The 125420-nt window shown below is 52.4% G+C and overlaps 1 protein-coding gene and 1 non-coding gene across 8 annotated transcripts; one reads left to right on the forward strand and one right to left on the reverse strand.

Moving 5' to 3' along the window:
• Window positions 1-735: 735 nt before the first annotated feature.
• SCN5A (sodium voltage-gated channel alpha subunit 5) lies at window positions 736-105109 on the reverse strand. 7 transcript variants are annotated; one of them, XM_042236504.1, is made up of 28 exons: window positions 104949-105109; window positions 87919-88244; window positions 85143-85261; window positions 76686-76775; window positions 75228-75356; window positions 68383-68474; window positions 64958-65197; window positions 63492-63555; window positions 62200-62341; window positions 61519-61716; window positions 60297-60476; window positions 59301-59672; window positions 53329-53461; window positions 52174-52412; window positions 44642-44815; window positions 42977-43333; window positions 37610-38050; window positions 36015-36173; window positions 33064-33184; window positions 32013-32167; window positions 21360-21533; window positions 17409-17531; window positions 15285-15566; window positions 12438-12491; window positions 11686-11823; window positions 10933-11037; window positions 8990-9260; window positions 736-4297 (listed from the first exon to the last, which is right to left on the reverse strand). In XM_042236504.1, exons 2-28 carry the CDS (start codon window positions 88189-88191, stop codon window positions 3057-3059), a joined length of 6066 nt encoding a protein of 2021 aa, XP_042092438.1. In that variant the 5' UTR covers window positions 88192-88244; window positions 104949-105109; the 3' UTR covers window positions 736-3056. The 7 variants fall into 7 exon arrangements, with proteins under 7 accessions (XP_042092438.1, XP_027813823.1, XP_042092439.1 ...); XM_027958022.2 differs by having other exon boundaries at window positions 36015-36176; XM_042236505.1 differs by lacking the exon at window positions 68383-68474 and adding an exon at window positions 68606-68697.
• Window positions 99425-99531, forward strand: LOC114109462 (U6 spliceosomal RNA). Its single transcript, XR_003586148.1, has one exon. It is a non-coding gene; the product is annotated as a U6 spliceosomal RNA (small nuclear RNA).
• Window positions 105110-125420: the final 20311 nt, after the last annotated feature.

Consider the following 125420-nt stretch of genomic DNA (forward strand, 5'->3'; position numbering starts at 1 on the left):
GAAAACTCAGGTGGACCAGTGACAGGGATCTGAGTCCAGCTCTGGGATCTGGGCGGAGGGCTGTGGGCCAGCTGCTCTGGCGGTGGCTGTGGAGCGCGGCGCTGCCAGGGCCGGGCCGCAGGCCAGCCTGGGTGGGGCAGGGGCAGCAAGTGGAGAGGGCCTGTGTGAGCCGCCACAGCAGGGCTACTGGGGGAGCCCAGGGGCTTGGCAGGAAGAGGCCGAACGGACCCACAGGTACCCGTGGGCAGAGGAGGGGTCACGGGGCACCCAGAAGAGTGCATCCCCAGGGCTGGGAGACCACCGGGAGAAGGCCCCGCAAGCCTGAAGAGGCCTGCGTGGTGCCTGTCCAGCCACTCCATCTCTGACTGTCATGGGACTGGACATGCTCAGAAGGAAGCTAAGGTGGTATTTACAACACAGGGTGGCTGAAGGCTGCTGTTTCACCAAGACTTGAGTGGAAAAGCCCCAGGGCTGGCCTGGTTTTCATCTGGGGCCAAGGAAGTTTATCTCCACTGAGAAAAGTTGAAAGGGACAGAGAGAGGCAAATGCAAAGGCTGGATTTGATGACACTGGGGTCATGTCTCTTCACACACCAACTTCACAGGTATCTATTCCCCGCCCAAATATATATGTGTGTGTGCAACTGAATCATTTTTCTGTATACCAGAAACTAACACAATATTATCAATTTGTAAATCAACTATACTTAAAAAAATGGACAGAATCCAGACCAGGTCATGTAAGCCATTTATTGGTTTGTGTTAAAAATATGTATCTTGTTTATGCACGAAGTTTGGTGCGAAGTGCTCGGGTGGTTCCGACAACAGCTGGCACTTGGCGCTTGTCCCTCCCTCCTGTGCCCTCCCCTCCTTCTCCCATCCTGCTGGTCACTGTGCGGTCCTGGAAAAAAAGCAATGAGAGACACGCTAAAAGCTGAGGAGTCGGCTTCGCTCGGCCCTGCCCTCGGCGACACGGTCTGCAGTCAGTGGCTGGCCCCGGCACCTGCCTCCGGCTCCCGGGCTGTCCCCACACACAAAACCCTGGTCTCCTTCTGGTCAGCTGGGCCTGTAGCCCGGCCGGCCTGCCCGCTGCCTCCCTGCCCACGCAGGGTGCCAGGTGTCGTGGAGGGCATATACCTCTCCAAGCCTTGAGAGCACAGCACAGAGAGCTACAAAAATAAGATTTCCACTCAGAGGAGTGGTGCTCGGACAGTTAAAACCACGTCCCGCGCCGACTTCAAGGGAACATGGGAGAAGAGAAAGCACTGGGGGTGGCGGGTGGCTGGGGCTGCCACCAAGGGAACTCGAGTGACAAGAAGAAATGTTAATACTTGACTCGCCGCTGGCGGTTCCCCCTCAGCTCCCCACGGCCGGCCCCCCCGACGGCTCGGCGAGGTAGGTTAGGACAGCCAGCTTCTGGCTTCCGGGGCTGCCCCGAGAGGCGGCCTGTGAGGTGGCCGCCGGGTGGAGGGCGGCTTTGCTGGAGAGTGGACTTGGGCAGCCGAGCCCCTGCCTGCAGCCTCCACCAGCCACCACTGTCCCTCTCAGGGTGACAGTTCTCTGCGTTGAAAGATTTGCATATGCTCAGTAGGATTGTCAGCAGCTGAAGAGGCCCTGTGGCGGGGTGGGCGGGTGGGGAGGGTGGTAGTGATTGGACTAGAAAAAAGTATTTTTCCCTGAAAAGGCCTGCTCACAAGACCCATGGGCAGCCTGGACCCTGCCCCAGGAGGTCCCATGTGCAGTGTCCCCAGGACCCTGGGCTGAGCAGGGGGGCGCTGGTCCAGGGTCACTCGACTCCCTTTCCCAGGAGACCTGGGGTCCATTCCCCTCCTAGGGCCCTGGGACTGGGCTGAGCATCCTGCAGCCCCTTCCGTGTATGGGGCCCGGGCAGCCCTCCCCGCTCCCATGCTTTGGCAGCTCGAGAGGAGCTGGGGTCCACACAGGCACCCCCTCAGCCCCGGGCAGAGGCAGAAAGGTCTGGAGAGAGAGCCTGGGTGATGACAGCAGATTCCATTCTCCAGGCGGGCTGGCGGGCACCGTGCTGGGGGCTGTGGAGTAGGCTTTTCACCCCAACCCCATGGGCTCAGCCTTCTCTTCCTGGCCTGTGGGGCAGGGTCAGCCAGGCTGGGCAGCACGGACAAGCTGGGTGGCTGGACGTATGTGCCTCCCTCAGGCCCTTCCCTTAATGTTAATACTCTAACAGAGGCCAAGCTCTACAGGGAAGAAAGGCAATGTCAGTGCCGAGGACAAGCCCTGGGAGCCAGGCCACTCTCTTCTGGAAGCTTGTATTTATAGGCCTGACTCCAGGGTGGCCTGCATAAACATACAGGGGGGAAATGGGGCAATGAGTGAGCCCTGGCTGACAAGAATCCCACCTGTGGGGGGCCGGGGGGAAAGGCCGGTCACCTCGCTCATCTCAGGGAGTCCAGGCCACATGTGGCTTGTGTCTGCCCTCTATGAGTGTGAGAGTGTGCACACGTGTGTAGGGGAAGGGGTTCAGCCCTCCTGGCACCTCAGCCCAAGCGGCGGGGGACCCCCTTTCTGCCCCTAGGCAGTGAAGGCCCGTGGGACCCACACCAGATCTCACTTTTGCATTGACGGCAGAGCCCCAGCAGCTCCCAGACACTCTTGTCCAGAGTTAGGAAGAGGCAGTGTGAATCGCTGCCGATCCACCCGTGAAAAAAAAATGTTAGTTCTTTGCTCAAGTAAAAAAATATCAAATATAATAAATTTATGAAAGCCCATTCACAACATACACAGTCTTGGTTTCGCATTTTGTCTCAGCAGCTGGGATGGAGGTGGTGGTCAGAGCCCCAGGGCGTTGCCAGACCAGACCCGGCCCCCAGGACTGGTAACCCCAAACGGACAGCTCGGCCAAGTGCTTCCAGCCATCAGCGCGGTGCACAGGACTCTGCCTTGTCGGTCCACGGGGCCGAGGCTCCTGTCTCACTCCCGAAGCCCAAAGCAAAGGTCGGACGGCTCAGCGGCTGCTGGGCTGGGGCTGCCTTTGGGTTTGCCGCGATGCTCTGCGCTGGCGCCCCCCTCCCCGGGCTGCGCTCACACGACTGACTCGCGGTCCCTGTCGGGGGTTGGGGGGAAGTCAGCGAGATCCTCGCTTGGGCTGTAGTCAGACGCCCGCACCTGGGGGTTGTCGCTGGTGGCCCTGGTGACGCTGTCGTAGGAGGGCGGGAAGGACGTGGAGGAGACGGAGGAGCTGGAGGGCGGGCCGAGGCGCCGGGAGAAGTTCTCGTTCATCATGTAGGCGATGAGGCCCTCCTGCTCGGGGGCGTCCTCCTCCGAGAGGCCGCTGCTGCCCGCCTGCTGGCGGTAGAGGAAGGACGCGTGCTTGACGGAGCGCCGCAGCAGGTGCCGGCGGAAGGCCCGCTGGATGACCGTGGCCGACACCTCCTCGTGCTTCCGCCGCAGCGTGGTGGTGATGGGCTCGTAGGAGATCTTGGACGGGTTGGCCGCCATGAACTTCTCCTCCATCTGGATCTTCAGGGCGTCCATCTCCCCAGATTCGCCCAGGACCCTCTTGGTGAAGGCAAAGAGGATGTCCATGCAGTGGATACGGTCCCCGCTCACCATGGGCAGGTCCATATTGATGAGGCTTATCTGGTTGGGCTTGGGGATCCGCAGCGGCTCGGACAGGGCGTCGGCGAAGTCGGACAGGGCCGAATACTCGATGAACTGGGTGGCCTCCGGGTCGAACTTCTCCCAGATCTCGTAGAACATGTCGAAGTCGTCCTCACTCAGGGGCTCCGTGCTCTCCTCCGTGGCCACGCTGAAGTTCTCCAGGATGATGGCGATGTACATGTTGACCACGATGAGGAAGGAGATGATGATGTAGGTGGTGAAGAAGAGGATGCCCACCGCGGGGCTCCCGCAGTTGCCCCGGGAGCCGTTGCTGTTGGGCAGGTTGGGGTCGCAGTAGGGGGGCCCCGTGTTGAGGATGGGGCTGAGGAGCCCGTCCCAGCCCGCCGACGTGGTGATCTGGAAGAGGCACAGCATGCTGTTGGCGAAGGTCTGGAAGTTGAACATGTCGTCGATGCCGGCCTCCCACTTGACGTAGGCGAAGTTGGCCATGCCGAAGATGGAGTAGATGAACATGACGAGGAAGAGCAGCAGCCCGATGTTGAAGAGGGCGGGCAGGGACATCATGAGGGCGAAGAGCAGCGTGCGGATGCCCTTGGCCCCGCGGATCAGCCTGAGGATGCGGCCGATGCGGGCCAGGCGGATGACGCGGAAGAGCGTCGGGGAGAAGAAGTACTTCTGGATGATGTCTGAGAGCACGGTGCCTGTGGGAAACAACGGAGACTGTGGCCGCCGGTGGCGTCACTGTCCCCCCTCCGGCCCAGCCTTGCTGGGAGGGGCACGGAGCCTGGGAGTGGAGGCCCGGGTCACCTGGGGCCTGTAAGGACCCTGCCTCCACCCACCTGAGCCTCCATTTCTGCATTTATGGTCCAGAAGAGGACCCACAGTTCCTGCATCCTTTGCAAAGTGCCTTCTCAGCCCTCCGCCCCTTCGTCTCCTGAGCCTACCTGCACATACGAGGCCCATTATCCAGATTGTGGCTCAGGGGCCTCAGCGGACTCGCTCAGCATCCCTGGTGGCCTAGCTTGGACCAGAACTCTAGAACTTTTAGCTCCTTGCTGCTCAGAGTGTTGTCTGAGGACCAACAGCCTTGGGATTTCCTGGGCATTTATCAGAAATGCAGAATCTCAGCTGCCCACCCAGACCCCTTGTGTTTTAACAAGTCCAGGTGGTTCGTGTGCACACTGAAATACAAGAGGCACCAGCCAGGCAGTTGGCACACTCCTCACACTCACCTGTCACAAGTCAGCCTCTCTGAGGTGCTTCCTATGACCTTCCCACCCCTGCTAGCTGCCAGGCCTGCCCACTCCATCTCTACTGACTACTCTGAGTTTGGAGTTTCAAGGAGCATAGACGTAAGTTATAGAAGAAAGAATGGAATATACTTGCCTTGTATTGGCCCAAGTGAACTTTCCAGACTTCTCATATATTAGGTTGGTGCAAAAGAAATGGTGGTTTTTGTACTGTTGAAATCTGCCGTTTGATATTGGAATACATTTTAAATAAATGTAGCTAGGTTCTACATCATTTTAATGTGCATTTCTCGCTTTATTATTATTTTTTTGCTAATGACTTATTACTTGCTATTTTATATTTATTTTAGACTATGATGTTAGACAAAAAACAAGTTTGAGCAATTTTCTTTTTTGAGTTCAAAACGGGTTATAAAACAGCACAGATAACTTGCAACATCAACAACACATTTGGCCCAGGAGCTGCTAACAAATGCACAGGGCAGTGGTGGTTCAAGAAGTTTTGCAAAGGACATGATAGCCCTGAAGATGAGGAGCACAGTGGCCAGCTATTGGAAGTTGACAACGACCAGTTGAGAGGATCATTGTAGCTGATCCTCTTACAGGAGAAGTTGCCAAAACTCAACGTTGACCATTCTACCGTCTTTCAGCATTTGAAGCGAATTGGAAAGGTGAAAAAGCTTGATAAGTGGGTACCTCTTAAGCTGACTGCAAATCAAAAAAAGCATCCTTTTGAGAAGTCATTTTCTCTTATTGTATGCAACAACAACGAACTATTGTGACATGCGATAAAATGTGGGTTATATACCACAACCAGTGATGACCAGCTCAGTGTCTGGAAAAAGAAGAAACTCCAAAGCACTCCTCGAAGCCAAACTTATACCAAAGAAGGTCATGGTCACTGTTCGGAGGTCTGCTGCCCGCCCATCTGATCCACTACAGCTTTCGGAATCCCTGCGAAACCATTATATATGAGAAGCATGCTCAGCAGATCGATGAGGTGCCCGGAAAACTGCAACACCTACGGCCAGCACTGGTCAACCGAAAGGGCCCAGTTCTTCTCCATGACAGTGCTCGACCACACATTGAACAACCAACACACAACCAGCCGGAGGCAGAAAATGCTTTCCAAGAGTTCGTCAAATCCCAAGGCATGGATTTTGGTGCTGTAGGAATAAACACTTATTTCTCATTGGCAAAAATGTGTTGATTGTAATGGCTCCTATGTTGATGAATAAAGATGTATTTGAGCCTAGTTATAATGGTTTAGAATTCACGGTCCAAAACGGCAACTACTTTTGCACCAACCTAATAATAATGCCACTCACGAATGTGTGTCAGGCGTTCACTGTCAATAGAGCCCTGGGCTGAGCAACTGACACGTCCGTTTACCCCTTCCAGTTACCTGAGGAGGTAAGCTGATACTAGCATCCTCATTTTCCAGAAGAGGAAACTGAGAGGTGAGCTCACTTATCCAAGTTGCCACCTAGTCGGTGAGAAGTGGGGATTTGACTCAGACACTCTGGCTCCAAGTTGAGCTGTTAACCCTGCCTCTCTGGTACACAAGCTCTGCGACCAGTAGTTGCTGAATATAGTCTACACTTCCTGGAATCTTTGAGACTGTCCCTCAGGGCTCCATTCCAGCTCCTGACACCTGCTTTAGAGAAAAGATCCTCTCTAGTCCCACCAGGCACGGTCTCAGCCTCATTCCCGCCTGAGACCTCTTGGAGCATTTCCTGAGCCCACTTCCAGCTTCTAAGCATCTGCGCATCACTCTAGCCACGGCAGCCCCTCTCTTGGCCCCTGTCTTTCCCTCTGTGCCACTGAAGAGGCTATACATGGCAGAAAGATGAAAGCCAGTTATGGCAGAGGTCTGTGCGGGCAGGGTCCAGATTGGGCTCTGAACACAAGTGACAAAAGAAAGTACTGATAAATTGGACTTAAAGTTAAGACCTCTGTGCTCCAAGAGGTGACAATCAAGAAAGTGAAAAGACAACCTAGAGAATGGGAGAAAACATCTGCAGATCTTGTATCTGATAAGGGACTGGCCTCTGGAATATATAAAGAATTCTTACAACTCAACAAAAACACAAATAAGTCAATTAAAAAATCAAGCAACGGATTGGAACAGACATTCCTCCAAGACACTTCTGTTATATACCAAGATATACCAAGGAAAATGCCCAATAAACACGTGAAAAGATGTTCATCATCATTGGTCATCAGGGAAATGCAAAGCAAAACCTCAATGAGATGTCACTCCATACCAATTAGCAAGGCTATAATTAAAATATACAGAGAGGAACAAGTGTTGGTGAGGATATGGAGTAACCGGAACCCTCCTACACTGAATTTGGGACTGTAACGTGGTGCAGTCACTTTGGAAAATAGTTTGGCAGTCCCTCAAAATTTTAGATTAGTGGCTGCCAGGGGGTGGCTGGCTGTGACTGTGAAAGTTGCTCAGTCATGTCCAGCACTGTATAGTCCATGGAATTCTCCTGGCCAGAATACTGGAGTGGGCAGCCTTTCCCTTCTCCAGGGGATCTTCACAACCCAGGGACTGAACCCAGGTCTCCTGCATCGTGGGCAGATTTTTTACCAGCTGAGCCACACGGGAAGTCCAAGAATACTAGAGTGGGTAGCCTATCCCTTCTCCAGTGGATCTTCCCAACACAAGAATCGAACTGGGGTCTCCTGCATTGCAGGCGGATTCTTTACCAGCTGAGCTGCCAGAAGGTAGGGAGAGGGAAACTGGTGAGCTCAGTGGGTGCAGAGTCTCTTTTGGGGGTAAGGAAAATATTCTAGACTTAGAGCATAATGATGGTTGCACAGGCATGTGAATATACTTAGAAGTACTGAATTGCACACTTGAAAGGGTGGGTTTTGTGTTATGTAAAGTGTATCTTAATAAAACTGTTCTTTAAAGAAGGAATTTGGGCTCTGAGGTCAAACAGATATAGGCATGTGCTCTGTTCTCAGTGTTTCTGCCTCCTCCTAAATTCGTATGTTGAAATTCCCCCCCTCAAAGATGATGGTATTGGGAGGTGGGGCCTTGCTGCTAAGTCACTTCAGTTGTGTCCGACTCTGTGCGACCCCATAGATGGCAGCCCACCAGGCTCCCCCGCCCCTGGGATTCTCCAGGCAAGAACACTGGAGTGGGTTGCCATGTCCTTCTCCAATGCATGAAAGTGAAAAGTGAAAGTGAAGTTGCTCAGTCATGTCCGATTCCTAGCGACCCCATGGACTGCAGCCCACCAGGCTCCATCCATGGGATTTTCCAGGCAAGAGTATTGGAGTGGGGTGCCATTGCTTTCTCTTCCCCAAGGTGGGGCCTTGGGAGGGGCTTAATTTCATGAGGGTGGAGCCCGAATGAATGGGCTTAGTGCCCTTAAAGAAGAGGTTCAGGGAGCTCCCTAGCCCCTTCCAGTTTCTGAGGACACAGCAAGAAGGTGTGGGTTATGAACCAGGAAAAGGACCCTCAGCAGAAAACCTGATCATGCTGGTGCTTTCCTCTTGGACTTCCAGCATCCAGATCTGTGAGAAGTAGATTTCTGTTGTTTATGAGTTACCCAGTCTGCTATTTTTGTTGTATCAGCCTGAGTAGACTATGTGTGATTCCTATCTCATCTTCTCCCTAGTTGAACGATTTCCCTGCCTTGGTACTGACTTTATATGGTGAATTGCATGAGGCAAGCGATGTCTGAAGAAGCCTGGCACACACCAGGATGGCTAGGTGGCAATTCTCAACTCCAGAAAGTCTATCTCCAGGGTTAACGTCTACTTTAGAGGGCCACCTGCCTCCCAACTCTGGAGACTCTTCCTTGGGCTTGAAGGCTTTCCCTTGGGAAGGCAGGGAACCCCCACAGGCCCCATTCCCTTTCCTAGACTCACCCTTGAAGTTCTCCAAACAGAGAGCTGTGTTCCAGGGTCTCAGGGAGGGTGGGGCCAGGAGGGGGTGGTGGGTCCTCTACCAAGCTGGCCCCTTGGCCCGAGTGGCCTTCCCAGATGTGCGTGTGTGATTGTGGGGGGTGGGGGTAGGAAAGACTGTAGGGAGCAAAGAATGCAGGGAGCTGGTGTACTGGCATGGAGCACAGATCAGGGGCCGGGGGAGACCTTCTCTGCCCAGCTGACTTGCATACCCACCCACGATGGAGAGGATGACAACCACGAAGTCGAAGATATTCCAACTGTTGGTGAAGTAGTAGTGGCGCAGGGCAACCATCTTGAAGATACACTCGGCTGTGAAGATGCCTACGAACAGCAGGTTGATCTTGGCCAAGATGTTGACCTTCTCGGGGCTCTGGTCGTCTGTCTCCACCATCATAGTCACCATGTTCAAGCAGATGAGAAACATGATGGAGACGTCGAAGGCTTGCTTGGTCACAACGTCGAATATGAAGCCCTGGTACTTGTTCTGAAAGGAAGGGCAAAGGAAGGGCTCAGCAGGGGCCACAGGCAGGCTGGCAGGCCTAGTCTGCTGCCGCTCAGTCCAGACCACCCACCCTCCTACTCCACCCTCTGGACAGTCCAATGCTCACAGACTATCACAGGGAGAGGAAAAAGGCAGGGTGCTGGACAGCCTGGCTCCCTGCTGAAAGCTCCCTGGGCTTCCAGGCCCAGCCCTGTGCTCCTTGTCCCAGACGCCATCTCTCATGGCACTTCAGGAAAGTACTTCTCTTATCCCAAGTTTCCTCAGCCGATTGTTCATCAAGCTTTTCTTTTTGTTCCCACTGTCTGAAGGCTCAAGGTCAGATCTAAAGTTCAGCTCTAGAAACTGTCTCAGCCCTCAGGTTAACAAAATTTCTCCATTCTTTCTGTGGAATTTATTTTTTCCATTGAAACTGTATTTATGTGTGTCTTGAATTTTCAGATTATTTTGGGGAGTGTAAGTCACTCAGTCATGTCTGACTCTTTGTGACCTCATGAACTGTAGCCTGCCAAGCTCCTCTGTCCATGGGATTCTCTAGGCAAGACTACTGGAGTGGGTTGCCATGGTCTTCTCCAGGGGATATTCCCAACCCAGGGGTTGAACCCCGGTCTCCTGCATTGCAGGCAGATTCTTCTGCCTGATCCACCAGGGGAGCCCCATTTTGGGGAAAAGAGATGATTATAAATAATTGAAAACACACACATACTCCTAACCTAGACCAGAGCATGGAGAACAGGAAAGAGTCAGATGACATGGATGAACTGGATGCAAAAACTGGGGCTGCCCCTTACAAGCTAATGATTTAAGTACCATCACCTGCATAATCTAGGCTTCCCTGGTGGCTCAGCTGGTAAAGAATCTGCCTGCTATGCAGGAGACCTGGGTTTGATCCCTGGGTCAGGAAGATCCCCTGGAGGAGGAAATGGCAGCCCACTCCAGTATTCTTGCCTGGAGAATCCCATGGACGGAGGAGCCTGGTGGGCTACAGTCTGCAGGGTCACAAGGAACACTTTCACCTGAGTTACCTAAGTATTGCCCCCATCCTGCTCCAGTACACACACACAGACACACACACACAGACACACACACACACACAGACACACACACACACACAGACACACACACAGAGGCACACACACAGACACACACACAGACACACAGACACAGGCACACACACATACAGACACACAAACACACAGACACAGACACACACAGACACACACACACGTATGTGTTGGCCTGATTTGGCCAAGGGAGTCAGCCTAGCAGAGAACCCAGAAGCCCCCCCAGGCCCCACCCAGCTGGGGATTCTACGGCTCAGGGAGTTACAAGGATGAGGTTACACACGGGGCTGCCCAGCCCTCCCTGGGGAAAGCCTGAAGTGCTGTAGGGGAGGAGGGGCCTCACTCAGAAGCTCCTGTGGGAGGGGACCATCCCTGGGCTCCCAGGCTGTCTCATGCCTTCTCCTGTACCTCCATGAGACTGAGGCCCCTGTGCATGATTGGAGGGCCCTCCTTCCCTGGACAGGCCAAGGGCCCCAGGCAGCACCAAAAGACTGTGAAGAGGCCCCGATAGCTGGTCTTGTGGCGTGGGGGCTTCCCAGGGCCCCCTTCGGGCAGATCTTCCCCACGCCCACCGAATCGAGAGCCTTGCTCACCAGGGGCCGTGGGATGGGCTTCTGGGGCTTCTTGGAGCCCAGCTTCTTCATGGCATTGTAGTATTTCTTCTGCTCCTCTGTCATGAAGATGTCCTGGCCCCCTAAGTGCAGAGACACAGGCACCAGCCTCATCTGGGGGTTCTCAGGGGTCTAGCCTCCTTGGTGAGGGTGCCAGGGTGGCCCTTCTCCTCACTACCTCTCCTGGGGGAGAAAAGCATGCCTTATCCTACATCAGAGAGTCCCCCTCAACCACCGCCCCTGACCCGCTTCTCCAGGCCCCTTTCCCCATGCACCTTGGGCTCCTCTCTGACTTTGGGACTTGCAAATGCAGCCCGACCTCCATCCTCTCCCCTGGCCAGCTCAGCCATCCTGGAAGCTCCCTCTGCCCACTTGGCTTGCCTGCCACCCAATTGTACCTTCTATGACGGAACTCTGGGAAGACCCAGGCCTCTGTGCGGTGGCTCCCCACCCCCACCCCCATGATCCCTGATCATGGGCCAGGTGAATAGTCCCAATGCTCACCCCAGCTCCTCTCAGGGGCCTCTTCTCTCAGACTAGGGCAGGCGTGGGGCCCCTTGTTACACACTTACGGGCCTAAGCAGGCCACATCACGGATACACCCCTCTCCCACCCCAACCCGGTCGGAGCTTAGTCCCCAGCAGGAAGGAGGAGTGGGGCCAGGAGCCAGAGAGGCTGCCAGGGGCCTGGCACCCAGCCCTGCCCTGCAGCCTGGTGGGCCTGTGCTCTACGTATCTTTTTCTTCTGCTGGTTGAAGTTGTCAATGATGACACCGATGAACAGGTTCAGGGTGAAGAAAGACCCAAAGATGATGAAGATGACAAAATAGATGTACATGTAGAGGTTGCACTCCCACTGGGGCTGCTCCTCATACTAGAGGGGAGAAAGCAGACAGGTCAGGCAGGCAGCAACGGGGGATGGGCTGGCCGAGTGTGTCAGAGGAAGGTCAGCACCCGGGGTGTGCGTGTGCGTGTGCGGGGCGGGCGCGGATGGAGTTGAGGAGGCGGGGTGGTGGCAGGTGAGGAGGCCAGGCATGCCGGGCTCGGAGCTGGCGCTGTGTCCCTGCGTGGCTCCTGCCCCTGGGCCACTGGGAGGTTTGAGTATATGGGGGTGTCTCCCAGCCTTCAGCGGTCAGTGTGACATGGTGGCTGGTGTATGTATGTGGGGCGGGCACAGGACCACAGAGAAACTTGTTTTGGGTCTTTGCTGCTCCCACCCCCTCCTCCAGGGGTAGGATTTTGGTTCAACTAAATGACAGTGAATACCATTCACAAGATATCTGAGAATCTGGGGCGTCCCTGGGAGACCATGCGACCATGTCCCGGGGGCAGCCAAGGGCATTCCAGAGAGGCTCAGCTCTGGGCTCACACAAGAGACCTGGCCCTTTTGGGATGCAGACCCTGTTTCCATGGTGGCTGAGCAGCTGGGAACCTTGGGTGCTTGGAACCTTGACTGATTCAAGGAGAGAGACCAGCGTGACAACCTACCCCCCTGGAGTCTACAGCTGCATACATGATGTCCATCCAGCCTTTAAATGTTGCCTGCAAGAAAGAGACAAGAGTAAGGAAATTTAATTCTGCATCTATGGAGCTACTTTGGGCTCCTATCTGGACAGATGGGACCGGGAAGTAACCTCCCACTAGAAGCTAACCCTTTCAGCGGTGTCCAAGTGGCTGGGCAGTCGGGGAAAGGCCTTCTTGTTCAGGGCTGAGGCGGAGGGGAAGCAGCCAAGCAGGCACTCCAGGAAGGTCATTTCATGGGGGAATAAGCATTCTGATGTTGGCCAAGAGACTACCCTTCAGATCTGCATTCATTTCAGATTCTAAAGTGACACAGAGGCCTACAGGCGTGTCCGGAACAGAGAGGGGACACTGGGGTTCTCTGCTCTGGTTTAAGGCAGCCCTCAGTGCTGACCTGGTCCTCTCTGTCATAAGCCTTGGGGCTTCTGCTCCACAGCTTTCCAAGGATGTCCCTCAAGAATCCTAATGTTCCCTCATACTTAAGGGGGTCCTTTTGCTAGTGGTGTGTTGGCAAATGACTAACAACAAATGGCTTTCCAGAAGGAAAAATAAAAGCCCTGATTGCACTTCCTTGGTGCCTCAGTGGTGAAGAATTCGCCTGTCAATGCAGGAGACACGGGTCCGATTCCTGACCCAGGAAGATCCCATATGCCGAGGAGCAGCTAAGCCCGTTTGCCCCAGCTACTGAACCTGTGCTCTAGAGCCCAGGAACCACAGCTACGGAAGCCCCTGAACCCTAGACGTTGTGCTCTGCAACAAGGGAAGCCAATGGGAAGCCCACACACGGCAGCTAGAGAGAGCTGCCGCTTACTGCAACTAGAGAAAAACCCGGGCAGCGATGAAGGCCCAGCACAGCCAAAAATAAACACCATAAAATTATACACGAAAAAAGCCCTGACTGTGTTTGCCAACTTCTCTGTGTAAACATTCCCATCATGGCCAACCTCAAGTTGCCAAAGTGTCGTTACTGAACTCAGCGCTGGGAAGAGAGGCACAGGAGCACAGCACTGCAGTGTTTCCATGGTGTGACTATAACAGGCGTGCGTAGCCTCAAGAGCAAAGCTGAGAACAAGCGGCAACGGCAAGTTTTTATTTTGTTTCAATATCGTTGAGTTAATTACAAGTTTATAAATCTAATTTTTAATAATGGCTCACAAACTATCGGAAAATATAACAACTGGCTCTTGCGAGGCCACACTCGCTGGTTCTGGCATGGCAGGAAAGAGGAGGCCAAACAGGACAGGGTCCTGGTGCCAGTTGCATGGACGGCCCCAGTCTGGGCTGCTAGGATGATTCAGAGCTGAGGGACACGCTTGGTGGTGAGACTGTCTACCTAGCGGATCTTATCTGTGTCCTTGGCATAATCCTATTGTGTCCTGAGCCTCTTTTCAGGGTGTAAGCTGGTCTACACAGATTTCCCACATCTGAGAGTTTTTATGAGTCAGGGAGGGTGGATGGGGAAAGCAAAGCAGCCATAGAGAAGGCAACTGCTTCAGCTTCCTGTGCCATGGGGCCTCACCCGCACAGAGAGGCCTGGAGATGCGGTGGGACCTGCTGGGGACCACCCAAGGTTACAAGGTGCCCATGACCGAATTCTTCCTAGCCACTGTGTGGTTGTGTCTGCAATGGCAGGCAGCTCTCAGACTACAACAGGGGGCTTTCCTTCCAAGTGTTGACATTCAGAAGGGAAGGCTCTCTGGGTTGGGCTCTAATCCTGTTCCCCATGAGGTATTTCAGGGACTCTGGAGAAAGCTACTCCTGGGATTTAGGAGATGGGTGAGCTTGCTTCCCTGGTGGCTCAGAAGTAAAGAACCCACCTGCCAATGCAGAAACTGTGCAGGAGGCTAAGATTTGATCCCTGGGTCAGGAAGATCCCCTGATGAAGGAAATGGCAACCCACTCCAGTAATCTCGCCTAGGAAATCCCATGGACAGAGGAGCCTGGTGGGCTACAGTCCATGGGGTCACAAATAGTCGGACATGGCTGGGCGACTAGACAACAAAAACAACAATGGAGGTGTGAGGGGATGTGCCGAGTTTCCCTCTGCTCAGCACTAGAGACCGGTGTCTGGGCTTTGCACTGGGACAAGAAGAAAAAGCTGCAGCTTTACGTGTTAATTTCTGCTGTCAAGGCTACTCGTATGCTATGCGTTATAGTCACTGAAGCCATCGTCCTCACAAATCAATAGAAACGTTGGTAGGGCCGTGAGTGTTTGAACAGCTTGCACATTAGAGATGAAAGTAAATATATTCTTTTAAACAATGCAGGAGGAATCCCTGCCGTGTATAACAGAGGGGTGGCCAGAGTCACAATGTTGCTAACAGTTCAGTCCCTGGGTGCCTGCGGTCATTCATCTGCCGCCTGTGCTATCGCACCGCAAACTGACAGTGCGAGGAGCCACCCTGACTGCCGCTGCAGCTGAGTCGCTTCAGTCGTGTCCAACTCTGCGCGACCCCACAGACGGCAGCCCACCAGGCTCCCCTGTCCCTGGGATTCTCCAGGCAAGAACACTGGAGTGGGTTGCCATTTCCTTCTCCAACGCAGGAAAGTGAAAAGTGAAAGTGAGCTGGGTAAGATGCCGCAGCATGGAGTCCCACGCGATATTTGGAAAGTGTAGCATCTTCCTTAGGAAGGAACACCTGGCACCTTCCCAAACAGACGAGAAGTCTCTGGAGAGTCTTTGGGCGACACAGATTGTGAGGATCCAGAGTGGCCCCGCTGTCCCCCTCCTGCCCACAGCCCAGGGGAAGGTGCCTGTTGCTGGTCAGCCAGTGAGAGGAAGGCAGTCCCCCCACCGCCCGCCACAGGACTCACCACCTGCAGAAGGGCCAGGTACCCGGCCCCCACGTTGTCAAAGTTGACTTTCACCTTGGTCCAGTACAATTCGCCAGTCACGTTGAAAGACTCACAGTCGCTCTTGTTGTTCACGATGGTATAGTTCAGGGGCAGGTCTCCCTCGGTCTGGTTGATGCATCTCCCAAACTTCCCCGCGAAGAGGTTCACGCCCATGATGCTGAAGATGAGCCAGAAGATGAGGCAGACGAGGAGGACGTTCATGATGGATGGGATGGCGCCCACCAGGGCGTTGACCACAACCTCAAGTGGGCAGAGAACAGACTCAGTTTCTGGAGGCGCTCAGCATGTACACCCTTTGTAAGACGGCCCCCCTCAACCTACTAAACCCCCTTGGTATAGGTCCCTGTGCGGGTAGGGGTGGGGAACATTCCCTGTCACCAAGGAAGGACGGCCCATGGCTGGAAGCTCTGGTGGGCAGTGAGAGAGAACACACGTGCCTTCTGCTCTGCATCCCACACTCACACAGCTCAGAGCCTCTTCTTATCCTTCATAGCCCTGCCTGGAATCCATGACCTTCAAACTTAACTTTCAACACGGTCTCTGCTACATAGTACGCCAGAAATCTGATGGGGAAGAAAGGGTCTCTGGAGACACACTCTCTGAGCTGAGTTTCTGGTTCATTTTGGGGCTGCTGCTCCTGAGATGGATGAGTGTTCGCCCGCAAAGTGTGCCTGGGGGATCTCCAGGTGGTGCGCGTGGAGGGTGCTCTGACGGCCCCCCTCACGTGGTGATGGGATCAGGGCTGGCAGGGCGGTGTGCGCACACTGTGCTTCTGACCTCTCCAGGGAGCGGCCCTCTGACCCCGTGGAGCCATGGCCCCATGCTCTCTTCATTTAAACTCACAGCTCCCAGGAGAGGCATCCTTGGCAAAAAGAACTGGGGACTTCACTCCAGGGAGGGACCTAGTCCCCAGCTGTCTGTGAGCCAGGAACATGTTTGCCACACAAACTGGAGGCGGAGCTGGCGTGGGGCTCTATGGTGGGTATGGTGCCAGGACGGGTCATGCGGACACGTGCAGAGGAAGTGGGGGGGGGGGTGCCCCTGGCCCAGCATGTGATGAACATGGGAACAGGGTGAGGAACCAGCTTTCACACTTGTCTTTGGCTGGCTCTGTGGCCAATAGCCACAGCAGAGGCGATCCTGGTAACTAGTGTCTCCCCCATGTCCCCGTGCCCCAGAACCAAGTGTTTTCTCTCCTATTGCACATTTGGGAGCATCTAACTTAGGTCGGATTATTCACTTGTGAATGGCTCCCCACCAGAAATAAGCAGTTTGTTTCTCCATGGATTGGGGATGTGGGCAAAGTTCAAAACCATCAACCGAATGGGGCTGTATAGTGGTGTCTTCTGGGTCAGTGAGAGACACACAGAGGTATCTGCTAAAGTCACAACAGAACCGTGCACATTTCGTACAAACAATAAAAAACAAAGAACATACTCACACAAACATATAGGCTTGCTTTCTTGCTATATATCACGGGTAATGTTTTTTCTTGGTGGGCTTTTAAATTTGCCTTAAATGTGCACATTCTTCGGTAAAACTTAGTGACTGGAAAAAAGGCAGAGCTCTCTGCACTTAGAAAATAGCGCCAAAGAGTTTACTAAGCAAATCAAACTGCTCTCTGATCGGTAGGACTACTGGCTGCTTCCTTGCTTGCTTTATCCTCACCAGCCCTGCCCTACTGCCGATCCTGGATAGAGGAGAGGCAACCTGTGTCTGTCAGGAGGTGGGGGACACAGATGAGCACATGGAGCCAGGGCACCCACAGACACGAGGCCCCATGGGAGAGCAGAAACTGAAGGGGCCCCGGGCTGGTGGGGCTGGGCTGCAGCTGAGACGCCTGCGGTCCAGCCCTTGCTTCCTTTCCTTTGTCCAGCGCTCTCAGGCCCTCGTGGAGCCCACAGGGCTGAGGCATCAGGCCTGGGGGGAGGTTCTTACAGCTCTCCACCTCCGGGCACCTCTAAGCCCAGCCGTACCTCCTGGAGATCTCACACATGTTTGCAGCAGGACAGCAAGTGAGTCTGGGGGTCCCCTTTATGGAGCCACCACCCACTGCTCCCATGAGGAGAGCACCCCTCTTACCCTCATGCCCTCAAATCGTGATAGGGCTCGCAGGGGTCGGAGAGCACGCAAGGTCCGCAGTGACTTGATGGGGCCCATCTCAGCAAAGCCCAGGGCGTTGGCAACCAGGCTGATCAGCGAGACCTGTGGGAGACAGGGCGGTGAGGCCACGAGGCCAGCTTGAGACCGGTGGCAGGGCTCTTGGCCCACCGAACTCAGGCTGGGTTCAGTGAGAGCCAGCCAGTGAGAGAGTTCAGCTCTCTCCTGGACAGGAGAGAGCCTCCTCGTGTCCAGGCTTTATGGTTTCCGGCTGGATCGTCTTCACAGGCTGTCCTGTGCTGGGCCAGCCTTCTCCAGGGCCAAGAGGCTGGGGCCAAGGCCAGGCGTGTCCCAGCTTTCAGGCCTTCACCAAGGGCCTGCTGTGTGTACTTCACACACGTGTCTGTGATAGCTCCACCACCCCAGGCCCTGGAATGCATCTCCCCATTCTACGGATGAGAAAACGGAGTTCCAAAGCCACCTGCCAGTGTGGAAGAGCAGGGCCACAAAGCCTGGGTGGCTTTAGGTCCCCGTGCGCTTTCCTTCAAATCAGATTCTTGGGCTGGCCCCTCCCCTCCCCCAGAGTAGACTCTTCGCGGGAAGAAGGACCATCCTGAGTTGAATATGAGCAGACAGACCAACCTGGGGCATTTCCTCAAGGCTGAACCTTGCAACATTCTATCATCTTCACGGAAGAGAGGCTCAGACGGAGCCCCTGCGGACTGCTCTCTGCTTCCTCTGCCCTGCCCCCACCGGGACATTTCTGCCCCTCGAACCTGATCCTTCTAAAGCTCCATGGGCATCCAATCCCTCCTTATGTCACTGCTGGCCAGTGACCGCACGTTGGAAGTGACCTCCTGCCTGACCTCGCCGGCTATCACCATTACCACCACCTGGCTTTGAGGGCAGCCTGGGGGTGGGGAGGGGCCATGGGGAGTGGTGGGGGGGGTGTGACCCCCATAGCCTGCTCTCAGGCTTGGAAGCGCAGGTTGGGAGAAGGCTGGGCAGAAGAGCTTGGAGGAGCTGCCTCCTCCAAGGACTCCCAGGATGGACTTCCATGCTCCCCCAACTCACCCCTCGAGGATGCTGGTCCCCACTCTGGAGAGGGCGAGGGGCCTCTCCCAGGGACCTGCTGCTGAGGCCAGGGTCCCAGCGACCAGGTCTGGCCAGGCTCCCCAGCTAGTCCCCAGCAGGCCGCCCTTGTCTGTTCCTTCCCAAGCTTGCCCCGCCTTTCCACCCGATCTCAGCTGATGGCAGCTCCATCCTTCCAGCTGCCCAAGCCACAAGCCTTGGCATCATCCCTGCCTTTTCTCTGTCTCACACACCGACATCCAACCCATCAGGATTTCCTGTTGGCTCTGCCTTCAAAATATGTCAGAAGTCCAAATATTTCTCACCGCTTCCACTGCCGCCATCCTGGCCAGGCCACCGTCATCTCTCCCCTGGATTATTGCCATGGCCTCCCAACCTTCCCCCTGCTGCCACTTCCCCTCCCCTGGACAGGGTGATCCTTTCATAATGAGTCAGATGATGTCACTCTTCTGTCCAAAGCCCTCCAGTGCCTCCCATTTCATTCTAAATAAAAGCCCATGGTTTTTCAAAGGCTGCACGCATTCCACCCCATGCAGTCTGGCCTCAACTCCTGCACTTCCCGTCCCCTCTCCGCTGCTCCCGCCACTCTGCTCTCCTTGTGGTTCCTCAAGTGTCCCAGGCACTCTCCCACCACAGGACCTTTGCACTGCTGCTCCAACCTCTGCTTGGAATGTTCTGCAGACACCTGCCTGGCTAGCCCCAACTTCCTTCAAACATCGCCACAGTTGGCCTATTTCTAGCCTGCTTGTTTAAAGTTGTAATCTGGGGCTTCCCTTCTCCCGGAGTCCAGGCCCTCCTAATCCCCTTCCGTTTGCACTTCTTTTTCTCCATGTGTCCATCACCAGTGTAATATTATATAAAGCTGGCTCATGTGTTATGTTTCCGGTTCCCAGCACCTTCCTCCACGCAGGCAGTGACTTCGTCTATTTTGTTCCCTGAGGTCCTCAGCATCTCCTATAGCACCTGCATATAGGAGATGCTCGGCAGTTTTTAAAAACTGCACGAATTGAACATGGAAACCCCTTTCTCCAGATCTTGAGGCCTGAAGTCCACCATTTCCATGGGGTGTGGGGATGGGGGTGGGGGGGCATGGCCAGCGTCAGGAAAGCTGGATTCCAGCACCATTTCCTTCTCCTTTTTCTTGGGCCAGGCCCTTCTCTGCCACGACCCTCAGTTTTCCTCTCCACAGGCTGATTCTCCAATCTTGGGAATTTCAGGCCCTAAGGCCTGGCCTCAGCTAAGTTCTCCAAAGTGGCAGGGGGTGGGAGTAGGGTGGGCTTCCCCAGACATCTTTGCAGACTCTGTCTGGCCTGCCCTGGGGGAGTCAGTCCCACGAAGCTGCAAGAACAAACAGGTGGGTGAGGGGGCCAGGGCAGAGCTGCCAGGCTCCCAGGCCTTCCCACAGCCCCTTGGCACGAAGGCCTCACAGTCCTTTCTGTCACCTCAGGGAGGCTCTGAGGGCCCCGGGCTATAAGCGTACCCAGAGCCCCTCCCTGACTGCCACCCCAGCACCCCTTACCCCAGCAATAGCATCTTTTCAGCCACTTGTGGTGGCTTGGAGTCTCCTGTGAGGAGGCCCACCCATGAGGCTCTGTGTCTGCACGCATGCTCTAGCTCAGGGGGCCACTCAAGCTTGACCTTCCACCGAGGCCTGACCCCGGCCAGGCCCACTGGCTGTCGAGTCCCCCCCTTGGGCCTCTGGGGCTGCTGTAGGGACTGAACACAGGCCTAAGCTGGAACTCTAGGAAGCAGAGCCCCTGCACGTGGGCAGAACCTGATGCCAAGCCCAGAAGCCACGGACGTCTTCTGCAAAGCTTTTCCCAGCTTGCGCATCCTGGCCCACGTTCTGTTGTGGGAGAAGCACCACAGCCAGATGGTGAGCCCTCACTTGGGCCCTTCGCCATGTTCCCTCTGTCCTCAGGGAGCACAGATCCAAGGCTGCCCTGCACCCTGAGCCTCAGTTCTCCCCCCATCACCCTCTAGTTACTCTCTCATTTGACTGTACTCAGGAGCCCCGCAAGACCCCAAACTCACCCTGCTTGCACCCAACAAGGTTCCGGGGCCTGGGGAGCTGTGGGGAAGGGGCTGCATTCCATCCGCCCACCGGGTGCCCAGAGGACATGCCAGCCTCCTACCCCAGGCTGTTCTTGACACATCAGAGACTGGCATGGCCTGCCAGCTACCAGATGCCCCAGGGCAGCTGGCTGGAACCCCTCACCCAGCCCATGTTCATGGCTTTCCTCCTTCTTGCAGATGACTCCACCCCAACTCATCCTCCCCGCTGTGGTACCTTCTACCTGAGCCAGGACGATCTCCCATCTGCCCAGCACCCCTTCCCCAAGCCCCTGCCCTCTGGCCTTTGGTTCACTCCGTCTCCTGTACAGACAGCCCCCTCTCATGTGTAGACATGTAGGCTCTTAACTGGCCATGTGTGTAGCGGTCCTGATGGACACTCCACAGGGTGGCGCGGTGAGGGCTGTAATACAGGCTCGTCAGCGCCCTGCTTCTGGTGGTCCTGAGAGGGCAAGAACTCATTCCTGCCCTGGCTCACAGCCCTGCCAGGACTGTACGCACTGACCCCCACAGTGAGTCCAGTTTCTCCCAGGAGCAGGGCCTATATTTCCCTGTCCCCCGGCTGGGGGTTCTGACTGCCTCCCCTCCGTGACCTCAGACTCAGATCTCCTGCCCCTCTGCCTGCCTTGCAGCACAGCCAAGAGCCTCCACGTCAGCCTGCCGAACTCCCGCCACCTGTCCTTCTGTCCTCCGATCCCTCAGCCTCAGCTCCTCTCCCACTGGCAAAGGCGCCCCCGCCCCTCTCTTCCCTTCAGGGGCCACACTTACGTCCACGATGAGGAAATCAAGCCAGCACCAGGCGTTGGTGAAGTACTTCTTGAAGCCATAGGCCACCCACTTGAGGAGCATCTCCAGCACGAAGACGTAGGTGAACATCTTGTCGGCGTACTCCAGCAGGACCTTGATGGTCTTCCGCTCCTCCAGGTAGATGTCCTCAAAGGCCTGCAGACCAGGGTGGGCAAGGCAGACATGGCGTCCTGACCCAGCTGGTCCCAGCCCGCACGAGCCTTCATCCCTGATGGCCTCCCTCCCCCAGGAGGGCAGGGCGGAGGAGACCGCACAGTGGAGGGGCTTCTGCGGCATGCTGTTTGAGTCCCGTGGGCACCATTGCTGGGTCAGGAAATGATGTTACGTGGTGTGTGGACAACAAGGAAGAATGTGTAGTGAGAATGCTTCCACCTTCACTTTGAAGAGCAAGTCTCCGGTCAGTGCTAGTGTGTCCATCGTTAAGGTCTCTCTAAAACAGCTCACAGCCTATTGTCAGAAACAGCATACATCTATCTGCCCCTGCCCCCCTCCACTGTGTTTTTACTCTCTTTACTTTGGGCATTTACCTACTTTTCATAGGAAACAATATTGGTTTCCAGTGACAACAATCATTCAAAGTTGCCCTTTACAATAAATTTATTTAAACAAAAAACCAGTGAGTGTTTATATTGAATGCAAAGTTTCACAGAAGTGATAGTGAAGGCAGAAAATAGATATGAGGACTAGGAAACAGGACTAGATGAAGTCAAGCCTTCTGTAATCCTCAGAATCTGGGAGTCAGTGTGTCTAACAAGCTAGCTGTTGGTCTTTCCCTACCTCCTCACTCCTGCCTCAACCCAAATCCCTGGGCCGAGAGAGACTCGGATGGCCTCCGCTGCCCTCTTCCAACTCCAGGCTTCTGATATGTATCCGCCCCTCCCCCAGGATGTGCTCTGAGGCTCCCAGTCTAGGCAACTGAACGCGTCACTGAGGGCCCTGGGGAGTGCCCCCATCTTTTGCTCTGGGCCTCCCTGTGCGACCGCAGGGCCTCTGTGAGCTACAGTGATCCAGGGCCCCAGTGCCGTCAGCAGTGCCCAAGGACGCACTGCCCAGGCAACACGTGGTTAACCTGGTCTGTGTAGGTGGGACAAAAGGATAATTCAGGTCCCCAGGTGGGGTTTGGGGATTCTTCAAGATAAAAAGTAGGCATTTTTCTTCCTGATTATAAAAATATATGTCTTTTATAAAAAAATGAAATAATACGGAAATTATAAAAAAGAGAATAAACAAGAATAATAACAACCTCCCCCCACAAACAACCCAATCGAGAAATGGGCAGAAGACATAAATAGACATTTCTCCAAAGAAGGCATACAGATGGCTAACAAATATATGAAAAGATGCTTAACATCACTCATTATTAGAGAAATGCAAATTAAAACTACAGTGAGGTACTACCTCACTCCAATCAGAATGGCCATCATTAAAAAGTGTGCCAATAACAAATGCTGGCGAGAGTATGGAGAAAAGGAAATCCTCCTACACGCTTGGTGGGACTGTAAGTTGGTGCAGCCACTGCGGAAAAGAATGCAGAAAACCAAAAATAGAACTGTCATACGATCCACAATCCCACTCCTGGGCAAAGACCCAGACAAAACTCTAATTCAAAAAGGCAAATGCACCCTCTATGTTCACAGCAGCACTATTCACAGCAGCCAAGACATGGAAGCAACCTAAACATCCATCAACAGGCGAATGGATAAAGAAGATGTGGTCCATGTCTACAGTGGAACATTAGTCAGAAAAAGGAATGCAATTGGGTCACTTGTAGTGATGTGGATGGCCCTTGAGTCTGTCATACACAATGAAGTAAATCAGAAAAACAAATATCTTGTATTAACGATATATACGGAATCTAGAAAAATGGTGCAGGGCAGTACTATTTGTAGGGCAGTAACAGAGATCAGCCCTGGGATTTCTTTGGAAGGACTGATGCTAAAGCTGAAACTCCAGTACTTTGGCCACCTCATGCGAAGAGTTGACTCATTGGAAAAGACTCTGATGCTGGGAGGGATTGGGGGCAGGAGGAGAAGGGTACGACAGAGGATGAGATGGCTGCATGGCATCACTGACTCGATGGACGTGAGTCTGAGTGAACTCTGGGAGTTGGTGATGGACAGGGAGGCCTGGCGTGCTGCGATTCATGGGGTTGCAGAGAGTCCGACACGACTGAGCGACTGAACTGAACTGAACAGAGATGCAGATGTGGGGAATGGGCGTGTGGGAAAGGTGGCGGTGGGGACAAGGGAAGGGCGGAACAAGCTGGGAGACATATACATACATACATAGCATTGACATATATACACTGCCACGTGTGAAACAGCTAGCCAAAGCAATCTTAAGAAAGAAAAACAGCTGGTGCAATCAAGCTCCCTAACTTCAGGTTACATTGCAAAGCTACAGAAATCAAAACAGTATGGTACTAGCACAAAAAATAGGAATATAGATCAATAGAACAAGATAGCCCAGGAATAAGCTCACACACCTGTGGTCAATTAATCTATGACAAAAGAGGCAATACTATACAATGGAGAAAAGACAGTCTCTTCCATAAGTGATGCTGGGAAAACCGGACAGCTACATGTCAAAGAATGAAATTTAGAATATTGTCTAGCACCATACACAAAAATAAACTAAAAATGTATTAAATACCTAAATGTAAGATCAGATGCTTTAAAACTCTTAGAGGAAAACATAGGCAAAACACTCTTCGACATAAATTGCGGCAATATATTTTTGGATCCACCTTTTAGAGTAATGAAAATAAAACAAAAATAAACAAATGGGACCTAATTATACACAAAAGGATTTCCACAGCAAAGGAAACCATAAACAAAGCAACCCACAGGATGCGAGAAAATATTTGCAAACAAAGTGACCAACAAGGGATTCATCTCCAAAATATACAAACCGCTCATTCAACTCAATACCCCCTAGAAGCCAAACACTCCAAAGGAAAATGGGCAGAAGACTGATAGACACTTCCAAACAAAGCACACAGGTGGCCAAAACGCACAGGAAAGGGTGCTCCACATCACTAATTATTAGAGTAACGCAAATAGAAACCACAAGGAAACCAGTATCAGCTCACACTGGTTAGAATGGCCATTACCAAAAAGTCTACACACAGTAAGTGCCGGAGAGGAACCCTCCCACACTGTGGGTGGGAATATAAATTGGTACAACCACTATGTATTCAGTATTGAGGTTACTTAAAATGTAAAAGCAGAACTACTATATAATCCAGCAATTCCACTCTCAGGCATACAGCTGAAGAAAACTACAATTTGAAAAGATGCAAGCACCCCAGCGTTCACTGCAGCACTATTTACAACAGCCAAGACATGGAGACAACCTAAATTCTTAATTGACAGAGGAATACGGATATACAACGGAATATTACTCAGCCGTAAAAAAGAATAAAATTTCCATTTGCATTATGGATGGACCATGGAGATTATCACAGTAGGTTAAGGCAAAGAAAGACAAATATCATATGATATCACTTAAATGTGGAATCTTAAAAAAAAAACAACAAAATGATACAAATGAACTATTTATAAAACAGAAACAGATTTAGACACAAAAACACTTATGGTTGCCAAAGGGAAAGGTAGGGGGCTGGATAAATTAGGAGTTTGGGATTAACATGGACATACTATTCTATATAAAACTGATAATCAACAAGAACCAGCTGTATAGCACAGGGAACTCTACTCAATATTCTGTAATAGGCTATATGAGAAGAGAATCTGAAAAAGAATACGGGTATATGTATATTTAGAGCTGAATCACTTTGCTGTACATCTGAATCTAACACAACACTGTAAATGAACTATATTCCAATATAAAATAAAAATTCAATTTAAAAAAGACTACATAAAGTTAAAAATAATGAGGTACACATGTAAAAGAAAGTAAAAGAAAAAAGAAAGCCCTTGCCTATTCCAAAGGCTGGGGAAAAGATGACCTTTCTTTTCTTTCTATTTCTTTCCTTCTTGTTTCATTGTTTTATATCACAACTTAAAAAATCTAATATATTTTGGTAAGGAGCAAATTATCTATTTTAATATTTTTTTCCAGAGTGACTTGTCAAGTGTCCTAACACTTTATTAAAGAACCCACTCTAAATCCACAGAGTAGAAGTCGACACTGTAATCTACTACACTTCTATATTTGCTTACGACTTCTGTGTGGTTCCATTGCTCTCCTGGTCTATTTCTGAATTAGCGTCACACAGATTTTCCTGGTCACTTTTCATAATTTTTAAGATACATTTAAACAACATTTTGTCATATTCCCTTTAAAACATTAGAAATTTATTACTGCATTGAGTTTATCAACTGTTTTAGGAACTAAGTCAGTCTTTCTGCTCAAGGATGGAGTATATTTTTAGTGTGTTTATCTGCTTGTTTTCCTTTACACTCCAAAGGAAAGTTTAATAGTTTTCTTCATGTATCTATGTTACATTTCATGATATATTTATTCTCAGTTATTTTACGTTTACAATGCCTGGCATCTAAGGACTATTGGAGAAATGTTACTCGTGACTCAATGTTTCTATTCCAACAGCAACAATTATTTGTACATTTGTTTTATAACTAGGCATATAATGTTTTTAATGAGTTTTAAATTTTTCTCTAAGCAATCATTATCTACAAGTAATGATATACTTGTATTATTTTAAACTCATCTTATACTTGATTCTATTAACTTCGGTTCTTCTATTTTCCTATTTTTATGCTGCATATTTAGTTTTCTTGATTAACTGCACTGGCTAGTACTTCAAAGTTATTATTAAATAATGAAAAACAGCTAAAAGGTAGTTAAATCATCTTTTTTTTCTCCTTGACTTTAATAAAATGTTTTTAGTGCTTTACTTACTACTAATGACGATGTAGAAGTTAACTTGAAATTCAGTTTTTCATTAAGTAAAGGAAATCTATTTTATTTCTATTCTTACCAAAGTTTTAAAAATCAAGCATTCACTGAGATAATTATACGGCTTTTCATCTTTATCTGATTCATGTAAATAGATTTCCTAACAGGGCGTCCTTCTGACTTTTTAGGATATACCTCGCTGTGACTCATTTAATCTTCTAAATATTTTACTGAATCCTATTTGCATGTATTTTAATATTTTTGCATCACTACTCACTAGTATAGAGTATGAAAACTAGTGTGTTGTTTTACTTTTGGTATACTTAAGGTTTTAAAAATCAGCACTATTAGCTTTCATAAAAATAATTTATAGATTTTCCATCTTTTTTCATACTCCAGAAGATTTTAAAATAGAATTTAAATTATTTTCTTCCTTGAAAGTATAAAAGAATCCACTCTTGGAGATGTAAGAGATTAGATTAGCTAGTGGTTTATTGATCACTTTAATTTTTCAAGGAATCAGCTTTGGAATTTTATCAATTTTACTATTTATTTTCTAATTCATTAATTTGTGTTTTTACTTTATTATTTAATTTGCTTTCTTTACAATTATTTTGTTGTTATATTTCTAATTTCTTGAGTTAAAAAATTTATTCTATTTAACAAAGAAAATGTTTAAGTCTATGAATTTTAGTCACCACAGCTTTGGCTACACCCACATAAAGTATTAGCAATATTGTTACTTTCTAGTTTCTTCCCCTGCCCCAAGTCAAAGTTTTTTCTCTACCTCTATTTTTCCTTATTTTTTCAGATATCAGGAGGACAAAACTGGTTGAATCATAATCTTTGATGACACACTCCCATATTTGGTTTATGAATAGTTTCTTTACTTCTTTCAGCTCAGTCGCTCAGTCGTGTCTGACTCTTTGCGACCTCATGAATCAGCACGCCTTATTAATAATATAATGAACACCCATGAACCCTCCATGAAACTATTTTGTTTAATCCAGAGTTTAAGAATATGTTTCATGTTTCTACAGGTTTATTTTTAATCTTCCTATTTTTGCTACATATAGCAGTTTTCTTATCTGTAATATAGTACCTACCTCACACGAACTAAATGTATTAATGCTTGTAAAATGTTACAACAGAGCCTAGCACATAGTCAGTACTATTTAAGTGTTAGCTATTATTGTTATTCAGTTCAGCTCAGTTCAGTTGCTCAGTTGTGTCCAACTCTTTGTGACCCCATGGACTGCAGCATGCTGGGCCTCCCTGTCCATATTCAGTTCAGTTCAGTCACTCAGTCGTGTCCGACTCTTTGCGACCCCATGAATCGCAGCACGCCAGGCCTCCCTGTCCATCACCAGCTCCCGGAGTTCACTCAGACTCACATCCATCGAGTTAGTGATGCCATCCAGCCATCTCATCCTCTGTCGTACCCTTCTCCTCCTGCCCCCAATCCCTCCCAGCATCAGAGTCTTTTCCAATGAGTCAACTCTTCGCATGAGGTGGCCAAAGTACTGGAGTTTCAGCTTTAGCATCAGTCCTTCCAAAGAAATCCCAGGGCTGATCTCCTTCAGAATGGACTGGTTGGATCTCCTTGCAGTCCAAGGGACTCTCAAGAGTCTTCTCCAACACCACAGTTCAAAAGCATCAATTCTTCGGCGCTCAGCCTTCTTCACAGTCCAACTCTCACATCCATACATGACTACTGGAAAACCATAGCCTTGACTAGACGGACCTTAGTCGGCAAAGTAATGTCTCTGCTTTTCAATATGCTGTCTAGGTTGGTCATAACTTTTCTTCCAAGGAGTAAGCGTCTTTTAATTTCATGGCTGCAGTCACCATCTGCAGTGATTTTGGAGCCCAAAAAAATAAAGTCTGGCACTGTTTCCCCATCTATTTCCCATGAAGTGATGGGACTGGATGCCATGATCTTAATTTTCTGAATGTTGAGCTTTAAGCCAACTTTTTCACTCTCCTCTTTCACTTTCATCAAGAGGCTTTTAGTTCCTCTTCACTTTCTGCCATAAGGGTGGTGTCATCTGCATATCTGAGGTTATTGATATTTCTCCTGGCAAGCTTGATTCCAGCTTGTGCTTCATCCAGCCCAGCATTTCTCAAGATGTACTTGGCATGTAAATTAAAAATAAGCAGGGTGACAATACAGAGCCTTGACGTGCTCCTTTTCCTATTTGGAACCAGTCTGTTGTTCCATGTCTAGTTCTAACTGTTGCTTCCTGACCTGCATACAGGTTTCTCAAGAGGCAGGTCAGGTGGTCTGGGATTCCCATCTCTCTCAGAATTTTCCACACAGTCAAAGGCTTTGACATAGTCAATAAAGCAGAAATAGATGTCTTTCTGGAACTCTCTTGCTTTTTCGATGATCCAGCAGATGTTGGCAATTTGATCTCTGGTTCCTCTGCCTTTTCTAAAACCAGCTTGAACATCAGGAAGTTCACCGTTCACGTATTGCTGAAGCCTGGCTTGGAGAATTTTGAGCATTACTTTACTAGCATGTGAGATGAGTGCAATTGTGCAGTAGTTTGAGCATTCTTTGGCATGGCCTTTCTTTGGGATTGGAATGAAAACTGACCTTTTCCAGTCCTGTGGCCACTGCTGAGTTTTCCAAATTTGCTGGCATATTGAGTGCAGCACTTTCACAGCATCATCTTTCAGGATTTGAAATAGCTCCACTGGAATTCCATCACCTCCACTAGCTTTGTTCATAGTGATGCTTTCTAAGGCCCACTTGACTTCACATTCCAGGATGTCTAGCTCTAGATGAGTGATCACACCATCGTGATTATCTGGGTCGTGAAGATCTTTTTTGTACAGTTCTTCTGTGTATTCTTGCCACCTCTTCTTAATATCTTCTGTTTCTGTTAGGTCCAGACCATTTCTGTCCTTTATCGAGCCCATCTTTGCATGAAATGTTCCCTTGGTATCTCTAATTTTCTTGAAGAGATCTCTAGTCTTTCCCATTCTGTTGTTTTCCTCTATTTCTTTGCATTGATCGCTGAAAGGCTTTCTTATCTCTCCTTGCTATTCTTTGGAACTCTGCATTCAGATGCTTAAATCTTTCCTTTTCTCCTTTGCTTTTCGCCGCTCTTCTTTTCACAGCTATTTGTAAGGCCTCCCCAGACAGCCATTTTGCTTTTTTGCATTTCTTTTCCATGGGGATGGTCTTGATCCCTATCTCCTGTACAATGTCACGAACCTCATTCCACAATTCATCAGGCACTCTATCTATCAGTCCATATTAGGTTAGATCAAATTTATTAACTATATCTTTTAAGATATCTCATTGTCTCATTCTTTCTATTAATACTTGATTAGCCAAGTACTAAACAAACGAGGTAAAATCTCACTGTATTATTGTACTGTTGCCACTTTTTCCTGATTTTACTTTATATAAGTGCCCCAAATAAATATATTCATAATAGTTGTGTTTTTATTATAGGTTGGACCTTTTTTTTAATCTCAAGATTTTTACCTTGAGTTCAACCTTGTTTAACATTAACAGACAAAAGCACTCTGATTTTTGTTGTCATTGTTTACACTTTCCTGCTATATCTTATTATTTCACTTTTAATATTTCTGAGTCACAGAGTTTCAGGGTTGTACTTTGAGAACACACAGCTGTAGTTTTTTTTTTTTTTTTCTGATCCACTTAGAATCCTTTCCTTTTAAAATGATGAATTTTATCCAATTACATTTATTAGTAAAACACATGTCTGATCTTGTCTTTGCCATATTATTTTGTTTCCTGATTTAATGCTTCCTGGTTCCTTCTTTTCTCCCTATTTTTTGCTGTAAAATCTGTGTTCTCAAAAGAAATTTTTTTCCCTTCAGCAATTTCAAAGTGATACATAGTCTGCTTTCTGTTAAACAAGTTTATAACTTTAAATAACACACTCTGACTTATTTTTCTCAATATATCATTGATGTGGATTTCTTTTTTTTTTAAACAGTGCTTGGCTGTCTACCCTGATGAGATTCACCATTTGCTTGCCAAAACACCTCCTCACTTATGCCAGGCTGAGCTTTTCCTCCACAGCTCAGATTAAGTGGCTCTGGCTGCCCTTGTTTGTGGCTGTTTAAAAACAAAATTCGTTAACATATTGTCAAATCCTCCTTCTCTGAAGCCTACAGAGATTTGGCTCTAGCCGATGGTAAAACAGCACGTAGCCTGTAAGCAGCGGCTCCAGGCCCAGTGGCAGGACAGGACAAGGGGATGGGAGGCCCAGAGGTTTAGAAGTGGCAGCCTCAGTGTCTCCGCATGGCCTGGCCCCACAGAGGCAGTGTGTGGGTGGCGTTAGTCGCTTGGTCATGTCTGACTCTTTGTGACGCCATGGGCTGTAGCCCACCAGGCTTCTCTGTCCATGGAATTCTCCAGGCAAGAATCCTGGAGTGGGTAGCCATTCCCTTCCCCAGAGGAACTTCCCAACCCAGGGATCGAACCCTGGTCTCCTGCCTTGCAGGCAGATTCTTTACCATTTGAGCTACAGGGAAGTCTCGGAGGCAGCAGCAGCATCAGCTGGAGGCAAACAGCCCAGGATCAGAGTAGCCCTCTCACTCTCCCTATCTAAAGTCCAAAGCACTCCTTGTTAGTTGCTCATTCATGGGGCTCTCATCTCCCCAACAATATTGGGTTCTTGCTGCTTCTGGGTTAGTGAAGTTTCTGTTTCCTCTGCCTTCCTGATCACCCCTCTCCCTGTTCACAAGTACCTTTCACAACCCTCTCCAGGGCTGTTTCCATCTCCTTCTAGAAGGGCTCCGAGAGATGAGTAGGGTGCTTGGGAACCAGTTGGGGCATCTCCAGAGGGCCTCGCAGTTCCTCCTGGTCTCACCAAACCTCCCTGTTTTCCATAGTCCAGCTCCATCTGCTTCCTCTAAGGAGTCTTTCTGATTGTTCTAGTTCCCCCTGACCTTCCATCATTCTGAGTAATCTACTCCATTCTTGTTCTCCTCTCTCTGGAGCTGATCTCTGACTATCTCAAACCTGCTGAATCTGGTTTCCCCAACTAGACTAGGAGTCCCTGAGGCCAGAGCCGGGGTCTCTTCCTCCTATTGCCCCTCCATGCATCACAGGACCGGTAGATACAAGAAGAGCTTAGTAAAGATCTATTGAACAAATGGAAAGTCAAGACAAAGGACTTGGAATCTGACTCTCTGGGCTCAAATGCCACATCTGCTGCTTGTGAATGGTGGGGCTTTGGGTAAGTTACTTAATGTTTCTACAAAGGGTTGCTATGGGGATTAAATGTGATAATGTGTGAACCACATAGCTTGGCCTCTAGCCCTAGAAGACATGAGTGGAGCTACCAGTGGACTGTCAGCCTGCATTGTTAGCTGCACTGAACCAGCCTGATGGGGTGTCAGATGCTGCGTGCAGGTGGGTGTGTCACCAGGGCTCAGGTGCAGGTGGCTGGTGACCCGAGACCTGTGCCAGCTGTGCCCTGGGATCTGGGAAAGTCACTTCCCTCTGTGGAACAAGGAGGGCTGGACAGATGACCTCTGCCATGATCCCTTTCTGCTCTGACCTCCATACATGCTGTGGTGTTGACAGTGTGTGAGCTGGCCTTCATTTGGGGCCCTGGGGGCGGGGTTCATTTTCAGCAGAGGCCTCTGCCCCTGTTTCTAACCTGGCTTTCCAGCTGGAGATGCCCTTTCTCTGCTTGCACCCTCTCCTCGCCTCCCGCCCACCCTCCACCCCCAGGAGGGTACCAGCGCGCCACTGCTGAGCAGGATCATGAAGATGACGAACGTCTCGAACCAGCTGTGCTCCACGATGCGGTAGCAGGTCTTGCGCAGCCTCCACCAGACCTTCCCGGGGGCCTGTGTGGTGTCCACAGTGCAGCAGGGACAGCGGCGGACACAGCCTGTGGGGGAAGGAGAGGGCTCAGACCCAGCCCAGCACCTGCAAACGCCCACATCAGACAGCAGGAAGTTGGGCACTTGAAAGAATGACTGAAAGTGGTTACAACGATGGATAATGAGCTGGGCCACGTGGGGGGCGGGTCCATGGTGGGGGGTGATGACTGCGGGAACTGCCCTCAGGAGGCTTCACGCAGCAGGTACTCCATGGAGAGGGTGGATGGACTAGGCTACCAGTAAGTAGATGAAGGGCCTGGCAGGTCTGGGCCAGGGCAAGGCTGGGGTTGGGTTGGGCTCCAGCTTGAAGCGTGCTCACCCGGACAACTCACCCCCTGGGGGAATGTTCCAGAATCCCCTGGGGTGCTCGGTCCCTGGACTTTCTCCATGTTTGCAGTTTCTGAGCCTTGGGAAGGGCAGACTTCTTATTGACAGTCCCAAAGGGTGTGCCACATGGAACACAAACCCTCATTTTATCCCCAGCTGCCCTCCAAATATACCATGGATTCATAAAAGCTCCAGATGCTGTCACCAACACGGCCACATGTCACACCCACCTTGAATGTTTACAGAGGGCCTACTACGTGCCAAGCACTGTGCCACAGCCTGAGGGGATGGGGGAATTAGACCAGTCCCTGCCGCTATGGGGGCCCCCAGTCATACCACCACGCCACAAACACAGCCAAACACACTCCACACTCCACAGTGGTCCAGCCAAACACATCTGAAGGCACACCTGCCATAATTCACGTCACGGGCAGGTGGGGAGGCCCCCAGGGTCTTGAGGAAAGGGGAAAGGATAACAGGCATCCAGGCCAGAGCGGATTGTGACGCAGGAGCTTCGGGTCCTCCTGCCCCTCTGTGCAGGGCTGAGGCTGGGCCATAGTGCCAGCCGGGGCCGTACCTTCAGTGAAGCAGTCCTCTGGATCTTTGACGTCCTCTCCGAGGTCAGGGATCTGCTCCAGGAGGTCAGCAGTGTTGGTCATATCTGCTGTGCTCCCCTCAGAGTAACTGTCTTCTGGAAGCTGCAGGCAGGATTGTGAGGTGGGGTGGGTGAGCGCATGAGTGTAGGCTCTGCAGCAGCCTCCAGCCTGGGGCTCCCAGAGTGGAGATGCCTAGGCCATCCCCCACGGCACACCTGGAGAATCTGAGCCCAGGGGGATGGGAACCTGCCACGAAGCTCACCGGGGCTGGACCTTAGGGCCCCTGGGTCAGTGATTCTGGGCTGCTGGTGTCTAGGGCAGGGGTGCAGGGGTGGGACAAGGGTTCTGGGAAAACCCCAGGAATGGGGAAGGCATCCAGGCGGAAGTGAAACAGGCATGAGGTGCAACAGGGACACACACTGGGATGTGGACACAGTGGCAGCCCAGCACACACACAGGAAACAGGCAGGCCACGCCCAGAACAGAGTCAGCTCCAGGGTCAGAGGCACACACAGGCACCGCGTCAGACATGCAAAGGACAGGCCAGGGACCCCAGCCCACATTTCTCACTCAGTTCATACGGGTGCTGGTGTGAGGCACACAGCCTAGAGCAGGAAGGTGCTGGAACCTTCCCCGCCTGGTCACGCAGGTTTCTGTGGCCCTGATCCCACATAATCTGATGATGACAGGTATGTGCCGCTGCCCTTGCGAGCACCTCTGTGTGTCATGTGTGGGCACCAGTGTAGGAGTGCTGTAGTTCTGCCCAGTTCCCCTCTTTGGGCCAGTGCACCTGTCTCCAGCTGCTGCGAACACTGTTTAGCTGACCCCATCTCCAGAAAAGTGCCTTAAGCCAGGGACCTGCCATCCTTGGAAAAAGTTTGGGAGTTACAACCCGAGTCCAGGGTGGCTGACACCCAGTGACTGACTGATATGGAAGAGACCCAGCTGAGGCTGGAATCCAGCCAGCATAACATCTGGAGCTGCTTCTTCTGCCTTATCTTGCTTTTCTCACTTCCTTACAGGTCTCTCCTGAGGGCACCCACTCAATGAATCATTTGCACAGGAAGCCGGGCTCTGGCTCTGCCTCTGGGAATCCACCTTAATGACAAGTGTGGCAGGGAAGAGGGTTCTGGGGAGGAAGGAAGCCTTCCTTTGCTTCAGATCACATCTACAACACCCAACTCAGTTGTCCACCTCATGCTGCTCAGGCTCCGCTCCACTCTGGGGAGAGCTGGTTTGAGTTCTTGGGCAGCCCTCGCTCTCAATGCTGCCTTTTCTCTTCCTTCCACAATTCAGTCCATTGCTGTCTCAAAGTCCTCTTTAACCTTGAGATTGGCTGTAAGGAGTGACTGGATCCTGGTGAAAATGTAGAGTGCCCCTGGGTGCAGGGTGGTTTCTGTGCTTCTGAGGTTCGCGTCCTTACTCCAGCTTCGTGCAGTGCTGAGCTGGGAAAGGCACAGTGGAGGGTCTTTGGGCGCCTTTTCTTTTCAGACACTAGAGCTGTCACGTGAGATGGCAAGTTCTTGGGATTTCCCGGGCAAGTGAGATGAGGGGTCCTTCTCCTAGGAAAGTCCCAGCCCACCTGGCTGTCTCCTCATTTCCACTGTGACTTGATCTGAAGAGGTGATGGAGGTACCAGACTTGCTCAAAGGTCAGCATTCCAGTACGGGAGCCCCTTCTGTCCGTGACCTTCCGTCCCTCCCGTATCTTCCTGTTCCCTCCGCCTTGGTGTGTCAGACCCTCCAGGAGGACAGGTGTGACCTGCACAGTCAGGGCGGTGATTCCATTAGGCCCTTGTACTCCCAAACTGGCCATGAAAACAAAGCTTCCCATGGGCCCATCCCATGAAAGGAACAAGACAAAGGAGAAATGTTGCCTTGGGGCAAGTCACAGCTGCCGGACTGAGGCTGAGGTCAGGCTGCAGGACAAGGGCCCTGGGCACGGTCTCTGAGCACATGACCTCCACCTTCCTGGGTGCTTGGCAGAGCAGGGGTGGGGTGTAGCCAGCAGTGCCACAGTCCAGTTAGCTCAGGGGCTGCAAACCCAAGTGCTTACGGGGCCAGGCAGGTGATGGAATGAAGGCAGGCAGGTGCGGTCTGGCCAGTCGCAGCTTTCTGGCCGGTCAAGGAGGCGGTTACACCCTTCAGCAGGGAAGCTCTTCTTCCGATATTTTTTTTTCAAGACAAGCCAGAATGCAGACTTTTCATAGAAAAGCCTCTGGCTTTTAAATGTTGCTCGCTGTTGTCTTGTTTTTCAGTAGCTCAGTTGTGTCTGACTCTTTGCGACCCCATGGACTGCAGCATGCCAGGCTTCCCTGTCCTTCACCATCTCCTGGAGCTTGCTCAAACTCATATCCATTGAGTCGGTGATGCCATCCAACCATCTCATCTTCTGTCATCCCCTTCTCCTGCCTTCAACCTTTCCCAGCATCAGGGTCTTTTCCAATGAGTCAGCTCTTCGTATCAGGCGGCCAAAGTATTGGTAATGAGCACAAATTAAAACTCTTTTGTGTCCAGAACAAGTGCCTCTGACAGGCCTTGTGTTTGCTGCTTCAGCTTCCGTCCAGGTGAGAAGCAGCTAGTGGCTCGTGTGTTAAGAGCCTGTGCTCAGAGCTCCCCCAGTCCCCCAGGCTGACTCACAGGACAGACGTTTGCCGACAGGACCAAAGCACAGGAACCCAGTGAGGAAGGGGTGAACACGCAGGGGTTTGGGGTTAGTCCTGTGGCGTGCTCCTGGGGCCTGCTTCCTGAATTTCCCCGTGGCTCTGGGCCCCATCCCTCCCCTGTCTGGGGTCACTCTGCAAATGGGTCTCCCACACTGGCTGTGATAGCGGCTGTGGCTCCCACCAGAAGGTTGGTGTCTGGGGGCCTCTCACGGCCCCCAGCCCCAGCGGCAGTGCCCCAGTGGCTTCGGGGACAAAGGTGTGCGTTACCTCACTGCACCCTGGGGCCGGGGCCTCTGCTCGCCGCTGCCGCTGCAAGTCTGCCTGAGCCTCACTGGCCTCGGCCCCAGAGGAGGTGGTCTCCGACACCTGGCTCCAGACCCTCGGCTTCGGGAGGGCCTCTGGGCTGACGGATGCAGGCTGGGATTCCTGCTGAAGAGACCCCCAGCCCATGAGCTACCCAGCCAGTGTTTCCAGGATCCTGGCTCTGCTTCACTACTCTCTTTGTGAAGCATCATTTCGCTGAAGACCCCTCCTTCAGGCATTCTAAGGCTGACGGAAGCTCCTGAGAGGACCAGGCAAAGGGCCTAAAGCTAAAAAGCCCCTGGCCTGGCTGGCACAAATCTCTCCCTCCTCTCACTTCTCGAAGGGTGTCAGTGCACCACGATGTCCAGCTCCCAGGTGCTGGCAGCTCCACTTAGGAGGACAGGCTTTCCCCAGGAGTTCCCATGGCAGCTCAGCTTATACACACACACACACACACACACACACACACACCACACCACACATACCACACACACACACAACACACACCACACACACACACACAACACACACACACACACACACACACACGCGTCTCAGGGCCAACAGGCTCAAGGGAAGCAGAGGAGCAGGAACAGCAAGGGCAGCCAGAATTCCACTCCTGTGCTGGAAGCGTCCTGGAGCTAATTCTAAGCCACGGTTCTGGCAACATCAACCCTTCCCCTCCCCCAACCGACTCTGTGGCTGTCCCGCCGCCTGCCTGAAAGGGCAGGAGCTGGCCTCTGGGACCACAGGAAGGCAGGAGTTTGTGGAATCAAGGCTGGAGCCACAGATCAAATTCCATGCAGGGGAGCAGCTGCTCTTCTCAGCCAGACCCACCCAGTGCAGGCCCCAAGGAGGTGGCCAGCATGGGCCCAGTGAAACCGAGAGACCTAGTCCTCACTGTCTGACCAAGGACCTTGGGAGAAGCCACCTGAGCCAGGCTCAGGCCGTGAGGACACTGAGGGAGCCAGGGAGGGGGTGGGGTGCACTGTCCCTTTTGTTCAGACTCCAGTCCTAAGTGTTAAAAATAACAGGTTGGGAGATAAGATAGTGCTGTCTCTGACACCTGCCATCTTAGGAATGCTTATTTTTAAACCTCAGAATGAGCCCTGGGCCTGGGGGGAGGGGAAGGGGCAGTGGTGAGGTCAGGAGGCCACTCTCCCCCACTCACCAAGACATTCTGCCTTGTTAGTCTTGGAGGGGATAAGGTCAGGGTTGGGTCTGGCAGCCAGGCTTCCTGGCTCTGTCCTAGACCTGTGAGGAACTCCTAGCAAGTCTGTCTCTCTTGCTGTGCCTCGGTTTCTCTCTCTGAACAACTGGCTGCCCGTGTCCAGCCAGGGGATGAATGATAGTCCCTTGAAGATGCCCTCCTGGGCTGGGCTGGGGAGAGAGGGTTGCCAGCTGATCTCATCATGCCTCCACGAGGCTGGTTCTGGGGGGGGTGGCCTGTGTTCCCCCTCCAGGCCAATCCCTACTGGGGCAACTGTTCCGAGTGAAGCTGGGTCCCCTGGGCAGGAGGTGGTGCTCACACACATGAGGGGCAGGGTTTGGGGGCTCACCTGCTTGCTGGACCCTTCCTCTGTGCTCAGGCTGTTCTCCTCATCCTCCTCGGGGTCATCCATGTCTGACTCGGCCACGGCAATGGGCACACACACAGGCTCAGCATCCCCAGGTGCGCCCTGACCTGGCCGCTGGCCTTCCTCAAACCGCGTCTCCTTGCGGGCTGGGGGAGCCTTCTCACTCTCTAGTGGGGGCGGGGGGCTGGAGGTGGCGATACAGCCTGGCAGCTGGCCCTGGGAGGCGAACGCCGCGGGCTTCTGAGGCGGCCGCTGCAGGAGCCCACAGCAGAAGTCCCAGGTGGTCCGCTTGATGAAGCGCAGGCCCCGCTGGATGCGGGCCAGGGCCAGCTGGAGGTTGTTCATCTCCCCATCCTCGTCGGGGGCTGTGAGGTTGTCCGCACTGAAGGAGCTGAGCAGTAAAGCCAGGAAGAGGTTCAGGACCTGTGGAGACAACGCCAAGCCCTGGGCGCTCAGGATGGAAAACCCTTGAGGAGGGCCAGAAGCAAAGAGTGCAAGGCTTGGACCCTAGGGCCTCATTCTAAGCTCTCACTCCCTTCAATATAAAGAGTTTGGCTCTGAAAGGAAAGGTGAGTTCTCATCCTGAGGTAGCAGATACACAGGCCCTGGACTGAGCAGCTGCAGCTGGTCTCCTGCTGATGCTTCGAGATGGGAGACCAGTGGGAGCACTGGGTCCTGATTGGGTGTGTTTTCATGGGTTTCCCAGCCCAACACATGTGCCGAGAAGGCCCTCAATCTAAGGGAAGGACAAAAGGAGTGAGAATAGGCCAGCTAGAATCCATCTTGGCTGAGAGATGCATGTCCATACTAGGAACAGATATGGAGATGACTGGCTAGAAAAAAATACAACAATGGAAAACTGCCCTATTTAAGCAGCCTAAGCTGCTCCCTCCTAACTTGTCTGTCTGCTCTTCCACACGTACTTTGCTTCTAATAAACGCTTTTATCTTTTTCACAGTCGTGGTCTCTTTGCTGAATCCTTTCTTCAAAGAAGAACCGAGGTCCTTCTTCCAGCTTTTCACCACCAGAATCAACCCCTCCTCCCAAGGGTTCAGATACAGGCTGAACTGAGGGTGTGCAGACCCAGGATTCTTGGGTGTTGGTGCACATTCAGTGGGAGAGCTGTGGATTCCTCTGATGTCAAAGTCTGCAGATACTGTCACGCTGTCTTGGGAATAATGGGGGGCCATGCAGTCATGGTGAGGGCTTCCCTAGCGGCTCAGCAGTAAAGAACCCGCCTGCGGTACAGGAGACAGGGGTTCGATCTACATGTTGGGAAAATCCCCTAGAGGAGGGCATTGCAACCCACTCCAGTACTCTTGTCTGGAAAATCCCATGGACAGAGGAGCCTGGCGGGCTACAGTCCATGGGGTCACAAAGAGTCAGACCTGACTGAAGCAACTTCGCATGTACACATGCAGTCATGGTGAGCACAGCACTGCTCCCTGGGAAGAGGGATCCAAGCTGGGATTACCAGGGAAAAGACAGACTCCCAGCCAGAAGCAGCCCAGAGCATCCATTCATCCGCCCACCCATCCATCGCTCATCTGCTCTTGGGGACCTCCTGGGAAGGGGCCTGTGCATCTGTTGGTATCTGATGTACCTCTAAGTTCCCTACTGAAGCTAGTTCCCCACTCGAACATTTGGGGGCTCCTGCCGTGCAGCACACTCCAGTGGTGTCCCCAGATCTTACTATGCTCCCCAGGTGAAGGACATGGGATACTGAGCACAGAAGAGGGCGATGGCAGGAGAACAGGCCAGGTGGCAGCTCTCGGGACTGACTGCAGGGTCAAGCCACTGAGAGGGGGTTGTTGCGTCCAGGTGGGGAAGGGTGCTCGGGTGGGTGCTGTGTAACCCTAGACAGCTGGGATGGAGTGGCGAGACCTGGGGCTGGGGCCAGGCGCCAGCCTTAGCTCTAGTGCTCGTATGCTGCAGGGAGGCAGGGGAGGGGCTGAGGCCTCAGAGGTGCCAGAAGACACAGACTTACTATTATGGGTTTGAGACCCCTACGGTGGGGGGGGGGGGGGGGTTTGCAAAATCCTCCTGTCTTTGGATGGTTCTTGACTACTGCTTGTTGCTAAACCACCCTGCAAGTCTGAAGCTTTAGTTTTGGTTAAAAAGGCGAACTTCTGTTGAGTGACAAGGGACTGGGCTTGGGTCTTGGGGAGGGTAACTGAAGATGGCAGCGGGTTTGTTCCACACAGGGGGCAGTCTGGCTCCCGGGCACCACCAGGCCGATGGGCTAGAGAAGCAACCTCCCCCACCTTGGGCTTGTTCTTCCCCCACAGCCACTCCCAGAAGGAGTCCAGTCGGATGGGGGCCTCTACAGCAGGGTGGTGTGAAGGTGGACACCCAATCTGAATCCTTCCTGCCCTGGCTTCTTACAAGCCCCTGAGACACGTCTGTCAGCAAGCTGGGAAGAATTCTGATGAAGGCAGTGGGCAAGACTGGCGTGCCAGGCCTCAGAAACCTGCCTTTGGTTTCAAAATTAACACTCATTCATGTGGACAGTATGGAAAGGTTAAGAAGTGGGCTCTCCTGTCCTATATCCACAGAGAGATGATCGCTTGTGACACCTGGCAGCCTTTTTTTTTATGTCGTCACTGGAGGGGTGAGGCATGTGATGGGATTCAGAGCTGCTGTCTACACTGACCCCTGGCCAGGCCCCTGGCCTCTGTCCACACTGGCCTGGGCCTGACCTGCCTCTCTTCCTGGTAGCCCACCCTGGATACTCCCACCACAGCCATCGCTCACGCCTGGCTGAACATCTGATCACCAGGCATCTAGGGCCAGGCTGGGGGTGGGGCAGGAGGTGCCTGGGCAGCCTCCTCTGTCCACAGAGTGTGCCAGGGCCTTCCTTGCCGCCGGCTTCGGAAGTTGGGCGGCTTCCGGTGCTTTCCCCGTCAATCACACGCTGCTGCCCTGGCCCCTGCCTGATCATCACTTCCCATTTCAATGGCAATCTTGCTTCCACCCACGCCCGGCAGCGGCCCAATTCCTGAGGCGGCCAGGGAGGGGGCTGTGTGGGCTGCGTTTGCTTCCCTCCTCCAGCAGCCTCTAATCTTCTCATCCCCAGGCAGATCTGCTTGGAAATCGCAGGCTGTGTGTGCGTGAGAGCAGCTCAGCCTGGCCCTGGGCTGAGAGCTCTGTGCACTCACATCCTCCTCGGAACACACAAGAGTCTGCTGGGCTGGGGGCTGAGTGAGGGGCACCCCGAGTGGCGGCGGTGTGTTTGAAGGGATGGGAGGGGGTTGCGGGGCCAGCCAAAGAAAGAGCTGGACTCCATGGGCACTGAGCACTCTGCTTCCTCTCTGGGCTCCATCCATGGAGCCCAAGGGAGATGGACCTCAATTCAGACTGAGCCCACCCTGGCCTGCTTAAGGCACGTGGGAGGAGAAAGCAGGCAGGTCTGAGAAGTGCTTTGGAATCTGCAGCCCGTGGTACTCATATCACCCAAAACCTCTTTGTGAGTGGCTGTGGAGCCTGCACTGCCCACACCGGGGGCAGCGGGAGCCAGACCCTGCAGCTGTGACGGTGGAATGTGTGTGGTCCCCCTGTACACCCAGGAAGAAGGCTGCATGTCCACAGCAGACACTGACTTCTCTCTGAACCACTGACCCCTCTCAGCCTTGCTTCTTCCAAAGCCTCCATCTCTGGCATTTAGATTTTGATCTCTCTCAACTCCAGAAATTTCCCACGTTGTAAAGACACAAGGCAAAATGCACTCGCCCTAGGACAGACAGGTGACCAAGAGGGCAAAGACCTGGGCTCCTTCTGACAGAACAGCAGGGCCTCTCACCACAGCTACCCAGGGTGACATACAAGGCTCCCTCAGGCCCCACACACGTTCCACCTGCCTGCACCTGTGCTTTGCTTAACCTGCTTCTTCCCTCTCTAGCAGCACTTGTCTATCAGGTCAGCAACAAGTCCTCTCTACCAGAAAGGCCTCCTGGATTTCCCTAGCTGAAAGGGATCGGTATCCATGGTCTCCGCCTTAATGGCTCTGATCATTCTGACCAGCTTCATTCAGGCCTGTTTGAACTCGCCACCTGCTCACTCTCTCAAGGTGGGGAGCAAAGTCAGGGCCACACTCACCTCTGTACACCCAACAGCATCTGGCACAATATTTAGCATGCACCAGGGGCTCAGCAAATGTTTGTTAAGCTGAATTGAATCAGGTGATAAATCAGACAGTGAATAGCTAATAAAGTAATGAGTAGCTGAGCAAATAATTAATTAATGGATATAAACTGAATACATAAAGAACAAATAGGTAACTAGATGGGTAAATGAATGAATGAGCAAATAAAGAGTGACGTGGATGAATGGATAGCTTAATGAGTGATAACTGGCTGGATAAATGAGTAGATAGGTGGGACTGATGAATGAATAGATGACGGATAGATGGATGCAGAGATGGATGAATGAGCGGAGGGATAGATGAGTGACTGGAAAGATGCGTGATGGGCGAATGAATGGATGGATTTGTGGGTGAGTGACCGGATGTGTAGACAGATGGACAAATGGATGGATGAACAGGTGCACGTGTGTGTGACTGAACGGGGACTGATAGGTGGATAGTTGATGGATAGATGAATGGATGGGTAAGTGAATGAGTAGATGGGGTTGATGGGTGGGTGGATGGCTGGGTGAGGGGGTGGATAAATGGATAGGCAGACTGGTAACTTAATAGATTGATAGAGACAGAGATAGACAGATGGGTTACTGATGAGTGGATAGATAGCTGGATAGGCAGAGTAGATGGATGAGTAGAGAGGTGAAAAGAATGAACGGGTAACAGATAGACACGTGAATGGGTGGGTAAATGGGTGAATGAATGAATATTGCTGTTGTTGTTTAGTTGCTAAGTCATGTCTGACTCTTTTGTGACCACATGGACTATAGCCCACCAGGCTCTCTGTCCATGGGATTTCTCAGGCAAGAATACTGGAGTGGGTTGCCATTTCCTTCTCCAAGGGATCTTCCAGACCCAGGGATCGATTGTGTGTCTCCTGCCTTGGCAGGCAGATTCTTACCATTGAGCCACCAGGGAAGCCCATGAATGAATAGGTGGAAGGATGGGTAAACGAGTAGACGGGTGGATGAGACTGATGGGTGGGTGGGTGGGTGGATGGGTGCATGGATGAGACTGATGGGTGGATGGGTGGATGGGTGGATGGATGAGATTGATGGGTGGATGGGTGATTTGATGTATGACTGACAGAGGGAGTGGATGGATGGAAGGAAGGGTAAGCGAATGGACAGATGGGTGATTGGGTGGGTGGGTAGCTAGGCAGATGAATGGACGGGTAGGTGAGTGAGCATGAGAGAGTCCTCTGGCCAACTTACCACAAGGTTACCAATGACCATAACAAGCAGGAAGACCAGCAGGCACAGTGACTGCCCAGAGACCTCCATGCAGTCCCACATGGTCTCGATCCACTCTCCGCAGAGGATGCGGAAGATGATGAGGAAGGCATGGAAGAAATCCATCATGTGCCAGCGGGGCAGGAGGCCTGAGTCACTGATGCGGTGCCTCAGCTCTGAGTAGTTCTTGCCAAAGAGCTGCATGCCCACCACAGCGAAGATGAACACAATGATGGCCAGCACCAGCGTCAGGTTGCCCAGCGCGCCCACTGAGTTCCCGATGATCTTGATGAGCGTGTTCAGGGTGGGCCAGGATTTGGCCAGCTTGAAGACCCGAAGCTAGGGAGGGAGGGGTCCTTGTGAGGGCCTCTGGCTCTCACCGCCCATGGACATCCTCACGCCCCTAGCTCCTGCCTGAAAACCCAGGGCTCCCTTGGAGGTCATCAACACCTGTTTCTCCCCTTTCTCCAAGAGCACACACTACTGTTTCTCTCCAGAGCCTGAGGGTAGTTTCACTGGGCTCTGATCTGGGAGTCAGGCCAACAGCTCCAGACTCCTCTCCCCAAACACCCCTTCTATTTGTCCCCACACCAGCCTCCTACTCACTTTGGTCTCACTTCTAGGAACCACCCTGTAGATTCCCCCATCATGGAATGTCCCTTTTCCAGACCTTTCCTCATCAGGGGTCCTTCCAGGCAGGCTCAAACCATCCCTGACTCGCCTAGTCAACTCCATCCTTCCCTCCTCTCAGTCATCATAGAGAAAGGTAGCCAGTGCTTAGCATTTATTGAGCACCTACTGTGTCGGGCCTTATGCTTGGATCAGCTAATTAGGAACTCCAAATAACTACACGAGGGTGGCACTTTTATTATCTTATTTGACAGATGAAGAAGCCAACTTTAGAGGTGGAGTAACTTGTCTAAATCCCTTGGATCTTGGCAGTGCAGTTGGGATTAGAATCCATAGCCTGGGCTTTCTTTTTTGCCCCAACCATTCTGCTTTCCCAGCCCAAGTTGAAGCCACCTCCTCCAGAAAGCCTTCCCTGACCTACTTCTGGCCCCATGCCTAGACATCTGAGACAGTGTGAGCTAAGAGCATGGTCCACAGACTCATGTCTTTGATACTATCTGAGACCTGCTGAATCTACATTGGAACGTTAGCAAGACTGCCAGGCAATCTGTGTGCGCAGTAAAGTTTCAAAAATGCAGATTCTAAAACCAGCAGGTGGAGCCCCAGGTGAGCTATCAGGAGACTTGGTTCCACCTGTTACCTGCCATGTGGCTTTGGGAAACTGGTTTACCTCTTTCGGTCTTAGCCTCCTCATGTGTAGAATGGGAATGCAGTAACACTAGCTCCTCTCCTGGGATACTGTGAGGACTAAAGGGGGCATGGTGAACCGTAAGGGGCTTTGCAAATCATCAGGATGGATACCACTCCAAATGCCCCTCTGGAGGGAGGGATAGCTCCCTTGCCCACCTCTGTGTCCCCCAAGTTGCCCATACTAGCCTATGCTGTACCTAGTGAGCAGCTTCTGGGTGAAGGTATGAAAGATCAGAGCAGGGGGCACTGAGTGATGGCCTCAGAGAGGGCATGCCTTGGTGGCCCCAGGGTCCCGCCCACCCACCCCTGCCAGGCCCAGCCGGGTACCAGGCGGAAGGAGCGAAGCACCGACAGGTTGCCCATGCGGGACAGGCCCAGCTCCATGAGGCTGAGGATGACGATGATGCTGTCGAAGATGTTCCAGCCCTGCTGGAAGTAGTAGTAGGGGTCCAGGGCAATGATCTTGAAGGTCATCTCTGCTGTGAAGATCCCTGTGAAGACCTGGGAAGGAGTGGGAATGAGGAGTTCCAATATTCAGGCTGGAAAGAGCCTCTGGCAGCAGGGTCTCCCTACCTCCTGACTCTTGCTCCAGGAGGGTCCCCCTCCAGGGCTGCCAGCTCTGACTGTGCCCAGAATCCCAGTGGTGCTTGCTTGGCCCTGGCCCACCTCCTTGGGGACACCTCCAACCCGATGCCTCCAGCCAACTCTGCTGTTTCCCAGACATGACCCACCAGCCTGGGCCTCAAAAACAACCGAGCCCATTGCAGGCTCTAAACTCTGATGATTCTGGGAGGCACCTGGGATCAGGGGAGGCTGGGGTGGACCTTGACACCACCCAGCTCCAGACTTGTTCAAGCCCATGTTGCTGCAGGAAATTTTCCCTGCTTCACACACACCAAATTCACGCATTTCCACAAACACTCATGCTTCTGTGGCTCAGCACCTTCAACCATGCTGTTCCCACTTTCTCCCTGTCCGTGTGATGACTTTTCTCACTGTAACAACAATCAGCCACCATTTCTTGAGGCCTTACTATGTGCCTAGAGCTGGGCTAGAATGCTTAGAATAAGTCGTTTCTTTTAACCTGCCTAACCACCAGGTAAGAAAAGTAGCATTAAGCCCATTTTACAGGTAAGGAAATTGAGGCACTGAGAGGTTAAGTAATGCGCTTGAAGTCAAGTAGCTCATAAATTTGAGAACTAGCAGAAGAACATTATGGCAATGTTTTTAATAAGGACAAAAGAATGCCCATCACAAGGAAGTGGTTAAACTATTGATAGCTCATCTGTACAGTAGAATATCCCACAACTATTTTTCTTACAGGAAAAAAAACAAAAACGATGCTGTAGGAGAAGGAAATGGCAAGCCACTCCAGTGTTCTTGACTGGAGAATCCCAGGGACGGCGGAGCGTGGTGGGCTGCCCTCTATGGGGTCGCACAGAGTCGGACACAACTGAAGTGACTTAGCAGCAGATGATGTTTAGTTAGTATGAAAGGACATTCACAAGGTGTTAAGTTTCAAAAGTCAGTTTATAATGTGTACAGTATGATCCCATTATAGACATAAGCCAAGGTTAGAGAGTTTTGCTGTTGTTCAGTCACTCAGTCGTGTCTGACTCTTTGCGACCCCGTTGACTGCAGCACGCCAGGCTTCCCTGTCCTTCACCATCTCCCAGAGTTTGCTCAAACTCATGTCCATTGAATCAGTGATGCCATCCCACCATCTCATTCTCTGTCATCTGCTTCTCTTCCTGCTTTCAATCTTTTCCAGCATCAGGGTCTTTTCCAGTGAGTCGGCTCTTCATATCAGGTGGCCAAAGTATTGGAGCTTCTGCTTCAGCATCAGTTCTTCCAGTGAATATTCAGGGTTGATTTCCTTTAGAGTTGACTGGTTTGATCTCCTTGCTGTCCAAGGGACTCTCAAGAGTCTTCTTCAGCACCACAGTTTGAAGGCATCAGTTCTTCAGCACTCAGTCTTTTTTATTGTCCAGCTCTCACATCCTTACATGACTATTGGAAAAACCATAGCTTTAACTAGACAGACCTTTGTAGGCAAAATCTTCCCACTTCCTGGGAAGCCACTATTAGCACTCAGGGCTCTGTGAACCATCTGCTGGGAGTCAGGGGAGGTGGGTGCCCACACTCATAGCCTGTCTGCCAGATCCCAGTGAGCTTATAAAATACGAAGAGCTGTTTGTATCTGAAGCCCCTGTTGGGGCCTGGAGATCTCAGCAGTCATAATAAATGAGGCCAAAGAGACCAATAACCACCCTCTCACCCACTTGACATCCTTGAACTCTAACTCTTATAAACAGCCTATGGAGTTATTATTCTCCCCACTTTACATATAAGGACACTCAAGGCTCAGAGAGATGGAGAAACTGGCCCAAGATTCCCCCATGGCAGACCCTGCTCTGGAACCCAGGTCTGGCTGCTGTTCTCTGCACATCTTAAACTATCCAGCTGTGCTCTCGTGTCCTTGCCATGCCAGAGATGATCCTTGGTCCAATTCATTTCTTATTATAAATTTCTGGAAACGGAATTGCACAGTCAACAAACATTCTCAGAGATTCTGACACATAGGTGCTAAATGATCCTCAGAGATAGGTTTTAACCAATTCCATGAACCACACGGGAAAACTGTTTTCCTCATAAAGTTGCCAATTCCTGTCTCACTCACCTCTCCAGTCCAACAGGACAAAGGCCATTTTTTATTGTTGTTTTGTTGGACATTTCTTCAATTTTTAAAATTTCTCCTTTTGTAAAGTTGCCTCTTTATATCCTTTACTTATTTTCCTATTCAAGTGTTTGCCTTTTCTGGGTGTTGTTCATAAATAAATGTACTTTATGCCTTGCAATAAATGCACAGTATACATTGTGATTTTCTTATAATATTGGTGCAAATAGAGAAAAACAGACTAGAGCTACAGAATTAACTCAGAAATAGGAAATGCATATTTGGAGACTTGATAAATAACAGAGATGGCATTTTAAATCAGTAAGAAAAGGACAGACTATTCAGTAAACTATGCTGAGAAGAATGGTTACCTCTATGGAGGAAAATGAGTTTAGATTCCTACCTCAAAGTACTTTCATTAATTAGTTGCAGGGAAATGGATTCAATACCCAGATACAATAAAAATTTAAACTTTCTAGAATAAAAATGGGGGGAAATGTTTAAAATTTGGAGGTTAGGAAGGCTTTCCCTAACAACACAGAAAGTTTGTACCAAGAAAGAAAAGATTGCTAAATTTACATACATTAAAATTTATATCTGTATAATAAATGATATGGTAAACAAAGTGAAATCACTACCACAGACTGGAAATTGAAGTTATGAGAAGTATTTAACTGGAAAGATGTGGGATCCAGAATATATACTGAATGCTTACACATCCATAAGGAGAAGGGGGACAACTCAGTGGCAAAAACACAACCACAAGGATGTGGACTGGATGGAGGAAATGACAGAAGAGGAAATTCCGATGGTTATAAACAAATAAAACACAGAAGAATGCAAATTAAATCAACATTGAGTTACTATTTCTCACCCATAAGAGAATCAAAAATAAACTTCTGTGTGTTGGCAACGATATGAAACAGTGGGAACTCACACTCTGTAAAAGCGTGGATTTGGTACAACCCTTTCAGGGAACGGTTGTGCAGTATCTGGTAAGTCACAGCTATGCACACCCTAAGCTGTAGCAATGTCAGATATGTATATTCTTAAGAAAGTCTCACAGGTCTGTGCAAGGAGGCGTGTCCAAGGAAGCTTTCTTTGCTGTATCCTTAGTCACGGGAAGGGCTTCCCCGGTGGTTCAGATGGTAAAGCTAAGGAGCTGGGGAGGCTACAGTCCATGGGGTCACAAAGAGTCAGACACGACTGAGTGACTCCACTTCACTTCTAGAGGAACATAGCCAAATACCTAACTGAGTCTTGCAGGTACCTCTTTGGGCTTCCCTGGTGGCTCAGATGGTAACGTGTCTGCCTGCAACCCGGGAGACCCGGGTTCAACCCCTGAGTCGGGAAGATCCCCTGGAGAAGGAAATGGCAGCCCACTCCACGGGACTGCACTGACTGCAAGGTAACCGCTGTCATGCATGTTTCCACAGTTCCGACATCTAGTATTTTTGCCTGGTTTTAAGGTTTATATAAAGGGGCCAGGCCATATGTGTGCCTTTTTTGCCAGTTCTTTTATTCTTCACATCACGTTTATGAGATTTATCCACATTGAAAGATATATATGCATTCCTTCTAGCTGGGCATAGTGTTTCACCGCATGAAAATACCACAACATATTTTATACATGGGAGAGTAAGCTCCGGCTTCCCCAGGAGCTCAGTGATAAAGAATCCGCCTGCAATGTGGGAGACACGGGTTCGATACCTGGGTTGGGAAGATCCCCTGGAGGAGGGCACGGCAACCCACTCCAGTATTCTTGCCTGGAGAATCCCCACGGACAGAGGAGCCTGGCAGGCTACAGTCCATAGGGTTGCAGAAGAGTCGGACACGACTGAAGCAACTTAGCATGCACACACGCAGGGTAAGCTCCTCACCTAATTCCTTAATTTGTCTTGACAGACTTTACTTTTCCATATGAATTATAGGATTGCTTTGTCAAATCTCATGGGTAAAAAGTATGTTAGGATTTTTATCAGAATTACACCAAGCATCTAGGTGTAATTTGATCAGAACCGATATTTCTACAATATTCAGACTTTCATCCATGAAAATGGCATATTGCTGCACAACTGGTTTTCAATGGTTTTATAATTTTTCATATCAAATTTATAATCTTCTGCTATGTTTATTCCTATATTCCTCAGTTTTTATTGCTATCATGTTAACTTATAAATTCCTCTCTCCAAATGATCACTCATGGTGGCTTGGAGCAGAATTAATTTTAATATATTGAGCCTGTACCTACCAGCATTGCTGAACTCTCTTACTAGTTCTAATATTCTTTCTGTAGATTTTCTTGGATTATTTCTCTAGACAACAACATAATCTAGAAAATCACACTGGATCTGTTTTCCCCTTCCTTCTTTCTTCTTTTTCTTCTCTTACTGCACTGATAAGGACGCCAGTATGGCTTGGACTGGAAGCAGGGAGACGGAAACAAAGCTTGAGCTGCGGCACAGCTGTGTAAGCTACTGGCGAAGAGCACGGGCCCTAGAAACAAAAGGCTTGGACTTTAATCTTGGGTCTTTCACTTCCTGGTCGTGTGACCACTCTGCCTCTGCTACCTTATCAGTAAAATGTTGTTTCTGTTTAATCACTGAGTCGTGTTTGATTCTTTTGCGACCCCATGGATTGTATCCTGCCAGGCCTCTCTGTCCATGGGATTTTCCAGGCAAGAATACTGGAGTGGTTGCCATTTTCTTCTCCAGGGGATCTTCCCGACCCAGGGATTGAACTCATGTCTCCTGCATTGGTAGGCGGGTTCTTTACCACTGAGCCACTTGGGAAGCCCCATCAGTAAAATAGGGGTAATAATAATAGCTTTTCCCTTACTGGTTGTTATAAAAAATTAGGTGTTCAACAAGTGTTAACTGTGCTTATTAGAATCTCTTTGTGTGTTAATTTTTTAAACAGGTTCCAGGAACAGTCAGGTATAAATTCGAACTCCATATCTGTATAAAGCCAAATTCATAGTCACAAGCTTCCAAGGGTTATTTTTTTTCAGCCCCTCTCTCCAGCCCTGACTGAGACTCACAGCCTTCCTTCTTTCTCATTTCCCAGGGCCGGCGTGTGAATTTGCTTTAGTTCACCACTGTATTGAATATAGGGTCATATTCTTATGGGCTACTCGGTTCCAAACCCTACTTGCACTGTCCCAAACACAAGTCTTGTCTCTGCATGATCACTGAAATCCAAGCCCCCAGAATTACTCGATCAGCACCTGTCCCACCCCCTAAAGCAACTACAGAATGATTTCCCATGTTTACTGCTACGGTTTTTAAGTTCCTCTTTGTTTTTGTCACTTGGAGATTTTTGTTTCCTTCTCATGAACTTTGCTATGCGTGTCAAAGAATATTTGCTATATTTTTAATTGTTTTGTAGCTGGAGACATCTCAGGTTTTCTTGTCCACAGTATTGCTAAAAACAGATGGTTCATTTGCCTTTTACCTCTGTTTATATAATGGGCTAGTTAAATCTATCAATCTTCTCCCCTTTATGGAATTTGTCTTTAGCGACATGCTTAGAAAGGCTTTTTTCACACCAAGATTATTTACCCATGCTTATTTTTGTCGTTTTGTTTCTTTACATTGTATATTTAAACCATCTAGAATATATTAACTGCAAGACAGTTAAAATCTTACATACTAACAATAAAGCTATCCAAACAGGAAAGAATAGCTGTAATCCGACGACATGACCTATTACTAATAATCTAACCACAAGTTTAACACAGTCACAGTTCAGTCACAGCTTAGTGGCCCAGGAAAGCCACCTGTGCTCTTCATCACCTTGACTATGGCTCATTCCAACCCAGTGGTCACATTCCATTAAAACTGCATTCAGCTGAGACCCTACATCACCACCACTTGGAGACCACCCAACACAAGGCAGGCACAAGAGTGCAGCGAGACTCCTACCGACTGAGAGCTAGCTTTTCCTTCTGTTAGTACACAGAAGAAGGAAAGAAAAGTAGAACCACAGCAAAACAGACTCACATTTGTGAAAAAATGTGAACAGACCCTGTAGAGAATTGCCTAGAGCTCTGGACATGGAAAGTAATAAGGGAAAATGATCCTCACACTCCACAGCGTAGGGGACCTGCCCGCCCGTGGGGGCCACTGCGGAGCTGGGACTGAGACAGAATGGGCTGGGTCTGCAAGAGGAGAGAGCTCGGACTGAATGAGCCCTCTGCCCACTCAACCTCAGCAACGACCCCAGGAGCTCCTTCCAGAAGCCAGTGGGCTCTCTGCAGCCCTGCCCTGGGATCTGCTGCAGAAGGGCCAACCCTGTGTTTACCTGGACAGAGCCAGCAGGACCCTGTCCCCTAGGGTCAGGAGACAAGAGCCACATGCCCAGCCCTGCCACCAGCATCTCACCTCTCTGGCCTCAGTTTTCCATGTTTAGGGTGAAGAGCTAGGACTTGATTTGGTGTCAAGAAAAAAAAAATCAGAATAAGAACTGACACGTTCTGACATCCAAGGATAGTCTCTTCAATAACAACAACAAAAATAATAACCACAGCTATCATTTATTTTGAGTGCTCATTGTTTATCAAACTCTGAGCCAGGCACATCACACACATTATCTCATTCCATCCTCATTAGCTTCCTGAGTTTGATATTGTCATTCTAATTTTACATTTATTACATTCAACAAATACTTACTGTACCAATTACTGAGACTAAGTAATTTGCTTGAGGTCATATAGTAAGACTGAGTCAGAATTCAAACCTGCCTCTGCCTGATTTAGTCACTCACTCCATTCATCCAGTCATCCATCCATCCATCTCTGTATCCTTCCCTTCCTCCTTTCTCTCCATCCTAACATCCATCCATCCTTTCCCTAAGAGAACTGCCTCTGTTTGGCATATTCTCCTCCTCCATTACTGCCACACTCCATGTCCCCACACATTTCAGGCTCACACATTTCAACTCACTTTTGTTTCCTAGCCTTTGGGCATCTTTATCCCTAACCTCTCTCTCCCAACTGCATTGCCCATCCTTGAAAGCTGATCCTGAGGCTCCTACCAGAACGTCTTCCATAAAAAGGCCTATCTTCAGAAGACACTTTTGTGCTCTGAGCCCCTCCTCCCCCACCCACGAAGGCTGTGCCAGCTGGCCAAGAGCCCTTCACACCACGGTGCCCATTTGAGAGTTAGCTGCCAGCGGTGCTTACCAGGTTTCCGACCTGCAGCATCTCCTCAAACTCGGCTGTCATGTTGTAGTGCTCCAGCGCCATGAAGAGCGTGTTAAGCACGATGCACATGGTGATGGTGAGGTCAGCAAATGGGTCCATGACCATGAACTTCACTGTCTGCTTAATGGACATCCACAGCGGGCTGCACTCCCAGATCAGGTAGCGCTGGGCGAGGCGGACCCAGCAAGGCGGACACCTGCGCTGAGACTCCTCCAGCTCTGGGGGCGGGGGCGGGGGAGCCAGTGGGCTGGCCTGTCTCTGTTGACTGCGTCACGTAACTTTCCAGAAGAGCTGTATGACGCACCCAGCAGACGACAGGGCTGCTACATGGCAGGGGGACGGAAAGCGGGCCAGGGAAGGCTAGGGGGAAGAGGGGCCTGCGTCCTGACTTCTTACTCTTGGAATGTGGGGAAAGAGGGCCACAGGGACAGAAGGCCAGCATGGGTATGGGGAAAATGGGGACAAGACAGATTAGGACAGGTGTGGGCTCTCTGGAGGCAACACTGCCACACAGATGAGGGGCCCCTCGGGGGAGGACAGGCAGAGACAACATCTGAGATGGGCAAGTGCAGATATAAGGACACTCAGGACCCAAGAGGTAGGAACAGATGTGGATATCTGGGACATGTCAGGAGGGATGTGGGGGTGGGGGTGGTGCCTGGGACAGGCTGGTACCTGCTGGTACCAAGCTCAGGATGAATGAGATGTGGGGTTGCCTAAAGTGGGACTAGCTGAGGCAGATGTGGGATGCTTGGACTAGCCTGGGCTAGACGGGGAATGATGGGGAATAGGCTAGAACAGGCCTGCTCGGGGTGGGACGGCCCCAGTAGACCTGGGGATACTCGGCAGAGGACAGGATGAGACCAGTGATCACCTAGGATGGGGCACGGCGGCTGCAAGGACATTTGGAAGAAACACAGGCATGACTCCTGAGGATGCCCAGGACAAAACAAGCTGGCACAGATGGAAAGACACTCCGGACAGGTGACAGAGACTGAAAAGCCTGGGACAGCTGTGGGAACGTCCAAGGCAGGCTCAGCAGCTAGGGCGAGCCTGGCTCCGGTCCGGACAATGGCTCAGACCAGAAGCGGGGGGCGGGGGTGGGGGATGTTTGAACAACGCCGGGGTGCTGACCTTCCAGGGCACTGGTGAGGACGCTCACTGCACTGAGGGCTCGCTGCCGCTCTCCTGGCTCCTCGAAGCCATCCACACATGGAGCCTGGGGCGTCAGCGTCTGGGGCCTGCCTGGCTCCTCCGATGGTGTGGTCTGGGTGTAACCAGGAGATGTGCGTCAGCCTGGGCATGGATGGGGGTCCACCTGGACCTGGGGCAGTTGCCCCAGACTCAGGCTGGGGAGGTTCCAGGGGGCCACCATAGGGGTCTTGACGTGACACGGGGCACTGGGCTTCTCTGCTCCCAGCTCCCTCCAAGATAACACTTCCCCTCTCGCCAATCATTATCTCCTTCGTTTTCTTTTCCTGTGCCATCTCTCATTAGTGGTGATTCCTGGGCGGGAAATGACATGTACTGAGTTCTTTAACCAGATGCTGTCATACATTAGTACATATGCAAACGATCTGGGAGTCTTAAATGATCCCAAGCTCCCTAGAGTCATGAGCCTACAGAAGCTGGAAAAAAAAAAAAAAAAAAACGCATCATGCTCTAAGGTGACGTTAATGGAAGCCTACGTAAAGCACGATGCTTTGACATAGCTGGTCGGAGCTTTTGTGGAGGTAACTTAGCTATATCTACTAAGAAAATTTTCAATTGGCTCTGAGTTCCTTGCCTAATAATCGAACTTCATAAATAATTATACACGTGCAACCAAAAATATGCATGCAACGCCGCTCGCCGCAGCATTGTCCCTAACACCATCAAAACAAAACAACTGATCAATAGGAAGAATATTCAAATCAGTTACGGATACAGCCCAACTCTGGACTCTGACACAGACAGTAAGGAGAGCAAGGCTGCTGCACGTGTGTTCCCATGGGAGCACTTCCAGGACAGTTTGATGAGAAAACAGGAAAAAGATCTGGAAGATACCACACTAAATTGTTAAAGTGGCTCTATCCGGGGAGTGGGACTGGGTGGGGAGGGCAGGGACTTTGACTTCTGCACTGTTAGATTTGTTTTCAACAAGCTTGCACCAATTTTGTAAGTAAAAGAACCAGGCCTGTGAATGGAGATGGCGTGTGTCCTGATGAAAAAAGGGGCAAAACATACATTCCCTGGGCTTACTCAGAGCCTCCCACAGAACCAAGCGGGGCCCACAGAGGCTCAGTGTCGGCATGGCCACACGTGGCCGCAGTCTGTGAGCCCAGGGTAGGGCTGATGAAGGCACTGGGCTCTTCAGCGTGCAAGAGTGAGGCACTATAATCTCTGTGGGTCAGAGGGAAGATGGGCCTAGGCAACGCAGGGTGGGAGGGTCAGGGCCTGGGGTGGGGTAATAAACTGCTCTGGGCTCAAGTTAAGGTCAGCTTTTGTGATCCGTGGAATTGCCCTAAAGTGTTGCCTAGGGAGGTAGTGAGCTCCCAGTCATGGAAGTTTTCAGGCAGAGGCGCCTGAGAGGGTTGACATAGCTGGTGGAACAGTAGTACCCTGGGTCCAGTGCACCCACAAATCAGGCCAGCTTCTCACAAACATGTCTCAAATTTTCCCAACTTCTCTACCATCTGTGATTCAGCAATTTTCCTCTTTCCTCTCCCACTGTGACGGAAGCAAAATCCCCTGTCCTGTTGGTGACACGCTTGTTTTTGGCCAAGGGAATGTCAGTGGACATGTGTGAACAGAAGCTTTACCTGTCACTGTGCCATTCACCTTGCTCTTGTGTGCCAGTAATCCGCCAGGAAAAGAGCTGCCCCAAGTAGCTGCCACCCTTTCAGCTCAGGACAAACACAAGGGGAGCATCCCTGAGCCTAACCTATACTATGGAGCCAGGCCATGTGCAGTCCGAGGCACAGCTGCCTGGCCAAGATCAACCTGCTGCTGCTGCTGCTAAGTCGCTTCAGTCGTGTCCGACTCTGTGCGACCCCATAGACGGCAGCCCACCAGGCTCCCTCGTCCCTGGGATTCTCCAGGCAAGAACACTGGAGTGGGTTGCCATTTCCTTCTCCAAGGCATGAAAGTGAAAAGTGAAAGTGAAGTCGCTCAGTTGTGTCCGACTCTTAGCGACCCCATGGACTGCAGCCCACCAGGGTTCTCCATCCATGGGATTTTCCAGGCAAGAGTACTGGAGCTGGGTGCCATTGCCTTCTCTGAAGATCAACCTAGACCAGGCAAACCATGGTCAACCTGCAGAGAAGTGAGTGTGATTTCTCACTTGTTGTTAGCCATTGACTTTGGGGGGAGTTTGTTACGCAGCAGTATTATGGAAATGACTAATATACTGTTCTCGTGCATGCTATCACCATCTCTTTCCCCAAAATACTACAACAGCCTCCTAACTGGCCTCTTGTCTCTCTATGCTCTACACAGCTGAAAAAGATACCCTTAAAAAGTAAATCAGTTCATGAGAATCCTTTGAATAACAACTCTCCCCCATCTTATCTATAGCAAATCAAACTTCTCTATAGCTTACAAGGCCCTGCACAGTCTAGACCCTAACTGCTCCAACTCATTTTATATTCCTTTCTGTTTCCACCACACCCAGCCCTGCCCAGCCCTCTCATCCCTTAAACATGTTAAGCTTATTTCCTTCAATGCCTTTACACTTTCCGTTCCCTCTGCCTAAAACACTATTCTTCGACATATGTGTGGCTGGCTCCCTAAAATCTTCTACTGGTCAATTTTAATGTTACCTTTATGGGGAGGACTTCCCTGTGTATTCTAACCAATAGCTCCCCATTCCCAGCCCTCCCCCTAGCAACTTTCTATCACATGACCCTTACTGGTCCCTAGAAATATTGATCAGTTTACTGTCCTCTTGACTATGATGCCAACTCCATGAGGTCAGAGCTCTTGTCTGTTCTGTTCATGTCCTTGGTGCCTTAAACACTGGCTGGCACTCGACACAGAGGGCTGGTCCTGGGTAGCTGTTGGATGGATGGATAAACACATGGCAGCCAGGGGCCTGGGTTAAATTCTAGCTCTGTCCTTAAGATGACTGTGGGGGTGCGGGAGGGAGGAAGGAGAAGAATCTGTTCAAGGTGCCTGTAACACCCCCTCTGCCTTTGGGGCCAGGCACATATTCAGATATCAAGCAAAGCAAACCTTCACCCTCTGCTCCCAATTAAAGCCAGCTGTCGGTTGGGTCAGCTCTCTCCCTGTTGATGAAGCACCCACTATATGCCTGACACTGTGCCTTCTTTTTCAGACTAGAACTGGGCAGGAGTGTCACCAGGGGCCCCGCAGACACAGGGAAGGGCTCCTCAGGGGACTACAGCCTGCTAATCTCTTTAACTTTTCAAATAACCCCCTCGGCCTGCTAATCCCTTTAAGGTTACAAATGGGCCCCACAGAAGTGAGAATGGGTGAAGTCAGAGTTCCTGGTAATGAAGTGTTTGAACTTGGATTCCTCCCGACATGTGCAGTACAATGAGATGATTTTCTCCCTAATGAGATTAGGAAATTCTATTAGCGCTCCAGCTGCTGACCTGATTCCACAAGGCTGAGGCTCCAGGGCTGGACCTGCGGCCCTGGAAATCTGTGTTCCTGGGAAGTCGGACGCCCCACCCTCCAGGTGACGGCCAGGGGCCTCCCCAGCCCCACCCAGAAGCTACGGTCTCCCCCAGTGTGGTCGCAGGACCGTCTCCTTGACTGCCCACTGCAGAGCAGTGTGGGGGCCCCAGGCGTTCTGGGGGTGCTCCTGGAGCTGTCACTCCTTCTCGCTCTCTGATAACAATAACAGCTAATAATAATGATTCCCGGAACATGAGGCGAGTGCTGGACTAAGCACCAGACAGGTTCTAACTCTTTCAGTCCTTACCACAACTTTTTTTTTTTTTTTCTGCTCTATGATTCCATTTATATAACATACAAAAAACAGGCCAAATGAAATTCTGGTGTTAGACGTTGGGATAATGGTTAACTTTGGGTGGGAAGGTGGGAGGAAACTGGGAAGAGGGATGCTGGGGAGCATCTGAGGTGCTGGAGAAAATTTTATTTCTTCATCGGATGGTACATGCTTGGCTCATGACAACCTGCTGATGTGGATATTAATTTTATTTCTACTCAACAGGTGACGGGGCTTCCCTTGTAGCTCAGTCAGTAAAGAATCCGCCTGAAATGCAGGAGAGCCCGGTTTGATTCCCGGGTTGGGAAGATCCCCTGGAGAAGGAAATGGCAACCCACTCCAGTATTATTGCCTGGAGAATCCCATGGACAGAGGAGCCTGGCGGGCTATAACCCATGGGGTCACAAGAGTTGGACACGACTTAGCGACTAAACCACCACCACCAGCAGGTGGGGACACGGAGGCACAGGGAAGTTTGTTAACCCGCGCAAAGTCCCACAGCTGCAGCACCTATCTGAGCTGGAGCAACGGTCTCTCTCTTCGGCCTGCCTCCACCTTCCTGCTCAGGTTTCCCTGTCTGGTTCCTCTTCCTCAGAAAGTCTGCCCTTCTCTACCTCCTGCTGGCCTCAGGGTCTGAGCCGCACGTTTGCCCTTTTCCCGGGTGGGCTGCTCCGAGGCCTTTGCTGGGGGGCAGCGGTCAGCAAGGGCACTCGATGACTGGCTGGGCGGTCACCAGCCTGTCATGGGATCGGCTGACTGAGTGATCAAAGCTCTGACCAGCCTCTCACTATCTGGCACCTCCGTCCCCGTCACCTTTCTGACAGTCGCTCCAACACCTCTCCCCTTTACTCCCTGGTTTCCAGCACCCTGCCCTCATGGCGTGTCCTCCCGTATGGGAGGCATGCTTCTGCCTCAGGGCCTTGGCACTTGCTGTTCTTTGGGCCTAGAACATGCGTCCCCCAGATGATGCAAAGACAGTCCGTTTCTACGTCGTTATCACCACATCAACTACGTGTGCCTGTCCTGAGCACTTTATGCATATTAGCCCTTCATCCTGACGTCGACCCTGAGGTGGGTATTTTATTTATTTTTGGCCAAACCGTGCAGCATGAGGACCTTAGTCCCCGGGCAGGAGTCAAACTCATTCCCCCTGCAATGGAAGCCTGCAGTCTTAACCACTGGACCACCAGGGAAGCCCCTGAGGTGGCTGTTTTAAATCCATTTTACAGACAAGAGATCTGAGGCGCAGAGAAAGAAAAGAACTTGCTCACAGCCATCCAGCTGGTAAGCGATGAGGCGAGATTCAAATCCAGTTTGTCTCTAGAATCTGAGTGCTAACCTGTCTGCCATAACACCCCCTCCACTTGCCTCCTCCAAGTTGTTGTTTTAATACCCTGCAGTACGGAGGTTTCCCTTTCTCTCTTTCCTACTTTTGTTCTTCCATAATACTTAGAGTTTGGGCTGGTATTGCCTGACATTTACCGGTTTGTAAAGTGCTGAAATACTTCAAACTTGATGAGGTTCTTGTTGCCCAGAACCTCGGAAAGGTCCCCTTGCCGCTCTGGCCCTTCTCCAGATTGTCCAGGATCCACAGCCGCCCCGGGCCCACGCCGGGCACACACAGGGCCTCCGGAGCACCGTTCCTATGCCGCTGCAGCATCTAAATGTTCAACTCTCATCCCTGTTTATCACCATTATATGCATATATTCGTTCGGTCATTGTTTAGTCGCTAAGTCGTGTCTGACTCTTTCACGACCCCAAGGACTGCAGCCCACCAGGCTCCTCTGTCCATGGGATTGTCCAGGCAAGAATACTGGAGTGGGTTGCCATTTCCTCCTCCAAGGGATCTTCCCGACCCAGGGATCAAACCCAGGTCTCCTGCTTTGGCAGGCAGATTCTTTACCACTGAACCATCAGGGAAGCCCTGATATGCATATATACATATTTTTTTCTTCTTCTTTTTCTTTCTTGATTTGTGTCTGTCTGGAAAGTCTAGGAAGGAGAGATTTTTTTTTTGGTAGGCTTATTTATCCCCAAGCCAAGCACACAGTGGATGGTCAGTAAATACTTGGCAAGTAGTTTTAGACCTGGCTGTGGTGAGCAGCCTGGGAGATGGGATGTGCCTGGTGCTGCGTCGTGGGGCGGGCTCACCGTGTCCGGGGGGCGCTCCAGCTTCATAGGGTGGAGGAGGTGGCTCCCTGGGGAGGCGGCCTCGGGGTCGCCCGCCCCCAGCAAGGAGACCACCCCGTTACAGTCCACAGTGCTGTTCCTTTTGCCGTTGACTGCGAGGCCGGGAGTTGAGGTTCCAGGACTGGGCTGCCCCTGGGTGCTAGGCCGCCGCAGGGGCCAAGGCACCAACAGTGATGTGCGGTGGCTCTCACTGTCCCCGGCGGTGCTGTTTTCATCGTCGGCAAAATCTGTCTCGGAGCCCAGGTCCCGTCGGCGGAAGGTGAAAATGCTCCCGTGGCTGGAGCGCGGCTTCATGGAGGTCCTGCTGAGGCCATGGGTGATGCTGAAACGATTCTGAAGGCATGGAGAGAGGACATGACTGGGACAGCGTTTCACGTGCCCCCGGCCTGTCACTCGTGGTATCGGCCCCGGCTCAACTCGGAGCACTGAGGGCTTCTGTCTGCCACATAGGAACTGAGTGGGCTGAACTAGGGGTGCTCCGAGGAGGGGTGCAGGACTACAGGCAACCCTGCATTTTCTGGGATCTCTGCTCACCTGAGGCCTGTGCTCCTGGGGCTCTGAGACTGAAGCTCACATGGGAAAGAAGCAGGCAGAAGGCTTCTGATGGTATAGACAGGCCTGGCCTGAGCAGGACCTCGGCAATCAGCCATGTCCCTTGCTCATCTGGGCATGTCTGTGAGCTCCTACCAATCCACATGATGGGGGTGCCCCCCAGCTCCAGTGCTGGGGACTTAGCTGAGGTTGGGGATATGCTAACACCCAAACCTACCCGATCCCTCTGCCCAGGGCTCCTCCACTCTAAGAGTGGCCACGGGAAACAGGAGGGAGTGGGAGGGGGCTCAAGGAACATTTTCCTTGGGGAGCAACCGTGGGGGCTCTGACAGCACCAGGCTTAGCACGATGGCTTTTGGATGCCAGATCCATCCTGAAAGGGGCAGAGCCGCAGCTGGGGGTTACCACTGCTCGGGGACCATCCTCCGAGTCGGACTTGGGGAACTTGTCGTCCCCACACTCCTCCGTCCCTGAAGACATTCGTTTTCTTCTCTTGCTCCTTCTCTCGTGGGTGGTTACTGGGGCCAATGGGGACATCTCCAAGGAGCTGCGGGACATGGTGTCCACGCCCCTGATGGCGAGCGCCTGAAAATGGAGGAAGAAGGGATGTCGTGGTCATGGAGACAGGGTGCAGACTCAGGCCAAGGTAGGCCAGGCAACTATCAGCACCTTGGTTTTCCCCAACAGTAAGTGCACCTGCCCACTCACCCCAAAAGGAGGGTGCTATGGAGAGGTGTGCACAGACAGACCCAGGATGTTTTGAGAGAGATCCAGATCCAGGGAGGAGGAGAGTAGTGGCCAAAGTGGGCAGCTCATGAAAGAGCAGAGTGTTGGGCAGGTTGCGACTGGGGGTGCTGATGAGCAGAAGTGACAGAACTAGAGGGCAGGGGATCTTCTAGAAGGTTTGGCTGGCCAAAATGGGTGCTGGAGGAGGTGGCGTAGGGCAGTTCGTGGATGTCCTTGGCCTGGCTTCTAAAAGGTTTGTTCTGCAGTTGGCTGCTGGCACCCATGTGTGGGACTCTGGGGACAGCCACAGCAGCATCACCAGTCCTCATCTGCTGAGTCTGAGCCTGAGCCTTCCTATCCCAACAGAAGGTATCCCTTGACCAGGATAAACTATGTCTGTGGACACAAGATTCTTTTTTACCCAGCATGCACTGGGCTCACAGTGACTGCTTCTAGCCAGGAGCCACCACCTTTATCCATCTGGCACCACTTCACCCGGAAGATACCATGGTCATAGGGAAGAGCTTTCCCCCAGCAGGCATCATCCTCACAAGGCCCACCTTTACTCAGCAGGCACCACTTATACCCACCTTATGAACAGGCTCTGTCTTTACTCAGCAGCTAACAAATTTTTATTCAGCAGATACCACGCTCACAGGAAATATCTCTACCCACCAGACACTTGCTTTATCCAGCAGGTATCAGCCTTACCCAGCATGCATCACTTTTAGCCACCAGCTGTACCCAACATGCATCATACCTCCAGACACTGGTACCAGCTTTCCCCAACATGCATCACGCCCCCAGATACCAGTATGACCCAGCAGGTGTCACGCTTGTAGGCACCCAGGGTCAGGTGAAGGCTTGGTCTGGAGGTTCCTTGGCTGCACTGCTCACTCACCTCCTGCTCTTTCTTGAGCAACTCCATGGCTTCCTGGAATCGCTTTTCCTTCTCCTCCGTCTCTGCAATGGTGGCTTGGTTTTGTTCCTCGTAGGCCATGGCGACCACAGCCAGGATCAAGTTCACCAAGTAGAAGGAGCCCAGGAAGATGACCAGCATGAAAAAGATCATGTAGATCTTCCCTGCAGACCTCAGGGTCTAGAGGAGCAAGGGGGCAGAGGTCATCTTCACTGGGGCTCCATACGGGTCATGTGCGCAAATTCCAAGCTGCCCAGCCTGGCTGTGCCAAGGGTTCAAACGGCCACAGCATGGGGGAGGCAGTGGAACATGTCCCGCCTATAGACAGAAGCATCTGAACCTACAGGGGGACCTACATGCATGGGGTGGGCCCCACTCGTGGGAGGAGGCAGAATGCTCCAGTTGACAGAGAGAGTGTTGCATCACATAGGGTGAACTAGCGTCCCACTCACAGAGCACAGAGTGTCTTATATAGAGGGCGGGGTCCTTGGTCACCAACAAAAGGCAAGTTTCTTTGCCTGCTGAGCCCCTCAGAGCCCTCTGCCCCGACTCTGTTCTGGCCAGTGGGGAAGCTGCTGGGGCCGCCTGAGGCTAGTCACTTGTGCAGCCTGGGCCCTGGTTCTGGGCCCTCCGCCCATCCTGGTGGCCTTGCGCCCCATGTACCTGCTGGTAGAGGCGCTCCCAGCAGTCCTGCGTCATCAGTCGGAAGAGTGCGAGGAAGGCCCAGGCGAAGGAGTCAAAGCTGGTGTAGCCATGGTCAGGGTTCTCGCCGGCCTTCAGGCACCTGTAGCCCTCGGGACATGTCCTGTGGCCAGACACACCGACTGTTCCACGCTGTGAGGGGTCCTCTGTCCCCGAGACTCTAGTTCCACACAGCGGGGTCGTGCCTTCCTGATTTTTCACGCTGTGCCTCCCACCCGGGACAGGCTTCTCCTTTTCTCGTCATCTGTCTGCTGCCAGGCCCAAATCCAGCTCCCTCTGTCCACACGACATGTCATCCCAGCTGGTGTCTGCATTGCCTCTCCCCTCCCAGAGGAAGTGTCCAGGGCCTGGCCCAGGTTTCTTCCCTGCCTGCCCACCCCAGGGGAGCTGGGCACAGGGCAGACACATGGGGGGAACACGGAGGCTGAGCTGAATAGGACAGACCTGGGCAAAGGCCAGACCATGGGGTTGCGGGGTGACTCTGGGCTGGACAGGCTGGGGCCCGGCCATGTCTGGAGGGGACAGTTTCTTTCCCAAAAGGGAGCACTGGGCTGGAGCCATGAGTGGACAGAGGATGGGGACAAGGGAAACTTGGCAAGTAGGAGGGTGCAACCAAGGGGCCTCTGCGCCTTGCTAATGTGATAAACTAAGAAAAGAAGCCTTTCTCTTTGGCAACAAGAAGGGCTCTGGAACTCCACAGTCAGACGTGCAGGCCTACTGCCCTCCAGAGCACTCCCCTCGGTGAGCCTGTGTGGCCCTGCGGAGCAGTTACCCTGCCCGAGGTGCAGGCGCACACAGGGCCCCGGATGGTGCACGTGGCACTGGGCATCTCTGGGAGCCACACCCTGCTTGCCATGGAGGAGAGTCTAGGCTGCCAGGGGAGGCCAAACTTCCTCTTAACCTGATGGACAGTTCAAGACGGAGAAAGCGAAGACTGGAAAGGGAGGGTGCCACCCTGGGGGGCTTTGGGAAGGGAGTGGAGCCAGGGCTGGACTGGTGGGGGGCCCTGCAGTGCTTCCTGGGTCCTCTCTTCAGCATTCTGTCTGCCCTCCCTGCAGATGTGAGCCCCCTTCTCTTTCTTTACCTCTCCCAGCTGTCTCCCTGTGGGGGTGGGGGGAATATTCCAGAGACCTGGCAGGGAAGAGAGCCAGGGAAAGGTCTTGCTGTCCCTGGTGTCAAGGGCATAAACAGAAAGCACTGGAAGGAGAGTCCCCTGGCTGAGTGAGGTGGCCCTGGGGGTGGGTGGTACGTACCCAGCGTCGGAGCTGTTCCCACACAGTAACACATCAGAGGTGCCATTCTTGAGTAGGTAATTTTCTGGAAGAGAAGCATCTGATAATGAGGGGCACGTGGGGTCCAGACTCCTGGGGTTTCCAACTTACATCCTGGGCGTGGGGAGGGGTATAGAGGCACCGCTGGGTGTCTTCCGTCTGCTTCTCTGCTCCGGCCCTGACCTCTGCCTTCTGTCTGGCTAGGTTTGAGGCAATGCTGACTGCTTCTCTGGCCTTCTGCTTGCTCTTCCTTAGACAGTCAGCTGTCAGTGTCCCCAGTGGACTCAGGAAGTCCCCACAGGGAACTTCTACACCTGCTCCAATCACTCAGGGGCCAACCTCGGTCATGGGAAGCCACGAACTAGGAGGCAGGGGTCTGTTCAGACAGGGCTCGGGTTGGACCAGGTGAGACATGGGACACCAATCCCGTCGCCTCCACTCTGGGGCCATCTATCAGTCCCCCTCCTGCCCCACTAGCTGCCTCAGTCTCAGGCAGCAGGTTTCCACGACCAGCAGCATCAAGCACCAACTGGGAGCTGATTAGAAAAGCAACTTCCCAGAGATACTGACTCAGAAACTCGGGAGGTGGGGACCAGCAGTCTGTGTTTCCTGGAACCTTCCAGGTGACCTTTGCACGCAGGAAAGTTTTGGAACTGCTGCTACACAGCCACAGCTGAATCACAAGCAGATGCACTCACAGAGTTTCCATCTATTTCATTCTTCCACAGTGGACTGCTGGTGTAGGTCAGAGGCCTTGACTTCAGAATGGCCCCTGGGGCCCTTGTAGACGAGCATGTGGCCTTGTACCAGCCTCTACCATCAACCTTTGGTCCAGACTGATGGCTCTAGACAACGGGGGTGCTGGCCATCAGCCCGGATGGCAGAAGTGTAACTCACAGAGCAGTGGAAGAACCCGAGGGGCCCGCACGGCTTTGCGGCATCACAGAGCTTGTCCTGGGCTGCACGCGGATGGAATTAACATCCTGACAAGGATCACTGACCTCAAGTGACAAAGCCCACGCCAAGCAGATGGGGTCTCCACTCTGAGCCTGTTCCCTGACCCTTTCCCAAGGGAAACCCCTCCCTCTGCAGGCAGGCTGGTTTCTTCACCATTCCTGACCCTGCAAACATCGCAACTGCTGTTCTCCTATCGACCTCTCCATCCTCCTGCTCTTCAAGGGTCACCTCCCCGTACAGCCTGAGAACTCAGGAGACCTCAGCCTGAGAACTCAGTGCTAAGACTGCTCCTCTCCTGTCCTCTCTCCCAGAGCCCCAGAGGGCAGAGGCGGGGATCCCTGACACCCAGCCAGGTCTCTAGAGGGGCGGGTAGGGCTTGGATGTCCCCAGAAGGAGGCTTGCATGGGAGATGCCCAGCCCTGGGTGGGAGATGCCCAGTTCTGGTGGGGGTGTCAGAACCCTGCCAGGGGGCCACAGAGCCAAGTTGGCACCTGGGTCATTGAGGTAGAGGTCCAGCGATCCCCAGATCAGGCCGTCGGCCTCCACGGAGCCGTTGGTGCTGTTGGTGCCGTTGAGCACTGTGAAGTTGCGGACGCACTTGTGCCTCAGGTTGCCCATGAAGAGCTGCAGGCCGATGAGGGCGAAGACGCTGAGGCAGAAGACCGTGAGGACCATCACGTCGGCCAGCTTCTTCACAGACTGGATCAGGGCCCCCACGATGGTCTTCAGGCCTGGGGGAGGTGAGGCGGAGCGCGGGGTCACCTGCGGCGCCACGTCCCCTGCCCCAGTGAGCAGGGCCCGGGCCTGAGGGGTGCTGGGGGGTGGGCGATCATGAGGTACGGGCAGGGGAGGGAGGCCTCTCTCGGGTATTTCAGATCAAAGCTCCCCCCTTCCTCTGCTGCCGAGATTCTGTCCTGATCCCCTGCAGCGGGAGTCCAGCCTGGAGTGCCTCTGTGTATTTTCAGAGGGGCCTCGTTCTCTTTGCTCTCCCATAGCAAATACCTGATATAAGCATGGGAAGTGCTGTCTCCTTGAGGGAGAAAACACTCAAAGCCTGTCCCTCTTTCACTGGTCCCTCTAAATGCAGTCCCTGGGAAGGAGACAGAGGGCCAGGCCCATGCCAGGGCAATGGAGGGCCTTGGCCTTGACCCTGAGATGGGAAGAGACACGCCATTCTCAGCGGGGGAATATGTATGCCAGGCAGGTGTGTGGGGGGGTGTGGGATCCAGCAAGGCCGTGGTTGGGGATGTCCCAAGGAGCCTGTTCTGCCTCAGGTCACACTTTTGGGGAAAGGCTCAGGGGCACCTGTTTTGTGCTTTCCTCCTCTGCCCTGTGCCCTGGGGACTCGTCCCCGTCCATCCTGCTCCCAAAGCTGAGAGGCTGTGATGTGTTAGTCGCACGGCCCCGTTCCCTGCAGAAGCCAGCGCCACACAGAACAGCACGTGTAGACGCCTTTGGTGTGACACTTGGCTGCAGGCCTGTGACAAGTTCACAAGTTCAAGCAGAGCATCGGGAGTGAGGGAGCTTCTCTGCCAGCAGCGGGGACCTGCCCCCTCCACCCCTCCTCCCCAGCCCTCCTCCCTCCATCAAAGCGGCCAGATCTCAGATTAAGCCCCATCCATCCATCATCCAGCCGGTTAATGTGTTAGGAGCACCCGTGTGGCAGTGCCCATGACTCAGAGACAAGGAGGCAGCGATGGGCAAACACGGGAGAGGGGAGAGGAAGTCATCCCCATAGTGCCAGCAACGCTGCTGCCTGCCCGGGGCTCGGAGGCACTCAGCGTCCTCTGTGAAATCGTCCTGGCAGATGTTGGCAACTGCCTGGGCAGTGAGTGGACCTCGCAGGAGTCTGGGCCTGGAGTGGCGGTGGTGACGGGACTCATGAGCCCTCTGTAGTCCGGGACTATTTTCATCTCTAGCAGAGCTTCTGGGACCCTGTGGTGGGCATCTGGTTCTCCTCACCATGCCCACTGAAAGAGGCACGGGGAAGAGGGCAAAGTGAGCGTCAGTAGGCAGCAGCTCACATTTCCAAACTGGACTCTGCCTCCACAGCATCTTTGGCCTAAAGCACTCAGGTCAAGGCTCTGAACACCTCCTAGTCTATGGAGACAGTGTTCTTGGGAACAGTCAGTTGGCGGCCCAGCCCTTTAACCACTTCTCAGATGATGACAGAGTCCACTTCTGGCCAGGAGGATTCCAACCAGGGAGAGGGGTTCTCTCTGAAAAGACCTAGGAAGGGATGGGTCCTGGCAGATCAAATGGGAAAGTCTCCCTCCACTGAAGCTCTAACAGGCTGGCTGAAGAGCCTTAGGAAACCAACCATTCCGATTCCTTCCCATTTTAAAGCAAAGGAGACTGGAGAGAGCCACGGCTATTAAGCCTCAGCGCAGGGGACACCTCCTCCAGGGAGACTTCCGTAACGCTGACCACAGCATTTTCCTGATGCTCACTTTCAGGAGCTCCTGTCTGGCAGCTTTGAAGAGATCCAGTGGGGCTGGGTTGGGAATGGCGGGCTCCCTCTCCTTTAACCCCAAATGGAGAAACAGTTTCTTGTCACCCTTTTTCAATAAAACAAACTGGGGCATGCCTTTTCTTAATGGCTCTGGTCAGTGTGCTTTCCTACCTTTGCTGGGTGTGTGCTGTGAAGTCCCCGGGGCCCTAGAGGACAGATCCTGAGGTATCTGAGGATGTGTGTGTACCAAGGCCAATGACACCTGTTACGACGGTGGGGTGGGGGAGGCTTCGTGGGAGTTGGAGCAGCCTGTCCCACTCACTATGAGCTCTTAGCATGCTGGGGCCACTTGTGGGGAGTGTGGGGGCAAGCCCATGGGTGTACTCAGCCCATGGTGGGATCAGAGTCAGAAGGAGCATTCTGAGGCTCAGTGTGAAGTCAACATGAATGGGGGCTCCCCTTATATGATAAATGAGCCCCATCAGGGGAGACTGAACTTTAGGGAGCTCAGAGCAGGGCCTCTGGCTCCCTGGAGGCAGCAATAGCCAAAAGCAGGCCAAGGGCCCAGGACCCATCCGCTTTCCAAATCAGGAGTGGATACCACCATCTGGTTCTGCCATCTCCCCAGATCGGTGGTGTACAACCTGTTTCCAGCTGCCTGCTCAAAAGAAGCGCCTGCTCCGGTTCTGAGTGCGGACATGCTGGGAAGTGCCTCTGGGCTCTGACATCAGTCTTAGAGAACATTCCTAGATGGATGGGGTTGACTGGCTTTCTAGAGAGGCCGCCTGGGCCTCAGCAGGTTTCCCGGGGACAGTTGCCAACATGTTGTCAAGGAGGATTTCTTCCCGAGGCTGCCATGCACGGTTCGCTAAACGTCCGCCGCACGCGCAGCGAGGGCTGTTAGACGCCAAGGCCCGCGACACCTGTCCACAGAGTACGTTCTGTGTCACAGAACGGGGCGGGAGTGCCAGCTATGCATGTATCAAGGGGGCTCCAGGCAGGGACGGGGCGCTCAGCCACGAAAGGCCGTGCCCGCGCTGTCTTTCTGGGCTCTGGGTGTGGTTTCCCTACAAACAGTTCTTTTAGTGTCCTGATCGCAGGACGATGCTTCGAGGGGAAGCAACACACACATAAGCTTTGACCCCTTCCGATAGTCGAGTTCAGTTTGGGAAAGCAATCACTGTCCTGGGGAGAATTTGGGTTCAACCCAGGACCTTCCATGGTGTACTCTGGGCCCCCGGGGGTCTGTGGTGGTGGGCTTTGCTGGGGTGGGCCTGGAGCCCCTTCGAGGCACCGAGGGGACAACCGTATCCACTGCCAATAGCCCCCACATCTGAGCTCTGGGAAAGGTACTCTGGGGACAGGCACATTCGGGGGGACCTTCCTGAGGGCCGCCTTGGCCCCCAGGTGGCTGGAAAGGCCCAAGCGTATCCCTCCAGCCTTGGCGTTTAACCTGATTTTCACCTGAAATGACTGATATAGTTTTCAGGGCCCGGAGGACTCGGAAGGTACGTAAAGCTGAGACATTGCCCAGGTCCACAAATTCAGTGGTGTATCTGTAACAGGGGAAATTCACACACAGGACAGTGACAGCACGCCAGGAGGACACACGGTCGGGGGTGGGGTGGGGGAGACAGAGAGAGAGTCACTTGTAGCTGATATCTGGGAGCAAAGCTGAGCATCTTACCTGGGATAACTGAAATAGTTTTTAGAGCTCTCAGGACTCTGAAAGTTCGAAGAGCCGACAAATTGCCTAGTTTTATATTTTCTGATACATACCTGCAGAATCAAACCACAGTTATTGGGAATTACAAAGCAGCACCTCAGCCCACCCTCCCCGGCCAGCCCTCTCTCTCTTCTCCCGCTCCCATGGGAAGGGCTGGGCATGACCCACAGCCTCCCCCAGGTCTTTTTCCTGCTCTCATCCCTCCTGCCACGGGGACCTCAGCGAGGATGCCTTTAGAGTGTCCACAGGACAAGCTCCCAGGCAACTCTCTTGGTGACGGTCCTGTGAACAACCGGCGCTAGGAGGTGGCTACTCTGCCACATTCTCCATGCCACTGGAGACTGTCACACGGCCACATGGTGGGGTCTGGGGCTGAGGACACGGCCAAGAGGGAAACTCCATTTTCCAGGGGGAACGTAGTGAAGGAAGCAGGCGGCGTCTGGTCCTGGGTGTGCCCTGCGTCTTCTGCAGTGGCATGGGCTCACGCCTTGAAGCTCTGACCTATGGGACTCAGAAGCCCCAGAGACCACTGTGGAGGCATGGCTGGGTGTCTGAAGGCAGCCTGCTTGCTCCTTCCAACCACAAATCTCTGTGCAGGGGCTGGTGCAGGAGTCCCTGAAGTCAGAAGGTGGCGGTGACCTGAGAACTCAGAGGGAGAAGACTTCCCAAGAGGATGCTTTGGAAGGCGAGATGGGAGGTTGGCCAGAGAGTGAGCTCTTTGACTGTGGGCAATGACCAACACAAGAAGAGGGAAAAAGCAGGTTGTGGAGTCCTAGGGATGTGGCAACCCCTCTCCCATGAGGCCACCTCTGTCTTGGTGTCCCCTTACAATGGGTCTCCATCGGAGGAGTCACCCTGGGAAGTGAGCAGCCCTCCTGGGGCTATGTCCTGGTCGGGCCCAAGTGGTGCTTAGCTGGGCTGAGTGGCCATGGGCGCACCTTGGACAACAGATTCCATAGGCCCAGAAGGAAGGCATCAGTCTCTGGGGGGCTGCGCCCACCCAAGCAGAACACAAGGACACGCGTGGATGGGTCCCATGACCAGGATGTCTGAGCATGGATGGATAGTGTGTGCCCGGGGCTGTTGGGAGAGTGGCAAGTGACTGGTGATATTTAATCAAAGGTTTCACATCCAGGGTGTCTGACATTTAACTGAAGGTGTCTGATGTTTGACAAAGAACAGCGGACTCTGGATGGCTCATGTGTAACCAAGTGTCTCCGACCCGGTGTCTGAGTGATGTCAGCCCAGTGACACTGGGTGAGTGTCGAGGGTGGGTTGACAGGGCTGATGGACTCACTCTGCTAGTCAGTGTGGCCCTCCAGGCCCTTCCACTCTGCTTAGAGCTTCTGAATGTGCCTCCAAGCTCTGGGGGTCTGCAGGGAGGGACCTGGCAGGCTCCGCCAAGGGACTCAGTGTCCTGAGGTTGGTCGGGTCCAGCCTGGTCCAGCGCTGACACCAGCTTCCTCTCCGTCCACTCACGGGGCTCCTCCATCCTCATGGGGCTTCTGTGGACCAAGCCTGCTCCCTCCTCACTCTCCATACCCCTTCAGGGATGGGAAGTCAGCAGACTCATTCTCAGCAGAGCTTTCCTTCTGCCTGTACCAGGTCCTTTCTATGGTGTGGTTTCCATTTCTTCCACTGGACTCACGGCAGCTTGCAAATCTTTCTTGGGTTCAAAAGTCAGACACAGACCTGGCTCCCGATGGGAGGTAAACATCACCTCATCTATTGATCTGGTTGAAGCTCCCTCCCAACTTTGGCTGGCTAGTCCACTTTCTGTGAGGGCTCTGACCCTCATGCCTCTGAGGGTTGCACATTCTCCTCTCAGGCTTGGACTCTGTCCTGATGAGGTGTGGCCGTGGGGCTGTCAGGATGAACCTGGACCGTTGCCAATGTTGCTGTTACATGGAAGCCACAGTTCCGGCCTGCAGGTGGCTCTGGGTCCATTTTCTGTGGCTACTCCAGTGGGTGTGCCCCATAACTGAGTTTTCTTGCTGAGGACACTGGCTTCAAGGCTGTGTCTCCTGGGTATAGGGAATGGGCAGAGAGCTGTGCCAGAGAGGGAGCCAACTACTTCAGTCTCTTGTCCCTCCCAGAGCCTGCCTGTCCCCTCGGGTCTCCAGTGAAGCCCTGTCCGTCTCCTGCTTGGATTTAGCCAGTCTGTGCCCGTCCCAGTGTAGACCCTGTCTCCCCCATCCCCTAAGGGTCCCTAGCACCAACAGTGGCCTCCAGTCAACACCTGCTGGGCACAGGGAAGCCAAGACCCCAAGGGGTATGCTCCCATAGCCTTCAAGGCCAGTGGGGTGGCTGAGAATGGGGCGGGGCCAGCGGTCGAAATACCGAGGAGGAAGAAGCCTGGAAGGTGGGGTGCAGGGCAGGGTGAGGGCAAGGTGTGTCTGTGAGCACGTCTGTGACACGGAGGGCTACTGCCTCTTTCCCTCGACCCAGAACCTGGTGCCTGACTGCTTCCCACCTCGGGGCCCTAGACCCTCACCGAAGCCTCTCTTGGGGCCCTGGAGTAAGGCCAGGTGGGAGAGACCTGACATCTAGCAAAGGGGCAGCTTCAACAGTGGCCCAGAACGGGGTGAAGCAGGGATCTGTGCTGCCCAGATGCTCCATCAAGCCATTCCACTCTTTCTGCGGGGGCCAAGCCTCAAGGCAGGGGCAGACAGCTGGGGCGGGATCGTGGGCCCTGACACAGAAAGATCAGACGGTGGCGGGGGAGAGTTCTACCCCATCACACCAGCCCCAGTGCTAGAGGAAGGCTTTTGGAGGCTATGGAGCCACAAGGAAGGCAGAGCCCGGCCTTGCTCCTGCTCAGCCCCAATCCGGTCAGGCAGCCCTCCCATTCCAGGCAGACGGCCCCTCCTGGGCTGCGAAGCAGAGGTACAGCCGGCACGTTAGCTGCTGCGGTGATTGCCACCCTCTCCTCTCTGCCCTCCCTCCCTTCCCCTCCAGGTTTGGTTTCCATAACAACCCCAGAAGGTGGGAGGCAGCTGGTAATGCCCAGCTGAAAGGGGGGCCACAGGAAGAGCTCTGGCTGGAGGGTTGCAAGTGGAGCCTGACAGGCTTCCTGGCACCCTCCTCTGACCCTCCACAATCTCTAAAGTGGGTGGGACTGGGGATCAGGTGGAAGCCTAAGTCAGAAACATCAGATTAGGGGTGCTTCTCAAGGACACAAGTTAGGAGACCTGGCTTGAGTCCCTGCATTGCTGCTGATTCATCCTACAATTTGAGGCAAGGGGTAGGCTCTCTTTGAGCCTCAGTTTCTCCATCGTTAAAATGGAGGGGAGGCGGGGGAATGTCGCTGAACAGAACTTTCCTGCCGCTCTGGTTATTCTAGGAGCTCCACATTACTGAATCACTTTGGTTACAGCAGAACGCTTTTCACTGCTTCACCACGGCAGTAATTCTTTGTTTTCACAAAGCAGGAGCACCGTCAATCGAAGTGCTGGGCCGATCTAGCCCAGAGAGCAGATCTGGCATCCCAGTGGGCCCAGGCAGCCCCAGGGGAAGTGAGCGGGCCATTTCTTCTGAGACACTCAGAAACGTGGAAATAGTCTGGTTGCCTTGGAGGTTCGCTCTGCTTTTTCAGCTCAGGGTCAGTATAGAACGAGGGCAGGAGGCCTTGGTGAGCAAGGCATTCCTTCTCTGCGATTCTGAATGAAGGGAGTAGCTTCCCTTGGGATTCTGTGGGTGGGGGGCGGGGAACTGACTGGGATTCTCTTGCGAGACAGGACAGGAGGACTTCCTAAGAGCTAGATGGAGAGGACTCAGAGCACCGCCCGGAGTCACGGGCTGAAGACAAAGCAAAGCCTAGCTCTTGACATCAGACAAGGGGCCCAGGGTTCTGGGCGTGTTGGTGCAATAATCCAGTTCTCTGCTCAGGCTCCAGGACGGGAAGGTAGGGGAGGCTCAGGCAGAGGCGGTATCCTCCTCCTGTGACTTCAGGCGCTCGGGGGTCTGTGGATCGCCGCCCACCTCCCGCAGGGCACCTGAGAGCCTGGGCCTGGAGATCCTGCTCCACTCTCATCAGTCCTGGCTCAGACAGAGAACGCCACCTCCCTTCTCACACCTTGGACTCGCCTCCCAGCTCTGTGTCCTCAGTTGATGACCCTGCTTCTTACCACAGAGGAAACAGAAGCAATCAGAAGGGAAGTTCCTTCTCTCATCGTCGGCTCTATCAGCCACCCCCACTGCCACTGGGAATTCTGTCTTCCCTGCTCTTATGACCAACACTCCCTCCAGACCCTGGATTCCCGACCCCTCGGGGCCAGCTCAAGGGCTTCGCTCCTCCATCACCAACCTGCCCTCCCTCCTGGATCGTTCCCATCAACCGGCACAGATGCTCCCTTCTTAAGGGTCCTCCCTTCACCCATCCTCCCCTCTGATCACCGTCTTACCTTGGGTCCTCTTTTAGAGTAAACCCCACAGACCAGATGGGTACACTTGCCCTTCTCCATTCTCCTCCCACCCCGCCTGGAGCCCTCTCTAATCAGCTGTGTGTCCCCCGTCTTGTCAAGGTCAAGGTCATCTGCCCTTTTTACATTGTTGACTCCAACAGTGCATCTCGGTTCTCACGAGCATCCTTGTGGTTCCTTTCGAGTCACGTCCCCTTGCTGGCTTTCAGGACACTGCTCTCTCCTGATTTTCCTCAGCCTTCCCCGGGGGTTCCCTCCAGTCTCTTTGCTCCATCCTCCTTCTTCCTGACTTCAGGATGTTGGAGCATCCCAGGGTACAGTCCCCAGGCGGCTTCCCTTCTCTGGCGACTCTCCCAGATGATCTCATCCGGTCTCCTGGCTTTAAATACCATCCGTATCCCGATGGTTTCTAAATTTATACCTCCGAGTGGACCTCTTTCCTGAACTCCAGGCTGGAAGATCAGTTGCTGACTCAGTATCTCACCCTGGATGCTTTCAGACCTAACATATTCCAGACCGGATATTCGAGTCTTCTCTGCCGTGCGTTCTCCAGGCTGACACGTGGTCACACCAGCCACCCAGCTGCCTGAGCCAAGAGCTGCCTCGAGGCCTCCTGTCAGCCCTACTTTCAAACACCCCCAGAATCTGACCATATCTTGCACCTTCTCCTCTGGGACCCTGGTCCCAGCCACCATCCTCTCTCTCCTGGCTCCCAATACAGCCTCTGCGCTTACCCTTCCCCAGAGTCCCACCCACAGAGCAGCCAGGGCCACCTCCTCGAAGGTAAAGCAGAGTGCGTCCCTCCCTGCTTTTAACCCCCATCAGCTGTCATCACACTCGACTCTTTTGGCCTGTAGGGTTGAAGTCTGTCTCCCACAGCCCAGGGCTCTGGCCCTTGTTTGCTCAGCTCTGTCCAGGCCTAAATCAACACTGGATTCAGGAAGACTGGTAGCCCTTCTCCGAGCCTTGGTTTCCCCACCTGTAAAAGGGTGGGCTGGAGTCAGCTGACCAGTAGCGTGCCTAGAAACAGGGGCTCTGCTGCCTGTTCTGACCGGCAGACAGAGAGCACCCCATCATCAAGGTCCAGTCTCTCTCTTTCCCTCTCTCCTCCACTGCATGGCTGAGCTCAGAGCTGCTCACACCCAAGGGCCAATAAAGACTTCGTCATGAACAGGTGGACTTAGTCAATCTGAGAAACCTAGAAAGCGGCAGCGGAACTGCACTTCGGATAGCACCCAGCTCAACACCACCCCTTCACCAGTGGGGAAAGCAAGGCTCTGAGGGGGCAGGGAGTATAACGCTCACCGGCTCTGCTGCCGCCAAGGTGCAGCGCCCAGCCCTGCGCACACTGGGCTCTCCACACATCAGTCTTTCGGAAAGGGTTTGACGGCTAAGCCCCTGACCACGACTCCTGCATGAGAGGCCTGCCCTGATCCCTCAACTCCGCCAGAACCCAGCATCCGTTGTCTGAGCTATCCAGAGTGGCATGCCTCAATCCAGCCCCTCAGCAAGAGGTCTCCTCCCAGGCAAGGAAGTGGGGCAGCAGGCCTAGGGTCGCGTTTGCTCACTGAGTCCCTGCGTCAGTCTGCTCATCTGTAAAATGGAGATAAGGAACCCCAATCTCGTCTACCTCTCTGGCTGGTGGGTCATGTCGGTGACTAGGGGTCTCGCAATGTGCCAGACGTGGGGTCTGTGAGTGCAGATTGAAGCCACGCCAGGGTGCCTGGCAGGAGCTCCTGGGGAGGTCTGGCCACTTCTCTGGGCTCCTTTGCTCTCTCTCCTGCAGTTTAAGTCACTTTGGAATCCAGGTCACTTTTCATAGTGGTCCAGAGATTTCAGGTTGTAACACTGGTTTCCCTTGATGGAAAGCGCAGAGGATGCGAAACCCGAATCTTAATGAAGCCCCCTGAGCACAAGGCTGCCACGGAGCCACAGATGAGCCAGTGGCCCTGACCCCTAAGGAAGCTTGAGCTACTCTGAACCCATCTCTCCCCACCAGGATGGGCTGAGGGCCTCCATGCCGTCTCCCACCTCCAGAGCAGGAAAGTCGGTTGCTCTATAGCCACCTGCAGAGCTGACGTGGCCTCAGCCTGGGGCCAGGAGTGGCGCCCATGCCCCTCAGTGTGGCCTCTCCCTGAACAGCGCAGCAACAAGGTACTTACGCCATGATGATCACACTGAAGTCCAGCCAGTTCCACGGGTCCCGAAGGAAGGTGAACGCGTGCAGGCAGAAGCCTCGAGCCAGGATCTTGACCAGAGACTCAAAGGTGTAGATGGCAGTGAAGGTGTACCTGGGGAGGAGAGAGCAAGAGGAGGGTGAAGCCTGCAGGCCAGGCTGGCACACGCCCGGTGCATCTTTCCCCCTCGGCGAGGGCCCTCAGACCAGCCTCTCTGCAAAGCCCCCATGGTAGAGCTGGGTTTGGGAGCTGGAGCTTTGTTCCAAACACCTGGTCGGCTGATGCATCATCCTGTTTACTCAGCATCGTGCACAGGCCTCCCATGTTTCCATGTGAACTCTCTATCTTCTCTCAGTTGTCTTGATGTAAGAAGACCCTTCACCTGTCTCCTCACCTCAGCCCTGGGGGTTGAGGGTAAAGTACCCACTGTGGCCACTGAAGGGCTGCAGGACACTCAGTCATGGCCCCGCACTTTTGTTTGTGGATTCTCAGTGGACAGCCTGGACTGTCATCAACCACCCACAGGTAGGTGGGTACAGGTGTCTACCTTGGGCTTTGAAAGCGGGTTGATGTTCTAACACCTGAGACTGGAAGAGGGCTGCTCTCTGTGCTCGGGGCCAGCTGAGCAATCCCAAATGCTCGGGTGCTGGGACTGCGGCCCACAGGGCCAGACAAGGAAAGGGTCACAGCCCTGCTGGTCCCCGGGTCTTAGCAGCTGGATGCGGAGCACAGCGTCAGTGATGCTGCCAGGTCCTGTGCGAACAAGGCAAGCCGCTTAGGGAAGAGAGGCTTCCCTAGCCTTTCGGTGGTCCCCTGAAAACAAGAGCCAAACGCACCAGGGCTGTTGGGTCCTCTTAGAGCCCATAGGTACTTTCATTTGGGAAGGAAGAACCAGGCAGCTTTCTAAAACTGGTTATAGGAAGTAGGACTTAGGGAAAAGAGCCAGCAGCATGTGGCGCTGAGCTAGGGAGAGTCCAGGGCCTTTTCGTGGTGCCCACTCCCCCTAGCTGCACAGTCTGAAGCGGTTACTTCTCCAGTTCTCTCTCATCTGTCAAACGGGCCCAGCGGCTGTACCTGCCCTATTGGGTTGCCAGGAGGGTTACGGGACATGGTGCTCACAGTTCTAGGACAGTGCCTGGCGTGCACTAAGCGTTCATTCAATTATTAGTTAGTACTGTCCCTGTGCATTCTCCAAAACCATCGGGCGGGTCAGGGAGAAAGCCCTTCTTTTGCCAACCCAGAGAGCTTCCTCTCCTGAGGACACAAACCAAAGCACAGATTTGGCAGTGCTGGAAGCAGCAAGAGACGGAAGGAAGGGCTGGGCCTAGGGCGCCCCAGGTGGGTGAGCTGTGGGCCTCTGCTCAGGTGACCTTGAGGCCAGGAGTCTCGACTGGGAAAGGCAGAGGGGGCAGGGCCTGCTGGAGAGGCCCTGGAGGTACTCACTCGACATATTTGGTCCAGGGTGGAGGGTCGTGCTGGGCCATGAACACGCAGTTGGTCAGGATGGTACACATGATGAGCATGCTGAAGAGCGTGGCGCAGTGTCAAGGAAAATCGCCTGCAGGGGGCCAGCCGGGCCGCCACCACCAGCGGGCCCCACGCCACCAGGCCAAGGCTGCCAGGTCGACGAGACGAGGGCTCCCAGGAAACACACCGGGGCTCTGCCCAGTCCTTGCCAATCCATCCCCTCTGAGGCTGGACACCTGCCCTGCTCCACAGCCTCTGACAGGGACCAGACCCTTGAATTGGAGCTATTAGCAGAGTCCCTTGTAGGGCCCATCCCGGAGGGATGGATGGAAGGAAGGAACCTCCCAGACCTCAGAGGTTTTTACCTTTATACACGGCTGCTCGGAGGCCACTGCTCTGGGGGGAGGGAAGCCACGATGGCTGGGCTCTGAGTGCCCTCCTCCACTGCTACGGGAGTGGCCCAGGCTGACCTTTGAATCAGGACTTCTGCCAAAACCTATGCACCTTGTCAGGGCACACTGTCCTGGGGGAGGCAGGAGACCGCTTCTCTGGCCGTTGCTTCTTTTGCACAGGCTCTTCTCTCTTGGCCTCTGCTCTACCTGATACCCTGCTTCTCTCCTTCAAGGAGCTCCTCCTCAGGGCGGTCTGCCCTGACTCCTTGCCTATTGCATCCCCAGGGCACCGAGGACCCCTCTGTTAGCACGTCTGCCTCTCCGAATGACAGCGTCCCTCTGTTCCCACCAGAAGGGAGCTCTTTAAATGCCACGACTGTGTCTTGGGCATCCTTGGGGCCCTTGGCCTCAGCACTGAACTGATCCCTGACTCCTTGGCTCCAAGTCCCAGACGCTGCTTCAGACTGGATGAAGCTCTGAGTGACCGCCATGGACTCTCTTGCCTCTACCAGAACTGCGGAGGAACAAAGGCCAGACCCTGGGCCTCCTGTGGGCGGGGACACCCGAGGGTCCCGGCCCAGAACAAGGACACACTCTGCTGCCCTCAGGAATCCTCTCTCAAGTGTGACTGGGGAAACAGCCTCCCACCCGCTGTGGCGGCTCCCAGAGTCACCATCTTGCTTTGGCATTGGCCCGCGGGGCGATTAACATGGACAGCTCAGGTGCTGCAGTAATTGAACTCCGGGGGCCTGCCTTTTCCCTCCCCATCACAGTTCCATTCTTTCCCATGGCCTGCCCAACCTCAGGCCCAATGCGGAGTCCAGTGCAGTCAGACTGGAGAGGGGGCTGAGCTAGGGTTTTGATTTCTAGAGGGGGCTTGCCCAACTGGGGAGACAGGTGGGATGTCTTCCACACCTCCAATGCTTCTTCGAGAGAATCCAGGGAATCAGGCAATAGCATGTCAGATCCAGCCCGCAGCTTTATAGTGAATTCTCCAATTTCTCATCTGAGATGACAGGGGTCGGGTCTGGGGACCCTCACCCCTAGTTAAAACAGGGTTCAGTTCAGTTCAGTTCAGTCGCTCAGTTGTGTCCGATTCTTTGCAACCCCATGGACTGTAGAACATCAGGCTTCCCTGTCCATCACCAACTCCTGGAGCCTGCTCAAACTCATGTCCATTGAGTCTGTGATGCCATCCAACCATCTCATCCTCTGTCATCCCCTTCTCCTCCTGCCCTCAATCTTTCCCAGCATCAGGGTCTTTTCCAATGAGTCAGTTCTTCACATTAGGTGGCCAAAGTATTGGAATTTCAGCTTCAGCATCAGTCCTTCCAGTGAATATTCTGGACTGATTTCCTTTAGGATGGACTGGTTGGATCTCTTCGCAGTCCAAGGGACTCTCAAGAGTCTTCTTCAGTACCACAGTTCAAAAGCATCAATTCTTCGGTGCTCAGCTTTCTTTATAGTCCAACTCTCACATCCATACATGACCACTGGAAAGTCATACGACTACTGGAAAGCTGGTAGCTCAGCTCAGAGGCCAGGGCTACAGGGAGCCTTGATTTCTCCCCAGCTAGGGGGTGCCTCCCCAGACACTGGGGTCCTTCCCTCAGCTTGGTCTCCACCACTGGGCCTAGCTCCTTCTCCAGCATTCAAGGGCAGATTAGATAACCATCTCAATAGCCCTTCTCCCCTACACACACACACACACACACACACACACACACACACACAAACATTCCTCACACCCCGGCTCCCTGCCAAGGCTTTCCTCACTGGGCAGGGAGTTAACAAGCCCCTTAACCAGCCTTTATTCATCCCCAAAGGCAGGCTTAACTGTCTACTGAGGATCAGATGACTCCTGAAATATGAAGGTAATGATGTTAACAGCAAGTATTTATTGAGCCCTTCCTAGGTGCCAGGCTCTGCTCTCTGCATCCATTGACTATTTCTCTTCTCCCGAGAATGCAGGAGGTAGAGACTTCTCCACTCTAGAGATGAGGAGACTGAGGCACAAAGAGGTTACCTTGAAGGATACTCTAGTAGGTAGAATAATGCCCCCCAGCAAAGACAATCACGTCCTAATCCCTGGAAACTATAAACGCTCATGTAGATGGCAAAGGGGACTTTGCAGATGTGATTAAATTAAGGATCGGGTGATTATCCTGGATTATCTGGGTGGGCCCAATGTCATCACCGGGTCCTTATAAAAAAGAAAGAGGCAGGCGTCAGCATGATGTTTGTGAGAAAGACTCCACCAGCTGTTGCTGACTTTGGAAATGGAAGGGGGCCAGAGCCGAGGATTTTCCGCAGCCCCTGGAAAACAGAAAAACCTAGAAAACGGATTCTCTCTGAGAACCTCCAGAAAGAACTGCGGCCCTGTGGACACCTTGTTTTTAGCCCAGTGAGATCTTTTTTGGACTTCTGACCTCCAGAACCATAAGATGACAAGCCTGCATTGTTTGGCTGCTAAGTCTGGTAATGTGTTGTAGCAGCCACAGAAAATGACTGTGGCTCCGACCCTGGTCGATGGCAGAGCCCAGACCTGAGACCTGGCCGTCCTGACGCAGGCTCCACTCTGAACTCTGCTGTGGCCTCACCATCTCTACACAATGACAGCAACGTCCCCTGGTCCCTTCCCTCACTTCCAGACTGAAGGGCCTGTGGGAATCACACTGTTTCAGGCCCTCATCCACCAAGCAGGAGTGCCGTCCCACACTTGGGACTCTGACACCCACAAGGCACGCTGAAAACCACGGGGTGAAGGGCTCTGTAAAGTGTGCGCAGACAGCCACCCAGGAAGACGAACTGAATTATTTGTCATTTTTAAGAACCCACCTCATGTGAGCACACGGGCATGGCTCTGTGTGGGAGACAGGGAGACCTCCAAGCCACTGAACTGCTCCAAGATAGGAGATTATGAGAAATCAGACCTGTCTCCAGCGAGGCTGGGCAGGAAGGCTTCCTGGAGGAGGCATTCACATAGGCTCTGGAGGCTGGTTAGGGTTCCTCCAGCAAACAGTCAGCCCAGCTGGTCCTGGGGAAGCTCAGGACTAGAGAGACACCTGTCTGAGGAGCCGAGCCTCTCCCCGCTGTGGTTATAGCACTCACAGCTCTCATCAGCGTGGAGAAAAGGCTGCTTGGCAGACAGCAGCAGTGTGGCCAGGCTGCCTTGGACCAGAGGACTTGGCTGGACACAGACAGAGGTCCGGACAGCCCTTCTGAACCCTGCCAGCCATGGCCTGCGCTGCACAGGGGGAAAGGAAAGGTGCTATCTGAAGGAATTTTGGCTTCTCCAGACAAAGCAATGCCTTAGCATGAGTTGCCGAGACTCCAGTCTCCGCCACTTGACTGTTCAAAACCCTGACTGGCTCTCCAGTTCTTGAGGATGGCCCTTCCATTACTCTCAGCCATTTTTGGGTAGGTGTGTGAGTGTGTGACCTTTTCCTACAAAGACTGAGCCTCTAGTCCACGTGATTCTGCCCAAGCATCCCTGAGTTCCCATGGAGCCACCACAGAGCCAATAACCAGAGAGAGAAGTCAGGCGCACTCCCGGCCGGAGCACACCTGTTTGCGCTGCCTGGTGGTTGCAGGCCAACGACTGAGCGGGTTTCGTGCGTGGGCAGTGGCAGAGGCCAGCTCTCCAGGGCTGAGCCGAGCCGAACATCTTCAATCCTGTCATGTCATTGTCCCTAAACACCCACTCCCAGCCTCATAATTAAAATGCCAGCAAGGACTGCCAGCCTGGATTGTGGGGAATGCCTGAAACTGGGGCTGCCTGTCTTCAGATGGTAAGGAGTCAAAAAACTCCCAATGAGAAGGGAATTAACAGTCGGCGTATTTTCATATATTTGTTCTATTAAATGAACACACCACACACACACACACACACACACACACACACACACACACATGCACGGTTTGATTGCCCATTTGAATCTGGAAGAACGTGGGAGGATTTTGTGAACAGATCCTGTGCACCCAGGAAGGCAAAATGCTGCTCGCCGTGGATGTGCAGCGTCTCTGAATGTGACTGCAGTGGAGTTTGGAGTTCTGTTGGTTTCTTCTATTTAATCCTGGCAGGAACACATTCTGCAGGATTATAACAAAAATACATCGGGAAAAAAAGTTCTCCATGCCCATATTTACTTTTTAGGCACCTTCCCAGGGACGCACTGCGAGCGTGGAGCCCAGAGCAAAGCTGAACAGAGTTATCATGCGCTTGCCAGCCGGTCCCTGGGAATGCCTGGATTGCCACAAGTGAGAGGAATTTCTTTCTGGAGAGGAGGACCTGTGTTCCTGCCTGCTTTCAAGTCAGTCTTTATCCCTACTGCCCTTTCTAAAGGGCCTGGCACAAAACTTTGTACACTGGGGGCTGAGATGTTTGAATATCTGTAGCAATGTAAGCAGACAATTAGCTTCAGTTTAGCAACGTGAGAAAGTTACTAGAGATCTGTGGCACAGCAATGTCAGCATGACTGTTCTGGATACTTAAGAATGGTTAAGATGGTCAATTTTATGTTATATGTTTTATGCCACACAAAACGTGTGTGTGTGCTCAATCACTTCAGTCGTGTCCGACTCTCTGTGACCCCATGGACTGTAGCCCACCAGGCTCCTCTGTCCATGAGGATTCTCCAGCCAAGAATACTGGAGTGGGTTGCCATTTCCTTCTCTAATGGATCCTCCCAACCCAGGGATCAATCCCACATCTCCTGTGTCTCTTGCACTGCAGGTGGATTCTTTACTGCGGAGCCACCAGGGAAGCCGGCGCACGTGTGTGTATACATATGTATATTCTGCGTTATGCTTAGTCCCTCAGTCATGTCCGACTCTGTGACCCCATGGACTGTAGCCCACCAGGCTCCTCTGTCCTTAGGGATTCTCCAGCCAAGAATACTGGAGGGGGCTGCCATGCCCTCCTCCAGGGGATCTTCCCAACTCAGGGACTGAACCCAGGTCCCGCATTGTAGGTGGATTCTTAACCATCTGAGTCATCAGGGAAGCTCAAGAATACTGAAGTGGGTAGCTTATCCCTTCTCTAGGGTATCTTCCCCACCCAGGAATAGAACCAGGGTCTTTGGCATTGCGGGTGGATTCTTTACCAGCTGAGCTACCAGGGAAGCCTAGCTATGTATAGTCATCTATCTATCTATCTATCTATCTATCCACAGACAGAGAAAGAGAGGAAAATTTTGTAATTCAAGACTTGAAATCTGTATGCTTTAGAAATGCATGGTGACTGCTGATCGGCATGGGACTCCTTCTTGGTGATAAAAATGCTTTGGAATTAGAGAGTGGTAATGGTTGCACAGCCTTATGAATATACCGTACTGAATATAAGTGTACTGAACTGTACACTTTAAATGGTAAATTTTATGGTATGTGAATTTTATCTTGATTGAAAAATGCATGAAGAACTTGTAGATTTGAGGCCTCACACTGGCGGTTCTGGTCTGGAAGGGGCTGGGAGTCTTCATTTTTAACAAACTTCCCTGGTGCCACTCAGACTGACATTTAGAAGTGACTGCCTTTGAGCAGTGAGTGCACAAATCACAGTTGCTGTTTCTCGCTGTCATGCCTGACCCTTTGCAACCCCGCGGACTGTAGCCCGCCAGGCTCCTCCGTCCACGGGCTTTCCCAAGCAAGAAAACTGGAAGAGAGTTGCCACTTCCCTCTCCAGGGGATCTTCCTGATCCAGGGATTGAACCCGCATCTTCTGCACTGGCAGGCGGATTCTTTACCAGTGAGCCACCAGGGAAGCTACAAATCATGGACACTTTCCTAAAACACAGGTTCTGGACCCGAGAGTCAGCAGTTCCTGTAAGATCCTTGTGATGCTGCTGCTGATGATCAGTGCACCACACTTTGAGGGTGAGACCCAAGGACACAGAAGGGCTGCTCCCCAACCGCACAATCCAGGCCTCTCCTCTCCCTCAGTGCCTCCCGAGCTCGCTAGGGGGCGCTGTGGGAGGCCCGCCGTGCGCTTCCATCCCCAGGTAGCAGAGCATCAGGGAGCCTCTAAGAGCCCAGCGCAGGGCCTCCCAGATGCTGAGCCTCTCCCTGGGGCAGCTGCCCTGGGAAACAAGGTCCACCTCAGAGCCCTCAGGGCCGGTCCTGCCAGGCGGAACCAGCTCCTCACAGCCTGAGAGCCACCCACTTTTGGTGGACCCTCTGGCCAGGCTGGGGACTGTGTTGGCCCTGCTGTCCCCCTGGCCCACCTGCCTCCCTGGCCTCAGCTGCCCCGTGGCCCAGCCTTGCTGCAGGTGCATCCCCAGGGGCTGAGCTGACTGCTAAACAGAGCTGGTTGGTTAGATACCTGGAGGAGAAGCCCCAGGTGGGAGCCAGAGCGTGCTTTCAGTGAGGCCACGCCCTCGCAGTGAGTCCCGAGAGAGGCTCAGAGCAAGAAGAAGGCTGGCCTTTCCTCCTACCGCACTGCTCTCACCAGGCTATGCCCACACGCCGGCAAAATGACAACTCCTCATGTGGTTGTCTAATCACTCCTGGGCGGGGGCCGGGGGGGGGGCGGGCTGTAAAATTCCCAAGGGGGCAAGGACAGGGACTTATCCAGTTTGATAAGCACCCCAGAGTGCCAGGCAAAGTGTGTAGCACCTACAGGAAGCTTGGGAACAGCTCAAAATTAAATCCAGAACCACCCATGCCTCACAAAGCAGGATGCAGCTGTGAGTAGCAGGCTGCTCCATGAACACAGTCTCTCCCCACGGTGTCTGCCCACCCTGGAGACCACTCTGCTGATGCTATGGTCACAGCCTAAATGGGGGGGAGCGGCGTTCCCTGGATGTACATGTCTCAGGATCCCCAGGAGAAAGGCCAGAGCAAGCTGGAGCGGGCCAGAGAGCAACTGCATGCAGAAAACAAATGGGCCCTAAGGCCCTCTGAGTGGCCCCAGGTTTGGGGTCAGCACTGGGGCACATGTGGGCAGACCATGGAGCCAGGAATGGGCACCTCTCAACCCTGCCTGGATAGGAAAGGCCCCCTGAGTAGTCAGCATTCGGTTACTCAGTTCCTCACTGGACAGCCATTTTCCCCAAGCCTCCTGCCCTGCCCAGAGGCCTTGGCCTTCCAACCAGAAGGGGAACAGAGAGGAGACTTTAGGGAGCTCCCTTGGGCCCAACCTGCCAACCCCACAACTAATCGCACTGCTGAGCCCAGGGGCATTGATCAATTAACGGCCAAGCCAGCTTCAGCTAAAGCAAAGCTGTCCAGGCCCTCACGCCGAAACACAGGCACCTCTGACCCCACGCCCTCCCCAAGAGGCTCTGCGCCTGGGATCCCTCTTCTGAAGTCCAAAGAACAGCCATTTCCCTGTTTCATGCTTGGTCTGAACAGGATCCTTCTAGGACCCAAAGACCAGTACCCATCCCTCATCACACCACAGCCCACCCATCGGTCTCCTCCACAGCCTGAAGCTTTTTCAGGCTGTGGTTTAAATAATTTAATGCTAACCAGAGTTCTTTGAGATACTCTGAAACTGCAAACATTTTGTCAACACCTAATCAAAAAGCAAGTGTTGCCTCCCTCGAAAGAGGCCCACGTATGACTAAACCAGAGGCCTCCTGATTGGGAAACAGTTTCTCCTTGGCTGAGCCCCGGTGACCTGCCAGAGGTCCCTGCCAGTGGGTGGGGAGGTGCAGGGCATGGCAGGGTCGGGGGGGGGGGTGCAATGCGAGGGGACATGGGGAGCCAAGACCAGAATCAGGGGACACTGACCGGCCTCATTTCTTCTGCTTTCCTCAGTAGCTCAGCTTCTAAGACGCTTCTCTCCTGAAGAATCAGCCGAATCTCCCAAGCCTCCATGTGTCCACTATCCCCCAGGATCTTGTTAAAATGCAGATGCCGAATCGGCAGGTCTTGGGGTGGGGTCTGAGAGACTGATGTCCAACTGGCTCCCAGGTGACAACTGTGTGCTTGCTTGTTTGAAGACCGACCAGGAATCAACATCGCTCTCAGTGCTAAACGCCCCGTCCACCCTCTTTCCCCGGGTGGGGCCCACCCAGCAGGGATGGATCGCAAAGGATATGAATGAACCAAGATCTTCACAGCCGCTCTCCGGATGGGGTGGAAGGGGCTGAGGACGTACAAGGCGTTGGTGGCACTGAACCGGAAGATGGTCTTGCCTTTGTTCAGGACGATGAAGGTCTGTGGACAGAGAGCCACTTTAGGCAGGGTGGCAGCCCTAGGTCCTTAACAGAGAGGAACTCCTGGGGGGCAGGTGTGGGCTCAGAGGTCTAAAACTCTGGCAGAGGGGTAGGGTGAGAGGAAGAGGAGACGGCCTGACAGGGGGTGGGGGTGGGTACCGGGAGCTGGCAGGTCACCCATGGCTGGGCTGGGACAAGAGCAAGTTCAGGGGATTGTCAGGTTGCATAGATTTAGTTTCATTTCAATGAGAAGGGGCCTTTCATGATCCTAGCTGAGCTGTTATCTTAGCAGAGGCCAGGACCCAGCTGACGCCCCCCTGGTTCCCCTCTCCCTCTGACCCCTCTGTGCTTCCCCACCGGGCCCACTGAAGGCGGAGGGTGCGATGAGGGAGCTGGGTCAGCAGGGACAACCAAAGAGGGATGAGGAAAATGCAGAACTCAGCCCAGGAGACAGAAACTTTCCCTGGGACCCTGTCTCCTGGAGTCCAGACAGATGGTAGCCCCAGCTGACACCAGAGGCCACGACCTGGTGTCTTCCTCACTAGGGTCATGTGTTGCCCAGGGTAAACCTGCTCTTCACGCTTCTGGAATTTCCATCTACTCAGCACAGTGAGGCATGGGAGTGGACGGTGGGTGCTGGAGGCGGCACCGTAGCACGTGGAGCGGGCACCTGGGCCCAGCGCCGTCTCTGAGGACAGCGGTCCATCCCCGTTGGCTACCGCAGGCACTGCGGAGGCAGCAAGGCCTGGGGCTGGGCTTCTCCCAGGGCTGAGCTGGTGAGATAAGTTTCTATTTACTCTGGATTAGGAAGACAAGTTGTCCAGAAAGATCAGGACTGAAAGTTCTGCTCTGGTACCTGCGTCACTCCGTGGGGTTGCAGGCAGTGTGACCAGGGGTCAGCAAGGCAAGACAGGGGGTTAGAGGCCAGAATCCTACCTGGGGCCACTGCTCAAGTGTCCCCGGTCACAGGGACAGCAGAGTGTCCCTGACTGCCCCCGGCTCAGCTGCCACCAGCTCCCAGAGCCCAGCCCAGCTCTGGTCCGCCCTCAGTTGGGTCCCTCTGCCATGACTCCAGTCTGTGAACTCCAGCCCCATCACCACTTTGATGCACCACTCAACCCATGCTTGTCCCAGCTGTGGCCTTAACCCCAGCCCTAATTCTAGCTCTGACCAACCAGGATCTGGCCCACCCACCCTGATTAATCCCAATATAGCCAGAGGCCTCATCTTCACCGAGCCCGAGTCACCTGAATTGGGGGGTGGGGAGTGAGGGCAAATTCACCGTCTCTTCTCGCACATGCGCACACAGCCAGGGTGGGCTTGACCTCTACCCGTGCACACGCGCGTGCACACAGGGAGACAACTGCGCATCACTCCCACTCGCAGAGCCCTGGTCTCCTGGATGCACAGTGCATAGCGACACACCGCTCGGACGCCTGGTGACACTGACACACACTCACAGACACCAGGTGCTGGCCCTGCCCTGGGAACGCCAGCCTGTCTTTCTCAATGCCTCCTCAGCCCGGGGACTGACTGCAGTGATGTGGGCAGGACCGATCTTGCTTGGCACCTAGCCTTCTGGGGAGAGGCCTCCACCAAATTGAAACCCACCTTCCCCTGGCCATGCAGCCCAAAGTGTGGGCAGCTGGGTTGGGGACTCAGGCCTCTGCAGGAGCCCTGTGTGCCCAAGGTCTGGCCGGGTGCAGGCCTGGGCACACGGTCCTGAGAGCTGAGGACAGCGCAGGGGCCCCAGATTGGGGAATTTATCTCCTGGGTAGAAATTCATGCTGGAGGAAGCTTGAGTAACCCATCCAAGTGGACAAAGGGCTTCCCTGGTGGCTCTGGTGGTAGAAGGATCTGCCTGCAATGTGGGAGACCCAGGTTTAGTCCCGGGTCGGGAAGATCCCTTGGAGAACAGAATGGCAACCCACTCCAGTATTCTTGCCTGGAGAATCCCATGAACAGAGGAACCCGGTGACCTACAGTCCATGGGGTCGAACACGGCTGAGTGACTAAGGCACACAAACAGTGGACCAAAGTCCCTTCCTCTCCCCGCACTCTGAAGGGACAATGGCAAAGCCACCGGCTTCCCACTCCTCTCAGATTTCCCATGAGCCATCACAGTCCCATCACCAGCCCACAAGGCCCAGATGCTGCTGCTGTGGCCCCCAGCCCGAGCCGTGATGGCACAGCCAATGCCCAGCAAATTCTCTGGGGTGGGGGGCGGAGGCTACACGCTGTCCCTGCTTGGGGGAGGGATCCCATGCCGTGCTCTGAGGCCCAAACTCAACTCAGGACAGGACTCAGGGCCCGACTCTGACTGACACACACACCACAGGATCAGGAGTCCTCCCGGGGCGGAAATCTGACCACAGGTTATTCCCTGAGTAGATGCTCCATCAGGAGGCAAGATTTCCAGACTGGCTGCCTGCTCTTTCCTTCATAGCACCGAACCATCTCAGGCTGCATAATTCTGGGCTTTTTTTCTAGAACTCCAAAGTTAAGGTGATTGGAATATAGATTGCTAATGACTCACTTCCCCGAGGTCCAAGGGAGCCAGCCCCAAAGAGAGCCCCGTATGGAGGCGAGACCCTCTCCCTATCTGCCTGGTTGACTGAGATGCTGCAGGGAGGCGGGGTGGGAGTGGGTGGCAGTCACCTTTTGAGTGCTATAGAAGGGGTCCAGGTCCTCCAGGGGCTCCCCGATGAGCTCTCGGGGTGGGTTGCCGTAGAGATCCGGCAGCTTTTTGGAGGCCTGCAGGTCCAGCTGGGGCCGGGGAGCCTCCTCCTCGGGCAGCCCGTCGCGGCTCTCCTGCGAGGCGGCCGAGCTCCGGGCCTGCTTCTCTGCCATGCGCTTCTCGATGGCCGCCAGAGACTCCCGGGTGAACCTGCGGAAGCTGCTGGTGCCCCGAGGTAACAGGAAGTCTGCCATCTTCTCATCCTGCTTCTGGGGCACAGGCTGTCCTCACGCTGCCTGTAGGGAAGCTGAAAGACACACAGACATGGGGCTGATGCTGCATGCAGGGCCGGGGGCCAGGGTGCTCAGACCTGGTGGAGGGAAAGACCCACATCCCTGCAGAGATGCCCCCCACCTCTCCACAGGCACACCCTGCAGTTGCCGACCCGGGGAAACCCGGAATCCTCTGGGCTGCAGGGAATGCAAGGGGATCTGCAGCAGGGGCACTCGTCCCTTCCCCATCCCGAGGAGCAACTTTGAAAGCAAGTACGCATGAGAAACTGGGTCACCAGTGACCCTTCATCCTGCCCTATTCAATACAAAAGGAAACCCTCACACCTGTGGGTTTCCTGACCAAGCCCACTTTGACACACTTCTCTCTACTGCTGTCCCCCTCACTCTGGGCTGATGGGGACACTCGACGGGAAGGGGCAGGGAGGGGGCTGGTCGTCTTTAGATCTCTGGCAGGGCTGGTCCTGAACGAGTGAGTGAGGGAATGAATGGGTGAGTACGTAGGCGAGGGGCAGGCCCATTAGAAGGTGCCCGGCACTGCCCTTCCTCTCAGCTTGCCTCCTTTGCAGGTCACCCTGGGACCCTAGGAGGGCGATCAGAGGCCTCCCGGGCCAATGTACCAACTCTGGGTTTCTTTTCCAGGCAGCTCTCTGGCCTGAGTGGTGGGACCAGAGGGCGGGGGACAGTCTGTCTGGTCTTCCCACCGTGTACCTGTGCGGGGGAGGGTGCCCAGACTTCACCTGGGGCACGGAGGTGCCAACATCTGGCAATGGCTGGGGCATCTGGATCTGCTGACCAAGGCCCAGGAAAGTCCTGCAGGTTTGGGGAAACAGCTGGGTAACAATTTGGCAGCTGCCATCCAGATGTTGGCAACCTGGTGTACACAGCTGCCTCAGAGCCCACCCCCGAGGATCTCAAGGAAACCCCCGAGGGAGACAGCCTTCCAGAGATGGGAAATGCTGACGGAGTATCTGAGACTCCCCCGTGCCTCCACTCGCTCCCCTCCCCTTGAGTCTGAACAAACCCCGAGAGACAGCAGAACCAGAAAATGGTGACCCCGCCTCTGCTAGGACATCCAGCCAGGCGCCTGCGCGTGACGCCATACGGGGAGAATGTGGCCCCCAGTGGCCTCAGATGATCCAGGACCTGGTGTGAACAGGCTCTGACTCTGATACGGAGGCTGGAGAATGTTTGCCCGACTGCCCCACCAAAACAGGATGTGGTCAGCCCAGCTCCCCAGTGGGACACCTCAGCCAATGGGAGGGGAAGGCCGTGTTGCTAATTACCACATCAAACCCAGGCAAGGCCGGGCACCTGTTGGAGGTCTCTGCCAGGACAAAATCCCTTTCCGTCAAAGATCGGCTTGGCCTTGATCTGACTCCTGACACACGTCACTGCTGACCCCAACAAGTGGCTGCCACCCTGACCCCTATGCATACCCCACCGAGGGTGGGGGCCCCAAGCACCTCGAAGTAGGCACCTGGCCAGGTGACAGGTAAACAGTGAGCAAACACAACACAGCCAGGTCTCAAAAGGGCGCCTCTGGTCCCAAGGGAGGCATGGCGCGGAATGTGTGAAGGGAAGCCAGAGGAGAGAGGTCCCAGGACAGTCAGAACCAGCCGTCCTTCAGCCACTTGCCCTTCTCTTTCCCTCCAGTAAAGTGAAAGGCACATCCTTGTTGAAAACAGCAGGTGAAGGAGTAGGTCCCCCTTTAATCAAAGGCTGTCCCTCTCTACCTCCATCTCTGCATGCACAAAGACAGGCAACTCTAATACTTATCACCAAATGTGAATGGCGATTTTTTTTCCCCCCAGGCTAGGAATTTAGGTAATTTTAAACTTTCTTCTTTGTGCTCTTCTTCAGTTCTTGAATTATTTATGATGATTCTGTGTTACTTTTACAAAAACAATAAACTCATTATTCTTTTTATTCTTTTTAAAAAAAGAAGCCAGCCTGGATGCCAGCAGCCCCTTCCTTGCAGGGCAATCCTCTTCACTCTGAGCAATCACTAGTCCCGTAAATCAGGAAACCTCCTCTTTTGCTTGGAATTATTTCCTAAAAATAGTGTTCTCTGTCTCACTGTATCCATCTGTGTCCACACGCCTGCAAGGTTTCTGGAGACACGTGGATGCCCATGGACCTATGGAGTCTTTACTGGTACATACCCGTGTATGTGTGTGTGTGCGTGCGTGCGCAAGCTTGCACCTGCATATACATCTGTTCCAGTAAAAGTGTTTGTAAAATTTGTACTGAAATCAACTTTTCCTACAGATTGGTGCCCATATCCTAAGTGTGCACACGTGTGGATGAATTTCCAAACTGAGCTCACCCAGTATCTAGCACCCAGGTCAGGAAATAGGTGATTTCCAGTTCCTCTGAAATAGGTAATTTCTAGTTCCCCTTCACTCCCTAACTGAATAACCATTTTCTCCTGACTGCTAACAGTTAGGACACCAGCTCTGTCTCTGCAATTCAGAGGCACCTAACAGACCTCTTGGAGTGATGGGAAAAAAATTCGGGGGAGGGGATTGCATCTCATTCTCAAATTAACCTCTACCTGAAACTTAACATCTCCATCCATTAGGAATGTAGGCAGCAAAATGGAAGGGCCAGCATTACCGGTGACCAACAGAAATGCAGCTATTTCCCTGTCCCATGAGAGGGGCTGCAATATCTCGAATGTCATTTATGCCATGATTACTTTAAAACTGGGGCTTTCCAGGTGGTTTGGTGGTAAAGAATTCACCTGCAATTGTAAGAGACGCGGGTTCAATCCCTGGGTTGGGAAGACACGACTGAGCAACTGAGCATGCACGTGTATTAGAACCATTGTTGCTGCTGCTGCTGCTAAGTCACTTCAGTCGCGTCCGACTCTGTGCGACCCTATAGACGGCAGCCCATCAGGTTCCGTCGTCCCTGGGATTCTCCAGGCAAGAACACTGGAGTGGGTTGCCATTTCCTTCTCCAATGCAGAAAAGTGAAAAGTGAAAGTGAAGTCGATCAGTCGTGTCCGACTCTTCGAGATCCCATGGACTGCAGCCCACTAGGCTCCTCCGTCCATGGGATTTTCCAGGCAAGAGTACTGGAGTGGGGTGCCATTGCCTTATCCGAGAACCATTGTTAGATATTATCTAATAAAGTAATCATGAAGCCCCAACAATGGGGCCCTGGGTCCTGGGAAGGGTCTTTCCACAGCTGGCTTCCAGCAGGGAACCAAACCCCTGGGGCTTGGTGGTCTGTGAAACCAGATTCCAGAGGAAGTTCCCAGCTCCCCAGCAGCAGGGCAGCTTCAGGTTCCAAAGTAAACCTGCCAAGAGCGTGCTTTGTCTCTGGGTCCCCACAGGTGGCCCACTGTGGGCCAGTGGGATCTGTTTTCTCCCTTGTTCTCCGCTGCCTGCACCTGGCTCTGGCCCTGCCCTTCCCTCAGAAGCTCGGGGCCCACGCCCTGCTGAGGCTGAGGCTGAGACTGGCTGAGCCCTGGCTGCAAGCTTTCCGGTGACATCGGGGTAAGGAGACGTCGGCGTAGATCTGAGGACACTCCAGACTCCATACCCTTCTGGCATAGATGCACAGGCCCTCAGCTCTGTGGGAAGAACCCACCTCTGGCTGGGGAAGTACAGGGGCCTCTGTCTCTCACAAGTCCATCACGTGGGGGAGCCAGTGCCAGATCTGATTCAGAGATCACACAAAGATCATACTCTTCTAGACGCCAGCATTTCATGACTCTCACCCTCACCCAGGACAGCGTCTCCATCTGCACCAACTTCTCCACTGGCAACAGTCTCTCCACCTGTACCAGTCTCTCTACTTGAACCAGTCTCTCCATTTTGGACTGCCAGGAGATCAAATCAGTCAATCCTAAAGGAAATCAATCCTGAGTATTCACTGGAAGGACCAAAGCCAAAGCTCCAATACTTTGGCCACCTGATGTAAAGAGCCGACTCAACTGGAAAAGACCCTGATGCTGGGAAGGACTGAAGCCAAGAGGAGAAGGGGATGACGACACAGGATGAGATGGCTGGATGGCATCACCAAGTCAACGGACATGAGTCTGAGCAAACTCTGGGAGATGGTAAAGGACAGGGAGGCCTGCCATGCTGCAGTTCACGGGGTCTCAAAGAGTCAGACATGGCCGAGAGACTAAACAACAACAGCTCCGTTTATACCGGCTTCTCCGTTTGTACCAAATTATCCATCTGCACCAGCATCTTCACCGGCCCTCTAGGCTGGGTCAGCTTCTTCCAGCTGATCCCTCTTCCTGGGCCAGTTCCCCCTGTTCTGTCACTTAAGCTCTAAGGAGCCCGTACTCCATCCTGTCCCAAGTCCATCAGCGGATTGCCACGTGCATCTCTCCCTAAGTTCTGCTGGCTCCTGAGAGTTCTTGGGAGCAAACAGTGAGCCCTCCTTTTCAAACCGGCTCCTCCTGACATCGTTTCCTTGGACACTGGCCACAATCCCCCAACTCCACCAGACATCAGGCCTCCATCTCCACAGCCACTGCCCTGGGATGGGCTTCCTGGCTCCGACTGGGACTAGCCTGATCCCACTGCCACCGCCTCCTCCCTGGTTCCTTCCACCTGCCACGTGCGGCTCCCACCACTCCCTGGCTCAGATACCCCCAGCACTGCCGCTGGCCTGCGCTGATGGCCTGAGCATGAGTCGCCATGTGCTCCTCTCACTGCCCCACCTCCTCCAGGAGACCCTCTCTGACTGCCCCCGCCCACACTGACCTCCCTCCTCTGGGCCAGGAGGCCGAGCCTGCATCTCGTCCTGCGTCCCTTTCTGGCCTCAGCTGCCCTCTGACAGTTGGTGGAGTGGGTCTGGTCTCCCCAGACATGTGGGAAACCTCTTCTTAGGGCAAGGCTGGATCCCTCCCTCCTCTGAGTCACTGGCCTGTAGGTACAGGAATTCACATCAGGGCGGAGATGCTGTAAGGGGAGAGTATTGACTGTTCACACCAGAAACGGGACCTCCCTAGACTGTCTCATCTTTTTACATCTTCCTGAAAGAAGATTCCCTGAATGCACAGGGCACACAGCTGGTGTTGGGTCAACGGTGGTGGTCATGATGCCGGGACATGGGGCACGACAGCCTGGCAGCCCACAGTGCAGCCGCGTAGCGTCGGGGTGGAGGACGGACACGCACATATCCCGGTGTCAGCACTGAAATTCCTGAATCCCCAAATGCCCGTCAGTCCTGGGAAAATTAGGCCGTGCCCTGGGGTAAGGAGGGAGCCGACTCCAGCCTAACCCCTCCTTGCAGCCCCTTCCTGCCCACTGTCCTCCCAGATCCTGAAGGCAGTTCCTGAGTCATGTCTGGCATTTTGGTCGCCTTGGAACTGGAGCCTCTGGAACACAACAGGCAAAGAATATTCTTTGCCATGTAAATTTATGCAAAGCGCTCTGTGGAAGTGGTTCCCTGGCTTCCTAGAAAATCTCTGCTGGCTTCCTTGGCTCTGGGAGCCTCCTTTCTGCCCTGCAGCCCAGGTGGCCTCAGGCCAGAGCACCCATTGCCCTGGGCACTGGTTTCATCCCTGCTCTACCCCTGCCCCCTCAGTCCTGGGGGCTCAGGGCGCTCTGGAAGCAGGAGCTCACTCCCCGTAAGCAGAGGCAAGGGTACCAGGAGCCACTTCATTTCTTCCTTGAGGAGAATCCGTTGGACTCATTTTATTAACTGAATGACTCAGTGAACATTTAGTCAGCACCCACTGCACACAGCCCTACAAATGACTTCTTAGAATACCCATCTTCCTTAGGTGACGGATTCCAAATCAACAGGTGCGATGATAGGAAAGGGAGACGAGCCACCAGCAAAGAGACTGCGGTAGCTTGTGAGGCTACTTCCACCCGGTGTTGCTGAGACTGGCATGAGGAATGCCCTGGACCAGAGAACCCAGCCTTGTGTCCGGGTCTGCGTGCCTCTCCGTCTCTGAAAGGCTTCCAAGTCCAATGTGGGACAGCGGCAAAGTCAGGGCTGTGGCTCGGAAGCAAGACTGTCTGTGTGATCCCGGGTCCTGGCCACTTGTGTGTTCCTGGGCAAGTTCCTGGGCAACCATCAATTGACGGTTCTCTACCTCACTTTTCCCACAGGTAAAATGGGGTTAATAACAGTACCTATCTCATGGAGCTGTTCTGAGGCATAAGCATATTAACATTTGCACATGCTCAGCACACAGAAAGCATTCAGTGAGTGTCATTTGCTATAATCATTGTGGTTATTGTTGCCATTCTTTTTTCTCCCAGGAAGTCCAGCTCAGAAGACCCTTCTTGGAAAAACCTTCTTGCGGCCACACCTGTCCTCCCTGCCTGGCTGGCCCTTCCCTTCCCTGTGTTCCTGGCATACTGCATTCCCATACTTGGCTTTATCACAAGGTGGAATAATTTGCTTCCACATCTGCCTCTCCCTCACCCAAAGCACAGTCTGGCCCCCAAGAGGAGCCTATAAGGGCCTGGTGAATGAAGAAATGGATGCGTGAATGGAAGTGCCAGATTAACGTTCCTACTGCCCAGCCACTAACCACACCATGACCTTGGACAATGTTATTACCACCCACCTCATCCTTTCTGGACCTCAGTCTACCCAGCCATGAGCTGAGGTGGGTCATCCCAGCAGCATCACCTGCTCATTATCTGCCTGGGAGTAATTTCACACAACAATCCTAGGACGAGGGGAGGTTATTATGCCCATTTTACAGATGGGAGACCTGCTGCCACCATCCGTGGTGAAGCCAGGCCCATGAGACTAGCCATTGCACAACACTGCCTCCCGCCTCTGACAGCATGGAAAGCAAGGAGGAAGGGTCAGGATTACCTGTGGCCTGCCCTTCTGGACTGAGCATGTCCGTGACCCTGGCTCCAAAGCTAAGAGCCAGCCCATCAGCCTCCATGGAGGCTGGTCCTCCTCTGGCGCAGCCCAGCTGGCCAGGATCACCCCCAGGTGCCCACGCGTGGCCAGGGAGACCTGACTGATTTCTGCCCCTGATTTCTGCAGGGGCTGATTTCTGCCCCTACCCAGAGCTGGCATGTTCTCTGACAGCGATTTTCTCTCCAGCTCAGGCCCGGTGGAGCTGCTTGGTCCCAGGGGGAAGCCACCGCGCCCCGTGGCTCGGGGCTCATGGCTGGTATGTGGCCAGTCCAGATGTGCTCTTGTTACCTCCACACCGGTGCGGAAAGCTGCTTGGCACGATAAAGAGTGCCAACTATTTCATTATTAACTTTAAAACATCGATTACAACTTAAACTGACCATATTTTGCATATATGTACTGGGGGAAGTAAAACATATTATAATTAATTTCACTTGTTTACTCTTGAAAATGTGGTTACTAGAACATTTTTAATTGCCTCTGGGACTTCGCATTTGTAGCTCGAATTATATCTCTATTGGGTGGCACTGTCTTAGAGTTCCAGCCACTGGACCCTAAACCCTTACAGAACTCCACCTGCTTCCGGGCTGGGCTTCTGGCTGGCCTGGGGGTGGGGGAGGGGAGGGAGCAGAAAATGAAGGGGAGGAGAGATGGAGGGGCGGGGGATGGATGGGAAGCGAGCCATCCTTAGCGGACTAGAAAGTGGCCACCAGGGTTTCTGGTCTTGGCTGTGGGTGGCTGTGCTGGCTCCAGCCACAGGTTGGGATGGGGGGGGGAGGGGAGGGGTCAACAGCGTGTTTCGGGCCAGCCCTCCTGCCCAGGCAATTATCTGCACAGTCCTGGCTCTCCCAGGGTAACAGCTTGGACAAAGGCTCAGCGGGGGTGTCAGCTGGTGCTCGTGGCCTGTGCATTCAGGTCCCTGCTCCCAGATCAAAGGCACATTGGCATGTCCTTGTGCGTGCAGGGGCTTCAGCTAACCGGCTCCCTGCAGGCTCCATTCCTTTGAGGCTGCACAGGCATTAACTCTGTCCAGTCTGGAGCCGGGTCCTTGGGAAGGGGGGGCCGTGTCACGAAGGGGCTTTCCTTTCCCAGCCGCCCTCCCAGCCCCCAGCAATCTGGGGAAGTCCTGCAGAATCATCCTCATCTCTCTCTGAGGTGAACACGCCCACCCCAGAAGCCGGGGATGCCCTCATTTACATGCATTTGCATCTCATTTATTCCAACACTCAGGCAGAAGCTGAGGCTAATTCAGCTGACAGCAAAACCTCACTGGCTTGCTCTGCCCAAGTGATTCCTCAGGCAGGGATGAAAAGGGGATCCCTGAGACCAGGCCCCCTTCTGGACTGGGAGCTGTGGGCAGAGCTCAGGTCCAAAAGGGGCACTTTTGAGCCAAGCCCTGGATTCAGCCCAAGCCTCCTGCCTTTTCATCCCCGCTTCCCCACAGCAAGGGTGGGGTCTGGGGGCTAGGAAGTGGCAGGTCATCTCATCTGAGTGTCCTGTGGTGTTTCGGTGGCAGGTCAGGGGAAGCGTAAACCCTCCACAGGGCACACAGCACCCCCTCGCCCCAAGCTCAAGTCTCCTCCTCCCGCTCCCCTCCAAAGCCCATGACTAAGGATGTGCTGAGCAGCTCTGAGCTGTCAGTCAAGGCCCAGCACTGCCTCTGGCCCTGGGTCTCCTGGGTGGAGACTTGGATCATCCACTATTCAGACACCAGAAGCTGGAGAGCTGGCTCAGTCACCCTGGGCACTTCGGCCCCAGACCCTGTAAGCAGCTATCCCCACACAATACATACAACCAGGCCGGAAAGGTGCCCAACTGTGGCTCAGGAAACACCCTCCTGGCATAGAGGTGCCCCCAAGACAGCAATCAGCATCCCAAGTCTTTCTCTGACCTGGTTCCTTCCAACTCACTTTCCTCAATACCTGGGTCAATAAATGCCTCCACAGGGGAACTGTATACAGATGCCATGGCAACCAAGGCATTTATGGGGGTACCTACTGTGTGCACTGAAGAAGACGCAAATCCCCCAGAGAAACCTAGGAGTCCCCAGAGGGAGAGGCCAATCCACTAATCCACAAAGTTCACGCCGCAAAAGTGCCCAGAACACAGCAGAGCCAAATGTGCGGCCCTTGAGCCTTGACACTCTTTTAAACTGAGGCATAATATACAGCCCAAAATGCATAGATTTTAGGTGTACAGTTGGCTGAGTTTTAACTCAACTCAATACATGTCTGTGTAACTACTGGGGCTTCCCAGGTGGCGCTAGTGGTAAAGAATCTTTCTCCAATGCAGGAGACCTGGGTTTGATCCCTTGGTCAGGACGATCCTTTGGAGAAGGAAATGGCAACCCACTCCAGGATTCTTGCCTGGAGAATCCCATGAACAGAGGAGCCTGCCGGGCTACAGTCCATAGAGTCGTAAAGTCAGACACGACTGAAGAGAGTCAGCAGGCATAAGCATGTAGCGACTACCCCAGATAGGATGGCTCCCCACTGTCCCCTTCCAGTCAGCTTTTCTGACTTCTATCACCGCAGATTAGCTTTGCCTGTTCTAGAACCCCTCATACATGGAATCACAATGTATGGGCTCTTGTCTGTTGTGTTCTTGCTTAACATAATGCTTTTGAGACGTCTACGTTTTATTCGCTGGTGAGTGCCATTTAAATTACTTGTGCAATTCACAGGAACACAAGTGACCCATCTGGGGATAAGTCCTTAATTCAATCATAAAGCACAAGGGCTGGAAGGGACCCCAAGTCCAGCCATCTCTGGGGACAATTGGCCCCAGGGGATTCTTATGGAGGTTTTTTTTTTTTTTCCCCTTCTTCCCTCAGACATTTCCTGAAATGGAAGCTCAGCGATTATACATCTAATAAGCACCCAGGCCCAGCAAGTGAGTGGGGGCTTTCCCCTGCATTTCCAGTTTCGTTATCAACTAGCTGTTGCTTTATTAACTGGCAGTCTGCACTGCCCGTGATCCAGCACAATGGCAGGGTTGGCACTGGAAAGGGCTTCTGAGCTCCTGGGACTTCTCCTGCTCAAGTCTGGGCACGGTGGGCAGGCCTCTATCGCTCACCCTCTCTGCACCACTACACCAGTTGGGTGTCCCCTGGGGGGCACCCTGGGCCCTAAAGGGAATGGGCCCAGGGCTGGGATTTTCCCCAGGAAGAGGCCCAGAAGCAGGCAGCAGTGCTGGGCAGCAGAGAGCAGGCAGGCACCCTGGCTCTTAGACGCTCTCTGGACCACTTCCCTGCTCTCGGCCCAGGTCGATGAGGCTGGGGCTTTGATGGCCACACAAGAGGTATTGACCGGGATGGGCTGGTCCCTCCCATGGTCTGATCTCCCCCTGCGCCCATCTTAGATCCTCCCGGGCACCTCCCAGTCCAGATGGAGGGATGCTAATGAAGCCTGAGAACTGAGTTGGTACTTCAAGCCAGATTACCCTGCCCCCAACCCTGCTGTCCCTCGGAAAACCGCCTCCTGAGCCAGGTTCTTCCTTCACACAGGCCTTCGAGGAATCAATACCAGCCAGAAAGGTGTTTACTACCCTCCTGATGCCAGCAAGAGCCTTTCTGCTGTTCAAAATCCATTCCCAGAAAGCACGGGGACTGCCTGGGCAAGGCCTGGGTGGGGCCAGGGAGACACCACTCTGGGCCTAGTGCCACGTGCGTGCCCGCACGACCTTGAGTCTAGGGGGCAACCAGCAGCGGCCCTGGCTTCCTGGGGCTCTCAGGAGGGAAGTGAATGCCCTTGGAGATGACGGGCAGCGGGATCTCCAAGTGGGTGAGGCATCTTCTCGAGCCCACACAGACTCCGTGAGAGCAGCTTCGTCCTTCCACTCAGCTAATATCTCTGTGGGGACGTGACTTTCCACTGTCTCCCTGGGAGATTTAATCAGGAGAAGAACTGAAGAGGGGAGAAAGAGAAAGAACTCCAGCCTCAGATCATAAACATTCTTCCGAAAACAGGCTGAAAACCTGGCCTGCTCTCTTCTGCCTCTCCTAATGCTGTGTACTTTCCACGGCTGGACTCCCATCCCACCTTCTCCAGGCAGCCTCCCCTGACTGCTCCTGGCCACACTGACCTCCAGCTGCAGAGACTAAGCTCCCAACTCCAACCTCGGATTTACTCCTGGGCAGACCTCTCTCTGGCTTGTGGGGTGAACCTGGGAGGCCCTGAGGGTCCTTTTCTGCTCACCCAGAGTAGTAAACAGAGCGAGGAATGAACAAGAGATTGACAGGCTGTCCCCACCAGACTCTGGTTTCGACAATCACAGTGAAATTTTCTGTTGGGCCTGGGGCACACCAGGTACTCCTCCAGAAAACAGAGTTGGAGTGCTCGCTTCGGCAGCACATATACTAAAATTGGAAGGCTACAGAGAAGATTAGCATGGCCCCTGCCCAAGGATGACACCCAAATTCATGAAGCGTTCCTTTTTTTTTTTTTTTTTTAAGAAAACAGAGTTGGAGATGGATAGGCTATGGACATCCAAGCTCCCCACACCAAGGCTGTGGTCACTCTGCAGAGATGGGTGAAGCGGGCCTGCCAGGAGAGGTGATACCACTTTCAGAGTCCGTGAGTCAGACGGCTCCAACACTCTGCCAGCAGTGGTGGCTGCCCCCACAAAGCTTAGTCCTGGATTTCCTCCACCATTTAAGGGCCCCAGGTCCCAGGAATTGACTTGGGGTCTCTATAAATAGCACCCATCCCATATTGATCATCTTAAAAACACACAGTACGTTCCAGGCTCACAGAGAGGAGAAAAGTCTAAATATAGTGTCGTCCCCAGGAACTGCTGCCTGTCCGAGGTGAGTGGTATAAGCAGTACATAAGCAAAGGGTGGTCTGAGGGGGCTGAGAACTGGGAGGTGGGGGTACAGACACAAGGGACCTCTCCATCCCCACACTAGTCCCTCTGCTCCAGCACAGCAGCCAACCCTGCTCAGAAGTTTGGTCCTGCCCCCAGGCCTTTGCACTGGGAGTCTTCTCTTTACAAGACACTGCTGCCCCAGATCGCCTCAGGATTGCTTCTTCCGTGTCATTCAGGTCTCGGTTTAGTCTCCTCCTTCAAGATGCCCTCCCTGACCAGCCAGTCTAGAGTCACTCCCATCTCTCCACCACCTCATCCTGTTTTACTTCCTTTATAGCACTGGTTGGGTTTCCCTGGTGGCTCAGACAGTAAAGAATCTGCCTGCAATGCAGGAGACCTGGGTTCAATCCTTGGGTTGGGAAGATCCCCTGGAAAAGGGAATGACTCCCCACTCCAGTATTCTCGCCTAGAGAATTCCACGGACAGAGGAGCCTGGCGGGCTCCGCAGGGTCACAAAAAAGTCAGACACAACTGAACGACTAACCCTTGGGTTGCAAAGAACTGGACACGACTGAGTGACTAACACACATACACAGAGCACTGGTCAAAATCCAAAACTGCCTTTGGTATCTATTTGTTTCATGGTACCCAGCCTGTCTTTTCCAACAGTATGCAAATTTTATGACAGCAGGTATTATATCTGAATTGTACCGCTTCTAGAATGTTCCCTGGCACAGATTATGTGTTGGACACCCAAACCAGGTGCTCTCCGACCACCGAAGGCTGAATTCAGCCTCAAACCACCACCACAGGCAAGTCTGGGCTGGCGGAGGGCAGTGGGCATCGAAGCCCGGGCTCCCTTTGAAGCCCCACCCTCCCGTGACTGTGCCCTGCATTGTCCGGCATCTCTCCACGGGCTGCCCTGGCTTCATCTTCTCGACTCTGTCTCCCTTGTGCATTTAGCCATAGGACTTTTAGCCCAGCCCCTCTACTTCTGGAAACCTGCTCTCGACAACCACATCTTATCCCCCAGACATCGGCTTGCTGGAACCCTTTTCTCTCCTCAGAGCAAATCTTCCTCTCTTTCCTGCCCCTTGCCCTCAGCAGGAATCACAGTTCCTGCCATCAAAATCACCCTCTCAGAGCTGCATGGGAAGAATCACTTCACCCTAGGCCTTCCTGACCAGCCCACTGGACAAACCAGGCAACTGAGAACACCATGGGCACGCTTTCACCTCACAGATCTCCCTCCCTCCCTGGGAGGGAGAGGCATCTTCCCCATAAGCTCGCACACGTGGACATACCGCACGGACACACACGCCTGCCCGCCCACCCCAGGCCCTCCTACAGCCCCGCCTGGAGCCCACCTCCCCCCGGCCAGCTCCCCTCTATCTCCTCCCTCTTAAACCATCAAATTCTTTGAAAGAGCTGTCTACACATGCTCTCTACACGTCCTCACCTTCTGCTTGCTCCTCAACCTATTCCAGACTGAAATTCCATTCTCACCAATTCATTCATTCATTCATTCATTCAACAACATACCCAGCACCACATTTGGTGGGTGCCAACAGGGAAATTTCTGTGTTCAAGGTCACCAGCACCCTCACAGTCGCTCAATCCAATGGACACTCATTTTGAAACTGTGCATTCTTTTTCATCCATCCGCAAGCTTCTCAGAAGTATTTTAACTCTCCCTGGCAGAATCAGGAGACTCCCGGGACGTGTGCCCTCCGTGCTTTCTGTGACACCTCCCACTGCTGGCTCCCCTCCCACCTCTCTGACTGCTCTGTCCCAGCCTCCTCTGCAGACTTCTCCAGCCTCAACTGTTGCAGTGTCTCAGGGCTCTCTGGACTCAACTCTCTTTTCTCCCACCCTCTTCTCCACATTAGGATTGCCCTGGCGCTTCCAAAACTACTGATGCCTGGGCCTCACTTCTAAGTCGAATGAACTAAAATTTCTGGGGGTGGGGCCTAGGCATAGATTGATTTTGTTTAAAAAGCTTTCAAAGTGATGCTAATATCATCAGGGTTGAGAACCACTGGTCTGCATTCTCACTGAACAAAATCTAATTAATACTGCCACGGCCCCAATGACCAGCCTCTGTGGATGATTCCAAGTTTCTGCCTCCAGCCCAAATCTCTTTCCTAGACCCTCCAACTGACTGTAGGGTGTTGGCATCTCCCTGGAAGTACTACAGGTTCAGATCAGGACCCTGAAACATTCATCACCTTCTCCTTGGTTCTACATCAAGCTGATCAACCCAAATTCCACTCGTCCATCCTCCTCTCACAGTGTGATATGGCAGCAGCGAACCTCGTTAGTGAGCAACTGAAGCTAGGGGTGGGAGAGTGGCATATCCTTTAACAGGGAAGGAAGTTGGAACACCACAAGTTCTATCACCTGTGGTCATCTCCTTGTCCCTCTCCTTCAGCTGAAAAACTTTTGGCGGAGCCCATGGTCTGCACTGGACAGGTAGTACAATGCAAAGCTGTTAGACTGACACCTGAGCCCCCACTCAAATCCCGCTACTTGGTAGGTGTGTGATGGTGCGCACGTTAACCTTTCTGGGCCTTCAGTTTCACCATCTGCAAATTGGTCCTTATTATGGTCTCTGCCTCCAGGGTTGATTCAACGATTCAGCAAGATGAGTCTTATAAAGTGCTTAGTGCTGTGCCTGGCTGGCAGAAAGCACCCGGTGAATGTTAGCTATTTTTAGTACCATTACTGAGGATAAATTCACGATTCCTGAGTGGAGCTCACAAGGGCCCCCGTGACTGTGACCTTGGCTTTAGCTTCCACCCTTCTCTTCCTCATACCATGGGACCTGTCGGGTCACTGAACAATTGTACTGTTTCACGTCTCTGTGGCTAAGCTGCACCTAGAAAACTCCTATTCATCCTTCAAAATCCAGTTGGAAAGTTATTTTTGTTAGATAGATACCCTTGACTCCTGGCCAAAGATAATCACTCCTCTTTTGAGTGGAGTGGGGATACACCTCTATGGCTGCACACTTTTCCAATAAGCTTCCCAAGGGTCAGCAGGAATCAGCTTCCTATGAACAGAACTGAGACTGCTGTTTACCACTGTCCCAGGCTGGCCCCAGAATTCCCTTCTCCTTGAATCCCCTAAACACCAGCTCCTGTGCTCCCCAACTCCCAGCCCTCTCTGGTGCTTCCCACCACTACTCCGAGTTCCATCCTCATGTTGAGTGAGTCAATCCCATAAATCTTCCAGAGGAACTTCAAGCACCACAGAGTCAGTACCAAGTGCCCCAAGGGCACAGCAGCTGGCTGCACCACACTGGACTGAATCCTGGCTCTTGGCACCCCAGGGCCAGTTCCCTTTCTGCTCAGATTCTCTGGGATCAGTCCTAGGTCAATTCGGCTCTCAGAAAGTAGATCTCAAGGCATTTTCACCCTGAGTGGGGCCCCCAATCCACTGACTTCCCAGGTGACCTTGGATTAGTCCTTGACCCACTCTCGGCCTCAGTTTCTCGCCACCCTGGCACGATGTGGTGATGATGATAGGGTTGGATTAAAAGTTCACTGAGGCTCATTTCAGCACAGGACTGGACATTCTGGTATAAAAGCTATGTTCCCGACTCTGGCAGTTCTCTGACCCGACCCGACCCTCACTTCTGTGACTGCAGCAATGCCTGAGCTATCAGCCTATGCCACTCTCATCCCACTTTCCAGCTCCATTACCGCCCACTCTCCTGCACCTGCCCAGTTCTAACGGGGAAAGGCTGATGGCTGCAGGAGGGGCCTGGGCTTCTGATGGAGGGGGCCTCTGCCACTCAGGGACCCTGTGGATCCTGAAGGGCTGTGGGAATCAGGGAGGGGGAGACGTGCTGCGGCATGGTGGGCTCATATGCAGTGCCGGTCTCCACCAGAATGTCTAAGCTGTCTGTGGAGGTGCCTGGGGTCTCAGCAGGAGGGGAGGAGACAGCTGGGGGAATGGAATACCAGCCCAGAACCCCAAGAGGAGACTGATCCCATCACCCCCACTGGTCTTAAGCACTAAGGAGAGAAGATGACTCCTGCGGCAACCTCGGCCTGGCTTCCGGATTCGGCCGTGCGCTGACCTCCAACAGGTGTTTGCAAGGCGGGCCTAAGGCCAGCGCCTGGTCCCCAGCATTCCCCTGACCACGAGCACTCTCCACATATCCAGCCCCCACAAGGTTAGGAACCTCTGCTTCCTCCCAGGGCGCCACCAAAGGCGATCAAATAACAAGTAGAAAACGGCCTTCCGTCAGGGCGCTTGGATCTGCCCTGTCAGAGCGAAGAGGGCAAAGAACTCGCCCGATTCCAGCGCACAGTCTCCCCTGGAGAGAGCCCACGGAGATCCCTCCGCAGCCAGGGCTCACAGAGACCAGATGTGTCCCCGTTAGGGCGTCAAGAAGGCACAGAGCTCTCTTTATGGTCGGAGCGCGCAGAGATAGGACCCACGACATACACCTTTTCCTTTCGGGGTGCACAGAGATCTATCCCCGGTCAGGACACGCAGAGATCTCACCCAGAGAGGACAGCCCCGGCGGACTGCTCCGCAGGGCCCAGAAGGAGGGTGCATGGCCCCTTCATTCCCAGCCCTGCTCGGTCAGTTCCCCCGCTCTCTGGAGTCACACTCACTGCGCTCCTAGTCGCTGTTCTGACCTTGGGGTCTCCGGCCTCCGGAATCCGGGTCCCAATCCCAGACCCTCCCCGACTCTGCGCCAGGATCGGCCGGGAAGCCGGGGCCGCAGCTCCCCCTCCCCCGGCCCTCGACAGCGAACTGGGAAACCCGGAAGGAAAGGGAAGGGGAGGGGGCGCGCGCCGGCTAGAGACGCCCCCCCTCCCGGGGATACCCTCCAGCCAGGCTGCTCTGCGCCCCTTCTTCTCCTTCCCCTACCCTCGGGGGCAGAGATGGGGGAGGGAGCCTGCCGGTGGACCCTGGGTTGGGGAGGGGGCGCGCAGGGGTTGGAGGCTCCAACCCTCGGGGAGGAAAGTTGGGCGGCGGCAGGCAGAGGGGATTCCGGCCCGGCCGGGGCTGCTGGAGGAGGCGCTCGCTCACCTGCTGGTCCCCCGGCCCGGGTCCCGGGATGGGCGGCAGCGGCTCGGCACGGACTGGCTCGGCGCGGGGCTCCGGGCACCGGGCGCAGGCTCAGCGGCCCCGGGGGCGCGATCCCCGCATCCCACGGGCGCCGCCGCCGTCTCGGCTCCGCCGCTCGGCTCGGGCTCCGGGGCTCGGCGGGCGGCGCGGGCTCGGGCTGGGGGCGGGGTCGGGGGCGGGCCCCGCCTGGGCTCGGCCTGGGGCTTGGGGCCCCAGGCTGGCTCCGCCCCAGAGCGACGCGCCCCGGACTCCGCACGTGGCGCTCCGCCCGCTCTCAGGGTGAAGTCCTGGGCACCGGCCGCGGCGCACGCCCCCGCGCTGACCTGGGGGCGCCCCGCCACAGAAAGCGGCCCACGCGGACACGACAGACGCGCGCAGACCCGGCACACGCGGGGGTACACACATAGCCACCCGGAGACGCTTTGCTACAGCCACCTACGCCTACGCGGACAGGCAAACACCCTGGCACACGCGAGGTACACACTCACACATGTTCACTGACGTGGGGACCCTACCACAGCCCTCACCTCTGTGGACACGGACGAACACTGACATTCGCAGACACCCGCTGTCATAGACACACACAGACACCCACACGGACACAGGCAGACACATCACTGACACACACAGACACTGAGGCAGACACACTGTGACAAACTCAGGGACACCTACGTGACTCAGAGACACACATCCACTGACACACTGACACAGAGACACACACATGGAAAACCACAGTCTCCTAGAGACGCAGGCACACACACAGCACAGAAGTCTGCACAATGGTGGACACTCTTACACTGACACATTGGTGCTGACAGAAACACGCCCAGACCAGAAACAACCAACACAACAGACACACCAACACGGACAGGGTCACCCACACTGAAACCTACACACTCACTTCACCCTGTTGCTCTACAGGAAATGTACACCTTGACACACCCGACGGCACTCACATGCTGGCACTGGGACAGAGGGTCTCTCACACATGCACGCAGAGACCCGCACACTGACTAGTGCAGTCATTCACACACACAGGCTGACCCACAGGGAGACATACCCAGCAACACACATCCTTGTTTAAAAGAAACAGGGCACCAGTTTTTGCCCACAGGCCAGAAACATCTTTGGAAGGGATGGGCTATTGCCCAGAGTCAACACAGGAGCATACACATAAATACACACAGAGATACACAGCCTTTGTCTTCTTCCCCAGCAGCCTTCTAATCTCTCCTGACATTTTTTTTCAATGCTCCTAAATGTAAATAGCGCTTTCAGAGGGCACCCAGGTGCTGTGTTTGGGAGTTTAGAAGCTGTGACTCGCCTCTCCATTTTCGGGATCTTGGAGGCATCACCAGGGGGCCATCCTCCATTTGGGACCTGGGTGTGGCGCTCCAGGGATCACTGGGTGCCTTACCTATGTACTGAGGAGCTATCTGTCCCTACAGAAAGTCAGTCTGTAGGAAAGTTCAGGGCACAGGACCCTTTCTGGCCCTGGGTCTGATAGGGTGGCTGGCGCCAGATAAACCACGTTCCCGCCTCCTGCTTCTGGTCCCCTGATGGGTCTCAGGTAGGCCAGCATCTCCCACTAGCGGCCAGAGAAGGAAGTGCAGGCAATGTCTGTTTTTAGCACCACCTGACCCCATGCCTCCTAGGTGGGAGGAGAGGGCACCAGAACCTAGGTTCTCCCTGAGGTTTTCCACCAGGCTTCTGGAACCCCAGAATGAAGATTCAGACTTGCAAACGAACGTCGGGCCAAGAAGGGGACTCAGAACGGAGGCTTCTGGGGGTGGGGGTGGGCTCAGAGAGACTGCTTCATCTACGTCTAGCAGAGGTGAGCTTCTCGCACTCCTCCTTACGGTGGGCACCTGGATTTTGCTCGCAGGAGAGGTATGCACCCCAGATTTAAACAAGGGCAAAGAAGCTCATTAGAAGGAGGAACAAAAGCCCTGATTTGGTTCGGATTCAGAGATTCAGCAAACATATCTGGTGGTCTGAGAGTGGCGGCAGAGGGCAGGAAAGGTTAATGGACCAGAGAAAGGGCATCTCCCACAAGGAGCCCTTGTCAAGATCTGGGAGACTCCCTTCTCTTTGCCAGGCCCCATTTAATGAAAGCAGGAACATCCAAGGTTTCAAAAACCGTTGCCTTTTTCCTGCTCTTCCCCCAGCCGAGGTTCACAGTTGGGGTCAGCGCTTTGTCGTTGTGCGCCCACAGAGGAGTCCTTCCCCTCTTGTATTACTTCCTTTCATTTCTCCTCCCTGCTACCACCACCTTGCTGTCAGCTCTCTCCCCACACAGGAGCCCTTCCTTATAGGTGAGGTCTTTAAATATGTACACATCTTTGTAAAATATGCCGTATTGCTGTTTGTGCCTATGGATTTTCATATGTGTGTTTACTGTCCCAGCATTTTGTTGTTGTTGTTTTCAGTTCAATTCAGTTCAGTCGCTCAGTCGTGTCCGACTCTTTGCGACCCCACGAATCGCAGCATGCCAGGCTTCCCTGTCCATCACCAACTCCCAGAGTTCACTCAAACTCACGTCCATCGAGTCTGTGATGCCATCCAGCCATCTCATCCTCTGTCGCCCCCTTCTCCTCCTGCCCCCAATCCCTCCCAGCATCAGAGTCTTTTCCAGTGAGTCATCTCTTCCCATGAGGTGGCCAGAGTACTGGAGTTTCAGCTTTAGCATCATTACTTCTATTGAAACTACATATAGAAAAGAGCACAAACCCGAAGTGTTCAGTGCAAGAGTTGTTTAACCCTGTTAGTTGAACCCATCCCTATAGGCAGCACACAGGTCAAGAAACCAAATGGCACCAGCACCCCAGACCTCCCCTTCCTGCCCGCTTCCTGTCAGCAGCATTTCTCACCTGGGATTAACTGCTATACTCACAGCCAGTTCCCTAGGTTAGTTTTGCCCAGTTCTGATATTTATTTAACTAGCATCAGATAGTACAAATGCTTGTGTCTGGTTCTTCTGATTAGGTTTGTGAGCTTCATCCCTGTGGCTGCTTGTAGTCATATAAATAGTTCGTTTGTTCTCATTCCATAGAGTTCCACGGTGTGAATACCCCACACTTTATTGGTGGTTCTACGTGGGGGTTACCACGACTAGCACTGCTGTGAATGTTCCGGGGTGTGAATTTCAGTGGCCATCTGTGTGCATTTCTGCCAGGGGCATACCTGCGAGTGGCATTGTTGGGCCATGGGAGGGAGTGTGCTCACTTTTAGGAGACACGGCCAAATAGTTTTCCAAAGTGGTTCTACCAACATACTCCACCAGTGGTGAATGTACAGAGAATTCTGGTTCATCTGCATCCTCTAGCACTTGGTATTTTTGTCTTTTTCATTTTAGCCACTTGAGTGGGTGGGAAGAGGTTTCACATTGTGGTTTTAATTGGCATTCCCCTGATGACTAATGCAATGGAGCGTTTTTCATGGTTTATTGGCCATTTGTGTGTATGTGCTTTCCATTTGTATATAATGGGCATTGTTCTAACTTTCATTCTTTTTCTTATGTTTCTCCCTTAACGCTGTGATTTTGAGCTCTAGCCATGTTTTGGTGTGGGCAGCTAGTTCTTGGCTTCTGATAGCTGCAGCGTGTTCTGTGTTATGCACCCACCGAGTTTTATTTATCCAGTCCCCTCGAGAGGGATGCTAGGTAGGGTTGAGGATGGAAGAGTAGTAACTGGCTTGTGTTTCTGTTGGCTTCATTCTGCTGATGCCTGAGGCAGGGTAGGCAGAGATGAAGAAGCAACCTGATTCAGGGTTCATAATCTACTTAGCACTAGGCATCTTAGAAGGTGGAGGTGCATGTTGGGGCTAAAAACAGGAGGTATGGGGGGAAACGGCACACAAAAACCCACAGCCCCAGGCAGATGCCTCCTCCCTACCTCCCCAAGCTAAGGGCCGGTCCTTCCCCGTCCACTCGACTACCTCTGGCTCTGGGGGTGGGCATCTGGCAGGAGCGGGAAGCCTTCCTGTGAGTAAAGGGATCTACTGAGAGCTCTGTTTCTCTCTGCAGGTGCCATAACTCTGGCAAAAGACTGAGGAATTCCTCATTGAGAGAATGACCAGCCCAAGAGAAAAGACCTCTGATCCTGGGCACCTACCCAGTCTCGTCCACTGGAAGCCCTGCTGCCTGGGAGCTGTGCTCCCTCCACATGCATTGCCATCGTCTCTCCTTTGCCTGTCTCCCCTCTGGAGGCTGGACAAGCTGAGCATTTGCCTGTCCAATTTCCCCTGTAGCTGGGGCTGGCCACGTGCTTCTCTAACGGCCTGGAGTCATAAGCAAAGCTTTGCTGGGGAAGGGCAGATTCTGGGAAAGCATTTCCTCTCCTGATAAAAGAGGACAGGAGCAGTGGGGTGAGCTGTCTTGCTTCTTCCCCTTCCTCCTGCCTTGAATGAGGGCACGATGCTTGGAGCTGATGAAGCCATCATGTGGCCATGCAGGGAAGGCCAGGAGATTTGGAGCCATTGGCCCCAATGACCAAGATCCCCAGAGCCCACCCCTCATACTTCCTTTCACCCCTCGTGTAAACAGACGAAACCAGATTCTCTGTTATTTGCAACCAGGTTGTGCTGGATGGGGAGGGGTCTGGAAACCCAGGTGCTCTTAATACAAACTGTACACCAGCTCTCTTGTTTTTGGCCTCACCTCTCCTCCCCACTTCCAGAGGTACACAGTGTCCGAGTTCCAGAAATGTCCCCGGGGGTTTGAGGTGGATGAGTTCTTTGCACTCCTTGGCATGCCTCCCTTGGCACGCTCTTTGAATTCAACCTTCCCCGCTCTGAAGTCAGTTACCATTCAAACTTTCAAAAAGTTGTCATCATATCTGCTGTTGCTTCCTTTTCCAGACATTTTGTCCTTGTAGGGAGGGTTTATGTCTTTTAAAATTGTTTCGGTACAATTATATTGAAATTTTAACAGGTGTCTTCAGTCCACTATATTTTGAAGGAAGTCCTCCATATCAGTTTCTCCTCCAGAAAAGTTTAAGTAGCAATCACATGGTACCCTTGTGGGTTGTCAGCATTCTTCTTGGAAGGGGCTTTGCTCATGGTCAAGGGCAAGTCGCTCAGTCATGTCTGACACTTTGCAACTCCATGGACTGCAGCCCACCAGGCTCCTCTGTTCATGGGGATTCTCCAGGCAAGAATACTGGAGTGGCTTGCTGTTCCCTTCTCCAGGGGGTCTTCCCTACCCAGGGATCGAACCCAGGTCTACCACATTGCAGGGAGATTCTTTATCATCTTAGCCACCAGGGAAGCCCAAGAATACTGGAGTGGGTAGCCTATCCCTTCTCCAGGGAATCTTCCTGATCCAGAAGTCGAACTGGGGTCTCCTGCATTGCAGGCAGATTCTTTACCCAGCTGAGCAACCAGGGGATGGTGACCTGATGCCCCCTTTATACCTAGATGAAGGACAGGCTAACAGTTATTGAGGGACCACTGCCAGCTGGGACCTGCTGTGTCCTACATGTACCTTCAGCCCTAGTCACCCCAACCCCTTACCTCTGCCAGCTCCCAGCCCAAATGATGCCGGCCTTCAAATGAAGCGCCGCCCCTTCCTCCAGACACTCGGTTGCCATCTGCTGGAGAGTCGAGAGAAAACAGACGTAAATCTCTGGCGGCTAAGAATGTGTATTTTGCCCCCAAACTGTGGGAAGCACAGCTGTATGTGGCCGACTGCGCCTGCCTCCGCCTCGACCACCTCTTCCTCATAAACTGTTGTCCCTCACACATCAGCTCTGATCAGTGTAGTGAACTAGAGATCCAGGCTTGGAGGGTGGGAAGCTCAGATTGGATCAGTTACTATTGTCCACGTGAACTCGGATGACACAGAGAACCGTTCCAGACTTTACTCATATACAGAGTGGAATAACTATATACCCACCTGAGTCGTTGGGAGGATCAAATGAAATAACACGTGAGAACTACAATAAATATTTTACAGGCTGAACTTGGCATTCATACTGACTGAAGCCTGTTCACCTTTTGCCTTCGGTTGGGTTCCCTGGAAACACTCTGAGATGGAGGTTTTCATGTATGAGGTTTCTAGGGAGTGGATTGGGGTTCAACGTCCATGAGGATGTGAGGGAGCAGGGTTGGGCAGAGGAGACGCTGATCTCCAATGCAACTGCAACAGAGGCTTCAGCCAAAGCCCACAGGAGACTCTGGAGTGAAGTGATCCCACGGAGTTTTCCCCAGTTGAGACTGAGGAGAGTGAGCAACCTTTTCTACCTGAAAAGGTTGGTGGTATAATGGTGAGGCAGCTCCTGCAAGGCAGGGGCAGTGCTCAGAGTGGGTGCAGCTTTGAGCTGTCAGCAACCATACTCCTGACAGCGGGAGGGACAACAGTACCTCGATCCTAAGAGGGGCTCTGGGCAGTCTGCTGCAGCATCCCCTTTCCCTGGGCCGTATATGAGGGGGAGGGTGTTGGTCTCAGCAGATGTAATATGGCAGGTGTTGGAAAAGAGCCAAAGATGGATTCTGTGCACAGAAGAACCGTCCTGGGTCTGGGTTTTGTAGCATAAGAAGCACTACCCTGCTGTGGCCAGGATCAGATCTCCCGGGCTTCACCTCTTCCACTCAGCGGCCCTTGCTCCCAGCTTCACCTGTGTGAAGCATGTTCCATAGGCGCATCCCAGGTCCACAGAGGGCAACCTGCTTCCTGTTCTGTCCCACTCCACAAAGGACACGTGGTCTCCCTGGGTCCTGCCATCTTCATAACTGTGACGTGGTTGCCCTGTGTCATAGCTTGTATCAGCACATTTGTGGATTCGAGGAAGAGGTTCACTATGAGAGACTCAGAGGCTGGGAACCAGAGTCTGGGCTCCTGAGTGCAGCCCACAGATGTGCTTGTGGGAGGGGATGTTGAGGGGCAGCTCCAGTGTGTCTGACAGTTTGTAGTGCTACAGATGTCTTTAGGGAGGACACACACTGTCCTCTTTGGTTCCCACCATTGCTCTCTCTATCATGTTTTACGTTGCATTATGTATTATGTGAGTGTTTGGGTTCTCCTCTTCTGGATGAGGGCCCAGCACCCCAGGAGGACTGTGGAGCACCCCATGTGTTCACATGAACGAGGATCAGAAGTAGGTGGGTGCTGATGGGAGGGACGGAAATTCTGGGCTCTGGGTAGGGAAACAGTTTGGGGCAGGAATGGAATTGAGGCTGATGGAGGGTGAGGCTGGTTATAGGGGAGCTGGGGAGCTATGCTCAGAGCTAGAGGCCCCCACCAGATGGGCACTGCGCTTAGTCACAGAGCTCCTATCACAGTTTGATTTTTCTGCCTTCGTGAAGCATTTTTATTGATACACATAACTTGAGTGAATCTCAAATGTGCCACGCTGGGTGAAGGGAGTCAGCCTCAAGAGGTTACACATACTGGAAGATTCCATCTAAACGGCATTCTGGAGAAGGCAAAATTAAGGGAACAGGAGGCAGATCGTTGGGCGCCAGGGGCTGGTGTGGAGGGATGTGCGGCGGTGGAGGGCAGCATGAGGCGGGGAGCGTTTTAAGGTCTGGGTCATGACCGTGGTGGTGGTTACATGACTCTGCACTTGACAAAAACTCAGAACTGTACACTAAAAAGGATGAGTTTGCCTGAATGTAAATTAAAATATAAATGCAAAACTTGAAAAAAGGAGGCATCTTTACCTTTTTGAACAGAAGTGGTATTTCCTTCAGGAATGTGTGTGTGTGTGTGTGTGGGTGGGTGTGTGTGTGTGTGTGGGTGTGGGTGTGTGTGGAAGAGAAAGAAAAGGTGTGTGTGGTTCTTGAAGAGACAATGGCCAGAGCTGCTGTTTCGAGCCCCAGAGAGCTGGAACAGGGTCTCTGGACTGCAGGCATTCAGTCTCCACTGCTCCGTACATGAGCTTGAACCAAAGGCTCTGGTTGCCCAGAAACAGGGGTTGTGGACATTAAAATGAAAGCCTGGATTTTTTTTGGTTTGTTTGTTGGTTCTTTTTTTTTTTTTTCCCCGAAACACTTCCTCCCTAGTGCTGCAGTGGTGGAGAGCAAGGGAGGGAGCCAGTGAGTGAGTCCTGGCTCCACACCGAGAGAACCTCTGAGCTTTCTCAGCACCTGCCCCTCTCCAGCATCCACAGCATCCTAAGAGTAACAGCTTCACAGATACAGAAAAAGAATATGGGGTCAGCAGCCCCAGTGACTCAAGCCCTGGTGCTGGGCAGACCAACTCCCAGAATCCTCTGGACCTCAGTTTCCCCATCTCTAAGACAAAAAGCCTGTGGGGATTATGAAATTCTCTGACATTTCGCAAGAGTGCTGTAGCAACGAAGGAAGGAAGCCCACAAGGCCACAGGCACCCACGGAAGGACTCTGTCCACACGCTGACACGTGTCCTGGGGCACCATGGCTGGCAGGTCACCCAACCCCCTCTCCTCCACCTCCACACTCCTGAGAGAAGAGGGTGAGCCAGGGTGCCCAGGCCTGACAAGAGACTTCAGAAGACTTTGTAGGGAAATTGGTTTTTTCACTGCAAGTCATTGCTTTGGGCCAGAAAATGCTCAGAACTGGCAGCAGCTGACAAAAGCTGCCTCTTGTCTGCGAGTATATCAGCTTTTAAAGAGATAAGAGGCAGGGGCTGGAGTGCAGGCTTCTCAAGAGAAGGCTGACAGGAGAACAGAGGAGCTGCCTCCCACTCTCGCCCGCTCATAGCGTCGGGGCTGCCGGGGCGGGGACATCAACCATGCCAGCTCCATCACTGCTCTCAAGGGAGGGAATGGTCCCGGGACAAGGAGTGGCCTGCCTCAGGCCTGGAAGTGGCAGTGGCTGTGGTTGCTGGGGTCCCTAGGGGTGAATCTGGGGCCCTGGCATCTTCAATGTGCACTGTGGGAGTATGGAGCTGCTTTGGACTCGTAATTTCTGAGAGGTGCAGCGAACAGGATCCCTGAGGCCCCCATACTGGAAAGGAGTGTCAGGCACCAGATCAGCCTTGCTTCCCAGGGAGCTTGGCTTCAGCTTTTAGCTATCTACATCCTCAAGCTGAAGCTAGAACGCCTTACCACTTATTTAGATAGAGAGTAATTTAATATAAAGATTGTTAATGAGGTATTAAGTTGTCAATTAGGTAACTGAAAAGGTGTAAAGAGAACCCTTTCCATGGTGGGCCGTGTGCCATTCCCTGAGGGTGCAGCCAAAGTGGTGTGAACAGTTATAGTGCAGGACCAGAACCTAGATGGGATTGTGTTCTTGTTAGAACTTAGTCACGTGGCAACAGCTAGTCGTGAGGGGGGCTGTGAGAAAAGAAAGGTGGGCAGCTTCCACTCATGCCTTCAGAAAGAAAGAATGCGCCCTCCCCTTCCCCACTTCCTGCTGGCCAGAATACGGGTCCAGCAGTGGGGGTCAGGGAAGCCCCCTAGAACCATGAGATAAAAGCTTCATGGTGAAGATGTCAGAGTAGCTCAATAGAAGGATGGTTCTGGAGCTGCTTTTCAGTCCTAGACGTCTCATCTGGACTTTTATGTGACAGAGTAATGAACCTCTGGCTGTCTAAGCCTCTGCTATAGGAGCCAATGCTATATTCAGTCCATATTAACTGATACAGAATAAAGCATTTGGCAAAACCCAACACCTATTCACGATACAACCTCTCACTCGGTTAGGAATAGAGGGGAACTTCCTCAACTTGAGAAAGAGCATCCATAAAAAACCTACAACTGACATCATATTTAATGGTGAAAAACAGGATGCTTTCCCTCTAAGACTGGGAAGCAAGGCAAGGATGACTGTTCTCATCAGTCTTGTTCACCATAGTACTGGAAGTTCTAGCCAGGCAAGAAGAAGAAGTAAAAGCATACATATTAAAAAGAAAGAAAGCTCCCTATCTGCAGATAACATCATCTATTAGAAAATCCCAAGGAATCTACAAAAGCAAACTCCTATAACTAACCGACGAGTTGAGCAAGATCCCAGGAGAGAAGATCAACACACAAAATATACCCACATTTCTCTATACTAACAGTGAGCTGAAATTAAAACACAGCTATCATTATAATTACTCCAAGGAAAATGAAATACTTACATATAAAGCTAGTAAAACATGTATAGGATCTACATGCTAAAAATTATAAGATGTGGATTTTAAAAATTCAAGAATATCTAAATAAATAGAGATACATACCATGTTAATGAATTGTAAGACTCATTATAGTGACTATGTCAATTCTTCCCAAATTAACCTACAGAGTTATTGCAATTCTTGTCCAAAATCTCAGCAATAGTTTTTGTAGACATTGACAAGTTTACTCTAAATTCTATATGGAAAGGCCCAGGGTTTACAATAGCTAAAATAATTTTGAAAATAAAAAGTGGGAGGAATCACTCTCCTCAATGTTCAGGCTTACTACATATCCACAGCAATCAAGATAGTGGAGCACCAGTGAGGGGCTAAGCACAAAAGTCCCTGGAATGGAAGACAGAACTCAGAAAAAACCCACGCAAAATGTCCAACTGATTTTTGACAGAGATGCAAAAGCAATTCAATGGAGTAAGGATGAAAGTGAAGTGAAACTTGTTCAGTCGTGTCTGACTCTTTGTGACCCCATGGACTATACAGTCCATGGAATTCTCCATGCCAGAATACTGGAGTGGGTAGTCTTTCCCTTCTCCAGGGGATCTTCCCAACCCAGGGATCGAACCCAGGTCTCCTGCACTGCAGGCAGATTCTTTAACAGCTGAGCCACCAGGGAAGTCCAAGACTTTTGAATAAATGGTGTAGGAGCAATTGGCTATCTCTAGGCCAAAATATGAACCAAAACCCAAATCTCAAGGTTAACTCAAAATAGATCACATACTTAAATGTAAATGTAAAACTAAAAAACTTTTAGAAAAATATGTAGGTGAAAGATTTCAGGACTTAAACTTGACATCAAAAATATGCTCCATAAAAGGAAAACCTGGCAAATTGCATCTCACCAAAACTAAAAAACTTGTGCTCTGCAAAAAATCCTGTAAAGAGGATGGAAAGACAAGCTACAGTCAGGGACAAGATACTTGCAGCTCACATACCTGACAAAGGACTCCTATCTAGAATATATACAAAATTCTCTAATCTCAACAGTAACACTAACCCAAACAATCAAACTGAAAAATGGACCAAAGACATGAACAGATGTTTCACTGAAGAGGATTTACAGATGACAAATAAGGACAAGAAAAGATGTTCAATACCCTTGACCACTAGGTAGTGGGTCAATGAGGGGTTGCTTGTGGAATTGCCCTTTTCTACTTTTCTAAGTGAAGTAAGCCAGAAAGAAAAACACCAATACAGTATACTAACACATATATATGGAATTTAGGAAGATGGCAATGACGACCCTGTATGCAAGACAGGGAAAGAGACACAGATGTGTATAACGGACTTTTGGACTCAGAGGGAGAGGGAGAGGGTGGGATGATTTGGGAGAATGACATTCTAACATGTATACTATCATGTGAATTGAATCGCCAGTCTATGTCTGACGCAGGATGCAGCATGCTTGGGGCTGGTGCATGGGGATGACCCAGAGAGATGTTATGGGGAGGGAGGTGGGAGGGGGGTTCATGTTTGGGAATGCATGTAAGAATTAAAGATTTTAAAATTTAAAAAATAAAAAACTAAAAATAAAAAAAATAAAAATAAAAATTAGCAAGAAAAAATTCTATCCAAACCAAATAAATCAACTAACAAGAGTTAAGTGAGTGGACAGAGTCTAAATCATTGTTCAGTCAAGTTCTGCTGTGAAGGAGAGCAGGGAGATGGACAGGAGGAAGACCTCAGGAGAAGGGGGAAGGAAGTTCATGCGTTTAAGGTGGGGGATAAAGAATATATTTGAAGGCTGATGGGAATGAAGATGTTGACGATGAAGAAGGCGGGTGGATGAGGATGTATGTGGTCTGGAGTACAGACTGACTTTTGATTTCAGCAGAAACTTTTTTCCATTTGAGGAGGAAGGAACACAGAGAATATGCTCATTGAGGCGGGTGAATTGGTCTATTTGCTGGTGGGAAGTTGTCTGATAACTTTATTCTTTCAATGAAGTGTAAAAGGATGTTAAGTTGTAAGTGTTGATTGAGACACCAAAATATAATACATCTGACATGTTAAGGTGCTAGACCAAGATGCAAATTTTTGAAGAAATACTGACATGACTCTTAAAACTCCACCTACACTGAGGGATGAAGGAGCAAGGCTGTCAGGATGATGATGGAAGAATTTTTTGAGGTCCAGGTGAGAAAGGGCCACCTGAATCCTGGGTGAGAGTCTTCCAGGATTCCTTGGGGCTAGAGGAATCCTGAAACCATGGATCACCGATATATGCTATGAGACATGCATTTTTTTTTTTCCTGGAAGCCCTGCAACTACCCTAAAAGTTGAATGTATTGTGGAACAGACCTATGCCAACACTCAAGAGACAGAAGAGGCAAGAGGGCAGAGTAGAAGTATTTGAGCTTACCATCTCTCTCGAAAACACCAAAATCACAACTAACTGCTGAACAACTATTGACAAAAAAGACTTGAGCCTACCAAAAAAGATATCATACATTCGAAGTTAGAGAAGAAGCCACAATGAGATGGTAGGATGGCAGCTTTTGGTATATAATCAAATTCCAGATCCACTGTCTCCCACAAACTGGTAAGTAATTCTGTCACAGAGGTTCTCCCATAGGAGTGAGAGTTCTGAACCCCACGTCAGGCTCCCCAGCCTGGGGGTCTGGCATAGGGAGGAGGAGCCCAGAGCATCTGGCTTTGAAGGCCAGCGGGGCTTGAGTGCAGGAGCTGCTCAGGACTGGGGGAAATGGTGACCCCACTGCTGGAGGGCACACAGGAGATGTCACATGCACTGGGACTCAGGGCAGGGCAGTGAGTCTGTAGGAGCCTGGACCAGACTGACCTGCATGTCTTGGTGGGTCTCCTGGGAAGGTGGGGGGCAGCTGTAGCTCTCATTGGGGGCAAGGACACTGGTGGTGGAAGCCTCAGAGAATAGTCCTCTTCGCAAGCTCTCCTGAAGGCTGCCATTTTGGTGCCAAGACTTGACCCCACCCAATAGCCTGCAAGCTCCAGTACTGGGACCTCTCAGGCCAAACAGCCAAGAGGGTGGAATGCAGGTCCACCCACCAGCAGACAGTCTGCCCACAGCCACCTCTAAACAGACACACCCCTTGACGTGGCCTTGCCCACCAGAAAGACAAACCCAGCTCTACCCTCCAGAGGGCAACCGGCCCTCCCACCAGGAAGCCTGCACAGGCCCCTGGACCAACGCCACCCATCCAAGGGCAGACACCTGAAGTGGGAGGAGCTGTAGCCCTGTGGCCTTCAGAATGGAGACCGCAAACAGAAAGTTAGACACCGTACAATACGTCCTTCAGAGGAAGGAGCAAGGCGAAATCCAGACGAAAACTAGGAGTGGAGATAGGCAATCTGCCTGAAGGTGGAAGGATGTTTAAGGATGATTCTTGATGGGAGGGGCAAGAGCGGGCTGAAACAGTGTACAGAGGCTCATCCCCACATCCACTGGCGAGGTATTGTGGGTGGGGTGCCTGCCTTTATATCAGAACCCTGTGAGGAGGATTTTAAGAGGCCAGCTTTGAGATCCTTGCAAATGGGAGATGCAGTGGTTGGTGTCTGCTCCTGCCTGGGACATGAATCAGCTAAAAGTGGGCTGTCCTAGCTGTTGGCAGAGAAGCTGAAGGAGAGGTGGCTTTGTTGTGATGGAGATGCCCTCCCAGAATTTGGCAGAGTATTTGTCAGACCTGTGACTGTTCCCAGGCATCAGATGTGGGGTATGAGAGAGAGAGAAAAAGAGAGGGAGTCTATGAATCTATCAGGGCCCCTCAGCAGATAGCACCTGGAGGTGGACCGCCTCAGGGCTTCTCAGGGCTACAGAAGGAAGTGAGTAGGAGGATGAGCCAGAGGGGAGGGTATTACTCCAAACAAAGGACCTGCAGGTGAGTGATCTCAGGAATTAGAGCTTTTATGAATTCACAAAAACTCCCAGAGTTATCTTTAAATGTTGGCCTGGCTCAGAAAGTGGGAGAATTTTCCAGTGCCCTTCTCTCTCCAACCCCCAAACCCTGTTGGAATTAGAGACAGCACCTAGGGCAAGTGAGGGAGAAAGCAATCAACACGGCCAACAGCCCTTCCCAGGAGGCCGGCAGCCTGCTGCAGCCCGCCTTAGCCAAGAGGACGAAGAGCCAGAACCTTGAGTGAAGTTGGAAACTTTGGCTGTTACACAGGACTGACATGCTAAGTATCACATCAACAGGGGACTTAGAGTGACCAGCGGGCTTCTTATCACATAAGAGTAGTTAGGAAAGTTCTGGGATAATCCAAGATTTCATTCAGAAGTGTTACAACTTGTATCCCCAAGAGGAAATGAAGATAGCCAATAGGTGCTGGGAAAGATGCTCAACATCACTAACAGTCAAGGAAATGCAACTCAAAACCACAGTGAGAGATCATCACACTCCTGTCAGAATGGCTGTCAGCAAAAAGAACACAAAAAATGTTGGCGAGGACGTCGCGATCTCGTACACTGTTGCTGGGGTTGTAAATTGATGCAACTACTGCGGAAAACAGTATGGAGGTTTCTCAAAAAACTAAAGTAGAACTACTATATGACCCAGCAATTCCACTTCTGGGTGTGTATGTGAAAAAGGAAAAACACACATTCAAAAACATACATGTACTCCATGTTCACAGCAACATTATTTACAAATGCCAAGACCTGGGAGCAACCACGTCTCTACCAACAGGTGAATGGATAAAGAAGATGTGGTGTCTGTGTGTGTGCACGCACACACACACACACACACACACACACACACACATTGGACTACTACTTAGCCATAAGGAAAGGAATGAAATTTTCTCATTTGGAGCAACATGGAAGGCTATTATGCTATGTGAAAGAAGTCAGACAAAGACTGTGTAATATCTCTTATCTATGGAGTCTAAAAATTACAACAAATTAGAGAATCTAACAAAAAAGAATCAGACTCACCAGATGTAGAAAACAAACTACTGTTTACCAGGAGAGAGAGTTAAGGGAAGAGGAGAAATATGAGGGTGGGGGATTAAGAGGTGCAAACTATTATGTATAAAATAAAGTATAAGGGCATATTGTGCAACACAGGGGATAGAGCCAATATCTTATAGTAAATATAAATGGAGGATAAACCCTTAAAATTTTTGAGTCACTATATTTTATACCTCTAACATATAATATTGTGCATCAACTACACTTCAATAAAAAATAAAAATTTAAGAAACAGTGAATGGCAAAAATGAAGCTGCATCACTGAGCAGAGAAGTAAGAGTTGGGAGCATAGACTGAGAATCAATGAGGGGAGAAGTCGGGAGTTAGAAGGGTTGGAGGTTTGAGAAGAGACACAAAAGTGTCATTTTGGTGGGTAGGAAAATGAACTTTCTAGAGAAATGCAACAGGGTCATTGGACAGTATTTAGAGGCCATCTAAGGTTTGTGATTATGAAACTGAAGCAAGGCCAGCCACCGTCTGGAGTAGGAGCAGAGAGGGTAGAGATTTGGGTTTAACTGGAGTGAAAGTGAACATGAAGCCACTCAGTCGTGTCTGACTCTTTGCGACCCCATGGACTTTAGCGTACCAGGCTCCTCCGACCCTGGGATTTTCCAAGCAAGAATACTGAAGTGGGTTGCCATTTCCTTCTCCAGGGGATCTTCCTGCCCAGGGATTGAACCCTGGTCTCCCGCATTGTAGGCAGATGCTTTACCGTCTGAGCCACCAGGGAAGTCTGTTTAAGGTTTTATTGGACATGTAGGATTCAAGGGGCAGGTGGCAAATATTTGAAAGTGTTTTGAAGCCTGTGATTATCAAGCTAGACCATGACATCAGAGTGGGCAAGGGGAGAGTGGGAGTGATGAAAAGGCAAAGGATGGAAGACCTACAGCCTTTGGAGAATTATATTTCAGGGGAGGTAATTCTCCAAGCCAGGCTTCAGCAATACATGAACTGTCAACTTCCAGATGTTCAAGCTGTTTTTCGAAAAGGCAGAGGAACCAGAGATCAAATTGCCAACATCTGCTGGATCATGGAAAAAGCAAGAGAGTTCCAGAAAGACATCTATTTCTGCTTTATTGACTATGTCAAAGCCTTTGACTGTGTGGATCACAATGAACTGTGGAAAATTCTGAGAGAGATGGGAATACCAGACCACCTGACCTGCCTCTTGAGAAACCTGTATGCAGGTCAGGAAGCAACAGTTAGAACTGGACATGGAACAACAGACTGGTTCCAACTAGGAAAAGGAGTACGTCAAGGCTGTATATTGTCACCCTGCTTATTTAACTTATATGCAGAGTACATCATGAGAAATGCTGGGCTGGAAGAAACACAAGCTGGAATCAAGATTGCCAGGAGAAATATCAATAACCTCAGATATGCAGATGACACCACCCTTATGGCAGAAAGTGAAGAGGAGCTAAAAAGCCTCTTGATGAAAGAGAAAGATGAGAGTGAAAAAGTTGGCTTAAAACTCAACATTCAGAAAACTAAGATCATGGCATCTGGTCCCAACACTTCATAGGAAATAGATGGGGAAACAGTGGAAACAGTGTCAGACTTTATTTTTTGGGGCTCCAAAATCACTGCAGATGGTGACTGCAGCCATGAAATTAAAAGACGCTTACTCCTTGGAAGAAAAGTTATGACCAACCTAGAAAGCATATTGAAAAGCAGAGACATTACTTTGCCAACAAAGGTCCGTCTAGTCAAGGCTATGGTTTTTCCAGTGGTCATGTATGGATGTGAGAACTGGACTGAGCTGAGCACCAAAGAATTGATGCTTTTGAACTGTGGTGTTGGAGAAGACTCTTGAGAGTCCCTTGGACTGCAAGGAGATCCAACCAGTCCATTCTGAAGGAGATCAGTCCTGGGGTTTCTTTGGAAGGACTGATGCTAAAGCCTAAACTCCAGTACTTTGGCCACCTCATGCGAAGAGTTGACTCATTGGAAAAGACTCTGATGCTGGGAGGGATTGGGGGCAGGAGGAGAAGGGACAACAGAAGATGAGATGGCTGGATGGCGTCACCGACTCGATGGACGTGAATTTGAGTGAACTCTGGGGGTTGGTGATGGACAGGGAGGCCTGGTGTGCTGCAATTCATGGGGTTGCAAAGAGTCGGACACGACTGAGCGACTGAACTGAACTGAATAAGGTAAGTGTACCGGTGAGGGGACAGTTGGCCAAAGTATAAGACTGGTGTTGTTGATAGTGATGACAAGGTTCAGGATAGACCACTGTCTCAGTAGCGAATGCAGGGTGAGGGATATGATCACTGGATCTGAGAAACCTGTGTATTGGGCCAATCACTCTGAAACTGAGGACAGGAATAGGGTTGTGGGCAGTGAGCTAGAGGCTGTGGCATGGCTGAGTGGTGGAGAATAACCTCCGGCTGATGATACTGCTGATGACACCCCAGAGTTCCGTGGATAAATTAGAAGCAGTGGTCATGGGGTGAACCCAGATGAGGCCAGAAAGGTGTCAGGATGCAAAATTTAACTCTTGGCTTTGTGCAAGCGCAAGATCAGCACTTGAAAAGGAGTGATTTCCTGAAATTTTCTGCCCAGGACACCTTGCTTTCCTCACTCTAGTCCCTGCCCTGGTAGATGGTACTAGAAGATAAGGGACCAGCCCTGCAGGAGGGGAGGAGGTAAGCATCCTCCTCTGTCCTGATCTGGAAAATATGAAAATTATTCTATGGAGTCTCCTTGAATGGGGCCTCTGCTTCAGAGCAATCCATGATGACCGTGGGGACTCAGGGAGGAGGTGTTGCTAGATCTAACCAGAAAACATCTCTTACGGTCTAAGACAGCTCGGGATTCTTAGACAATATATTCGGAACATGTGCTCTAGTGACCTCCAGCTGTAGCATCTTCGCGATCTATGGCAATGTCCGTGCAGAAGCTATGCTCCTCCTGTGCTGTTCCCACCCATGACTAAAGACAGGTAGGCGGGAACAAGAGCTGGGTCATTCTTGCCCGACAGAGTCCTCCACTGGGCAGTCTTTTGCCGGGGAGTCTCCACCAACTGTGACTTTCTCAGAGCTGCAGTATGGTCTGAGGTTCTTCCTGTCTCATCTTCCTTCCTTCCCTCTCTCCTTTCACAGTGGCAGACCTGCATCACAGACTAAGTCTCTCTCTGCTGACTCCTGCTCCTTCCCTTTTATTCCTCATTAATGCTTCTCCTGATAAATCCCTTGCACATCTAGTTCTGACTGGACATCAGCTCTCGGGGGGCCAGGATGGGCACAGTAGTCCTTTCCACACCATGGCAGGGTGTTGTGGGTGAAGTTTGTCTTAGTCTGTAAGTTCCCTTTGGGAGAGATCCTGGGAGGGATTTTGGGAACTAGTGGCTGCAGGAAGTGTTGCAACTGGCAGAATAAAGATATCTAGAAGTGCTCACTATTATCCTCGAAGAGATCTCTATGCAGAGAGATTTAGACCAATGTAAAGCACGGTGCAGGCTCAGTCCAAAGAAGCCACCCAGTCCACAGTGCGCAGTGGGCGACTCAGGTGAGCACCACAGTCCACATACATGCCGCCACTAGAATGAAGCCACTGGTTTGACCCATTATTTGTCAGTGTTCTGGAGACAGCTTTGGCTGCTCATTGATTTCTTTCTGGGGCAGACAACAAGGGGAAGCCAGGAAGTTTCTCCCATAGTCCTCTGCTGCTCTGAGTGGCACCAGCCGAGTTCCTTGTTAACTGACGGTCACTTAGTATAATGCTGTGTGCCAGAAAAAGGCACCATGACAACTTCTGGGCAAAGTCCCAGTTTGAAGAGCCTTATTGCAAATAGTGGAGTGGGAAATGGCAACCCACTCCAGTGTTCTTGCCTGGAGAATCCCAGGGACGGGGGAACCTGGTGGGAGTCTATGGGGTCGCACAGAGTCGGACACGACTGAAGTGACTTAGCAGCAGCAAAGTAGCCCAATACAATAAACTGATGGAAAGGGGGCCATAGAAGGTTGTGGACTTGTCAAGAACCTTTGTCCGTTTATAAGATGTGGTGGGAAACTGAAACTCAAGCTTATAATTAAACTTTTATTCATCATAGAACAATTTTGAAGCAGAGGCAAGGATCTACTTGGTCTTAGGACAGTTATCACCAAAATAAAATCTTCAATAGTGCTTCAGAGCACTATTGAATAGGGGATAGGAGCTTTAACTGTCTCATCAGTCAGAAGGAGCTGGGTGATGGGTAGAGAGCTACAAGAGAAGATGACAATCTCACTTCTGGGTGGGACACTTTGCACACCTCATATAACCTTGCAGAAGTGATTCCTTTCCTGCAGACCTTGGTCCAGCAGCAATATATAAAAAGCCTACAGATGGGATGATGGATGTGTGGACAGCATGAGAAAACAGCTTCCTAACTCTGAGCAGGGGGCTATCTGGGAGTTTGTCTTAATTTGTATTCCCCCAAATCAGGAGCTGAGACAAGGATTTGGGTGTGTGTGTCAGTCACTCAGTTGTGTCCGACTCTTTGCGACTCCATGGACTGTAGCCTGCCATGCTCTTCCTTCCGTGGGATTCTCTAGGCAAGAATACTGGAGTGCTTTGCTTAGGAGGCAGGTTTATTTCCAAGGTGATTCCAGGAGTCAAAAGTAAAGAAACAGAGAGAGAATTAGCTAAGGAAGAGAGAAACTCCCCTCAAAGCTGGTTAGTGCTGTGGGCAACTGGGCAGGGCAGGGTCAGGGTGAGACCACAGAGTTACCTAAGTGGAAAGGTAAGGAGGCCCTTACTTTCAGGATTGCGAAAGACTGGCCCTACATGAGGACTCAGACTTTCTATCGACTCTCTAAGAAACTTGATTCAGAATTGTCCCTCCACAGCTTGGGAGGCTGGGATGGTAATTCATCTTCCAAATCCTGCATTCTTGCATTGGTTGAGGATTGTCCTCGAGGCTGTCAACATCTCCCCTTCCCTCTGCGCTTCTGGGCTGCCGCGTCTGTGTGGGGAGAAGTGGCTTTGGAGAAGGCCCTGAAGACAAAAAGCTGCAGAGTTCTATTCAAAGTCAGATGAGGCAAGGGATGTTGTGGTGTGGGGCACAAATAGGACCCGCTACAGAGGCAACAGTTAGAACCAGACATGGAGCAATGAACTGGTTCCAAATTGGGAAAGGAGCACATCAAGGCTACATATTGTCACCTTGCTTGTTTAACTTATATGCAGAGTGCATAATGAGAAACGCTGGGCTGGATGAAGCACAGGCTAGAATCAAGACTGCTGGGAGAAACATCAATCACCTTAAATATACAGGTGACACCACCCTTATGGAAGAAAGCAAAGAGGAACTAAGGAGCCTCTTGATGAAGGTGAAAGAGGAGAGTGAAAAAGCTGGCTTAAAACTCAACAATCAAAAAATGAAGACCTGTATCCAGTCCTATCA

This window comes from Ovis aries, chromosome 19 (assembly GCF_016772045.2).
Source record: "Ovis aries strain OAR_USU_Benz2616 breed Rambouillet chromosome 19, ARS-UI_Ramb_v3.0, whole genome shotgun sequence".
Classification (NCBI taxonomy): domain Eukaryota; kingdom Metazoa; phylum Chordata; class Mammalia; order Artiodactyla; family Bovidae; genus Ovis; species Ovis aries.

Excerpts from the sequence above, each read along its gene's own strand:
- SCN5A (XM_027958022.2), bottom strand. The coding sequence starts at position 88,191 with ATGGCAGACTTCCTGTTACCTCGGGGCACCAGCAGCTTCCGCAGGTTC. Across the intron at positions 63,556-64,957 it reads CCTCTACCTCAATGACCCAG|AAAATTACCTACTCAAGAAT; the intron begins GTGCCAACTTGG and ends CTTCTCTTCCAG. Across the intron at positions 59,673-60,296 it reads AGGATGGTCCCCGAGCAGTG|AATCGTTTCAGCATCACCCA; the intron begins GTAACCCCCAGC and ends CCATGCCTTCAG.